A 136,980-nucleotide genomic window follows, 5' to 3' on the forward strand; every position below is an offset into this window, starting at 1 on the left:
CTCACGATCCGATAACTAATGCCGCGTCGGTGTTAAGTTCAGTGTTTTTATATCTCAATATAAAGAAGTTACTTTTTTAATCTTAATTTTAGTTATTATCAATTTGTCCTTTGACCCTCTTATAACAAAAACCATTAGGCTTATTCCTATAAAACCATTGGGCTTATTCTTATAAAACCATTAGGAATATAAATATAAACCATTTTTTATTCACCACCTCCCTAAGTTACTATTTTTAGACCATAATGGTTTTGATTTATACCTGTTTAGATGGCAGCGTGTTACCATTTTTTAAGCTACATCGTGTTAAATTTCATGGAGCAATATTGGTTTAATGCAATCAGTTTTAGAGGTTTTAAATTAGGCCTCGTAATGGTTTTAACAAAAACCTTATAGCAAGTATTTGGAGTGTTTGAAGTTATACAAAAGGGCTCTTAAACACACATTAATGGTTTACATTTATACCAAATATTCACCAAAAAATTCTACCCATATTAAAAATGGCTTTTAATTAAACCATTTATTTTTTAGTGGTTTGAAAAGAAGACTTTCAGGGTTTTCATTTGGGGAGAAAAATTTGATTACATTAATGGTTTAAATTTGTTCCATTATTTTTTTCAGTGTAAATGGGATATCAATATGACTTATTGGCGGGAGATTTTTCCCCGCCTAAATCCGCCGACCTTACCTGTCAGAATACGTCATATAAACCATTAAGAAAAATCCATCCTAGAGCTAAAATCTCTCAATTTATTGAGAGTAATATGGGGTTTATCAATTCTGAAGCGATGAAAAATATTTATAGGACGTCTTTAGGGAAAGAAGGTTAATAAAATAAATTTATTTCAGTTATAACGATTTATATTGAAAGAAAATAATTTTGGGAAAAGGGATCATGAATTAAACTGGAATTTTCCTCCTTTTGATCAAATTTTAAAGCTTTTAAGGTTATATTATACGTTGAGCTTCGATCGATCGAGAAATTCTAGAAAAGAAATGGGAAACTGATACACTTTGAAAATTTGAAATAGAAAGACCCTTTTTAGGTTATTAAACTCTCTTTCGTAATAAACTAAGCTTCAAAGAAGTGGGCTTGTAGTTTTCACTAAAATTCCCCCCCTTTCTTAACTTAAACTTCAGTGCAGTGTTGTCAGGCACTCTCTGAGCCAAGTTGGTCTAGTACTAAGTGAAACTGAACTGGTGGCCTTTCTCTCTGCAATATATCCTGACACAACTCATTGCAACTCGTCATTGAGCTTGCACTTCCTTTACACTTCTTTAAATGCATCGTACCATTAAATTTGGAATGAATATCAAAATGAATGTTTTTCAAGTTCTACTAGCTGTTACACGTTTTGAAAACTTTGTGTACTCCTACGTAATTAACTCTAATCGGTAACAGTAGAAGCCAACTGTCCATCTCCTCGCACGATAAAGGGAAACTAGCTCTCATACACATTCTGTCCATCAAAATTAGGCCTTGGGATCCACACACACACACACACACACATACCCACACTAAGAAACCATAATCACAATAGGTATTTTTGTGTCTTACAAAACCACAGGTACTTAAAAAGAAGAACTTTATTATAGGTACGTCAAAGAGACTCCAAAAATTTCAGTCATTAAAATTTTCAATTAAAAGCTGAGAGATTAAATATAATTGAAGGAAATTAAAGCATTGAATAACCCCGGAAACCATATTTTAATTAAACTAACTCCATTAGCAGAATAATTAGTTTAACCAATTTCAAGTTAAAAATTTTCACATGAAAGTAGAGAAATTAAATTTCATTGCAGACAATTAAAGAACTATATAGAACCCGGAACTATATTATTATCTAACTCCATTAGCAGAATAATTAGTTTAGCTTTAACCAATTTGAAGTTAAAAATTTTATATGAAAGTTGAGAAATTAAATTTTATGGCAGACAATTAAAGAATTGGATAGAACCCGGAACTATATTATTATCTAACTAACTCCATTACTAGAATAATTATCTTAACTTTAACTAATTTTCTGTAAATCCGACTGAACGCTAGGGGCTTTAAAAGGAAAGTAATTTCAGACTTTTCATTGTTTAACTTTTCAATTTAAAACTTTCCTAATGTTGGTTTAGTTATATCACTTGAAAAATTTATTAAACGATTTGGGTATAATTCGTTAAACAATTAGAAATTAGAAAACTCCAATTTACTTATACTGCATGCCAAAAAGCTTAAAAATTTCTTCTAATTGACTCGTTATATTTATTAACACGCCAGTTTAAAAAAGCAGAGAGTGGTTAATAAAAAACCTAGCAATGGTTCTGGTGACGCGCATTACCGAAACGCTGGTGGATAGAATAAGTCTAGATGCCATAACCCTACTGAAAGGCAAGCGCAAGTTTAAATTACAATTCTGTTAAATATTATCTTCCACTTATTTGAGAGGTTTAAAGAATACCAGCCCTGTTACTTTAGTCTTTACCTTATCCTTCAATTTTTGGCTATTGTCACTTGTCAAATAAAGAGCGTTGAAAGCGCATTCTAGCTTAAAATCGCCATCTTCAAGTTGATTCCAAACCCGTTATAGTCTTAATAAATACGATCATTTTACAGAGTAGCAGTAGGATTCGGATATTAAACTAAAAGCTAAGCAGAACAATAAAAGGTTATTTACAAATAATTATGTCCGAGTTTAGACAGTGCGAGATATTCTTGATTAAAAGCAATCGCGATTAACTAGTGTCGTCTTAGTAACGAGCTGTTATTTTTGAACTCTTGACAGTTTCGGATAATGCGCGGTAGCATTTAAGTGGTCCCAAAATAACAATGAATAACCGAATTGAATTTGTTGGAAAGGATCGATATTTGAAATACAGGTAAAAACCGGGCACTTGTAGAATTTTAATTTTGAAAACTTAAATGTTATCGTTGATTATAAATTGTAGGTTAAACCGAGAAACCCCGCTCAACTTTACGACAGTTCTGGTGAGCCTATCAACATTGGGTCTGAGTGTCATTTTACTCGACGGCTATTAAACTTCAATGTTTTTGTTAGGAATCATGGGAGATGAAGAACCAGGTGCTACGGTACAATGTCATGGCTGATTATTTAAAACGATCGTTCAACATAAAGTAATGTTTCGATTTGACTATTCATTAAAATAATTGTCTTAACACACTTGTTATCTCTCAAAAAATGATTTGCAGCACATTTTTAGACGCTTGTAAACTTATATTAAAGGGTCCGTAAAAAAATTTCGGCGAGTTGGTGAAAATTATTTGAAATACGTCATAGTTCCGTGACCGAGGAAATGAGTGGTTCAGAGAAGCTTAGTTCAATCTAATTTTGAATACAACCATTTCAGAGAAATGGCGCTACAGTCTCCCGAAAAACGAGAACTAGGTGTCAAGACTCACTTTACGTCAATTGGTGCCTGTGACGTAGTTCAAATAATTTTTACCCACCCGCCGATGCCTTTTTTACAGTCCTTTAATGCCCAATTATAAATGATTTAACTCTGTCGATGATATTAAGGATAATTTACAAAGGACATGAAGTCAGCTTTTTAAATTTGAATGACATGTATACTGACAAACGTAAGTCCAAGAGATATCAATACAAATATAAAGATAGAAATACAAATTATTAATGACACTTTAATTATTGTTGTATTGAGAATTCTAATGGTATCATGATTCCCGTGCCACTCTCTGTTTTCGAGGGCCGACAGGAACAGTTCACTCCGTCTCCGGTGTTCGAATCAGCCAGGACAATTATCCTTTCGGGTGCCCCAAAGAGAGTCGTATGGTATGGAATGGCCAGAATACGACGAAACTGTGTAAAGTGGTTTTTCTAATGGTGGTTGTTCGGGAAGAGCGTCGTACATTTTTCTCGTGATTATGTTAACCTGGGATCCAGTGTCTACCTTGAATTTGTGGCGAGTGTTGTAAATGTATAAGTCGTCGTATAATTCATCATCGACGATGTCTGTTGCTACAATTGCATCGACACCCTCTCGGACTTGATCAAATCCGGAATTCCACCAACAATGATAAAAGAAGCCGGAACTCTGGAGTTTTTGAAATATTTGGTAAAATGACGTTTCTGTGTTAGGTTGCTTTATTCTTCAGGCGTCATTTGTGCGTATTTAAAGGCAACGCAGGACCCCTTGGTTAAGGAATGGCTAGATTCACTCGACCAAGAGTCGATTTTCTCCAACGCAGTGGAATACGCGATGATTGACGGATACTCTCCCATTCTCGCCGGAGAAAAAGCCCTTATCATATCAGACACCTACTTGACTTGGTTCCTGGGAGAATTACTTAAAACTGATTTCGAGAGCAAAGATCTCTTGGCTGACAAAAGAGGACTTTACTTTTCGCAGCACGATATTGGATTCGAGTCCTTGCACTTCTTGTTCAACACCTCTTGGATAAGAAGCCATCCCATAGTGCACGAGTCCGTCCAATTGATGTCGGTATGAATTGTATCGCATTAAATAGTTTGACAAATGTTAATTTTGCAGCATGAGGCCTTATTACGAAACACAAGCGTTGAAATATGTGGATTTCGAGATTAAAAACTTAATTGAACTGGTCACTTGGAAGAAACCGGTGAAAAGCGTTACTGATTTGGACCTCAGAAGCGTTTTCGTTCCACTCTTCTTGCTTTTCTTGTTGATATCTGGAGCAGTAGCCGCGGCCATAACCGAAATATTCTTAAACGCTGTCTGAAAATTTATTACGTAAACCAAAGGATATCGAGTTTCGAAAAATTTACTAATTTTCTTCTGCTTCAAAATCTAGGGCATCCCAAGTAAAAATATTCACTTTACGTCACTTCTTGTTACTTGATTAATTGAAAGGAAGTAATTACGCGCTTATGATATCATATGTATTAATTAAATTATATGCACAAGAGTGTCATCTTTATTATAATTCACAAATTAAAACTAGTAAAAATATCGAGATATAGTTTACGTTCCATCAAGACACTATAGTTGATAGTTCGACGTCTTAAGACAGTTTTGTAGGGAAACAAGATGGCCCGGCTAGCTAAATTTATTGTAAGGTGACCCCGGCCTATATACTTTACGGTTATTTTTTCTTTTAAATATCAAATATCATTCCAATTATGAACAAAAATAATCTAGCTTGATTTTGGGTTATAGATTATGAAACAAGTAAATAATGTCCTATGTACTGGAACAATTTTCTTGATATTTTTGTTGCAAACCTAATATTTGTGGGATAATTGATGCGTTTGGGTACTAAAATTATTCATTGATTGCACGCTTATGCAATATGCAATATGCAACAAGCGCTTAGAATTAGCCCCGAGTCATGTTCTCTTGAAACTTGAAGCAATAGAAATGAAGTAATTTGCATAAGCCCTAAAGAACAACGCTAGACGGGACACGGAAACGGATGGTGGAGATAAAGATCCTTTTTGTTTATGATGTACTAAGCGTTAATTAATCAGAGAAGCTGGAACCGAAAAAACTTACAAAAATCTCATAATATTTGTGCCAAAAAAGTTAATTTAAAAACAATTTTATATATTTTAATTTAGTATAAAACAATTTTAGAACTAAAAATGGGGTTGACGGGACGCCCAGCCTGCCAGCCAGGGTCGGACCAATACTTTTCCGAACCTCTAAAACGCGCGAAACTAAAAACTTAGTAAGGAAATAATTTATAAATAAAAATGTGGTAGAAGGTACGCCCAGCCTGCCAGGCAGGGTCGGACCAATACTTTTCCGAACCTCTAAAACTCGCGAAAGTAAAAACTTAGTGAGGAAATTTTTCTCAGATTCCGCGCCTAGAACGAAAAGTTTCACTAGTGCCATCGTCCGGAGAAAACGCGAAGCTTGATCTAGGTGAAACAAAAATGGCAGGCCTGAGACCTGTAGCATCAACGGCAGTGTATGTGACGTTTAAACTTATAATTAAGTGCCTAATGAAAATTAGTACTCGAAATTTTTTGCAATGAATGAACCACAATTTTCAGAAGAGAATATTTTCAAAAATGGTAAGTGTTGAAAACCTAATCACCCTAATATTAACCAGATTAGTTATGTAAACTCTTAAGCCTTGGTCATAACACGAGTATAAAATTGGTCATACTGTTTTGTTTTGTTTAGTACCTGTTGCTCTCTCTCTTGTGAAAATTGCTACGAGTATTACACATATTTTCCAAAAGATCCTACTGAAAAAATTCGAAAAGCTCTTCAGTCAAACTTTAAGGGAAATGAATTCACACAGTATGGAATTATAAACGAAAAAAACTCTTGTTGCTTTAAAAAAGAGTCTAATTTAAAAGTAACGAAGATTGGTTTGAAGTCAACCCTTCTTATCGATTCTTGGGGTGTTCCCCTGACGGTCTAGTCAACGATAATTTGGTCGAAATGAAGTGTCCAGTCATTGGTGAAAAAGGAAACTTAGAAACAGTCCTCAAGAAAACTCCTTACGTAATCAAGAAGGACAGAACATTTTCTTTGAAACCCAAACAAATGTATTATGGGCAAGTGCAACTTAGTTTGGCCCTTTTAGGACTTCAAAGTTGTCATTATGTAATTTATTCAAACTGGAAGATGATTGTTTTGTTATATGTGCCTAAAGACCAAAAATTTATTAACAATCAATTAACCAAGATTACAAATTACTTATTTTAATTACTACATTCCAAATTATTTGAAATGGAAAAATAATGGAGCAAATAAGGCTGAAGTGATATTTTTAAGTTCCTTAAAATGTGATAGAATCTTACAAATTTATTAAATAAAATTGTTTTACAAAATTTCACGAGTCTTGGGTGCATTATTCATTTGCATTTTTTTTCACGGGTTTTAACAAGCTTGGGAACTGCGTAAGAGTTAATTTAAAATGATTTGAGGTCTGAACTTTACTTATTCCAAACAAAGCTGATAGAGCGGTGAATGAAATGCCAAGTTTTAGTTTCATGAGTGTCAAAAATACCCTATCTCGAGACTCGTAGTTTCCCCCATTCTTGGCCCATGCTTCCTCTCTACCTTATTTGTCCATGAAAAGGGGTATGAATTTACTGTTAATATTTTTAATGATTGCATCAAATAGACCAGTACTCTTTAATCCTGTTAATGAAATTATAGAGGGGGCATTCAATATTCCATTAGAAGCATTAACATAACATGTATGATTTTCCAAGGTGTTGACCATAATGCATTTACAGGGTTGCCACGGAATATTCAAAACCAAATTCCCTGACTTTTCCAGGTTTTCCCTGACCTTTTTCTGAGATTTTCCCTGACCTTTTCGGCCGAAAGTGTAAATGTTTACAGCACGTTTTAAGTGGTGCTTATAATTAAATAAAGTCTCTACATTTAAGTTTTCCAATGTATTTTTCACACCAAAAAGATTAAGAACCATTTTCACCTAAATGATTAAGAAAAATTTTATCTAGGATATAAATAACAGTCTGAGAGATTTCTTTAGAGAGCATTAACTTTACAAAAACAATTCTAGACATTTTTTAGGATTGCTCTAGAGTTCACTCTGTGTTAAGAGAGGATGAGAAGAAACTTTCATTACTCTTTCAATAAAGACTTATCCCCAGAAATTTTACCTACTAAAATAAAATTCCCTGACTTTTCCCTGACCTTTTTTGCCCATTTTCAAATTCCCTGACCCGTTACAACTCTGATTTATCATTGGGGTTTGGAGTGGTGCATTTGTCGGTCGTAGTTTCCTCGGTAGTTTGTTGAACCGCATCAATCCCCAATCTTTCAGCTAGAATTTCTGCGTCTGCTGGTCCATTTATTTCAGCTGTTTCACTTGCATGCAAAGTTGGAGATTGTGAGAGCTGATTCCTTTTTTTTCAGTCTTTCCAATCTCCCATTAGCCTTGAACTATTGTTGTTGATCATGTTTCCTTAACGGGAGTTTTTTGGAAGGAACAGCCAAAGGTCCAAGTCTGGGAGGGTAACTTAACTTATCTACAATAATAACTCTAATTATAATTGGTTTTAAATTAATATTATACGCTTAAAACATACCTGAATGTTCATATTTCGGAATGGAGCAGACAACCATGGACTTGGTGTGTGGTTTACCCATTTTTAAAGCTATATCCCATTGTTTCGACAATTTAACGTCGCGCGGAAATTGGTGAAAGCGGACACCACTCATTATTTATACACCCATACACGCTGCAGTATTTAACCATTGTTTAATTACGTTTAAATAAACAGCAAATCTGACAAAAACTAGCCAAATTATCGTTGAGCAGATAGTTGAGTTGTTGATTTAATTTTATAATTATCTTTGAGCAATTCAATTTAATTAACTTTAATTAAACCATGAGTATGTTGATTGCGTTTGTCATTAATGGTATCGCCGGAATCAAGTTACATTTAAACACCTGATTAAACTAATCATCGATCATCCACCTTGCAATAGGCAGACAACAAACTAGACGGAGTTCGCAAACTTCGCAGTCTATTTATGACATCTCATGTTGCCCTCTATTGAATCTCTCAACAACTATCGTTAAATTTATTACTTAAATAATATAATTTTTTTTAAATATAATAATCATATTAGCTAATTATAATTATTTAACTTTAAATGAGTATGTTTCATTGATTTAAATCGCATTGCTAAAAATTATTGGCGGGCGCTAGGCAGTCATTCTCTCTACTCTCTCTCCTCTCCCACTTACAAAATCCAGCCGCACCTGGTTGCCGCGCGTCGGGAAGGGGAGGGTGGGTGGGGATCCACAAACTTCTACCTCTCTCTACTCTACAGTCTAACTTAACTCGGGTTTGTACTAAGCAAGCGTGGCTTCGTGGTAACGCGCTCGCTCGGGCGTCTTCACTGACGTCTCGTATGGATTGGGACATGGCAGGTTCGAGGCCCGGCGCCGACGGGAAAAAATAATTTCAATTGAAATTAAATACGTTACGCCACCTATGAGGTGTAACGTGAACTACGGATGAATTTCGAGTCGAAAATTCGCGGGAAATTTGAAATTTAAAAAGTTTATTTATGAAGAATCTTATTATGCGGTTACACCAAATCCAGCCAGCCGACCAGCCGTCCAGCCAACAGAGGGCGGAACAATAGTTTTCCAGCTCTAAAGAGCGGCAAAACTAAAAACGAAGTTGAAGTTGCCAATGTAACCTTGAAAATATTACAGCTCAATTAAGATGTAGTTGATAGAAATAAAATTGCATTTCAAAATCCAAAATGAAATCGTTGATTTTAGAAATTAGTTAACTATTAAAGGTACGCCGAAAAGACTCTGAAAGTTTTAGATATTAAAACATTATTCTAAAAGTTGAGAAATTAAGTTTTAATAACGGAGATAAAATGAATAATTAACTGTGGAAACGATATTTTTATTAAAATCCATTACCAGAAGATTTTATTTAACTTCAAAAATTTTGAGTTTCAGACATAATCATTTTCATACAAAAGTTGAGAGATTAAATTTAATTGAAGGCAATTACAGCTTTAAACAAAACCCGAGACCATATTATTATTTGACCAACACCATTACCAGAACAATTATCTTAACTTTTACTAATTTTTCCGAAAATCTTATTAATCGCGAGGGTCTTTAAATGGAAAGTAATTTCAGACTAACAATAATATAATTCAACCTCAAAAGAAGTAAATATTATCAGCGAAAACGGGTGATTTTCCATGTAAAACTCCTGAATGTAAAACTTTTCTAAGGTTGGTTTAATTATAACACTTAAAATAAAAATCTAACTTCCTGAGTGTAATTGGTTAAATAATAAGTAATTATAAAACTCGAATTTATTTAAATAACACTCAAAAGCTTAAAGTTTTCTTTTAATTGCCAATTATTATTATTTTAAACAACGGTTTAAAAGAGCAGAGATTGGAGTAAACGAACTCCCAGCATGGTTCTGGTGACGCGCATTACCCAAACGCTGCTTGGATAGGACGAGTCTAACTAGAAATACTGAATGCCATAACCCTAATGAAGTTTAAATTACAATTCTGTTAAATCTTATCTCCAATTGATTTGACAGATTTAAAGAATGCCAGCCCTGTTACCTTAAACTTCAATTTCTGGCTATTTTCACTTGTCAAATAAAGAGCGTCGTTGGCTCATTCTAGCTTAAAATTGCCTTCTTCAAGTTGATTCCAGGCCCCTTTACTTTAAACGAATATATCCTTTTAATAAATACTAGGATTTCACAGAGTAGCAGTAGGAATCGGATATTTAACTAATCGCTAAGCAGAACGGTGAAAGGTTATTTACTAATAATTATGTCTGAGTTTAGACAGTGCGAGATATTCTTGTTTAAAATAAACCACGATTAACTAGCGTCTTCTTAGTTACGAGCCATTATTTGGACCTCTTGACAGTTTCGGATTGTGCGTGGTAGCATTTATGTGGACCCCAAAATGACAATGAATTCCCAATTTGAGTTGGTTGGAAAGGATCGATATTTTAAATACAGGTAAAAATCGGACTTTTGGAAGAATTTGAATTTTTAAATCTTATTCGTTATCGTCAATTACAAAATCAGTTAATTATTGTGGGTTTGCCCAAGAAATTCTGTTAAACTTCACGACAACTGAGGTGACTTTGAACGGGTGTTCCTGACTCTGAGTGTTATTATTCTGAATGTCAATTAAAACTTCAATATTTATTGTAAGGAATCGTGGGTGACGTAGAACCAAGTGTTGAGATACAATGTCATGGGGGATTATTTAAAACGATCCTTATGCCACCTTAAATTAATCAAAAATGTCTTGGTTAGAATCAAGACCTAAAAAGTATCGATAAGACTGAGGTTATCACTTGACTGAAGGATCAGATATTAATTTTTGTTTTTAATTGAAACTTAAATTTATGCTTAAGAAAAAACAACGTTCCATTACCGTTTTCCGTTGAAATAACTTATTTTACTGGTAATAAATTTCAATAATTTACTTATCTCGGGTTTTCGGGCACAATTCCATTCCCCCAAAACATTTTATCATTACATTAATTCAACGGTATTTCGCGCAAGTGAGAAGCCGCTGCATAAGTTACAACCATGATACGATTGTAAGAAAAGCACATTTTTCTCACTGCGCGACGCTAGTGTTTTTATTTTCACCTCTCTGCCTCGCTGTTCGGGAGGAACGGTACCGTTTCTAGCCTGTAAAAATACATCATAGATGATGGCCGGCGCGAGGTAGGGAGAAGTGAACTTCGTGTAAAGTAATATATTTCTGATATAATCTAGTGTTCATAAGCTGACAAGAGATAGTCAAGATTACAACTAAAGCTTTCTTCATGGGGCCCCTATTTTTTCTTAAATCACTTTTCCCATAAGTTTCACCCGTCGGTTCGATTACATTCGAGCTTGCCTTTTTTCTCTGACATATTTTGTCAAACGAGCGAGCCAGGATTAATTAATCGCGATAAGGCTATTCTTTCTCGCTCGCCCCTATTTATAGTCGTCTAATAGAGTTTCAAATATGGAATTTACTTCATATTCAGGGATCGTTTTAAATAGTCCTTGATGCTTTCGTATCGGGTAGCTGTCCTTTTTATAAGATGCCATCCCTGGCAACAAACAATAATGAATTTGTAATTCTTAATTCCGAAACACTGATTAAGTCTCGCTACAGGAACGCGAATGAATGTTCATAAACTCACTTTTGGTACCGCGTAGTTAATTTCAGTCTCATTGGCGAACCTATAATACTTGACGCCTTTTTATTATCAAGCGTAACTAACATTTACTTTCTGAAAATGCAAATTCTATACCTATATTTAAAATATCGATTATTTCCCAGAAATTCCATTTCGTTTAGTTCCATTTTTGTGTCCACGTAATTCTAGCATCCACAACCTGCTATCTTCAAAGACTGTAAATTGTTCCCGATAGACTGATTTTCTATTCTTAATTATTAATGGAACTTAGTGAGGTTAATTTAACAGAATTTTAAGAACATTTTGTACTTGGCATTGAATAGCATTCTGGATTCTTGGTGTTTCTCGGAATTACCCCCAAGACGGACATGTGGTAATACAGTAATGCTTATTCATCCACCACGTTAACCGTGCTTTCTGTTAACTACTCTTGGCTTTCTTAAACTGTTGGAGCGATAAGCGTGAAGAGGCAGTTTAAGAAATCTTGAAGCTTGACGCAATTAAGTCTTAAACCCAGAGAAGTTGGTCTATATTACTGGTAATTAAATAAAACCAAGATTAGAAGAGTTAGTCTTGGAAAGGTTAAGCGTGAAAGAGAATACTTTATCCACTGGAATATTTACCCATTCTAAGATGGAATTCTATTAGAAGCAGGCATGCATTACGTGGCATTAAAGGACCATTTCGTTTGGTTGGTTTGTCATGAAAGTTAGTTCAACTTATAGGCCAATTATTCTAGTAATAGAGTTCGTGGCAAAATAATAGATTCGATATCACTAAACCGAAACTTTTTTTGCTTGCGTGTTTCTATGAAATAGAGTTACTTTTGCTCTTAATGAGCGTTTCGATTATACTGGCGCCAAGATTTCTAAGGGCAAATTCAAAGCAAAAACCAACAACAGCCGAAATAGAGGGCCCAGTCACTCAACTTAACTTTAAAAGCCCCGCACTTAATCTGTAATGGATTAACTGAGAATCTAAGAATGATTAGTGTCATAAGAAATCTTTCAGTCGCCCAATAGAATTATGTACATTACATGGTTAATTGTTTTATAACATTAACGAAAACAATATATGAATTAGAGCCCCAGATAAAATATCAGTTATCGGTTCAGTTTATTATACATAAAACAAAGTTAATTTATAGTATACATTTAAATATTTCTTTGTTAATTCTTTTGAAGCTCAGGCTAGGTTAAGTTCTATAACTCGGGAATATCGACAAAACATTCCCATGAATTTAAACCATGAATAGTTTTAAGGACGGTTTCAATTGTGCTTTGAATAATTATTATTGGTCAGGGCTTTATCGAATGCCTTCAAGCCGTTATTACAATTTAATCTTTGAAAATACAATAATTGTAAGTAACTTTACTCGTGCGAAAGTGTTTAATCTTAATTTATATTCTAAAGCAACTATATTAATTGATGCTTTTGTCAGAAATCAGTTATTACATATTAGATTTGAAAAGAAATATACATAGGCCTACATATATTTTATCGCTTATTTGCAAGAAATTCAATTTGGATTTTGGCAATTCTTTTCAACTTTCAAACGGAAACCACAAATGTGCTTTTTCTCTACTAGTTAAAAGTGTCACAAAAATGATGACATACTATTCTATCGCCAATTTTCTTGATGAAACCAAAAGCATACATCCATATATTTTCCAAATTTAATTAAGATTTTTTGACGTTAAAAAAATTAAATATTTGTTTAGAAAAATTTATATTTTAATTAAATCGTTAAAGACCTTGATTGTGATAATTATAAGTGATTAAGTGCTTGACAATATAATCATAATAAATTAATAGATGACGCGAAAAACTAGCTTGGAATTTTTTGATTTGGAACACCAAGGCTAGCCAATACACTGGTAGGAGCCTAGGAGGTAAAGAGTTTGGTGGCGGTTTCTCCCTAAAACGTCCCGCAGAGGGCGTAAAAGCGTAAGCACGTCAGCCATCAATTAAAAAAAACAGTACTTGAGAAACAGATCAAAGGTCAAGTTAAATCGGTTCACTAGACTCGGGGATGTAGTTGACCCTCCAAGCGAGATACCTGTTTGTTATCGGACATGCTTTCATTAAATGAAAATATATTTTTAATTTGAAATTGAGAAATAGAGTGTGTCATAGAAGTTACATTTTCTACTCAAAATTGGTTTCTCATAGAACGGCTGTACTTCGGTTCTGCCTCTCTGGATGTTTTGTAATCCGGCCAGTCATCTTAGAAAATGGCGGCTGGGAAAGTAGGACCTTTTTTACGGATAATTGTATCACCAGTTGACAATTTGAGCCGCTGTTCTTAATTTTGGTTTGAATTTAATCTCAGAAATATTTTCGCTACAAAATGTTACCAGAATAATAAATAACTTTGTTGAAATATCGACCAAACGTAATGGTACGTAACGCGACCCTGCAAATCAGAATTCAGTCTTAGAAATATTAAGTATTGCCGTACAAAACCTTTTCTCTTCCAAACTAAATATTTTCATGTTCAACTATATTCTAGTCTAGACTTGATTTTTAATCAAAAATATTGTTTATATAAATTAATTATTCAGCAGTTTCATTTCAGTTACCCTGGCAACAGAAACATTAGCGAGAGTGTTTTGTTTACAAAAATCTCTGTTAAGATTATATTTTATATTCATTAGGGAAACTCTGTTCGGTACGAGACATTACATATCATACACGCCAAAACGGTATTCAAAGGAGAGTAGGAAATTGTCTTGAAATGATATAAAAATATTATGGCTTGAAAATTTTTAATTTTGGGAGATTTGTTGTATCGTATGTTGTCGCCTTTCGGTTTTAACACGCTACGGTTTATGTGAAGCCCAAAATGGTGCTGAACGAATTGGAAATTCTTGGAAATAATCGATATTTCAAATTCAGGTAAAGAATTTGCATTTTCAAATTATAAATGCTATTATTCTCGATTTTCAAGAATGCCTCGTTTATTATAGGTTCGCCAATGAGAATGAAATTAACTACGCAGTAATTCAAGTGAGTTTATAATCATTCATTCTTATTGTTGATCCATTTTCTATATGACGATTGTATTTCCATTTATTGTCAGGTATGGAATACAATCAAAAGCAAAAGACCCTGGTTCAAAATAATGGCGGATTATTTAAAACGATCCCTGAACATGAAGTAAATTTCATATTTGAAACTCTATTAGGCGACTATTAATTGGGGCCAGCGAGAAAGAATTGCCTTATCGCGATAACAGAATCTTGCTCTCTCGCTCTTTTGACAAAATTGGTCTGCGAAATGTGGAAAACTCAAAATGTAATCGAATAGACGGGTGAAACCGTTGGAAAAAGTGATTACAGACAAAAATATACGAAAAATACTTGAATTGTAATCTTAATTATCTCTCAGAAACGAATATCATTCAGTTTATAAAAACTTATGAGATTATATTAAGGTCATATTTTAATTCATTTTGTCGCTTTGTTTACAGAGTCAAGTGGTCTCCTGTTCCAGTTTTACACATAAATTCATTATACATCGACTCTACGAATGAATTCTTCACTGTAATTGATTAAAACGCTTTAGTTAATTACGTAACTAAGAAGTATAAATACTTAATCCTTACGATGGTTTTAGGACAATCATATCTTCACGGTGGACTCGCCACGCTCACTTCTCGATGGCCGACTGGAATATTTCACTCCGTCTTCTCCCTATGGAGAAACCAAGACGATAATCCTTTCAGCACCCCCGAAGAGAGTCACGTCCACTTCCTTGTCCTTCTTGAACATGGACACTCCAGTAAATTTCTGTCAATAAATATTCCATTCACCACACAATTGATTAATTTCCATTCTCGGTTCAATTAGGTGCTGATTTTAATTGTGTTCACTTTGATGGTCTGTCACTTTTGCTCATCGTTCACTCCATCGTAACCAACAAATACAAAACGGTGCCCGTTAAGAAACTTGTCAAGAAAATGGCCCGAGAAACTCTGGAAAATGTCTGGGAGAACGCGTCGCTCTTCTGCCTCGAACGTAAGCGATTAAGCGCACCCCAAACAGCTGATAACAATTCACCCTTTGGCGAACCAGTTTTCTATGAGGAACTCAATTACCAAAGATTATGTCCCCATAACGAAAGATGGCTGGCGCTTTAATCACACATGGTAAAACGAAATGGATGATCTTGTTCTCTACAGCGATTCCCTCCATTTTGCCCCACATTACTTGTCGTCTGCTCGCTGCGTCGTGGCTGATCGGTGTGACTTTCATTCTGTTTTTCCTGGGTTGTTATTTGCGGACGGAGTTCACGACGGAAAGCTACAATCGCATCGACACTCTCTCGGACTTGATCAAATCGCGAATTCCACCATTAATGTTCCCGGAAACATACGAACAGCTCCAAATTTCGGTGAATATCCATCTGTATGTTAAGTTTACAAATTCTTCTGACATCATTGTCGCGTATCCACAGGCAACCAAGGACCCTGTTGTTAAGGAATGGCTAAGCGCATTCGATAAGATGAAACTATTTGAAGAACTTTCAGTTACTTTGGATAAAGATTTCGAACCCGTTAATTCCGGGAAAAATCTATGATATTAACGGTCGAAATGCTGCTTTCCATGGTACCATTTTTAAGGATGAGCACGCCAGACCTAGGCGATTTCGAAAAGGACATCAAAGATTTCGTAGAGGTCATCAAGAGCAAAGGAGGACTTTACTATTCGCAAGAAGACGTCGCGTTCGACTACGTACACACCATGTTCAACACCTCTTGGGTGAGAAGAAGTCCCCAACTGCACGAGTCCGTCCAACTGAGGTCAGTAACGAATTTTATGATAAAATGATGAAGGAGTTTTTGACGAATGTTCTATTGCAGCATGGCACCCTTATTCGAAACGAAAGTTTTCAAATATCTGGACTTTGAGCTCGACTACAGAATTGAACAGCTCAAGTGGGAGAAACCGTTGAAAAGCGTGACTGATTTGGACCTGAGTAGCGTCTGCGTTCCTTTCTACTTTCTTCTCATGTTTTTGTCGGGAACAGTAGCCGTCGCCATAAGCGAAATAATCTTCTACTAATTAACTCGAAAGATGAAAATTAAATTCCTTTCCTCACGAAATGAAAAGGAATTTTTCAAAGATAAACAAGTTTTCCATTTCCTTTTTATTGTAGCAAAGAAAAGAAATAACTTTGGATCTTCTTGTAAATGGAATAATAACGCACTTAATCCCACTTATGACACGAATGTGATTAAAAATTTGCACATAAAAGTGTACTTACTAAATATTAATTTAATGTGGTAAGCATATCGAGTTATAGTTTTTAATTCATCAACGAACTTGTTAATAGAATAGTTTGCCGTCTTTATATATCAGTTCCGACTTGATTGTATTAAACAGGAAAACAGGATTGCAATTATCAGTTTATAAAATTGATGTTTTCAAGTCGTATCATAACTTTAACTTTAATATCAGAGAACAAATTACGAATGGTATATTTACACCTTCCTTACCCTTAGTCTAAAACATATTACACCATTAGTTCATAAGATATGTTCCTTCCATAAGTTTGTCACTGGTAACTTAGAAACTGGAGCTTGTCATGTAGTGAGTGAGGTAGGTCATAGATTCTTGTAAAGCGACGCCTGGTGAGGCGCTGTCAAAGGCTTAGGACGGCAGACTAAATATGACCAGAAGGAAGTCCTGCAAAATTAACCACCGAGTGTACTTAGGACTCGCTTCCTTCGTTCTCGAACTAGTTACCTCGTGCTGTAAGTCTCTCAGCAGCATTACGAAGTATAAGTAGTGTCAGACATATGCATGGAACATATCTTATAAACTTATGATTACACTTATATCAAACATGAATGTATATATGTAGAATTGCGGGCGGGGGAGGTGGTAACGGTAATTGTCGCGTCGCAGCATGGGCGCAGCAGCCAGCAGTGTGGCTAGAAAGGTTTTTGGAGATTTCATAGAAGGCGCTTCTAGAGTGATAGGATGAATCCAATTCCCGCCGTTTTTCTTCACAACCCTTTTGGTCCCACAATCTGTCGTTGTCAATTACTTCGATTGGGGGAATGGGGGTCAAGTGCGCGCCACTAACCCTTCTATGCCAGCATGGCTCACTCGAGATAACAAAACCCTCTCAGAGAATCGTATATATCAGGAATGAATACAGATACTAGGAATCATCGTGCACGTGAAAACCATTTTCACTCAACGTATCTAGGAGAATTTTGTTTTGAAGAGCTAGATAGACTAATCATTATGTATGAAGAATTTTACGTCGCGAATAATCGTTTATCTCGCTGAGCTTTGAACCTCGTTGCTACCAACCAATGAAACAACAGTTTGAAAGACCCCATCAGAATTACTAAGGGCCACTCCCACAAACCCGCTTGAAAATTAATTAACATTGGATATAAGGGTGGCACTGTGCTTCCTAGTAGCTGTATGCATTCCAGAGTATATGAAGAGTCTTGTTGGTCTCCTAGACGCTGCCGAGTGAGTCGCTTCCCCTTAATAAGGGAATTTTGGAAACTCTTTCTTTTCTATATCCGCCATGCACAGGATATTCCCTTTTTCCTCTCTCTCTTACTCTCTCTGTATTTTTACCTCTCCGAGTGACGTATGTCACGGAGAGGTATTACACCGGCCGTGTCTGTCTGTCAGACCCCACGTGACCGCGTTCGCAGTTTGCGTATCGGAGCAAACGTGTTCAAAATTTCCGGACTGCATTGACAGTTCACGGAAATTTGGGTTTGTCTCCTCTGGCTATTCTACTTGAGTTCCAACACCACCAGCTTTGGTTTTCGTCCACTCGACATGGACACTAGTTTGTACTTGCTAGCTTCCAAGCACAACCATCTTCTGTACTTCGTCAATTTCACCTTGACACCAGCTTCAATGCACCACCATCTTCTGTTCTTCGTCAATTCCACATTGACACCAGCTTCTATGCACCACCATCTTCTGTTCTTCGTCAATTCCACCAGGGAGCACATTATCCAAAGGAGAGTCAGAGATGGAAGAGGGAAGGTACTTTATAACGGCCGGGCACCCTGGCTCTTACGCGCATCTACCTCGGCGCACAGCCGAGGAGTAAGACGTCACGTGATCCTTTGAGAGGGAAATTCAAAAAGGCTAAACCCGAAAATACGGTTAGAGAGAGGCTAACATTACACACTAGAGATCAGCATTCAGCGTGGTTACTGTAGCTTTGTCTACGGTTAATTTACAATTTTTAATAATTTGTAAGCCTAATAATGGTTTCCTATAAGAAATGTTGTTACAAAAACTGTTACAATAATACGAAAAACTGTAGCCCCGATATTATATTAATTTCATTCCGGCATTCCCCAAACATAAAACCATATTTGGCCTATGTAAAAGATGGATTATTTCGTACGGTAGAACTGATTTAACCACGGAAAAGATAAAAAGAACACATGTGCGCCCCTTGAACAACAGAGCCGTGTCCCAAACTCCCAATGCCTCGAATTATTGCGACAGCCACGGTAATAACTTTATTATAACCATATTTATTATTTTTCTTTGAATATTGAGAGGTTAAAAAATAAAACACTGGAAAGGGTCAGTAGATTAAAAACAAGAAACAAATTTGATAAGTACCGTTGCCGAAGCACTGTAGGCACGCACGCGGCACGCACGATTCGCGAAGCGGCTCGAGTATCGGAGTATCGGAGTATCGCCGAGACATCGACACCGTAAAACTCAAGCCTCGGCCGTAATAATATAAACAAACTTCTCTGACTTTTTTCTCTCTCGGTTGCGCCGATTGCGCATGTGCGCCACGCTCCTAGAGAGCCACTGGCACTGGTAACGTTTTTGAAAGGGGGGCTGACGGAGAATTCGGTCTCTCCGACTCTCCTCTATTTTCGTGCTCACTGATTCCACATTGACACCAGCTTCTATGCACCACCATCTTCAGGTCTTTGCCCATTCCACATGGACGCCAGTCAGTCCATTCTGGCTGCTTTTCCTTCGTCATCGTTTGGTTTCAAGATATACGCGGCGATCGGCTAGGGTTACGAGAAACGTCTAGCCTCCCAATGGCAGGGCTTCCACCATCGGTTCACGCGAATGCGTTTTTATCCATTATTGGTTTCAAGATATACGCGGCGATCGGCTAGGGTTACGAGAAACGTCCAGCCTCCCAATGGCAGGGCTTCCACGCGCGAATGCGTTTTTATCTATTATTATAATGGAAACGAATCGTATATATACCCCAAAATTTGAAGAAAGCGGGCAAGAGGGTTACCCTTCACTTTAAACGTCAATATTAGCAAAGTTTCGAAAGATAATAGGAACAACTTTATTTTAAACGATTTAACTATTTTTAAAGTTATTTACTGGCGATTAAAATAACTAAAAATAATTATATTTATTTAAATATTAAAGATAAACCCAAGTACCGAAGTCGTTCAATCATTGCCTCCTATATCTATCAAGGCCCGTGCATTGCGTTATATTTCCTACATTGCCTCTTTTATCTATTTATGCCCGTGCATTGCGTTATATTTCCTACATTGCCTCCTGTATCTATCAAGGCCCAGGCATTGTGATATATTTCCTTCATTGCCTCCTATATCCAACAAGGCCCGTGCGTTGTGATATATTTCCTTCATTGCCTCCAATATCCAACAAGGCCCGTGCGTTGTGATATATTTCCTTCATTGCCTCCTATATCTATCGAGGCCTGTGCATTACGATATATTTTTGAGAACAACAACCAAAATGGGAAGCTCCTCTCAGAACCATAATAATTTGTTTTCTCTGTTATATGAAATGAAAATATGGATAATATTTTCGGCAATTCGATTTGAATGGCTCTTTCTGATGTATCATTCTCTCAGCACTGTTCATAATGGACAGGAACGTAGAGATTCGAGACACTAGGAATTACGATAGTGTTTCAAATCCTCTGTATTGAGGGCTTAAAGGCTTGGAGTGAGTCGAAAGATAAATACACATCCTATCTTTTAGTTGTACCATGCGTACCACAATGTTGCCAGGCGTTTATTGAAGGATGCTTGGGTACTAGTACAGACTGTTACGTCTACCAAGTTTCCTAGCATCCAACAATAAATGGGATTCATAAAAGCCAGTGTTACGCGCATGTCATGGGTCAAGTCGTTAAATATATCGACGCAGTTAAATAGCTGATGGCATTATTTTATCCACTTTCTCATTGCGTTTCGAGAGGAAGTTCAACTTTGGCACGGACGACAGATGGCGCTCTTAACCTTCTACCACCAAAAATCGCTGTTGTCTGCTCGTTTTCCCCTTCCGCGTTTTTTCGTTATAAACTTATGATTTAACGAACTGTTAAGATAAAATTTCATATTTCCTAAGACAGGTAAGCTTCTGCTCCATTCATCTCACTCCCAGTTAGATTTAACCTTGTTAAAACATAATCAGATGAATTTGAGTTACAATGTCGTAAAATCCTGTGCATACAGTTACCTAGGAGTGATAGAGACATTTTTAACGATGCCTAGAGATGATTAACTTAAGCGAAATTGTTTTACGTTTGAATAAAAATACCGCTTCCAGTAGTGGGTTTATAGTACTCCTTGTTTGTGTAAGATTTGTGTAGCTGTAGAGCGTAATCATGGTAAACGTTTAAAAATATATATTTTCAATAAAAACACCGCTTCCACTAGTGGATTTATACTCCTTGTTTGTGTAAGGTTAGTGTAGGTGTAGAGAGTAATCATTATAAACGCTTAAAAATATATTTTCAAAAATGAAGAATATAGAACATTTATTTTGTATCAAAAAATATTTTGGTGCTTAGACTGCTTTAGAAAAATCCAAACGGCTAGGTATTGGTAAAAAAGACATGTGTAAGCTATTTGTAGATGAGATAATGTTTTACATGTTTTAAATGAGGCTAAAACTTCCACTATTGTGTCTAAAAAGTTGTTGGCAATGTATATTTTTTAAATATGACGGAATTCCTGTTGATATGATAGCGCCCTATTTGCGAAAAAAAACTTTTTTTAAACAGTTGAATCACTCTTTGATAGAATTTCAAGAGAAGAAGTTAAGCGTTAAATTTGCTCGATTAATTTTGTTCGGAAAATAATATATTTAAGCGCTACGTATTACTGAAGGAGATTGATTTTGCCAATCTTTGTGAGTATTTAACTGTTTAATAATTATTTTGGTTAAGTGGGAGCCTAGCTTATGTGTGATTGTGTTGTGGCTTCCATGTTTTGGGGACATTTGCTTTTTGTGTGGCGAGGTATGATTCAGCTTTGATATGGACAAATGTTACAAATCATACTGGTAGACTGAGAATACGGTTGAGGTGTAGCGAGAGAGTAGAGTTTCCACAGCAATTGAGAGATATTGAAAAGGCTTGAACAATTGACTATTTTAAAATTGAATTCCTGCACTTGCAAAGAATTAAAAAAAACGATAGATGCATATATTTAGGTTGTTTAAGGGGTAGTGATAGTCATCTCCACTCGGAGAGGTAATATTTTGGCTTTCCCAACTTGTTAGTTTTGCCGCACAATTGATTAATTTCCATTCTCGGTTCAATTAGGTGCTGATTTTAATTGTGTTCACTTTGGTGCTTCTGTCACTTTTGCTCATCGTTCACTCCATCGTAACCAACAAATACAAAACGGTGCCCGTTAAGAAACTTGTCAAGAAAATGGCCCGAGAAACTCTGGAAAATGTCTGGGAGAACGCGTCGCTCTTCTGCCTCGAACGTAAGCGATTAAGCGCACCCCAAACAGCTGATAACAATTCACCCTTTAGCGAACCAGTTTTCTATGAAGAACTCAATTACCAAAGATTATGTCCCAATAACGAAAGATGGCTGGCGCTTTAATCACACATGGTAAAACGAAATGGATGATTTTGTTCTCAACAGCGATTCCCTCCATTTTGCCCCACATTACTTGTCGTCTGCTCGCTGCGTCGTGGCTGATCGGTGTGACTTTCATTCTGTTTTTCCTGGGTTGTTATTTGCGGACGGAGTTCACGACGGAAAGCTACAATCGCATCGACACTCTCTCGGACTTGATCAAGTCGCGAATTCCACCATTAATGTTCCCGGAAACATACGAACAGCTCCAAATTTCGGTGAATATCCATCTGTATGTTAAGTTTACAAATTCTTCTGACATCATTGTCGCGTAACCACAGGCAACCCAGGGCCCTGTTGTTAAGGAATGGCTAAGCGGATTCGATATAATGAAAATAATGGAAGAACTTTCAGTTACTTTGGATAAGATTTCGAAGCCGTTAATTCCGGGAAAAAATCTATGATATTAACGGTCGAAATGCTGCTTTCCATGATACCATATATAAGGATGAGCACGCCAGGCCTAGACGATTTCGAAAAGGACATCAAAAATTTCGTAGAGGTCATCAAGAGCAAAGGTGGATTTTACTTTTCGGAAGAAGACGTCGCGTTCGACTACGTACACACCATATTCAACACCTCTTGGGTGAAAAGCATTCCCCAACTGCACGAGTCCGTCCAACTGAGGTTGGTAACAATCGTATGGTAAAATTATGAAGGGGATTTGACTAATGTTCTATCGCAGCATGGCGCCCATTTTCGAAACGAAAGTTTTCAAATATCTGGACTTTGAGCTCGATTACAGAATTGAACAGCTCAAATGGTAGAAACCGTTGAAAAGAGTGACTTATTTGGACCTGAGTAGCGTCGGCGTTCCTTTCTACATTCTTCTCATGTTGTTGTCGGGAACAGTAGCCGTCGTCACAACAGAAATTATCATCTATTAAATAACACGAACTCGTAAAATTAAATACGTCACCGCACAAAATCTAAATTTCTCACTAATGCACAAACTTTGAATTTTTTTCGAAATGTAAAGTTCACGAACGAAATCACTGCGTGTTGGAATCTACTCTTGAACTTATTGGGGGTAATTATCCACTTACTCTCGTGCGAATTAAAAAAAAATTAAACTTGTCAAAAACGGTTTTAGTTTCATCAAACAACTTGCCGATAGAATAGCTTTTCGCAATCTTAATGACAGTCTTAACTAAAGTCGAAAAAATAGAGATGTTGGCGTATTTTCCAATTAAAACTTGAAAATATACCGAAAATTAAATTAGATTTCTTGTAAATTGACGATAAAATGTTATTTTTAAAATATAAAATTGTATTTTCTCCGAAAGTTGAAAGGTTTAATTGTAATTACGGCTTGAAAGCATTCAATAAAACCTGACTTATAATATGTCGCCTTAATTCTAGGAGAGCGGTAGCTCTCTTAGATAAGACTTCATACTGCTCTTAATGTATAAGGAGGGTTTTTTGTTTGGATGCAGTTTTTTTGTATTGTATTAATTGTTTCGAATAAATTCCACAGAACTATAATTCGGGCCCTTAATGTGTGGTTAAAATTTCAAAAAGATCAACCCATTAGTTTATTGTATAAAAAATAAAGTTGCTAAGGGTGGTTTTCATTTCCATAAAATTAATCGGCCCTTTTGGTGAAAAAGTTAAATTTTCCCATAGAAATAACATGGAGTTTTTCTCAAATTTAACCATTTTGTCGCCACCATTTTGAAATGAAATATTCGTTTGTTACGTTTGGGGACGGTTTATATCAAAATATAAACCTTTTTATAGGACCATTTTTAAGGTTTTTGATAAAAATTAAGTTTAAGTGCTAAATTTCATGTTTTTTTAATCATGCTTTGACTTACGTTGTGCAGACTATTTGGAAACTTTGTATAGAGGGAGAAACTAAATCTTTTGGGCAATGACTGCCGCTTTTTGTCACCTTAAAGATTATTTTTGAACTTTGAGAACGTTGATGAGCTTTAAAAGATCTGATTTTAATATTTTTTGTAAGTAATACTTTATTTTTACCTCTCCGAGTGACGATGACGTCACGGAGAGGTATTACACTGGACGTGTGAGTGTGTCTGTCACACCCAACGTGACCGCGTTCGCAGTTTGCGTATCAGAGCAAACGTGTTCCCAATTTCCGGACTGCATTGACAGTTCACGGAAATTTGGAAAATTGTGTTTGTCTCCGCTGGCTATTCTATTTGAGTTCCCACACCACCAGTTTTGGTTTTCGTCCACTCCACATGGACACTAGTCTGTACTTGCTGGCTTCCAAGCACCACCATCGTCTGTTCTTCGTCTTTCGTCTATACCACATAGACACCAATCTGCAACATTGGCTTCTAACACCACCATCTATTGGTCTTTCGTCTATAAGACATAGACACCAATCTGCAACACTGGCTTCAAACACCACCATCTACTGGTCTTTCGTCTATACCACATGGACACCAATCTGTAACATTGGTTTCTACTCCATCATCGTCGTTAGGCTTAAGATGTACGCGGCGAGCGGCTAGGGTTACGAGAAACGTCTAGCCTCCCAATGGCAGGGCTTCCACCAAAGGTTCACGCAATTGCGTATTTTCTTATCCCTTAGTGTGAATCAATAGCATTATATACCCTAAATTTACAAAAGTTCTGATATAGGTGTTCCCTAGAAGCATAACGTTAAAGATAGCTATGTTTAAAGTTATTTTAGGAATTAAGTTTCATAAACCGACTTAACTATAATTAACTTAAAATACTGACGATTAAAATAATTAATATCAGTTATGATTACTTAATTATTTTAGATAAACTTCTTTCTATGTAATGACACAAGTGAGAGTTTATATAGAACGAGTAATGAATATTGCATCTGAATCGAAACACCATAAGCGTATCAAAATTAATATAAAGCGAGTAATGACGATGATTCGAAATGTTTTATGAATCAATCATTAAAATTTGGATGAAATATATTATTAAAAAAACCTTTGGTATATTATTGCGTGTTGTGAGAACTGTTTTAAAAGTTTCTGTTGATTTAATTTGGTATGACTTCGATTTACTGTTTTACGAGGAACACATTGTAAAGCAAACGAAAATCACGAAACATGTAAATGGACACCCAAAAAAAGATGGACTGTGTATTTATTTCACTATTTGGCTAACTTTCCAGTATTAAAACGTATTGCACTTCAAATTAACACTGCATTACTTTTAAATATTACTGGAAATCTAGCGGTATGTCGCATGTATTTATTATATAGAAAAGTTTTGACACGAACAGTTTTGAAAAGAATGGAAAATTTCATGATAAAATCTTTGGGGCAAATGTAATTTTGGTGAAAAAAATAAAATAAGTATTTGTTTCAAATAATTGATGTTTTATAATCATTTCTTAAATATCTTTCACTTCGGTCATTCCGCTGTGTTCTCTTATTTTTTACTTTTTCTAGTCTTTGTGCTTTCAGATATTTTTTTAAAAAAATTAGGATTAATAGAAAGAAAAGTTTTAAAGTTTATATCACCCGAACCAATGATATTAAAATTACAAGTTGAGAAAACCAAAATATTACCTCTCCGTGTCGAGATGACTATCACTACCCCCTTAAACAACCTAAATATGCATCTATCGCTTTTTATTGCTTTGCAACCGCAGGAAGTTTATTTTAAGATAGTAAACTGTTCAAACGTTTTCAATAACTAACTTGCTCTCGCTATACTCCAACAATTTTCTTGGTTTGCCAGTATGATTGTCCATATCGAAGCCAAAGATATAGTAAAACTATAAAGGGTCTAGATTCACAACTAACAAAATTTACGTGACAAGCTCTATTTCGAGCACTAAAATATCGCTTACCTAATTTGGTAAATACTCGTCGATTCATCTGTTATTATAAAATATTTTATTTTAATACTTTTAATAGATAAACAAAACATTAAATTAACAAATTTTTCATTCCATTTAGGACAAAACAAGGAGTATAAACCCATTAGAAGAAGCAGTATTTTTTTCCGAAACAATCTCGCTTATGTTTATCCTCTCTAGACTTCGCTAAAAACGTATTACTCCTACGTAAAATATTAATACACAGGCAAGGATTCATACCATTAGAAAAGAAGCGCAATATTATCCATATTTTCATTTCATATACAGAGAAAAGAAATTATTATGCTTGTGAGAGGAGCTTCCCATTTTTGTTGTTGTTTTGAAACATATATCGCAATGCACGGCCCTTGATAGATATAGGAGGCAATGAATGAAATATATCACAATGCACGGGCCTTGATAGATATAGGAGGCAATGAATGAAATATATCACAATGCACGGGCCTTGGTAGATATAGGAGGCAATGATAATCTCTCTCTTTGCACGAGAGGTTTATCTTTAATATTTAAATAAATATAATTATTTTTAATTATTTTAATCTTCAATAACTAACATTAATAATAGTTAAATCGATTAAAATAAAGTTATACCTATTATCATCTCAAACTTTGCTAATATTGACGTTTAAAGTGAAGGGTACCCCTCTTGCCCGCTTTCTTCAAATTTTGGGGTATATATACGATTCGTTTCCATTATAACAGTAAGGAAAAAGCGCAATTGAGAAAACCTTTGGTGGCGATCCCACCTAAAGGAGGCTAGACGTTTCTCGTAACCCTAGCTGATCGCCGCGTATATCCTAAAACCAAACGATGATTATGGAATAAAAGCCAATGATACAGATTGGTGCCTATGTGGAATAGACGGAAGACCAGTGGATGGTGGTGTTAGAAGCCAGTGTAAGTGCAGACAGGTGTCAATGTGGGATTGACAAAGAACAGAAGATGGTGGTGTTGGAAGCCAGAAAATTACCAGACTGGTGTTCATGTGGGATGGACGAAGACCAAACATAGTGGTGTGAGAACTCAAGAATGAGAACTTAAGAATAGAGTACCCAACGGAGAGAAATACAATTTTCCAAATTTCTGTGAACTGTCAATGCGGTCCGGAAATAGGGAACACGTTTGCTCCGATACGCAAACTGCGAACGCGGTCACGTGGGTGTAACAACAGACAGACAGACAGACACAGACACATAGACTTCTACTTTACTCTTTCCGTATTAATTCTGAGTTGAGAAACAGGATTATCTCGAATACTAAAACAAGGAAGGATTATAAAATATGAAACATGGAGTGGAAGCTGTATCCTTATTACTCATTTTTTTATTAACTAACGTTATCATTACTTGTCCGATATTAGCTTTGCAAAAGAGTTTCCGTGGTTTGTAATACAATGGAGTAACGTCTTTTTTACTCGCTCAATATTGAATATGAAATGTGTATAGTGTTTCGACTTCATACGCAATCTTCATTACTCGTCCTAATGACTAGAAATGTTTGATTGATAGAGGTTTTTCTTAAACAATTTCTTAAATTTATTTGATATTAATTATTATCTTCGTCAGATATTTGCTTTAGTTATACTTACATCGTTTTAAGAAACTTTATTCGTAATATCGTTTGAACTTAAACTATTATTCTGGTTTCCCCGCTAGCGTACTGCCTTTGCCAAAGTCTCCCAGTAAATATTAAGAAAGTGCGCAATTTCGAAAACCTTTGGTGGTGATCCCACCTTAGGGAGGCTAGAAGTTCCTCGTAACCCTAGCTGATCACCGCGTAAATCTTAACCATAACAGCGATAATAGAGTAGAAGCCAGTGTTGCAGATTGGTGTCTATGTGGTATAGATGAAAAACCAGTTGATTGTGATGTTAGAAGCCAATTTTGCAGATTGGTGTCTATGTGGTATAGACGGAAGACTAGCGCATGGTAGTGTTAGAGGCCATCAAGTAGAGACAGTTTTCCGAATTTCTGTGAACTGCGAACGCAGTCCGGAAACTAAAAATACGTTTGCTCCGATTTCCCAACTGCGAACGCGGTGACAGACACTTACACCCACACACCCCCCCACACACACCCAGACTCGTCAAGATTATAACCTCTCCGTGACATACGTAACTCGGAGAATTTTCCTCTTCGCGGAAAATTTTCCGCTAATGGGAAAAATATAAAACTAGCAATTATGTGAGCTTTGAGTCAATTTATCTAACTTTTAAAGATTTAAAACATTCTCCAGTTATTTTTCCATCTTTAGTAGATTTATTTAAGTACCACCAAATATTAGTGGTTGATTTTCCCATAATTTGTGACTTTAAACAGGGTTAACAAACTTAATAACATTAACAACCTTACACCTCGTTCCCTTGCAATGACGCAGACGATGACGATCACTATCCTTTATGCCTGATAATTTTAGTTTCACTTGGGTCTCTTAACGGTTAGGTCTCGACTCTCTAACGCCTTATACCGTCATAAGAGCAAACAGTAACCCTATGCATGCAAGCGATAGCAAATGAGTGAGCATTTCCTATAGAGAATAGGGGTCACTAGACTCTGTTCCCTTGGACAATTTTTTACCCCTCCGAATTTACCTAAAACCAAATAATGAATGTTTTGAAAAGAAAGGCAATTGAAAAATTTTAAAGTTTTAACTTTTTAATTGAAAAACCTGTAGCGGAAAAATACGGAAAATCTTCCGGAAAAATATAGCTCGGTCATTTTCCGACTTACAACCCTAGTTTTTGCTATAGAGTGTTAAAGGCAAGCATGAATACCGATTGGTAATATGGATTAAAAAATAAAAGTAAATCTTGTATACTCTTCAACCTCAATATTCTTGTTTTATTTTAAAACTTAAAAAAACTGGGGAAAAGAGGTTTTTCCCAAGACGGTTTTAACCATGGTTAAAATAGGACCTGGGAAAACCCTGCCTGTTCGACAAGTTCAAGTTATTGGGCAAAGCTAGGAATTCATTTACAAGTAGATAAGAGATATCACAAAAACTAAACAAAACAATTCCGAAACGCAATGACAGTCAGCCATGGTTCCATCAGAATTTATCATGGAATTGACTGTAAAGTGTCTTGCAACAGGAAGTCATAAATGCTTTGTTTGTGGATCAAACTCACGTTTTAGAGAGAAAGGCTCTATGGTTGAAAACATCATGTCTAAAAGGAAGATAAAAATTTGTGGCAATCATTTGGTCAACGAAGAAGTTACCGATGAAGCCCTCGGTTACATCTTTACATTTAATACTTGATTACAAGCCTTGAAACTTTTGTTGATCGCAAATTCCTTAAAATACAAACCTATTGAAAGGTGCTAAACCATTCTATTTTAATGAACTCTAGAACTGTTACTTTTCACTTAAAAACCTGGGATTAGGGATATCTCAAAGCTTGTAAAAAATAAAAATAACAATACATTCTGAACCTTAATCCTGTCTCTCCTGCCCTAAATCATTTAAATAGAGAAGGCAGAAAGGATAAAGGCGTGATTAGTTGTGAATTTTTTTAAGCTTTCATGCCTCTGATAAAGCTTTAGAATTTTAATGTCTGGATGTGTTTTTTTACATGGCTCAAAAACATAAAATAAAATAATTCCATAAAGCTTCCTTAAAGGAGCACACTTTATAGGTTTCGATACTTTCACCATAAACATTAGACTAATCGAACTTGTGAATCAGATTTAGAAAATTTGTAAAAGAAATGAAATCATTACACTCGGCGTGGTGATGCGATTCATTGAATAATATACGTGCAAGTTCTGCTGATTATCACATCCTGCGTCTCCAACCTCGTCTCACCTCTCGAACTCCGGAAATTCTCTTTGTACCACAACAATTCAATAACAAGACTCTACTCACACTATACTAAAGAAATCAATCCAGTTTCTTGACACAAACCTCCACGCCAGTAAAGTTTGCACTAGTTGCTCTCAGACTATACGTAAAAATCAAAAAGCCCTCATTTTTGATATCTGTAACTAACGATTCCTCCCAGTCAAAATTCCCTCTGGAGAGTAACACACAAGTGCATTCAAACATTTCGAGTTCAAGAGAAATTAAAAGCACTCGTGGCCAAACTCTAGACACTTATAGTGTTGATTACCGATGGCACGTAATTAATCTAGATTACCGATGGCAGGTAATTAAGCTAGATTACCGATGGCAGGTAATTAATCTAGATTACCGATGACAGGTAATTAATCTGGATTACCGATGGCAGGTAATTAATCTAGATTACCGATGGCAGGTAATTAATCTTGATTACCGATGGCAGGTAATTAATCTAGATTACCGATGGCAGGTAATTAAGCTAGATTACCGATGGCAGGTAATTAATCTAGATTTCAGATGGCAGGTAATTAATCTAGATTTCAGATGGCAGGTAATTAATCTAGATTACCGATGGCAGGTAATTAAGCTAGATTACCGATGGCAGGTAATTAAGCTAGATTACCGATGGCAGGTAATTAAGCTAGATTTTCGATGGAAGGTAATTAAGCTAGATTACCGATGACAGGTAATTAATCTGGATTACCGATGGCAGGTAATTAATCTAGATTACCGATGGCAGGTAATTAATCCAGATTACCGATGGCAGGTAATTAATCCAGATTACCGATGGCAGGTAATTAAGCTAGATTACCGATGGCAGGTAATTAATCTAGATTTCAGATGGCAGGTAATTAATCTAGATTACCGATGGCAGGTAATTAAGCTAGATTACCGATGGCAGGTAATTAAGCTAGATTTTCGATGGAAGGTAATTAAGCTAGATTTCCGATGGCAGGTAAATAAGCAAGATTACCGATGGCAGGTAATAGAGCTAGATTACCGATGGCAGGTAATTAAGCTAGATTACAAATGCCAGGTAATTAATCTAGATTACCGATAGCAGGTAATTGTGCTAGACTACAAATGGCAGGTAATAAATCTAGATTACCGATGACAAGTAATTAAGCTAGATTACCGATGGCAAGTAATTAAGCTAGATTACAAATGGCAGGTTTTTAAGCTATATTACCGATGGCAGGTAATTAAGCTAGATTTTCGATGGCAGGTAATTAAGCTAGATTACCGATGGCAGGTAAATAAGCAAGATTACCGATGGCAGGTAATCAAGCTAGATTACCGATGGCAGGTAATTAAGCTAGATTACCGATGACAGGTAATTAAACTAGATTACCGATGACAGGTAATCAAGCTAGATTACCGATGGCAGGTAATTAAGCTAGATTACCGATGACAGATAATTAAACTAGATTACCGATGACAGGTAATTAAGCTAGATTACCGATGGCAGGTGATTAAGCTAGATTACCGATGGCAGGTAATTAAGCTAGATTTTAGTAGTAGGGACTATACAGATACGCATGGATCCAAGATGGCCGCCACCCCAAGATGGCCGCCACTACCCAACTCCAACCAAACTGCCAATCCTAGATTGTGTTATTTTATGGAGAAATCTCACCTGATATTCCCTACCTTCCACCGTGCTAGGGGTATTCCTGCCTTCCACCATGCTATGCCCCAAACAAGTCTAAACCAACCCAGACTTGTGTTATTTTGCCAGATCCCTGTTTGAATTTCCCGCCATAAGCCCATGTCTGAGAAACAAAGACAAATATACAAATAAAGATTTTTTAATAACAAATACCAAATAATATATACAATAAAATAGAGAATAACAAGAATATAAATAGAAACAAAGATATTGCCATTGTTTGTCATTAAGAAGGTCAATACTTCTTTTCTTTGAGTTGTGGCTTGTTCCCACATAAAAAAACCGTGTTACATACTGAATTCTAAATTAAAAAACCAAAAATATTTACCGCCACTTTTACCGCTAATGAAAACCACTCTTTAAATCGTAATTTTGAAGGTAATTGTTCTTATCTCTAGTGTAAAAAGCATCTTGTTCAAAGTGACATTTTGATTTTCAAAACTTGATATTTTAGTCGAAATCTTAACTGAAAGCCGCTCTTTAAATCCACGTTGATCGAGCGAACAGCTGTTAAGTTTGAGAAGGACATCGAAGTCAAGGCCTCACTGAAGAGAACGTGCTCCAACTGGTGCAGGGTACGCAGAACCTTATGCGGTAGCAGGGCTTGTTGGGTTGTATGGGCCATGTCCCATAAAATTCTTCGTTGACCCTTTATCTCCCGAAGGAAGTTGCATTCGAGCCACTGTGGGGCCTGGTCTTCTCGTCCTGGCCTGGTTGTTGGCGCCGGAACTTCTCCCCTCATTGCAGTGTCATTTGCGATGGCGCCGGAACTTCTCCCCTCATTGCAGTGTCATTTGCGATGGCGCCGGAACTTCTCCCCTCATTGCAGTGTCATTTGCGTGCACACAACTGACTACTGCAATGAAGGTCGATTCATGAACCTCCTGAAGACAAGGGAACCATGATCAATGTTTAGTGGTGGGCCGCAAAAATGCGACTTCACACAAATTTCCGCAACTTTTTGCGCAGCCAAATGTAGCCAGTAAAGATTACAAAACAAGTTGCGGAAATCGAGGCACATGAATCGAATTTGGTCTCTTCCCAGGCTATTCCTGAGCCAAGACGGATGGAAAAATCGAATTTGGTCTCTTCTCACACAGCAAAAGCTGTGTGAGTCCACGATCGGCGGGTAAAGTCATCTTAGTAGAGATGGTACTGAACACGGTTAAACAGGAGAGCGTAGCCAGGTAACTGGTAACTCTCTCTTTAAAACACGACTCTTATATACTAGAATATCACGTAGATGTTTCAAGGATGACGACTTAAAACTTTCCTTGTTTTGAGGAAAATATTTTATTGGAAGCGGGTCGGGTTTAATTAACTATGCACGTAAATGTTTCAAGGATGACGACTTAAAACTTTCCTTGTTTTGAGGAAAATATTTTATTGGAAGCGGGTCGGGTTTAATTAACTATTCACGTAGATGTTTCAAGGATAGCGACTTTAAAGGCTTAACAATTTTGTTGTTTTGATGAAAATAAACTGAGTGTTTTTCAAGATCGTCCATGGCTCAATGGGTAAAGGCAGGGTTTACTATGGTGATACCTAAAAGGTGACAGGTTCAAATCCTGGCCAAGCCACCGAGCCATGGACGATCTTTTTATGTATAAAATAAGGTTAGTTTAAGAAGTTGGGGTTAGTTGATAAACAGGCGTTAGTCATGAATGACGACTTTTTTTAACTTTAGCGTCTAATACGTGTCTAGATATATACCCAAACAATACCCAATCAAGTTTTAAAAATTATTTGCATCAACCTTTGAACTTGACTAGTGATTATGAAGTTGGGTTGGCAGAAATCATATTTCCAAATCATTGGGTGAATATAAGCGAAGAGTTTAACAAGTTTGAAATTCAGGCCGTAAGTGACCCAAACCGTGACAACTATGCAGCTGTTAGAGAGCCTGTTGAATATCAAAAAATAGAGATACCTGTCAATCGTTATACCAAGACCAAAGAGTACGAACTACCCCAAAATTTTGTCGAGCTGTTAAATGATGATGTAAACAGTCATCCGTATTTAAAAGGCAAATTATCTTTTAAATTAGTGAATAAATATAAAGACGGGGCCCTAGGAAAACAGTTAGATACAAACTATCCCGTTTACCTGCAAGTTTTAGGAGAGGAAAACATACGGTTCAAAATACCAGCTGATTCCCCCTTGGCCACGCTATTTCAATTTAAGGAGAATAATTACGAAGATGTTCCCTATATATCCAAATATCCTGTATCAAAGCATGCTAAAAATATAAGTTTAAATTACACTAACAATTACGTGGAAATCGAAATTGATAATGTTGGAGATAGTTTTAAAAAAAATTTGATTACAAGTACATTCCTAAGGCAGGTATTAAACGTAAAACAAGCCACGAGGTTCCGCCAAAAAGAAAAAAACCTCAACCAGAATATAAACCTCTACCGCCATCTATACCTATTTTACCGCGAACTACGCCTTTTCTTCCGATACCTATTGCTACGACTGAACCCGTAGTATTTGTTCAACCACAGCCATCCAAAATAACCCCTCCCCCACCACCACCACCCAAAATAACTATTCCAAAACAAACCTCTCCAAAGCCTTATTATCCAACATATTCAGGGCCTGACCCATCTAAAACGTTACCTCCAGCTTCAGGTAAACCGTTACCTCCAAATTCGATTAAACCGATACCTCCAAGTTCAAATAAACCAATACCTCCAAGTACGGATAAACTAATACCTCCAAGCTCGACTAATTCAACCCCTACCACAACGGCTAAGCCAACATCTACCACAACAACTAGCCTAACATCTACCGCAACAACTAGCCCAACATCTACTACTACTACTACAACAACAACAACTAGGCCAACCCCGTCTACTTCAGATCCTTCAAAGATTTTGACTACAGAGCCACCAAAGGTTGAACAACCAAAGCTAAAGCCGGAGACAACAAAGTCCGAAGTACCAAAAGTTGAACAACCAAAGCCAAAGCCGGAGTCAGATCCCCTGAAACTTCCAGATGACCCGAAAACTCCAACACCAGACCCATTAAAGCCTGACTTACCGAAACTCGATCTATCAAAACCCGCTATTTCTGAACCACTGACGCCGACCCCCTCGCCAACAGAGGTTGAGGAAATATATATATTTCCAGACCCCTCAAAACCTGACTTACCGAACCCCGACTTACCGAACCCCGACCTATCGAAACCCGACCTATCCAAGCCTGATCTCTCAAAATCTCCAGACTCTACAACATCCTCTACTTTTGAGCTACCCGTATTACCGACCCCCTCCCCACCACCGGTTGATGAAAAACCCTTGTTTCCGCAGCCGGTTGATCCGCCAAAGAAAAAACCCGAGCCAATTATCTCTGAAAAGCCTAAGCAAATTAACCCCGAAGATTATGATAACTATAAGATATTGTTCTTACCGCAAACTTTTAGAGCCAGTAAAACGCCAGAGAAAAACGCCGAAGGGCTTTATAGAGCCGTAACGCGTACTTTAGAAAAATTAGTATTTAAAAAAATTGAAGTAACATATCACACTATAGATAATCGGGGTGATGCTATCATGTATAATTTGAAAACACCGGAATGGGTGGAAATTAAATTTTCTCCCCAACTAGCTAAATTGCTCGATCTTGACCCCAATAAATACTACACAGGACGCAATCAATCTGGTCCTTTGAGGATGACGGTACAAGAATATACCATAAACGAAAACAATGCATATCTAGAATATCGAGTTAATAGAACCATAAAGCGCTATACCCCTTGGGAAGAACCGTGGCTTTATTTCTTTTTTAAAATGTCAGGCGAGTTTAGATCGACAGATGATTATAAGATTTATGAAGATATTGCCGAAAACCTCCAAATAACTGCGCGCAATTTTGACCCTCTAAGATTGCAACAGGCCGAATTTAGCGTTATTAAACAAGGAGCGGAGCATTATTTTAGAGTCCATTGTCCGGCAAAAATTGAAATGCTCTTCCCAAAAGAATTGCGTGATATATTAAATTTAGAAGCTGAATACGTTGGTGGGACGTTTCTATCCACTAAACCTTTGGAGCGTAATTTTACGCATTTCAAAACAACTAATGACACATTTGTCAATTATCGCGTTCATGACTCGCTAATGTATCTATTTACTAAGACTAATTTTACAAAAATTAAAATACCCGCGGGCGAATATACCTGCGATTTGACGGCGACCGGGGCCGTAATTCCCTTCTCTTTACATTTAAAAATTATAAATCAGTTATTGGGTGTTCAAAAATATATGCCTCGCCAGTATTTTAAAATGTACATTCTCAAAACGGAAACGGAAAATAGATACTATGTTCGTCTCGAAATAGAGCCAGGTGTTCGCGTATCGGTAGCTGGTCCAATGGCCAAGTTATTTAACATTCCCGAAGAGGGAGAATTTTTTAAACACAGTCACTCGGGAGTAGCTTTGGTAAATCCCCGATTAAGATCAATGACATTGACAGCTAATAATAATTTTTGGACTAGCGAATACGATGTGGATAGATTTCCAGAAGATCCCGACTATGCTGACCAACCGTATGTACCCGGGTCTCAAGGCAAACGAGTTGACAATTACGCGTGCGAGATTCCTTCCGGGGTATACTATCATATTAGCGATGTTTTAAGTGCTATGAGCGAAGCCATGTCGCCGACGCATAGAAAAAGTCTAAAATTTACGCAGAATGTAGACGGAACCGTGACGGTTTCAAAATTAAACGATACGGTCTCAATTTTGTTTCCCAAAACAACACCCGGACGAGGATTGGGACGATTGCTGGGTTTTAGTAGTAATCAGTTGGATCGGTATATCAATAACGAGACTTCGGATTACCCCGCGGATATCATGAGAGGCGTCGATGCCATGTTTGTTTATACCAATATTATCCGTCAACAAGTAGTGGGTGGTGGTCAAGCCCCTCTGCTACGTTTCATAAAAATGCCGGCTTTTTCGCTGCTAGACGAGGAGAACCAGGAAATATTTAATAATATCGACTTTTATCCAATTTCAACTAGCGATATACAAGAAATTGAAATTGAATTGAAATCCGATTACGGGGAAAATATCCCGTTTAATTTGGGCAAAGTATATATTAAACTGTTTTTTAGGCGTCGACGTCAATAGAACTTGAGCGATGGTACCCAATAGATATACTCTGTATTTCCAAAGAGGATCCTCCCTTCCGGCTTTACACGCAAACGTTTTCCAATCGGGGGGTCGTTTTAGTGTTGGCGGTATTTTCAATTCTTTATTGCGCAAAATTACACCCTTTATTAGGCGTCCGAAGCTGTTGGGTTAACGAGTAGAGTAATTAGCGATGCCCAAAACCCCGGAATATCACCTCGAGAATCGATTAAACGAAATGTCAAACAATCTATAAATTCCCTACTACATAAAGGCGTGGACCGGTTCGTCAACACTCAAAGCGGGACGGGCCGAAAACGAAAGAGGACTGCTAGAACAAGCCGGAGCAAACGTGTTTAGCGACGCACTAAACGCGATTTTCTAGACTAAACATGTCGACCTACGAAAGTGTTCTTTCCGACTTTGAAGTATTTGAATAGCCAGTGGTGAATAATAATATTGTTGGGACTAAAACGACTGCTCATTATCCAATTGCTCCCCTAACTAATGCAAAATATATAGAATTTATCATTCCTCCCTCTAACAATTATCATGATTTGACTAAAACTCTTTTGAGATTAAAATTTCGCGTTTTCCAGATGCGGAAAAGAAAGTCTCGGTAACAAATTTAATAATTGCCTCGCTATTTTGTCAAGTAGAATTATTTCTTAATGGCGTCGCTGTCCAGCAACCTAATAATATGTACCCATATATGGCCTATTTTAAAATACTTTTAAATTATGGACAAACGGCGGCCAATTCCTGGTTAACTTCTATGTTATATTATTTGGATACCATTATCGATCCGGCGACGGCTTTAGCGGACGCCAGTATCAACAAGGAAGATAATGGTATTGGTCGTCGCGCTAAACGCGTGGCACAATCAAAGACGTGCGATGTAATTGGCGAATTATTTTTGGATATGTTCAAAACGCCCAAATTCTTACTAGATAATATCGAGGTGCGAATTAGACTTCATCGAAGCTCCACGGATTTTGCTATTATTCACAATGAAACGGGCAAAAAGTATAAGATTGATTTAACGGAATGCACCTTGTTTACGCGCGAAATTGAGGTTAATCCAGAGCTGCAGCTAGCTCACGCTCAGATGTTAAATTCGGGAATAAACGCTCGTTACGAAGTAAACTCTATTGTTATGAAAAATTTCTTAATAACCACCGGAACGCAAGATTTTATTAGGGACAGCTTGTTTACGGGGCAATTACCCTCGCGAACTGTCGTGGCTTTCGTTACTAATAAAAAATTTGTAGGGGAAGCAACTTCTAACCTCCTGGATCTCCAACACTTCAAACTCGATTTCATGCAATTCTCTTTAAATTCACAAAATTCTCCCGATATCCCCTTTACGCCTAATTTTGCCGACGATCAATACGTTAGATGTCACAATTCTTTATTCGAGGGGCTCGACATATTAGGTCTTGACCGAGGAAATATTATTTCTTACGATTTATATAAAAAAGGCTTTTTTGTCGTTGTTTTTGATTTGAGAAGAGAACATCTCGCTTCGTTAGGCCTAAATTCCATGCCCCAGACTGGTAACTTGCGCTTATCGTTAAGATTTAGCTCGCCGCTAACCGAAAACGTCACGTGCATTGTCATGGCCGAATTTCCAAACAACCAATTAATAATATCTAAAAACAGAGAAATTATTTATAATCACCCCAACGTATAAAAGACTAAAACTTTATAAATACAATATCAGTCGCGAGCCAATATGCACCAAGTACACACCGTCACACCAAAGCTCGACATTTGCGTCATTGAATCGATTGAACCTAAAATTTTAATTCAAAGATCGGATACGCGTACAAAAACTATATTAAAACCTAACGCCTGGTACGCTTTGTTTCGGTTTCAAAATGAACTTACGTCCTTTTTTGACGGAAAAATACCTCGCTATCATATTTGGTTGCCCGTCAAAGAGCGCATCAAGCTGGAATGCTTCGTCAACTCGAAAGATGAACGTCTAATCGATCTTCGATACTATGAACGAGGCAGCGGCAGTCGTTATTTCCTCAACTTTAGCACCAGCGAAGGATTTAGCCTGAACAAAACAGGATGGCAGACATTGATCGATTTAAAGCCGTTGATTGACGAGGCTCTCAAGGCTAAAGGGATAGCTGTCTGTCGCATGCGCGAATTAATTTTAAACGAGCTCACTACCACTTTGTTTGACGTCACTTCCACTTGCGCCAACGTCGAGTGTCGAAAACAAATATGCCACTCTCAAAGCTGCTCGGAATTTGACACAAATTTCAGCGATCGAGTCGAGCGTAATTTGCACGAAGCGTTGCCTCAACTGGATCGTGAGAAAATTTTGCATCAATTTGAGACCGACCATGGATGGATCGAGGATCAAGAAGATATTTACGCTTATTTTGTCAACAGTTTTGCCGATTTAAAAAATGCCTTGATTTATGGCTATTAAGATAAATGTACTGATATAGCGTATTTGTTTAACTGATATTGTTTTTATAAAATACCTTTGCGTGTATTAAATAAAGTTGTTTATTGGGAAACCATTTAGTCGTTATTTATACTTGTTAAGACATGGACGCTAAAATTAGAAAAATTTATTACGACGTGGCTAATCCGGCCGCCTATGGGTCGCTAGCGAGATTACAAAAGGCCTTACCGGACGTGCCAAAAGCCAAATTAGTCGCCTTTCTCGAGAAACAACCCGCCTACACGAAACACCGATTTCGACGTTTCCGATTCAAAACCAACCAGGTGTACGCCTCGACTATCGATGACGTTTTTCAAGCTGATTTGTTGGATCTAACAAAATTAAAACGTTTTAATAAAAATGTTCGCTATGTTTTGTGCGTCATTGACGTTTTAAGCCGCTACGGATGGACAGTACCTCTTAGAAACAAAACATCTGGCGAGGTTATCGAAGCTTTTAAAAAAATATTTCGAGAGAGAATCCCTTTAAAAATATACACCGACTACGGGGGTGAATTTAGTTCGCGCAACTTTGCTTCCTTCTTGAAACGAAACAATGTGCAAATACATTTTGCCCGGAGTCAGCATAAGGCCAGTCTAGCGGAACGCTTTATTAGAACAATTAAGGAACAAATTGCCCGGGTTATTACGGCCACGGGGAATAAAAATTACGTTAAATATTTACCTTTAATTACTCAAGCCTATAATGAACGGGTTCATTCAACTACTGGAATTGCACCGGCTCATGTTAATATAGATAACGAATCAATCATTTGGAATAAACTGTACGGGAAATCAAACGGAAGTAATCGATACGCACCGAGGCTTAAAGTTGGCGACTACGTGCGTCTCTCTATAGCTAGTAGAGTATTTAGAAAAACCAGCTCGGGAGGCACGTTTACTGACGAAATATTTCGCGTTGTTGACGTCATACCCAGGTCACCACCCGTCTATCGCGTAGCGGATTTAAAGGGGGAGCAAATTTTGGGTGTTTTCTACGGCGCTGAACTACAAAAAGTCTCGTTACCCGAGACGGGTCTTGTCAAGAATAAATTATGAACACTTCGCAAATAAACGCTCTCTTAACTTGCGACAAAAGAACGCGACACTACTATTTAGGTTGCTTCCCAGTAAACAGACTCCCAGCACGTCCAAAAAGGCCCAAATTTTGCTTTATATTCAATAATGAAGCAGCTGGAGAGGCTGGAGAACATTGGATAGCGTGCTTTTCTAACAATGACACGGTAGAAATGTTTTGCACTTACGGAAAGTCGCCGCGATACTATAAAGTTAATTTAAAACGATACGGAAAACGAGTTGTTTACAATAAACAACAAATTCAACATCCATTTTTTCAACTGTGCGGTTTGCATTGTAGTCTGTACCTAGCACTCCGCTGTCAGGGCGTGGCTAGAAAGACGATATTAGACGCCATCTATGACCAGAATCTTAAACTTAACGACTATGTCGCCTTATTATATTTATCTTTACATTTAAAAAAACATGTACACAGATATTGTTCGCAATAAAACAATTTTTTATTTGTCTTAATATTACATTTTATTAATCAATATCACGCCATTTATGGTGTCGAGGTCTTCGTTCGTTAGATGGAACTACTGGACCGAGATTTTGAAGTTCGTCTTTCTTTTTCCGAGGTTTTTTCTTTTTTTTTCTTGTTCTTCTGTTTAGCGGAGGCCGTCTCGAACAGGTTTTCCAAGTCCGTTAAATTGTCCCCGTTTTCCTCCGCTAAATTCTCTTGTTCATCGACAATTTCTTCTTGAAAATTGTCGGGATTTGCATAACCGACAGCCCCTTCTTCTAGCTCTCTTTTTGGCGTAAAAAATGTGTTTTGCAAACGATTTGCCAGAACTTCGGCTTGCCGTTTCACCCTATCTCCAACATAGGTCGGCCCATATTGCTGGTAAAAATCTTCTTGTGTTGGTGTCCCAACAGCCGTTTCGCTTTTAAAAACCTTTTGCCGAGGCTCGGTTCGTTTAGGCGTAGTAAAAGAACTGGCCGACGTGCTTGTTGTCGGTGATGACGGGGCATAAGTCGGCCATGACAATTGTTTTTTTCGCGGCGGCATTTTAGGGGTGACCAGTAATGGCGGCGTTTGGACATTTGGCATTGCCTGTGTTACGACCTCAAATTTAGGTAAAGGAATTTGTTTCTCGATACTTAAATATTTCTTAAAAGCGTCTAAATATTTATATAATTTATCGTAGGCATTCAATGGCGATTTTAAAATATCATCAATCTCTCGGTCCAAAGCCGAGTGTTCTTGGGCAGCTGTTGAAGTTACTGTGCTAGCCGGCACAAGCACCATTTGTTTCATAGTTTAGCAGCTATGGCTTGGACAATTGAAGGCAAAATTGCTGCAAGCAACGTCGTAAGAAAACCACCTGATTGCTGCAACAACAGCTTTTTTTTGCTTTTCTGCGACAAGGTACTTGATCCGAGTTGTCTAATAATTTTCTTGTACTTTGCTAGCTTTTTCTTGCGGTCTTTACTCAAATAAATACCCCCGCCCTTTAAATTCTTACAAATTGTCTGAATGCTCTTTAATTGAGGCGCGCTACTATTGTTTAAGAGGGTTCGCCGTTGTTTACAGCTAGTTTGACGCAAACTCTGTAAATAAGGGACAAATTTGGCAAACTTGGCTGAGGGACGCGCTACGACGAGTCGGGAGCGTTTTGCTGATCGACGTTTAATGCGTGGGGCCATTATTCAAATGACAATTAAATTTAATCGACATAGACATACATAGGTGATTCGTGAGGTAGAACTCGCGACCTTAATCGTAAATTTTCCGGAGTTTCTTGTTTTAAATCAATTAACAAATAGCTATAGGGTTCTTTAGTGGCTAGTCTGTACGCGTCCGTAATACGCTTCGGGTTATCTGGACTTATTTGTTGGGCTAGATACCTAATAGAGGCGACATCTCGAGGATTTTTCATTATTATAAAATAGGAAGAGTTTTGAGAAATTATCCGCGATTGGCTACCCTTGGGAAACAGTTGTTGAGTAATAATAATGACTGTATACCCTAAATGATGCGACGTCACGCACACTAAATCGGCAATATGAGTTTGCTTAAATAATTGACTAGCTAAATCGTCTAGTATCAAGTAAGAATCGCGATGAGTTTCCCAAAAATCCGGATCGGCCGTTGGCAAGCCTTGAATAAATTGAATTCCCGGAATCAATTGTTTCAATTTTTCGTAGTTGGGCTGCCAGGCGGCGTAGCAATAAATAACCTTTTTATGCGGTGGGTCAAACATAAGCTGATGATTTTGCAATAAGTTACTTAAAAGAAAACTCTTCCCCGCTTGCGTTGGCCCCACGATTAGAAACTGGGCGGGTGTTTGGAACTTTAAAGAATGCGAGACTGACTCGGCTGGATTCATCTTGATTAATAAACATTTTTATTTTAATTAACAGTTTATATATATATATATATATAATATATATATAATCAAAAATACAATTAACCCAAAACCCAAAGACCCTTAATAAACACAAATTAGAAAATATTTAAACAATATAAACGAAACCCTTTTACCCAAAAAAAAAATTCCCCTATGAAGTAATTGTTTTTTTAAAAAGTTTCTCTTCTAATTCCAGACAACGCTGGCGGAAGCGTTGGGCGTTGAGGAGGTTAAAGTTGACGCGCGACTCGGAGGGTGGTAGGATGTAAACACGCACTACAGTAGCGAACACGACGGATGGATGCGCACGCGCACTTTTTCGGTTCCCGACCGCTCTTCGTTGGTGGTTGGGCATGTCTGAACCAGATAGTCGCAAACATCCGTGCCATCGTTGGTCGGGAAGTCGGGAAACCCTTGCCGCAGTGGTTTGTTGTTGCACGGCTTTTTGGAAACCATCGCGCACGATGGACTGTGCTTGCGATGTTCCCTCGATGGACTGTCCGTGCAACGCCACTGGTACAGGGCAATGCCGCAAAAGGCGCAGCGCGTCGTCTGTGTTTCTACATCTGCAAGATAGAAACCGTCTTTGGCCAGGGCTTCGATAGGAACGCAAGATTCCCACAAGCCCTCGAAAGTATGTCTTCGCCTAGCCTCGTAATTCATGCGCGAGAGATGTTGAAGCGGATGCTGACTCTTTGAAACCGTAGGGTCGACTGGTTGTCAAATCGGCGTTCAACAATCTCTTATTCGAGGTTTGGCGAAATCTTTTGGTGATTTTAACGGCCTCTAGCTGCAGCTTGTATTTATCCCGTTTAAAATTAAAAGGGACATTGACTGTAACTTCCTTTTCCGGATTCATCGCTACACTTTCAAAGGTTTCAAAGTCAAGTTTTTCCAGATTTTCTCGATTTAACGTCAACCCTTTAATTTTCTTGACTTCTTTTCCTTTGCTAGTGCGAAACGAGTAACTTTTGGCACCGGTACTACAAAAGGAAGTTATATAATCACCGCCGAGTTCGTCCGCCCAGCAACCAATATGATTGCCAGTTGGAATGTCAAACTCTCCCGGTAGATGGCGGTAGATTATGGAGTCGGTGTCACAATACAAAGCTGCGCGGTCCAATTGAAGCAGCATCTTGTTCAATTCGAGTCGCCCGTAGCAAGAAACGAAGCTCCCCACGATGGCAGACCCCAGTTTGTAGTCTAGAATGTAATCGCTTTTGGCTTTGTACGATAAGAGGGCGATCGACTCCGTAACTGGCCGTAAGTCGACTAATTCCAGAGTGTAATCGCTCGCGTATCGTATCAATTCGTAATAATTGTTGATAAAGATGCTGCGAATCTTTCCCGTATTTAGCGCCATGCGACCCCAAAGAGAATTTAAATTAATTTTTGCGATATTACGCAGGGAAGGATTTGATTGAATATCCGCCACCGTCAGCGAGAGCTTTTCATTCTTGTTTATATCAGCGATATACGCCTCTTTTTGCAGAGGCGTTTGCGCGTGAGCGGGAAATCCGGAATTCTTCACTTTCAAGGCGATAAAATCAGTCATGTACTGGGCGAAGAAGTATTCCGTTTTTGGATAATGGTAAACCTCGAATATATCGAGGAGTTTATAACCATGCTCCATAGCGGCATAGACTTCGACCGTTGGCCAGACTGATTCGAAAGCCCGTTCATTGACAGTGTGATCGCAGATTTCCGCTCGCAATTCTAGACACGTGCGACAGAGGGCGTAGGCTAATTTACCACCGCTGCGAAAGGGAATTAAGGGGATATGGAGATCTTGAGGGGCCAGCAGACGACAACTCATAACGCCAAAATACCACCCTGGCGATTTGTCAAAATCTCTGTTATAGATTATGGGGTGGCCGCTAGGGTACGGACAATCGCGACAAACTTTCGGATACAAAGAAATAATATCCTTGTAGAAAATTTTCTCCTCACCTTGCACGTGGCAGTTAAGAACAAAATTTTCCGTTCGTCCCCCATAGAGAGCGCTACGGGCTGATATTTGAGGTCGAAAAGTTAAACTTTTGCAGAAAGCCTTTGCTTCGGCGTTTTCTTTTAAAAGCTTAGCAAATTGACACTCAAAGATGGAAGTGTATTCATACCCGACCATCTTCTCTTTAATGAACAGCTCTCTATCTAGAGTCCGCTCGTACAGAAATCTGTTGCTGGCTTTAAGTTGGGTAATGTAGGCATTAAGTTTTTGGCATGGACAACCGTGAAAGTAACAACCGTGGAAATCGTAGATTTTGGGCGGAGTTTCACTATAGCCGTCGACTAAATAGCGACCCACCCGATATTCACCGCCATAGCTTAAAGCCGTTCGCAATTTTATATTTTCCGTTTTCTCCACCCAAGCGAGATATTTTAAGCTAATCTGACTGTGATTAAATTTTGCGTTATAGCCGTTAGAAGGAACAATAGCCATGCTGTAAGGTTTATAGTAATTGTTAAGATAAATAGTGGTTAAAGCACCCGCCAAAGTAATATTTTTTAAGCAAAAAGGGTCTAATTTTGTTAGATCTACGTAAATTTTTCTAAAAGCTTCGACGCCTTGTCTTAGGACTTTGAAGTCTTGAATGCAATATTTAATAAGCTCCTCTTTGATGTTGTAAATAGATCCTTCCATTGACGCGTACCAAGTTTGAAAATCCCGATAATCATTGGCTTTCATTTGAGCCACGTTAAAGTACGAAGCTTCAGGGATGACGCCAATGTAATTAAGATTTTCTTCGGTATGAAAACATATGACACCGAAAACATATATAGGGTTTTGTATCCTCGGGGCATTTATGCTCTTTTAACAAATTATATTTGTAAAAAGATTTCAGGCATAAATCGCAAGAGATACAACCCCCCATCATGCCGTGCCAAGTTTTCGCGGGGTGGATATGGTCGCCAATTTTTAAGAGATAGATAAATTTAGGAGCTTGGGGTCCTTTGAAAAATATGGTAAAATTATTCGCAGCATCAACTATCACGATCCGATAATGAGGAGCTAAATAATTTTGAAATTTTTGAATATCCTCTAGAGTAACGAAACCTTCGGGGACGCCGGCTTTTCGGTGCAAGATTTTCGCAATATTACCTTGAAGGGCACTATTGCGTTTCAGTTTTTTAAAATTGTTCTGGTTAAAGGGAGGGCCTTGCTTATTTTGTTGATAAAAATTGCGATCGGCCAACTCTTTACCCAGAACTAAACTCCGAGCAAAACAGAGGTTATCATTGTTCTCCATAAAAATAAATTGGTTATTTTGTTTAACGAAATAATCCAAATTAACCAAAGTTCTATTTTTAATGGATTTGTACAATGTCCCTATATTTGCATCGAGGTTTAAAAAAATAATGTCAAACTGAAAATCTTCACCATTAAAGACAAAGTCCCGACTAGATTGCGTTACTCTATAGATGGTGCGCATAATTCGCTTACTGGTGAATTTGTCAATTTTTATAAATTTAATATTAACGGGGGTCGTCAATCCGGGGGAACTTAAAACAAATCGAACCCGATTATACCCGGGATTCTCGGTTACTAATTTACGTATAACTTCGTCGAGAATTTTTCGAAAAATTCGAAAAAAATCTCTCGTTGGGATGTCATCCAATTTTTTAAAAGCTATACGCAAATCGATTTGTTTACAGTGCCATTTGCGACTCGTTTTGTCAATCTGCCGCTCAATTGTGTAGTACCGGTTTACCTGCGCGTGTTCCTCCCTCTCACTACCCTCCGAGTCGCTGCCGCTGCTGCTGCTCGAACTCATTTTTTGAATTTCTATCAGAAATAAAACAATTAGAAAAAACTTGGTTTGCAGATTTATTGTTAAATAGATACGTACTTTACTGGGGGGCTGCTGTTTAGCTTCCTCGTCCTGTTTGACGGCCTCCACCAGCTTGTGGAAGGCGTTAATCAATTTAACGCCTTCACTATTGTTTTTTTCTCTCACTAGATTATTTAGTCACTAGATTATTTCTGCAAAAAGTTTGGTCCCTCCGGGATTTGAAACCGGGACCACTCGCACCCTAAGCGAGTATCATACCCCTAGACCAACGGACCATATATGTAACTGAAACATTGTCAACTCATAGTCCAAACCTGTAATCAGTTGATTAGGGGTATGATACGCGCTTTGGGTGCGAGTGGTTCCGGGTTCAAATCCCGGACGGACCCAACTTTTCGATGAAGTAATGTAGTGACTATTATAATGCAACTGATTACAGGGTTGGACTATAAGTTGACCATGGTTCAGTTACATACATAGTCCGTTGGTCTAGGGGTATGATACTCGCTTAGGGTTCGAGTGGTCCCGGTTTCAAGTCCCGGAGGGACCAAACTTTTTGCAGAAATAATCTAGTGACTATTTAAATGCAACTGATTACAGGGTTGGACTATGAGTTGAACATGTTTCAGTTACATACATGGTCCGTTGGTCTAGGGGTATGATACTCGCTTAGAGCGAGTGGTCCCGGGTTCAAATCCCGGACGGACCCAACTTTTTGCAGAAATAATCTAGTGACGATTTAAATGCAACTGATTAAAGGGTAAAACTATGAGTTGAACATGTTTCGGTTACATACATGGTCCGTTGGTCAAGGGGTATGATACGCGCTTTGGGTGCGAGTGGTTCCGGGTTCAAATCCCGGACGGACCCAACTTTTCGATGAAGTAATGTAGTGACTGTTATAATGCAACTGATTACAGGGTTGGACTATAAGTTGACCATGGTTCAGTTACATACATGGTCCGTTGGTCTAGGGGTATGATACTCGCTTTCGGTGCGAGTTGTCACGGTTTCAAATCCCGGACGGACCCAATTTTCGATGAAGTAATGTAGTGACTATTTTAATGCGACTGTAAACAGGGTTGGACTATGAGTTGACCATGTTTCAGTTATATACATGGTCCGTTGGAGTAGGGGTATGATACTCGCTTTGGGTGCGAGTGGTCCCGGGTTCAAATCACGGACGGACCCTACTTTTCGATGAAGTAATGTAGTGACTATTATAATGCAACTGATTACAGGGTTGAACTATGAATTGACCATGTTTCGGTTACATACATGGTCCTTTGGTCTAGGGGTATGATACTCGCTTAGAGCGAGTAGGCCCGGGTTCAAATCCCGGGCGGACCCACCTTTTTGTAGAAATAATCTAGTGACTATTTAAATGCAACTGATTACAGGGTTAGACTATAAGTTGACCATGTTTCGGTTACATACATGGTCCGTTGGTCTAGGGGTATGATACTCGCTTTGGGTGCGAGTGGTTCCGGGTTCAAATCCCGGACGGACCTAACTTTTCGATGAAGTAATGTAGTGACTATTATAATGCAACTGATTACAGGGTTGGACTATAAGTTGACCATGTTTCAGTTACATACATGGTCCGTTGGTCTAGGGGTATGATACTCGCTTAGGGTTCGAGTGGTCCCGGTTTCAAGTCCCGGAGGGACCAAACATTTTGCAGAAATAATCTAGTGACTATTTAAATGCAACTGATTACAGGGTTGGACTATGAGTTGAACATGTTTCAGTTACATACATGGTCCGTTGGTCTAGGGGTATGATACTCGCTTAGAGCGAGTGGTCCCGGGTTCAAATCCCGGACGGACCCAACTTTTGCAGAAATAATCTAGTGACTATTTAAATGCAACTGATTACAGGGTTGGACTATGAATTGACCATGTTTAGGTTACATACATGGTCCGTTGGTCTAGGGGTATGATACTCGCTTTGGGTGCGAGTGGTCCCGGGTTCAAATCCCGGACGGACCCAACTTTGTCAGAAATAATCTAGTGACTATTTAAATGCAACTGATTACAGGGTTGGACTATGAGTTGACCATTTTTCAGTTACATACATGGTCCGTTGGTCTAGGGGTATGATACTCGCTTTGGGTGCGAGTGGTCCCGGTTTCAAATCCCGGACGGACTCAACTTATTGTAGAAATAATCTAGTGACTATTTAAATGCAACTGATTACAGGGTTGGACTATAAGTTGACCATGTTTCGGTTACATACATGGTCCGTTGGTCTAGGGGTATGATACTCGCTTTGGGTGCGAGTGGTCCCGGGTTCAAATCCCGGACGGACCCAACTTTTGCAGAAATAATCTATTGACTATTTAAATGCAACTGATTACAGGGTTGGACTATAAGTTGACCATGTTTCAGTTACATACATGGTCCGTTGGTCTAGGGGAATGATACTCGTTTAGGGTTCGAGTGGTCCCGGTTTCAAGTCCCGGAGGGACCAAACTTTTTGCAGAAATAATCTAGTGACTATTTAAATGCAACTGATTACAGGGTTGGACTATGAGTTGAACATGTTTCAGTTACATACATGGTCCGTTGGTCTAGGGGTATGATACTCGTTTAGAGCGAGTGGTCCCGGGTTCAAATCCCGGACGGACCCAACTTTTGCAGAAATAATCTAGTGACTATTTAAATGCAACTGATTACAAGGTTGGACTATGAGTTGAACATGTTTCGGTTACATACATGGTCCGTTGGTCAATGGGTATAATACTCGCTTTGGGTGCGAGTGGTTCCGGGTTCAAATCCCGGACGGACCCAACTTTTCGATGAAGTAATGTAGTGACTATTATAATGCAACTGATTACAGGGTTGGACTATGAATTGACCATGTTTAGGTTACATACATGGTCCGTTGGTCTAGGGGTATGATACTCGCTTTGGGTGCGAGTGGTCCCGGGTTCAAATCCCGGACGGACCCAACTTTGTCAGAAATAATCTAGTGACTATTTAAATGCAACTGATTACAGGGTTGGACTATAAGTTGACCATGTTTCGGTTACATACATGGTCCGTTGGTCTAGGGGTATGATACTCGCTTTGGGTGCGAGTGGTCTCGGGTTCAAATCCCGGACGGACCCAACTTTTGCAGAAATAATCTATTGACTATTTAAATGCAACTGATTGCAAGGTTGGACTATGAGTTGAACATGTTTCGGTTACATACATGGTCCGTTGGGCAATGGGTATGATACTCGCTTTTTGTGCGAGTGGTCCCGGGTTCAAATCCCGGACGGACCCAACTTTGTCAGAAATAATCTAGTGACTATTTAAATGCAACTGATTAGAGGGTTGGACTATGAGTTGACCATGTTTCAGTTACATACATGGTCCGTTGGTCTAGGGGTATGATACTCGCTTTGGGTGCGAGTGGTCCCAGTTTCAAATCCCGGACGGACTCAACTTATTGTAGAAATAATCTAGTGACTATTTAAATGCAACTGATTACAGGGTTGGACTATAAGTTGACCATGTTTCGGTTACATACATGGTCCGTTGGTCAATGGGTATAATACTCGCTTTGGGTGCGAGTGGTTCCGGGTTCAAATCCCGGACGGACCCAACTTTTCGATGAAGTAATGTAGTGACTATTATAATGCAACTGATTACAGGGTTGGACTATGAATTGACCATGTTTAGGTTACATACATGGTCCGTTGGTCTAGGGATATGATACTCGCTTTGGGTGCGAGTGGTCTCGGGTTCAAATCCCGGACGGACCCAACTTTTGCAGAAATAATCTATTGACTATTTAAATGCAACTGATTGCAAGGTTGGACTATGAGTTGAACATGTTTCGGTTACATACATGGTCCGTTGGGCAATGGGTATGATACTCGATTTGGGTGCGAGTGGTCCCGGGTTCAAATCCCGGACGGACCCAACTTTGTCAGAAATAATCTAGTGACTATTTAAATGCAACTGATTACAGGGTTGGACTATGAGTTGACCATGTTTCAGTTACATACATGGTCCGTTGGTCTAGGGGTATGATACTCGCTTTGGGTGCGAGTGGTCCCAGTTTCAAATCCCGGACGGACTCAACTTATTGTAGAAATAATCTAGTGACTATTTAAATGCAACTGATTACAGGGTTGGACTATAAGTTGACCATGTTTCGGTTACATACATGGTCCGTTGGTCTAGGGGTATGATACTCGCTTTGGGTGCGAGTGGTCCCGGGTTCAAATCCCGGACGGACCCAACTTTTGCAGAAATAATCTATTGACTATTTAAATGCAACTGATTGCAAGGTTGGACTATGAGTTGAACATGTTTCGGTTACATACATGGTCCGTTGGTCAATGGGTATGATACTCGCTTTGGGTGCGAGTGGTCCCGGGTTCAAATCCCGGACGGACCCAACTTTGTCAGAAATAATCTAGTGACTATTTAAATGCAACTGATTACAGGGTTGGACTATGAGTTGACCATGTTTCAGTTACATACATGGTCCGTTGGTCTAGGGGTATGATACTCGCTTTGGGTGCGAGTGGTCCCAGTTTCAAATCCCGGACGGACTCAACTTATTGTAGAAATAATCTAGTGACTATTTAAATGCAACTGATTACAGGGTTGGACTATAAGTTGACCATGTTTCGGTTACATACATGGTCCGTTGGTCTAGGGGTATGATACTCGCTTTGGGTGCGAGTGGTCCCGGGTTCAAATCCCGGACGGACCCAACTTTTGCAGAAATAATCTATTGACTATTTAAATGCAACTGATTACAGGGTTGGACTATAAGTTGACCATGTTTCAGTTACATACATGGTCCGTTGGTCTAGGGGAATGATACTCGTTTAGGGTTCGAGTGGTCCCGGTTTCAAGTCCCGGAGGGACCAAACTTTTTGCAGAAATAATCTAGTGACTATTTCAATGCAACTGATTACAGGGTTGGACTATGAGTTGAACATGTTTCAGTTACATACATGGTCCGTTGGTCTAGGGGTATGATACTCGTTTAGAGCGAGTGGTCCCGGGTTCAAATCCCGGACGGACCCAACTTTTGCAGAAATAATCTAGTGACTATTTAAATGCAACTGATTACAAGGTTGGACTATGAGTTGAACATGTTTCGGTTACATACATGGTCCGTTGGTCTAGGGGTATGATACTCGCTTTGGGTGCGAGTGGTCTCGGGTTCAAATCCCGGACGGACCCAACTTTTGCAGAAATAATCTATTGACTATTTAAATGCAACTGATTGCAAGGTTGGACTATGAGTTGAACATGTTTCGGTTACATACATGGTCCGTTGGGCAATGGGTATGATACTCGCTTTGGGTGCGAGTGGTCCCGGGTTCAAATCCCGGACGGACCCAACTTTGTCAGAAATAATCTAGTGACTATTTAAATGCAACTGATTACAGGGTTGGACTATGAGTTGACCATGTTTCAGTTACATACATGGTCCGTTGGTCTAGGGGTATGATACTCGCTTTGGGTGCGAGTGGTCCCAGTTTCAAATCCCGGACGGGCTCAACTTATTGTAGAAATAATCTAGTGACTATTTAAATGCAACTGATTACAGGGTTGGACTATAAGTTGACCATGTTTCGGTTACATACATGGTCCGTTGGTCAATGGGTATAATACTCGCTTTGGGTGCGAGTGGTTCCGGGTTCAAATCCCGGACGGACCCAACTTTTCGATGAAGTAATGTAGTGACTATTATAATGCAACTGATTACAGGGTTGGACTATGAATTGACCATGTTTAGGTTACATACATGGTCCGTTGGTCTAGGGGTATGATACTCGCTTTGGGTGCGAGTGGTCTCGGGTTCAAATCCCGGACGGACCCAACTTTTGCAGAAATAATCTATTGACTATTTAAATGCAACTGATTGCAAGGTTGGACTATGAGTTGAACATGTTTCGGTTACATACATGGTCCTTTGGGCAATGGGTATGATACTCGCTTTGGGTGCGAGTGGTCCCGGGTTGAAATCCCGGACGGACCCAACTTTGTCAGAAATAATCTAGTGACTATTTAAATGCAACTGATTACAGGGTTGGACTATGAGTTGACCATGTTTCAGTTACATACATGGTCCGTTGGTCTAGGGGTATGATACTCGCTTTGGGTGCGAGTGGTCCCAGTTTCAAATCCCGGACGGACTAAACTTATTGTAGAAATAATCTAGTGACTATTTAAATGCAACTGATTACAAGGTTGGACTATGAGTTGAACATGTTTCGGTTACATACATGGTCCGTTGGTCAATGGGTATGATACTCGCTTTGGGTGCGAGTGGTTCCGGGTTCAAATCCCGGACGGACCCAACTTTTCGATGAAGTAATGTAGTGACTATTATAATGCAACTGATTACAGGGTTGGACTATGAATTGACCATGTTTAGGTTACATACATGGTCCGTTGGTCTAGGGGTATGATACTCGCTTTGGGTGCGAGTGGTCCCGGGTTCAAATCCCGGACGGACCCAACTTTGTCAGAAATAATCTAGTGACTATTTAAATGCAACTGATTACAGGGTTGGACTATGAGTTGACCATTTTTCAGTTACATACATGGTCCGTTGGTCTAGGGGTATGATACTCGCTTTGGGTGCGAGTGGTCCCGGTTTCAAATCCCGGACGGACTCAACTTATTGTAGAAATAATCTAGTGACTATTTAAATGCAACTGATTACAGGGTTGGACTATAAGTTGACCATGTTTCGGTTACATACATGGTCCGTTGGTCTAGGGGTATGATACTCGCTTTGGGTGCGAGTGGTCCCGGGTTCAAATCCCGGACGGACCCAACTTTTGCAGAAATAATCTATTGACTATTTAAATGCAACTGATTGCAAGGTTGGACTATGAGTTGAACATGTTTCGGTTACATACATGGTCCGTTGGTCAATGGGTATGATACTCGCTTTGGGTTCGAGTGGTCCCGGGTTCAAATCCCGGACGGACCCAACTTTGTCAGAAATAATCTAGTGACTATTTAAATGCAACTGATTACAGGGTTGGACTATGAGTTGACCATGTTTCAGTTACATACATGGTCCGTTGGTCTAGGGGTATGATACTCGCTTTGGGTGCGAGTGGTCCCAGTTTCAAATCCCGGACGGACTCAACTTATTGTAGAAATAATCTAGTGACTATTTAAATGCAACTGATTACAGGGTTGGACTATAAGTTGACCATGTTTCGGTTACATACATGGTCCGTTGGTCTAGGGGTATGATACTCGCTTTGGGTGCGAGTGGTCCCGGGTTCAAATCCCGGACGGACCCAACTTTTGCAGAAATAATCTATTGACTATTTAAATGCAACTGATTACAGGGTTGGACTATAAGTTGACCATGTTTCAGTTACATACATGGTCCGTTGGTCTAGGGGAATGATACTCGTTTAGGGTTCGAGTGGTCCCGGTTTCAAGTCCCGGAGGGACCAAACGTTTTGCAGAAATAATCTAGTGACTATTTAAATGCAACTGATTACAGGGTTGGACTATGAGTTGAACATGTTTCAGTTACATACATGGTCCGTTGGTCTAGGGGTATGATACTCGTTTAGAGCGAGTGGTCCCGGGTTCAAATCCCGGACGGACCCAACTTTTGCAGAAATAATCTAGTGACTATTTAAATGCAACTGATTACAAGGTTGGACTATGAGTTGAACATGTTTCGGTTACATACATGGTCCGTTGGTCAATGGGTATAATACTCGCTTTGGGTGCGAGTGGTTCCGGGTTCAAATCCCGGACGGACCCAACTTTTCGATGAAGTAATGTAGTGACTATTATAATGCAACTGATTACAGGGTTGGACTATGAATTGACCATGTTTAGGTTACATACATGGTCCGTTGGTCTAGGGGTTTGATACTCGCTTTGGGAGCGAGTGGTCCCGGGTTCAAATCCCGGACGGACCCAACTTTGTCAGAAATAATCTAGTGACTATTTAAATGCAACTGATTACAGGGTTGGACTATAAGTTGACCATGTTTCGGTTACATACATGGTCCGTTGGTCTAGGGGTATGATACTCGCTTTGGGTGCGAGTGGTCTCGGGTTCAAATCCCGGACGGACCCAACTTTTGCAGAAATAATCTATTGACTATTTAAATGCAACTGATTGCAAGGTTGGACTATGAGTTGAACATGTTTCGGTTACATACATGGTCCGTTGGGCAATGGGTATGATACTCGCTTTGGGTGCGAGTGGTCCCGGGTTCAAATCCCGGACGGACCCAACTTTGTCAGAAATAATCTAGTGACTATTTAAATGCAACTGATTACAGGGTTGGACTATGAGTTGACCATGTTTCAGTTATATACATGGTCCGTTGGTCTAGGGGTATGATACTCGCTTTGGGTGCGAGTGGTCCCAGTTTCAAATCCCGGACGGACTCAACTTATTGTAGAAATAATCTAGTGACTATTTAAATGCAACTGATTACAGGGTTGGACTATAAGTTGACCATGTTTCGGTTACATACATGGGCCGTTGGTCAATGGGTATAATACTCGCTTTGGGTGCGAGTGGTTCCGGGTTCAAATCCCGGACGGACCCAACTTTTCGATGAAGTAATGTAGTGACTATTATAATGCAACTGATTACAGGGTTGGACTATGAGTTGACCATGTTTCAGTTACATACATGGTCCGTTGGTCTAGGGGTATGATACTCGCTTTGGGTGCGAGTGGTCCCGGGTTCAAATCCCGGACGGACCCAACTTTGTCAGAAATAATCTAGTGACTATTTAAATGCAACTGATTACAGGGTTGGACTATAAGTTGACCATGTTTCGGTTACATACATGGTCCGTTGGTCTAGGGGTATGATACTCGCTTTGGGTGCGAGTGGTCCCGGGTTCAAATCCCGGACGGACCCAACTTTTGCAGAAATAATCTATTGACTATTTAAATGCAACTGATTGCAAGGTTGGACTATGAGTTGAACATGTTTCGGTTACATACATGGTCCGTTGGGCAATGGGTATGATACTCGCTTTGGGTGCGAGTGGTCCCGGGTTCAAATCCCGGACGGACCCAACTTTGTCAGAAATAATCTAGTGACTATTTAAATGCAACTGATTACAGGGTTGGACTATGAGTTGACCATGTTTCAGTTACATACATGGTCCGTTGGTCTAGGGGTATGATACTCGCTTAGAGCGAGTGGTCCCGGGTTCAAATCCCGGACGGACCCAACTTTTGCAGAAATAATCTAGTGACTATTTATATGCAACTGATTACAAGGTTGGACTATGAGTTGAACATGTTTCGGTTACATACATGGTCCGTTGGTCAATGGGTATGATACTCGCTTTGGGTGCGAGTGGTTCCGGGTTCAAATCCCGGACGGACCCAACTTTTCGATGAAGTAATGTAGTGACTATTATAATGCAACTGATTACAGGGTTGGACTATAAGTTGACCATGTTTCAGTTACATACATGGTCCGTTGGTCTAGGGGTATGATACTCGCTTAGGTTTCGAGTGGTCCCGGTTTCAAGTCCCGGAGGGACCAAACTTTTTGCAGAAATAATCTAGTGACTATTTAAATGCAACTGATTACAGGGTTGGACTATGAGTTGAACATGTTTCAGTTTCATACATGGTCCGTTGGTCTAGGGGTATGATACTCGCTTAGAGCGAGTTGTACCCGGGTTCAAATCCCGGACGGACCCAACTTTTTGCAGAAATAATCTAGTGACGATTTAAATGCAACTGATTAAAGGGTTAAACTATGAGTTGAACATGTTTCGGTTACATACATGGTCCGTTGGTCAAGGGGTATGATACGCGCTTTGGGTGCGAGTGGTTCCGGGTTCAAATCCCGGACGGACCCAACTTTTCGATAAAGTAATGTAGTGACTATTATAATGCAACTGATTACAGGGTTGGACTATAAGTTGACCATGGTTCAGTTACATACATGGTCCGTATGATACTCGCTTTCGGAGCGAGTTGTCACGGTTTCAAATCCCGGACGGACCCAATTTTCGATGAAGTAATGTAGTGACTATTTTAATGCGACTGTAAACAGGGTTGGACTATGAGTTGACCATGTTTCAGTTATATACATGGTCCGTTGGAGTAGGGGTATGATACTCGCTTTGGGTGCGAGTGGTCCCGGGTTCAAATCACGGACGGACCCTACTTTTCGATGAAGTAATGTAGTGACTATTATAATGCAACTGATTACAGGGTTGGACTATGAATTGACCATGTTTAGGTTACATACATGGTCCGTTGGTCTAGGGGTATGATACTCGCTTTGGGTGCGAGTGGTCCCGGGTTCAAATCCCGGACGGACCCAACTTTTGCAGAAATAATCTATTGACTATTTAAATGCAACTGATTGCAAGGTTGGACTATGAGTTGAACATGTTTCGGTTACATACATGGTCCGTTGGTCAATGGGTATGATACTCGCTTTGGGTGCGAGTGGTCCCGGGTTCAAATCCCGGACGGACCCAACTTTGTCAGAAATAATCTAGTGGCTATTTAAATGCAACTGATTACAGGGTTGGACTATGAGTTGACCATGTTTCAGTTACATACATGGTCCGTTGGTCTAGGGGTATGATACTCGCTTTGGGTGCGAGTGGTCCCAGTTTCAAATCCCGGACGGACTCATCTTATTGTAGAAATAATCTAGTGACTATTTAAATGCAACTGATTACAGGGTTGGACTATAAGTTGACCATGTTTCGGTTACGTACATGGTCCGTTGGTCTAGGGGTATGATACTCGCTTTGGGTGCGAGTGGTCTCGGGTTCAAATCCCGGACGGACCCAACTTTTGCAGAAATAATCTATTGACTATTTAAATGCAACTGATTACAGGGTTGGACTATGAGTTGACCATGTTTCAGTTACATACATGGTCCGTTGGTCTAGGGGTATGATACTCGCTTAGAGCGAGTGGTCCCGGGTTCAAATCCCGGACGGACCCAACTTTTTGCAGAAATAATCTAGTGACGATTTAAATGGAACTGATTAAAGGGTTAAACTATGAGTTGAACATGTTTCGGTTACATACATGGTCCGTTGGTCAATGGGTATGATACTCGCTTTGGGTGCGAGTGGTTCCGGGTTCAAATCCCGGACGGACCCAACTTTTCGATGAAGTAATGTAGTGACTATTATAACGCAACTGATTACAGGGTTGGACTATAAGTTGACCATGTTTCAGTTACATACATGGTCCGTTGGTCTAGGGGTATGATACTCGATTAGGGTTCGAGTGGTCCCGGTTTCAAGTCCCGGAGGGACCAAACTTTTTGCAGAAATAATCTAGTGACTATTTAAATGCAACTGATTACAGGCTTGGACTATGAGTTGAACATGTTTCAGTTACATACATGGTCCGTTGGTCTAGGGGTATGATACTCGCTTAGAGCGAGTTGTACCCGGGTTCAAATCCCGGACGGACCCAACTTTTTGCAGAAATAATCTAGTGACGATTTAAATGCAACTGATTAAAGGGTTAAACTATGAGTTGAACATGTTTCGGTTACATACATGGTCCGTTGGTCAAGGGGTATGATACTCGCTTTGGGTGCGAGTGGTCCCGGGTTCAAATCCCGGACGGACCCAACTTTGTCAGAAATAATCTAGTGGCTATTTAAATGCAACTGATTACAGGGTTGGACTATGAGTTGACCATGTTTCAGTTACATACATGGTCCGTTGGTCTAGGGGTATGATACTCGCTTTGGGTGCGAGTGGTCCCAGTTTCAAATCCCGGACGGACTCATCTTATTGTAGAAATAATCTAGTGACTATTTAAATGCAACTGATTACAGGGTTGGACTATAAGTTGACCATGTTTCGGTTACGTACATGGTCCGTTGGTCTAGGGGTATGATACTCGCTTTGGGTGCGAGTGGTCTCGGGTTCAAATCCCGGACGGACCCAACTTTTGCAGAAATAATCTATTGACTATTTAAATGCAACTGATTACAGGGTTGGACTATGAGTTGACCATGTTTCAGTTATATACATCGTCCGTTGGAGTAGGGGTATGATACTCGCTTTGGGTGCGAGTGGTCCCGGGTTCAAATCACGGACGGACCCTACTTTTCGATGAAGTAATGTAGTGACTATTATAATGCAACTGATTACAGGGTTGGACTATGAATTGACCATGTTTAGGTTACATACATGGTCCGTTTGTCTAGGGGTATGATACTCGCTTTGGGTGCGAGTGGTCCCGGGTTCAAATCCCGGACGGACCCAACTTTGTCAGAAATAATCTAGTGACTATTTAAATGCAACTGATTACAGGGTTGGACTATGAGTTGACCATGTTTCAGTTACATACATGGTCCGTTGGTCTAGGGGTATGATAGTCGCTTTGGGTGCGAGTGGTTCCGGGTTCAAATCCCGGACGGACCCAACTTTTCGATGAAGTAATGTAGTGACTATTATAATGCAACTGATTACAGGGTTGGACTATAAGTTGACCATGTTTCAGTTACATACATGGTCCGTTGGTCTAGGGGTATGATACTCGCTTAGGGTTCGAGTGGTCCCGGTTTCAAGTCCCGGAGGGATCAAACTTTTTGCAGAAATAATCTAGTGACTATTTAAATGCAACTGATTACAGGGTTGGACTATGAGTTGAACATGTTTCAGTTACATACATGGTCCGTTGGTCAATGGGTATGATACTCGCTTTGGGTGCGAGCGGTTCCGGGTTCAAATCCCGGACGGACCCAACTTTTCGATGAAGTAATGTAGTGACTATTATAATGCAACTGATTACAGGGTTGGACTATAAGTTGACCATGTTTCAGTTACATACATGGTCCGTTGGTCTAGGGGTATGATACTCGTTTAGGGTTCGAGTGGTCCCGGTTTCAAGTCCCGGAGGGATCAAACTTTTTGCAGAAATAATCTAGTGACTATTTAAATGCAACTGATTACAGGCTTGGACTATGAGTTGAACATGTTTCAGTTACATACATGGTCCGTTGGTCTAGGGGTATGATACTCGCTTAGAGCGAGTGGTCCCGGGTTCAAATCCCGGACGGACCCAACTTTTGCAGAAATAATCTAGTGACTATTTAAATGCAACTGATTACAAGGTTGGACTATGAGTTGAACATGTTTCGGTTACATACATGGTCCGTTGGTCAATGGGTATGATACTCGCTTTGGGTGCGAGTGGTTCCGGGTTCAAATCCCGGACGGACCCAACTTTTCGATGAAGTAATGTAGTGACTATTATAATGCAACTGATTACAGGGTTGGACTATAAGTTGACCATGTTTCAGTTACATACATGGTCCGTTGGTCTAGGGGTATGATACTCGTTTAGGGTTCGAGTGGTCCCGGTTTCAAGTCCCGGAGGGACCAAACTTTTTGCAGAAATAATCTAGTGACTATTTAAATGCAACTGATTACAGGCTTGGACTATGAGTTGAACATGTTTCAGTTACATACATGGTCCGTTGGTCTAGGGGTATGATACTCGCTTAGAGCGAGTGGTCCCGGGTTCAAATCCCGGACGGACCCAACTTTTGCAGAAATAATCTAGTGACTATTTATATGCAACTGATTACAAGGTTGGACTATGAGTTGAACATGTTTCGGTTACATACATGGTCCGTTGGTCAATGGGTATGATACTCGCTTTGGGTGCGAGTGGTTCCGGGTTCAAATCCCGGACGGACCCAACTTTTCGATGAAGTAATATAGTGACTATTATAATGCAACTGATTACAGGGTTGGACTATAAGTTGACCATGTTTCAGTTACATACATGGTACGTTGGTCTAGGGGTATGATACTCGCTTAGGGTTCGAGTGGTCCCGGTTTCAAGTCCCGGAGGGACCAAACTTTTTGCAGAAATAATCTAGTGACTATTTAAATGCAACTGATTACAGGGTTGGACTATGAGTTGAACATGTTTCAGTTACATACATGGTCCGTTGGTCTAGGGGTATGATACTCGCTTAGAGCGAGTTGTACCCGGGTTCAAATCCCGGACGGACCCAACTTTTTGCAGAAATAATCTAGTGACGATTTAAATGCAACTGATTAAAGGGTTAAACTATGAGTTGAACATGTTTCGGTTACATACATGGTCCGTTGGTCAAGGGGTATGATACGCGCTTTGGGTGCGAGTGGTTCCGGGTTCAAATCCCGGACGGACCCAACTTTTCGATAAAGTAATGTAGTGACTATTATAATGCAACTGATTACAGGGTTGGACTATAAGTTGACCATGGTTCAGTTACATACATGGTCCGTATGATACTCGCTTTCGGAGCGAGTTTTCACGGTTTCAAATCCCGGACGGACCCAATTTTCGATGAAGTAATGTAGTGACTATTTTAATGCGACTGTAAACAGGGTTGGACTATGAGTTGACCATGTTTCAGTTATATACATGGTCCGTTGGAGTAGGGGTATGATACTCGCTTTGGGTGCGAGTGGTCCCGGGTTCAAATCACGGACGGACCCTACTTTTCGATGAAGTAATGTAGTGACTATTATAATGCAACTGATTACAGGGTTGGACTATGAATTGACCATGTTTAAGTTACATACATGGTCCGTTGGTCTAGGGGTATGATACTCGCTTTGGGTGCGAGTGGTCCCGGGTTCAAATCCCGGACGGACCCAACTTTGTCAGAAATAATCTAGTGACTATTTAAATGCAACTGATTACAGGGTTGGACTATGAGTTGACCATGTTTCAGTTACATACATGGTCCGTTGGTCTAGGGGTATGATACTCGCTTTGGGTGCGGGTGGTTCCGGGTTCAAATCCCGGACGGACCCAACTTTTCGATGAAGTAATGTAGTGACTATTATAATGCAACTGATTACAGGGTTGGACTATAAGTTGACCATGTTTCAGTTACATACATGGTCCGTTGGTCTAGGGGTATGATACTCGCTTAGGGTTCGAGTGGTCCCGGTTTCAAGTCCCGGAGGGATCAAACTTTTTGCAGAAATAATCTAGTGACTATTTAAATGCAACTGATTACAGGGTTGGACTATGAGTTGAACATGTTTCAGTTACATACATGGTCCGTTGGTCTAGGGGTATGATACTCGCTTAGAGCGAGTGGTCCCGGGTTCAAATCCCGGACGGACCCAACTTTTGCAGAAATAATCTAGTGACTATTTATATGCAACTGATTACAAGGTTGGACTATGAGTTGAACATGTTTCGGTTACATACATGGTCCGTTGGTCAATGGGTATGATACTCGCTTTGGGTGCGAGTGGTTCCGGGTTCAAATCCCGGAGGGACCAAACTTTTTGCAGAAATAATCTAGTGACTATTTAAATGCAACTGATTACAGGGTTGGACTATGAGTTGAACATGTTTCAGTTACATACATGGTCCGTTGGTCTAGGGGTATGATACTCGCTTAGAGCGAGTGGTCCCGGGTTCAAATCCCGGACGGACCCAACTTTTGCAGAAATAATCTAGTGACTATTTATATGCAACTGATTACAAGGTTGGACTATGAGTTGAACATGTTTCGGTTACATACATGGTCCGTTGGTCTAGGGGTATGATACTCGCTTAGGGTTCGAGTGGTCCCGGTTTCAAGTCCCGGAGGGACCAAACTTTTTGCAGAAATAATCTAGTGACTATTTAAATGCAACTGATTACAGGGTTGGACTATGAGTTGAACATGTTTCAGTTACATACATGGTCCGTTGGTCTAGGGGTATGATACTCGCTTAGAGCGAGTGGTCCCGGGTTCAAATCCCGGACGGACCCAACTTTTTGCAGAAATAATCTAGTGACGATTTAAATGCAATTGATTAAAGGGTTAAACTATGAGTTGAACATGTTTCGGTTACATACATGGTCCGTTGGTCAATGGGTATGATACTCGCTTTGGGTGCGAGTGGTTCCGGGTTCAAATCCCGGACGGACCCAAATTTTCGATGAAGTAATGTAGTGACTATTATAATGCAACTGATTACAGGGTTGGACTATAAGTTGACCATGTTTCAGTTACATACATGGTCCGTTGGTCTAGGGGTATGATACTCGTTTAGGGTTCGAGTGGTCCCGGTTTCAAGTCCCGGAGGGACCAAACTTTTTGCAGAAATAATCTAGTGACTATTTAAATGCAACTGATTACAGGCTTGGACTATGAGTTGAACATGTTTCAGTTACATACATGGTCCGTTGGTCTAGGGGTATGATACTCGCTTAGAGCGAGTGGTCCCGGGTTCAAATCCCGGACGGACCCAACTTTTGCAGAAATAATCTAGTGACTATTTATATGCAACTGATTACAAGGTTGGACTATGAGTTGAACATGTTTCGGTTACATACATGGTCCGTTGGTCAATGGGTATGATACTCGCTTTGGGTGCGAGTGGTTCCGGGTTCAAATCCCGGACGGACCCAACTTTTCGATGAAGTAATGTAGTGACTATTATAATGCAACTGATTACAGGGTTGGACTATAAGTTGACCATGTTTCAGTTACATACATGGTACGTTGGTCTAGGGGTATGATACTCGCTTAGGGTTCGAGTGGTCCCGGCTTCAAGTCCCGGAGGGACCAAACTTTTTGCAGAAATAATCTAGTGACTATTTAAATGCAACTGATTACAGGGTTGGACTATGAGTTGAACATGTTTCAGTTACATACATGGTCCGTTGGTCTAGGGGTATGATACTCGCTTAGAGCGAGTTGTACCCGGGTTCAAATCCCGGACGGACCCAACTTTTTGCTGAAATAATCTAGTGACGATTTAAATGCAACTGATTAAAGGGTTAAACTATGAGTTGAACATGTTTCGGTTACATACATGGTCCGTTGGTCAAGGGGTATGATACGCGCTTTGGGTGCGAGTGGTTCCGGGTTCAAATCCCGGACGGACCCAACTTTTCGATAAAGTAATGTAGTGACTATTATAATGCAACTGATTACAGGGTTGGACTATAAGTTGACCATGGTTCAGTTACATACATGGTCCGTATGATACTCGCTTTCGGAGCGAGTTTTCACGGTTTCAAATCCCGGACGGACCCAATTTTCGATGAAGTAATGTAGTGACTATTTTAATGCGACTGTAAACAGGGTTGGACTATGAGTTGACCATGTTTCAGTTATATACATGGTCCGTTGGTCTAGGGGTATGATACTCGCTTTGGGTGCGAGTGGTTCCGGGTTCAAATCCCGGACGGACCCAACTTTTCGATGAAGTAATGTAGTGACTATTATAATGCAACTGATTACAGGGTTGGACTATAAGTTGACCATGTTTCAGTTACATACATGGTCCGTTGGTCTAGGGGTATGATACTCGCTTAGGGTTCGAGTGGTCCCGGTTTCAAGTCCCGGAGGGATCAAACTTTTTGCAGAAATAATCTAGTGACTATTTAAATGCAACTGATTACAGGGTTGGACTATGAGTTGAACATGTTTCAGTTACATATATGGTCCGTTGGTCTAGGGGTATGATACTCGCTTAGAGCGAGTGGTCCCGGGTTCAAATCCCGGACGGACCCAACTTTTGCAGAAATAATCTAGTGACTATTTATATGCAACTGATTACAAGGTTGGACTATGAGTTGAACATGTTTCGGTTACATACATGGTTCGTTGGTCAATGGGTATGATACTCGCTTTGGGTGCGAGTGGTTCCGGGTTCAAATCCCGGACGGACCCAACTTTGTCAGAAATAATCTAGTGACTATTTAAATGCAACTGATTACAGGGTTGGACTATGAGTTGACCATGTTTCAGTTACATACATGGTCCGTTGGTCTAGGGGTATGATACTCGCTTTGGGTGCGAGTGGTTCCGGGTTCAAATCCCGGACGGACCCAACTTTTCGATGAAGTAATGTAGTGACTATTATAATGCAACTGATTACAGGGTTGGACTATAAGTTGACCATGTTTCAGTTACATACATGGTCCGTTGGTCTAGGGGTATGATACTCGCTTAGGGTTCGAGTGGTCCCGGTTTCAAGTCCCGGAGGGATCAAACTTTTTGCAGAAATAATCTAGTGACTATTTAAATGCAACTGATTACAGGGTTGGACTATGAGTTGAACATGTTTCAGTTACATATATGGTCCGTTGGTCTAGGGGTATGATACTCGCTTAGAGCGAGTGGTCCCGGGTTCAAATCCCGGACGGACCCAACTTTTGCAGAAATAATCTAGTGACTATTTATATGCAACTGATTACAAGGTTGGACTATGAGTTGAACATGTTTCGGTTACATACATGGTTCGTTGGTCAATGGGTATGATACTCGCTTTGGGTGCGAGTGGTTCCGGGTTCAAATCCCGGACGGACCCAACTTTTCGATGAAGTAATGTAGTGACTATTATAATGCAACTGATTACAGGGTTGGACTATAAGTTGACCATGTTTCAGTTACATACATGGTCCGTTGGTCTAGGGGTATGATACTCGCTTAGGGTTCGAGTGGTCCCGGTTTCAAGTCCCGGAGGGACCAAACTTTTTGCAGAAATAATCTAGTGACTATTTAAATGCAACTGATTACAGGGTTGGACTATGAGTTGAACATGTTTCAGTTACATACATGGTCCGTTGGTCTAGGGGTATGATACTCGCTTAGAGCGAGTGGTCCCGGGTTCAAATCCCGGACGGACCCAACTTTTTGCAGAAATAATCTAGTGACGATTTAAATGCAACTGATTAAAGGGTTAAACTATGAGTTGAACATGTTTCGGTTACATACATGGTCCGTTGGTCAAGGGGTATGATACGCGCTTTGGGTGCGAGTGGTTCCGGGTTCAAATCCCGGACGGACCCAACTTTTCGATAAAGTAATGTAGTGACTATTATAATGCAACTGATTACAGGGTTGGACTATAAGTTGACCATGGTTCAGTTACATACATGGTCCGTATGATACTCGCTTTCGGAGCGAGTTTTCACGGTTTCAAATCCCGGACGGACCCAATTTTCGATGAAGTAATGTAGTGACTATTTTAATGCGACTGTAAACAGGGTTGGACTATGAGTTGACCATGTTTCAGTTATATACATGGTCCGTTGGAGTAGGGGTATGATACTCGCTTTGGGTGCGAGTGGTCCCGGGTTCAAATCACGGACGGACCCTACTTTTCGATGAAGTAATGTAGTGACTATTATAATGCAACTGATTACAGGGTTGGACTATGAATTGACCATGTTTAGGTTACATACATGGTCCGTTGGTCTAGGGGTATGATACTCGCTTTGGGTGCGAGTGGTCCCAGGTTCAAATCCCGGACGGACCCAACTTTGTCAGAAATAATCTAGTGACTATTTAAATGCAACTGATTACAGGGTTGGACTATGAGTTGACCATGTTTCAGTTACATACATGGTCCGTTGGTCTAGGGGTATGATACTCGCTTTGGGTGCGAGTGGTTCCGGGTTCAAATCCCGGACGGACCCAACTTTTCGATGAAGTAATGTAGTGACTATTATAATGCAACTGATTACAGGGTTGGACTATAAGTTGACCATGTTTCAGTTACATACATGGTCCGTTGGTCTAGGGGTATGATACTCGCTTAGGGTTCGAGTGGTCCCGGTTTCAAGTCCCGGAGGGACCAAACTTTTTGCAAAAATAATCTAGTGACTATTTAAATGCAACTGATTACAGGGTTGGACTATGAGTTGAACATGTTTCAGTTACATACATGGTCCGTTGGTCTAGGGGTATGATACTCGCTTAGAGCGAGTGGTCCCGGGTTCAAATCCAGGACGGACCCAACTTTTGCAGAAATAATCTAGTGACTATTTAAATGCAACTGATTACAAGGTTGGACTATGAGTTGAACATGTTTCGGTTACATACATGGTCCGTTGGTCAATGGGTATGATACTCGCTTTGGGTGCGAGTGGTTACGGGTTCAAATCCCGGACGGACCCAACTTTGTCAGAAATAATCTAGTGACTATTTAAATGCAACTGATTACAGGGTTGGACTATGAGTTGACCATGTTTCAGTTACATACATGGTCCGTTGGTCTAGGGGTATGATACTCGCTTTGGGTGCGAGTGGTTCCGGGTTCAAATCCCGGACGGACCCAACTTTTCGATGAAGTAATGTAGTGACTATTATAATGCAACTGATTACAGGGTTGGACTATAAGTTGACCATGTTTCAGTTACATACATGGTCCGTTGGTCTAGGGGTATGATACTCGCTTAGGGTTCGAGTGGTCCCGGTTTCAAGTCCCGGAGGGATCAAACTTTTTGCAGAAATAATCTAGTGACTATTTAAATGCAACTGATTACAGGGTTGGACTATGAGTTGAACATGTTTCAGTTACATATATGGTCCGTTGGTCTAGGGGTATGATACTCGCTTAGAGCGAGTGGTCCCGGGTTCAAATCCCGGACGGACCCAACTTTTGCAGAAATAATCTAGTGACTATTTATATGCAACTGATTACAAGGTTGGACTATGAGTTGAACATGTTTCGGTTACATACATGGTTCGTTGGTCAATGGGTATGATACTCGCTTTGGGTGCGAGTGGTTCCGGGTTCAAATCCCGGACGGACCCAACTTTTCGATGAAGTAATGTAGTGACTATTATAATGCAACTGATTACAGGGTTGGACTATAAGTTGACCATGTTTCAGTTACATACATGGTCCGTTGGTCTAGGGGTATGATACTCGCTTAGGGTTCGAGTGGTCCCGGTTTCAAGTCCCGGAGGGACCAAACTTTTTGCAAAAATAATCTAGTGACTATTTAAATGCAACTGATTACAGGGTTGGACTATGAGTTGAACATGTTTCAGTTACATACATGGTCCGTTGGTCTAGGGGTATGATACTCGCTTAGAGCGAGTGGTCCCGGGTTCAAATCCAGGACGGACCCAACTTTTGCAGAAATAATCTAGTGACTATTTAAATGCAACTGATTACAAGGTTGGACTATGAGTTGAACATGTTTCGGTTACATACATGGTCCGTTGGTCAATGGGTATGATACTCGCTTTGGGTGCGAGTGGTTACGGGTTCAAATCCCGGACGGACCCAACTTTTCGATGAAGTAATGTAGTGACTATTATAATGCAACTGATACAGGGTTGGACTATAAGTTGACCATGTTTCTGTTACATACATGGTCCGTTGGTCTAGGGGTATGATACTCGCTTAGGGTTCGAGTGGTCCCGGTTTCAAGTCCCGGAGGGACCAAACTTTTTGCAGAAATAATCTAGTGACTATTTAAATGCAACTGATTACAGGGTTGGACTATGAGTTGAACATGTTTCAGTTACATACATGGTCCGTTGGTCTAGGGGTATGATACTCGCTTAGAGCGAGTGGTCCCGGGTTCAAATCCCGGACGGACCCAACTTTTTGCAGAAATAATCTAGTGACGATTTAAATGCAACTGATTAAAGGGTTAAACTATGAGTTGAACATGTTTCGGTTACATACATGGTCCGTTGGTCAATGGGTATGATACTCGCTTTGGGTGCGAGTGGTTCCGGGTTCAAATCCCGGACGGACCCAACTTTTCGATGAAGTAATGTAGTGACTATTATAATGCAACTGATTACAGGGTTGGACTATAAGTTGACCATGTTTCAGTTACATACATGGTCCGGTTGGTCTAGGGGTATGATACTCGTTTAGGGTTCGAGTGGTCCCGGTTTCAAGTCCCGGAGGGACCAAACTTTTTGCAGAAATAATCTAGTGACTATTTAAATGCAACTGATTACAGGCTTGGACTATGAGTTGAACATGTTTCAGTTACATACATGGTCCGTTGGTCTAGGGGTATGACACTCGCTTAGAGCGAGTGGTCCCGGGTTCAAATCCCGGACGGACCCAACTTTTGCAGAAATAATCTAGTGACTATTTATATGCAACTGATTACAAGGTTGGACTATGAGTTGAACATGTTTCCGTTACATACATGGTCCGTTGGTCAATGGGTATGATACTCGCTTTGGGTGCGAGTGGTTCCGGGTTCAAATCCCGGACGGACCCAACTTTTCGATGAAGTAATGTAGTGACTATTAAAATGCAACTGATTAAAGGGTTGGACTATAAGTTGACCATGTTTCAGTTACATACATGGTCCGTTGGTCTAGGGGTATGATACTCGCTTAGGGTTCGAGTGGTCCCGGTTTCAAGTCCCGGAGGGACCAAACTTTTTGCAGAAATAATCTAGTGACTATTTAAATGCAACTGATTACAGGGTTGGACTATGAGTTGAACATGTTTCAGTTACATACATGGTCCGTTGGTCTAGGGGTATGATACTCGCTTAGAGCGAGTGGTCCCGGTTTCAAATCCCGGACGGACCCAACTTTTGCAGAAATAATCTAGTGACTATTTAAATGCAACTGATTACAAGGTTGGACTATGAGTTGAACAGGTTTCGGTTACATACATGGTCCGTTGGTCAATGGGTATGATACTCGCTTTGGGTGCGAGTGGTTCCGGGTTCAAATCCCGAACGGACCCAACTTTTCGATGAAGTAATGTAGTGACTATTATAATGCAACTGATTTCAGGGTTGGACTATAAGTTGACCATGTTTAAGTTACATACATGGTCCGTTGGTCTAGGGGTATGATACTCGCTTAGGGTTCGAGTGGTCCCGGTTTCAAGTCCCGGAGGGACCAAACTTTTTGCAGAAATAATCTAGTGACTATTTAAATGCAACTGATTACAGGGTTGGACTATGAGTTGAACATGTTTCAGTTACATACATGGTCCGTTGGTCTAGGGGTATGATACTCGCTTAGAGCGAGTGGTCCCGGGTTCAAATCCCGGATGGACCCAACTTTTTGCAGAAATAATCTAGTGACGATTTAAATGCAACTGATTAAAGGGTTAAACTATGAGTTGAACATGTTTCGGTTACATACATGGTCCGTTGGTCAAGGGGTATGATACGCGCTTTGGGTGCGAGTGGTTCCGGGTTCAAATCCCGGACGGACCCAACTTTTCGATAAAGTAATGTAGTGACTATTATAATGCAACTGATTACAGGGTTGGACTATAAGTTGACCATGGTTCAGTTACATACATGGTCCGTATGATACTCGCTTTCGGAGCGAGTTGTCACGGTTTCAAATCCCGGACGGACCCAATTTTCGATGAAGTAATGTAGTGACTATTTTAATGCGACTGTAAACAGGGTTGGACTATGAGTTGACCATGTTTCAGATATATACATGGTCCGTTGGAGTAGAAGCATGATACTCGCTTTGGGTGCGAGTGGTCCCGGGTTCAAATCACGGACGGACCCTACTTTTCGATGAAGTAATGTAGTGACTATTATAATGCAACTGATTACAGGGTTGGACTATAAATTGACCACGTTTAGGTTACATACATGGTCCGTTGGTCTAGGGGTATGATACTCGATTTGGGTGCGAGTGGGCCCGGGTTCAAATCCCGGACGGACCCAACTTTGTCAGAAATAATCTAGTGACTATTTAAATGCAACTGATTTCAGGGTTGGACTATGAGTTGACCGTGTTTCAGTTACATACATGGTCCGTTGGTCTAGGGGTATGATACTCGCTTTGGGTGCGAGTGGTCCCGGTTTCAAATCCCGGACGGACTCAACTTTTTGTAGAAATAATCTAGTGACTATTTAAATGCAACTGATTATAGGGTTGGACTATAAGTTGACCATGTTTCGGTTACATACATGGTCCGTTGGTCTAGGGGTATGATACTCGCTTTGGGTGCGAGTGGTTCCCGGACGGACCCAACTTTTCGATGAAGTAATGTAGTGACTATTATAATGCAACTGATTAAAGGGTTGGACTATAAGTTGACCATGTTTCAGTTACATACATGGTCCGTTGGTCTAGGGGTATGATACTCGTTTAGGGTTCGAGTGGTCCCGGTTTCAAGTCCCGGAGGGACCAAACTTTTTGCAGAAATAATCTAGTGACTATTTAAATGCAACTGATTACAGGCTTGGACTATGAGTTGAACATGTTTCAGTTACATACATGGTCCGTTGGTCTAGGGGTATGATACTCGCTTAGAGCGAGTGGTCCCGGGTTCAAATCCCGGACGGACCCAACTTTTGCAGAAATATTCTAGTGACTATTTATATGCAACTGATTACAAGGTTGGACTATGAGTTGAACATGTTTCCGTTACATACATGGTCCGTTGGTCAATGGGTATGATACTCGCTTTGGGTGCGAGTGGTTCCGGGTTCAAATCCCGGACGGACCCAACTTTTCGATGAAGTAATGTAGTGACTATTATAATGCAACTGATTACAGGGTTGGACTATAAGTTGAACATGTTTCGGTTACATACATGGTCCGTTGGTCTAGGGGTATGATACTCGCTTTGGGTGCGAGTGGTACCGGGTTCAAATCCCGGACGGACCCAACTTTTGCAGAAATAATCTATTGACTATTTAAATGCAACTGATTGCAAGGTTGGACTATGAGTTGAACATGTTTCGGTTACATACATGGTCCGTTGGTCAATGGGTATGATACTCGCTTTGGGTGCGAGTGGTTCCGGGTTCAAATCCCGGACGGACCCAACTTTTCGATGAAGTAATGTAGTGACTATTATAATGCAACTGATTACAGGGTTGGACTATAAGTTGACCATGTTTCAGTTACATACATGGTCCGTTGGTCTAGGGGTATGATACTCGCTTAGGGTTCGAGTGGTCCCGGTTTCAAGTCCCTGAGAGACCAAACTTTTTGCAGAAATAATCTAGTGACTATTTAAATGCAACTGATTACAGGGTTGGACTATGAGTTGAACTTGTTTCAGTTACATACATGGTCCGTTGGTCTAGGGGTATGATACTCGCTTAGAGCGAGTGGTCCCGGGTTCAAATCCCGGACGGACCCAACTTTTGCAGAAATAATCTAGTGACTATTTAAATGCAACTGATTACTAGGTTGGACTATGAGTTGAACATGTTTCGGTTACATACATGGTCCGTTGGTCAATGGGTATGATACTCGCTTTGGGTGCGAGTGGTTCCGGGTTCAAATCCCGGACGGACCCAACTTTTCGATGAAGTAATGTAGTGACTATTATAATGCAACTGATTACAGGGTTGGACTATGAATTGACCATGTTTAGATTACATACATGGTCCGTTGGTCTAGGGGTATGATACTCGATTTGGGTGCGAGTGGGCCCGGGTTCAAATCCCGGACGGACCCAACTTTGTCAGAAATAATCTAGTGACTACTTAAATGCAACTGATTTCAGGGTTGGACTATGAGTTGACCGTGTTTCAGTTACATACATGGTCCGTTGGTCTAGGGGTATGATACTCGCTTTGGGTGCGAGTGGTCCCGGTTTCAAATCCCGGACGGACTCAACTTTTTGTAGAAATAATCTAGTGACTATTTAAATGCAACTGATTATAGGGTTGGACTATAAGTTGACCATGTGTCGGTTACATACATGGTCCGTTGGTCTAGGGGTATGATACTCGCTTTGGGTGCGAGTGGTCCCGGGTTCAAATCCCGGACGGACCCAACTTTTCGATGAAGTAATGTAGTGACTATTATAATGCAACTGATTACAGGGTTGGACTATGAATTGACCATGTTTAGGTTACATACATGGTCCGTTGGTCTAGGGGTATGATACTCGCTTTGGGTGCGAGTGGTCCCGGGTTCAAATCCTGGACGGACCCAACTTTGTCAGAAATAATCTAGTGACTATTTAAATGCAACTGATTACAGGGTTGGACTATGAGTTGACCATGTTTCAGTTACATACATGGTCCGTTGGTCTAGGGGTATGATACTCGCTTTGGGTGCGAGTGGTCCCGGTATCAAATCCCGGACGGACTCAACTTTTTGTAGAAAGAATCTAGTGACTATTTAAATGCAACTGATTACAGGGTTGGACTATAAGTTGACCATGTTTCGGTTACATACGTGGTCCGTTGGTCTAGGGGTATGATACTCGCTTTGGGTGCGAGTGGTCCCGGGTTCAAATCCCGGACGGACCCAACTTTTGCAGAAATAATCTAGTGAATATTTAAATGCAACTGATTACAAGGTTGGACTATGAGTTGAACATGTTTCGGTTACACACATGGTCCGTTGGTCAATGGGTATGATACTCGCTTTGGGTGCGAGTGGTTCCGGGTTCAAACCCCGGACGGACCCAACTTTTCGATGAAGTAATGTAGTGACTATTATAATGCAACTGATTACAGGGTTGGACTATAAGTTGACCATGTTTCAGTTACATACATGGTCCGTTGGTCTAGGGGTATGATACTCGCTTAGGGTTCGAGTGGTCCCGGTTTCAAGTCCCGGAGGGACCAAACTTTTTGCAGAAATAATCTAGTGACTATTTAAATGCAACTGATTACAGGCTTGGACTATGAGTTGAACATGTTTCAGTTACATACATGGTCCGTTGGTCTAGGGGTATGATACTCGCTTAGAGCGAGTGGTTCCGGGTTCAAATCCCGGACGGACCCAACTTTTGCAGAAATAATCTAGTGACTATTTATATGCAACTGATTACAAGGTTGGAATATGAGTTGAACATGTTTCGGTTACACACATGGTCCGTTGGTCAATGGGTATGATACTCGCTTTGGGTGCGAGTGGTTCCGGGTTCAAATCTCGGACGGACCCAACTTTTCGATGAAGTAATGTAGTGACTATTATAATGCAACTGATTACAGGGTTGGACTATAAGTTGACCATGTTTCAGTTACATACATGGTCCGTTGGTCTAGGGGTATGATACTCGCTTAGGGTTCGAGTGGTCCCGGTTTCAAGTCCCGGAGGGACCAAACTTTTTGCAGAAATAATCTAGTGACTATTTAAATGCAACTGATTACAGGGTTGGACTATGAGTTGAACATGTTTTAGTTACATACATGGTCCGTTGGTCTAGGGGTATGATACTCGCTTAGAGCGAGTGGTCCCGAGTTCAAATCCCGGACGGACCCAACTTTTTGCAGAAATAATCTAGTGACGATTTAAATGCAACTGATTAAAGGGTTAAACTATGAGTTGAACATGTTTCGGTTACATACATGGTCCGTTGGTCAAGGGGTATGATACGCGCTTTGGTTGCGAGTGGTTCCGGGTTCAAATCCCGGACGGACCCAACTTTTCGATAAAGTAATGTAGTGACTATTATAATGCAACTGATTACAGGGTTGGACTATAAGTTGACCATGGTTCAGTTACATACATGGTCCGTATGATACTCGCTTTCGGAGCGAGTTGTCACGGTTTCAAATCCCGGACGGACCCAATTTTCGATGAAGTAATGTAGTTACTATTTTAATGCGACTGTAAACAGGGTTGGACTATGAGTTGACCATGTTTCAGTTATATACATGGTCCGTTGGAGTAGGGGTATGATACTCGCTTTGGGAGCGAGTGGTCCCGGGTTCAAATCACGGACGGACCCTACTTTACGATGAAGTAATGTAGTGACTATTATAATGCAACTGATTACAGGGTTGGACTATGAATTGACCATGTTTAGATTACATACATGGTCCGTTGGTCTAGGGGTATGATACTCGATTTGGGTGCGAGTGGGCCCGGGTTCAAATCCCGGACGCACCCAACTTTGTCAGAAATAATCTAGTGACTATTTAAATGCAACTGATTTCAGGGTTGGACTATGAGTTGACCGTGTTTCAGTTACATACATGGTCCGTTGGTCTAGGGGTATGATACTCGCTTTGGGTGCGAGTGGTCCCGGTTTCAAATCCCGGACGGACTCAACTTTTTGTAGAAATAATCTAGTGACTATTTAAATGCAACTGATTATAGGGTTGGACTATAAGTTGACCATGTTTCGGTTACATACATGGTCCGTTGGTCTAGGGGTATGATACTCGCTTTGGGTGCGAGTGGTCCCGGGTTCAAATCCCGGACGGACCCAACTTTTGCAGAAATAATCTAATGACTATTTAAATGCAACTGATTACAAGGTTGGACTATGAGTTGAACATGTTTCGGTTACATCCATGGTCCGTTGGTCTAGGGGTATGATACTCGCTTTGGGTGCGAGTGGTCCCGGTTTCAAATCCCGGACGGACCCAACTTTTCGATGAAGCAATGTAGTGACTATTTTAATGCAACTGTAAACAGGGTTGGACTATGAGTTGTCCATGCTTCAGTTATATACATGGTCCGTTGGTCTAGGGGTATGATACTCGCTTAGGGTTCGAGTGGTCCCGGTTTCAAGTCCCGGAGGGACCAAACTTTTTGCAGAAATAATCTAGTGACTATTTAAATGCAACTGATTACAGGGTTGGACTATGAGTTGAACATGTTTTAGTAACATACATGGTCCGTTGGTCTAGGGGTATGATACTCGCTTTGGGTGCAAGTTGTCCCGGGTTCAAATCCCGGACGGACCCAACTTTTCGATGAAGTAATGTAGTGACTATTATAATGCAACTGATTAAAGGGTTAAACTATGAGTTGAACATGTTTCGGTTACATACATGGTCCGTTGGTCAAGGGGTATGATACGCGCTTTGGGTGCGAGTGGTTCCGGGTTCAAATCCCGGACGGACCTAACTTTTCGATAAAGTAATGTAGTGACTATTATAATGCAACTGATTACAGGGTTGGACTATAAGTTGACCATGGTTCAGTTACATACATGGTCCGTATGATACTCGCTTTCGGAGCGAGTTGTCACGGTTTCAAATCCCGGACGGACCCAATTTTCGATGAAGTAATGTAGTGACTATTTTAATGCGACTGTAAACAGGGTTGGACTATGAGTTGACCATGTTTCAGTTATATACATGGTCCGTTGGAGTAGGGGTATGATACTCGCTTTGGGAGCGAGTGGTCCCGGGTTCAAATCACGGACGGAACCTACTTTTCGATGAAGTAATGTAGTGACTATTATAAAGCAACTGATTACAGGGTTGGACTATGAATTGACCATGTTTAGGTTACATACATGGTCCGTTGGTCTAGGGGTATGATACTCGCTTTGGGTGCGAGTGGTCCCGGGTTCAAATCCCGGACGGACCCAACTTTGTCAGAAATAATCTAGTGACTATTTAAATGCAACTGATTACAGGGTTGGACTATGAGTTGACCATGTTTCAGTTACATACACGGTACGTTGGTCTAGGGGTATGATACTCGCTTTGGGTGCGAGTGGTCCCGGTTTCAAATCCCGGACGGACTCAACTTTTTGTAGAAATAATCTAGTGACTATTTAAATGCAACTGATTACAGGGTTGGACTATAAGTTGACCATGTTTCGGTTACATACATGGTCCGTTGGTCTAGGGGTATGATACTCGCTTTGGGTGCGAGTGGTCCCGGGTTCAAATCCCGGACGGACCCAACTTTTGCAGAAATAATCTATTGACTATTTAAATGCAACTGATTGCAAGGTTGGACTATGAGTTGAACATGTTTCGGTTACATACATGGTCCGTTGGTCAATGGGTATGATACTCGCTTTGGGTGCGAGTGGTTCCGGGTTCAAATCCCGGACGGACCCAACTTTTCGATGAAGTAATGTAGTGACTATTATAATGCAACTGATTACAGGGTTGGACTATAAGTTGACCATGTTTCAGTTACATACATGGTCTGTTGGTCTAGGGGTATGATACTCGCTTAGGGTTCGAGTGGTCCCGGTTTCAAGTCCCTGAGAGACCAAACTTTTTGCAGAAATAATCTAGTGACTATTTAAATGCAACTGATTACAGGGTTGGACTATGAGTTGAACTTGTTTCAGTTACATACATGGTCCGTTGGTCTAGGGGTATGATACTCGCTTAGAGCGAGTGGTCCCGGGTTCAAATCCCGGACGGACCCAACTTTTGCAGAAATAATCTAGTGACTATTTAAATGCAATTGATTACTAGGTTGGACTATGAGTTGAACATGTTTCGGTTACATACATGGTCCGTTGGTCAATGGGTATGATACTCGCTTTGGGTGCGAGTGGTTCCGGGTTCAAATCCCGGACGGACCCAACTTTTCGATGAAGTAATGTAGTGACTATTATAATGCAACTGATTACAGGGTTGGACTATGAATTGACCATGTTTAGATTACATACATGGTCCGTTGGTCTAGGGGTATGATACTCGATTTGGGTGCGAGTGGGCCCGGGTTCAAATCCCGGACGGACCCAACTTTGTCAGAAATAATCTAGTGACTATTTAAATGCAACTGATTTCAGGGTTGGACTATGAGTTGACCGTGTTTCAGTTACATACATGGTCCGTTGGTCTAGGGGTATGATACTCGCTTTGGGTGCGAGTGGTCCCGGTTTCAAATCCCGGACGGACTCAACTTTTTGTAGAAATAATCTAGTGACTATTTAAATGCAACTGATTATAGGGTTGGACTATAAGTTGACCATGTTTCAGTTACATACATGGTCCGTTGGTCTAGGGGTATGATACTCGCTTTGGGTGCGAGTGGTCTTGGTTTCAAATCCCGGACGGACCCAACTTTTCGATGAAGCAATGTAGTGACTATTTTAATGCAACTGTAAACAGGGTTGGACTATGAGTTGTCCATGCTTCAGTTATATACATGGTCCGTTGGTCTAGGGGTATGATACTCGCTTTGGGTGCGAGTGGTCCCGGGTTTATATCCCGGACGGACCCAACTTTTCGATGAGGTAATGTAGTGACTATTATAATGCAACTGATTACAGGGTTGGACTATGAGTTGACCAAATTTCGGTTACATTCATGGTCCGTTGGTCTAGGGGTATGATACTCGCTTTGGGTGCAAGTGGTCCCGGGTTCAAATCCCGGACGGACCCAACTTTTCGATGAAGTAATGTAGTGACTATTATAATGCAACTGATTACAGGGTTGGACTATGAATTGACCATGTTTAGGTTACATACATGGTCCGTTGGTCTAGGGGTATGATACTCGCTTTGGGTGCGAGTGGTCCCGGGTTAAAATCCTGGACGGACCCAACTTTGTCAGAAATAATCTAGTGACTATTTAAATGCAACTGATTACAGGGTTGGACTATGAGTTGACCATGTTTCAGTTACATACATGGTCCGTTGGTCTAGGGGTATGATACTCGCTTAGGGTGCGAGTGGTCCCGGTATCAAATCCCGGACGGACTCAACTTTTTGTAGAAAGAATCTAGTGACTATTTAAATGCAACTGATTACAGGGTTGGACTATAAGTTGACCATGTTTCGGTTACACACATGGTCCGTTGGTCAATGGGTATGATACTCGCTTTGGCTGCGAGTGGTTCCGGGTTCAAACCCCGGACGGACCCAACTTTTCGATGAAGTAATGTAGTGACTATTATAATGCAACTGATTACAGGGTTGGACTATGAGTTGACCATGTTTCAGTTACATACATGGTCCGTTGGTCTAGGGGTATGATACTCGCTTTGGGTGCGAGTGGTCCCGGTTTCAAATCCCGGACGGACTCAACTTTTTGTAGAAATAATCTAGTGACTATTTAAATGCAACTGATTACAGGGTTGGACTATAAGTTGACCATGTTTCGGTTACATACATGGTCCGTTGGTCTAGGGGTATGATACTCGCTTTGGGTGCGAGTGGTCCCGGGTTCAAATCCCGGACGGACCCAACTTTTGCAGAAATAATCTATTGACTATTTAAATGCAACTGATTGCAAGGTTGGACTATGAGTTGAACATGTTTCGGTTACATACATGGTCCGTTGGTCAATGGGTATGATACTCGCTTTGGGTGCGAGTGGTTCCGGGTTCAAATCCCGGACGGACCCAACTTTTCGATGAAGTAATGTAGTGACTATTATAATGCAACTGATTACAGGGTTGGACTATAAGTTGACCATGTTTCAGTTACATACATGGTCCGTTGGTCTAGGGGTATGATACTCGCTTAGGGTTCGAGTGGTCCCGGTTTCAAGTCCCTGAGAGACCAAACTTTTTGCAGAAATAATCTAGTGACTATTTAAATGCAACTGATTACAGGGTTGGACTATGAGTTGAACTTGTTTCAGTTACATACATGGTCCGTTGTTCTAGGGGTATGATAGTCGCTTAGAGCGAGTGGTCCCGGGTTCAAATCCCGGACGGACCCAGCTTTTGCAGAAATAATCTAGTGACTATTTAAATGCAACTGATTACAAGGTTGGACTATGAGTTGAACATGTTTCGGTTACATACATGGTCCGTTGGTCAATGGGTATGATACTCGCTTTGGGTGCGAGTGGTTCCGGGTTCAAATCCCGGACGGACCCAACTTTTCGATGAAGTAATGTAGTGACTATTATAATGCAACTGATTACAGGGTTGGACTATAAGTTGACCATGTTTCAGTTACATACATGGTCCGTTGGTCTAGGGGTATGATACTCGCTTAGGGTTCGAGTGGTCCCGGTTTCAAGTCCCGGAGGGACCAAACTTTTTGCAGAAATAATCTAGTGACTATTTAAATGCAACTGATTACAGGGTTGGACTATGAGTTGAACATGTTTCAGTTACATACATGGTCCGTTGGTCTAGGGGTATGATACTCGCTTAGAGCGAGTGGTCCCGGTTTCAAATCCCGGACGGACTCAATTTTTTGTAGAAATAATCTAGTGACGATTTAAATGCAACTGATTGCAAGGTTGGACTATGAGTTGAACACGTTTCGGTTACATACATGGTCCGTTGGTCAATGGGTATGATACTCGCTTTGGGTGCGAGTGGTTCCGGGTTCAAATCCCGGACGGACCTAACTTTTCGATGAAGTAATGTAGTGACTATTATAATGCAACTGATTACAGGGTTGGACTATAAGTTGACCATGTTTCAGTTACATACATGGTCCGTTGGTCTAGGGGTATGATACTCGCTTAGGGTTCGAGTGGTCCCGGTTTCAAGTCCCGGAGGGACCAAACTTTTTGCAGAAATAATCTAGTGACTATTTAAATGCAACTGATTACAGGGTTGGACTATGAGTTGAACATGTTTCAGTTACATACATGGTCCGTTGGTCTAGGGGTATGATACTCGCTTAGAGCGAGTGGTCCCGGTTTCAAATCCCGGACGGACTCAATTTTTTGTAGAAATAATCTAGTGACGATTTAAATGCAACTGATTGCAAGGTTGGACTATGAGTTGAACACGTTTCGGTTACATACATGGTCCGTTGGTCAATGGGTATGATACTCGCTTTGGGTGCGAGTGGTTCCGGGTTCAAATCCCGGACGGACCCAACTTTTCGATGAAGTAATGTAGTGACTATTATAATGCAACTGATTACAGGGTTGGACTATAAGTTGACCATGTTTCAGTTACATACATGGTCCGTTGGTCTAGGGGTATGATACTCGCTTAGGGTTCGAGTGGTCCCGGTTTCAAGTCCCGGACGGACTCATTTTTTTGTAGAAATAATCTAGTGACTATTTAAATGCAACTGATTACAGGGTTGGACTATGAGTTGAACATGTTTCAGTTACATACATGGTCCGTTGGTCTAGGGGTATGATACTCGCTTAGAGCGAGTGGTCCCGGTTTCAAATCCCGGACGGACTCAACTTTTTGTAGAAATAATCTAGTGACGATTTAAATGCAACTGATTGCAAGGTTGGACTATGAGTTGAACATGTTTCGGTTACATACATGGTCCGTTGGTCAATGGGTATGATACTCGCCTTGGGTGCGAGTGATCCCGGTTTCAAATCCTGGACGGACTCAACTTTTTGTAGAAATATTCTAGTGACTATTTAAATGCAACTGATTACAGGGTTGGACTATAAGTTTACCATGTTTCGGTTACATACATGGTCCGTTGGTCTAGGGGTGTGATACTCGCGTTGGGTGCGAGTGGTCCCGGGTTCAAATCCCGGACGGACCCAACTTTTGCAGAAATAATCTAATGACTATTTAAATGCAACTGATTACAAGGTTGGACTATGAGTTGAACATGTTTCGGTTACATCCTTGGTCCGTTGGTCTAGGGGTATGATACTCGCTTTGGGTGCGAGTGGTCCCGGTTTCAAATCCCGGACGGACCCAACTTTTCGATGAAGTAATGTAGTGACTATTTTAATGCAACTGTAAACAGGGTTGGACTATGAGTTGACCATGCTTCAGTTATATACATGGTCCGTTGGTCTAGGGGTATGATACTCGCTTTGGGTGCGAGTGGTCCCGGGTTTATATCCCGGACGGACCCAACTTTTCGATGAGGTAATGTAGTGACTATTATAATGCAACTGATTACAGGGTTGGACTATGAGTTGACCAAGTTTCGGTTACATACATGGTCCGTTGGTCTAGGGGTATGATACTCGCTTTGGGTGCAAGTGGTCCCGGGTTCAAATCCCGGACGGACCCAACTTTTCGATAAAGTAATGTAGTGACTATTATAATGCAACTGATTACAGGGTTGGACTATGAATTGACCATGTTTAGGTTACATACATGGTCCGTTGGTCTAGGGGTATGATACTCGCTTTGGGTGCGAGTGGTCCCGGGTGCAAATCCCGGACGGACCCAACTTTGTCAGAAATAATCTAGTGACTATTTAAATGCAACTGATTACAGGGTTGGACTATGAGTTGACCATGTTTCAGTTACATACATGGTCCGTTGGTCTAGGGGTATGATACTCGCTTTGGGTGCGAGTGGTCCCGGTTTCAAATCCCCGACGGACTCAACTTTTTGTAGAAATAATCTAGTGACTATTTAAATGCAACAGATTACAGGGTTGGACTATAAGTTGACCATGTTTCGGTTACATACATGGTCCGTTGGTCTAGGGGTATGATACTCGCTTTGGGTGCGAGTGGTCCCGGGTTCAAATCCCGGACGGACCCAACTTTTGCAGAAATAATCTAGTGACTATTTAAATGCAACTGATTACAAGGTTGGACTATGAGTTGAACATGTTTCAGTTACATACATGGTCCGTTGGTCTAGGGGTATGATACTCGCTTAGAGCGAGTGGTCCCGGTTTCAAATCCCGGACGGACTCAATTTTTTGTAGAAATAATCTAGTGACGATTTAAATGCAACTGATTGCAAGGTTGGACTATGAGTTGAACACGTTTCGGTTACATACATGGTCCGTTGGTCAATGGGTATGATACTCGCTTTGGGTGCGAGTGGTTCCGGGTTCAAATCCCGGACGGACCCAACTTTTCGATGAAGTAATGTAGTGACTATTATAATGCAACTGATTACAGGGTTGGACTATAAGTTGACCATGTTTCAGTTACATACATGGTCCGTTGGTCTAGGGGTATGATACTCGCTTAGGGTTCGAGTGGTCCCGGTTTCAAGTCCCGGACGGACTCAACTTTTTGTAGAAATAATCTAGTGACTATTTAAATGCAACTGATTACAGGGTTGGACTATGAGTTGAACATGTTTCAGTTACATACATGGTCCGTTGGTCTAGGGGTATGATACTCGCTTAGAGCGAGTGGTCCCGGTTTCAAATCCCGGACGGACTCAACTTTTTGTAGAAATAATCTAGTGACGATTTAAATGCAACTGATTGCAAGGTTGGACTATGAGTTGAACATGTTTCGGTTACATACATGGTCCGTTGGTCAATGGGTATGATACTCGCCTTGGGTGCGAGTGATCCCGGTTTCAAATCCTGGACGGACTCAACTTTTTGTAGAAATATTCTAGTGACTATTTAAATGCAACTGATTACAGGGTTGGACTATAAGTTTACCATGTTTCGGTTACATACATGGTCCGTTGGTCTAGGGGTGTGATACTCGCTTTGGGTGCGAGTGGTCCCGGGTTCAAATCCCGGACGGACCCAACTTTTGCAGAAATAATCTAATGACTATTTAAATGCAACTGATTACAAGGTTGGACTATGAGTTGAACATGTTTCGGTTACATCCTTGGTCCGTTGGTCTAGGGGTATGATACTCGCTTTGGGTGCGAGTGGTCCCGGTTTCAAATCCCGGACGGACCCAACTTTTCGATGAAGTAATGTAGTGACTATTTTAATGCAACTGTAAACAGGGTTGGACTATGAGTTGACCATGCTTCAGTTATATACATGGTCCGTTGGTCTAGGGGTATGATACTCGCTTTGGGTGCGAGTGGTCCCGGGTTTATATCCCGGACGGACCCAACTTTTCGATGAGGTAATGTAGTGACTATTATAATGCAACTGATTACAGGGTTGGACTATGAGTTGACCAAGTTTTGGTTACATACATGGTCCGTTGGTCTAGGGGTATGATACTCGCTTTGGGTGCAAGTGGTCCCGGGTTCAAACTCCGGACGGACCCAACTTTTCGATAAAGTAATGTAGTGACTATTATAATGCAACTGATTACAGGGTTGGACTATGAATTGACCATGTTTAGGTTACATACATGGTCCGTTGGTCTAGGGGTATGATACTCGCTTTGGGTGCGAGTGGTCCCGGGTGCAAATCCCGGACGGACCCAACTTTGTCAGATATAATCTAGTGACTATTTAAATGCAACTGATTACAGGGTTGGACTATGAGTTGACCATGTTTCAGTTACATACATGGTCCGTTGGTCTAGGGGTATGATACTCGCTTTGGGTGCGAGTGGTCCCGGTTTCAAATCCCCGACGGACTCAACTTTTTGTAGAAATAATCTAGTGACTATTTAAATGCAACAGATTACAGGGTTGGACTATAAGTTGACCATGTTTCGGTTACATACATGGTCCGTTGGTCTAGGGGTATGATACTCGCTTTGGGTGCGAGTGGTCCCGGGTTCAAATCCCGGACGGACCCAACTTTTGCAGAAATAATCTAGTGACTATTTAAATGCAACTGATTTCAGGGTTAGACTATGAGTTGACCATGTTTCAGTTACATACATGGTCCGTTGGTCTAGGGGTATGATACTCGCTTTGGGTGCGAGTGGTCCCGGTTTCAAATCCCGGACGGACTCAACTTTTTGTAGAAATAATCTAGTGACTATTTAAATGCAACTGATTACAGGGTTGGACTATAAGTTGACCATGTTTCGGTTACATACATGGTCCGTTGGTCTAGGGGTATGATACTCGCTTTGGGTGCGAGTGGTCCCGGGTTCAAATCCCGGACGGACCCAACTTTTCGATGAAGTAATGTAGTGACTATTTTAATGCAACTGTAAGCAGGGTTGGACTATGAGTTGACCATGTTTCGGTTATATACATGGTCCGTTGGTCAATGGGTATGATACTCGCTTTGGGTGCGAGTGGTTCCGGGTTCAAATCCCGGACGGACCCAACTTTTCGATGAAGTAATGTAGTGACTATTATAATGCAACTGATTACAGGGTTGGACTATAAGTTGACCATGTTTCAGTTACATACTTGGTCCGTTGGTCTAGGGGTATGATACTCGCTTAGGGTTCGAGTGGTCCCGGTTTCAAGTCCCGGAGGGACCAAACTTTTTGCAGAAATAATCTAGTGACTATTTAAATGCAACTGATTACAGGGTTGGACTATGAGTTGAACATGTTTCAGTTACATACATGGTCCGTTCGTCTAGGGGTATGATACTCGCTTAGAGCGAGTGGTCCCGGGTTCAAATCCCGGACGGACCCAACTTTTTGCAGAAATAATCTAGTGACGATTTAAATGCAACTGATTAAAGGGTTAAACTATGAATTGAACATGTTTCGGTTACATACATGGTCCGTTGGTCAAGGGGTATGATACGCGCTTTGGGTGCGAGTTGTCACGGTTTCAAATCCCGGACGGACCCAATTTTCGATGAAGTAATGTAGTGACTATTTTAATGCGACTGTAAACAGTTTGGACTATGAGTTGACCATGTTTCAGTTATATACATGGTCCGTTGGAGTAGGGGTATGATACTCGCTTTGGGTGCGAGTGGTCCCGGGTTCAAATCACGGACGGACCCTACTTTTCGATGAAGTAATGTAGTGACTATTATAATGCAACTGATTACAGGGTTGGACTATGAATTGACCATGTTTAGATTACATACATGGTCCGTTGGTCAATGGGTATGATACTCGCTTTGGGTGCGAGTGGTCCCGGGTTCAAATCACGGACGGACCCTACTTTTCGATGAAGTAATGTAGTGACTATTATAATGCAACTGATTACAGGGTTGGACTATGAATTGACCATGTTTAGATTACATGCATGGTCCGTTGGTCTAGGGGTATGATACTCGATTTGGGTGCGAGTGGGCCCGGGTTCAAATCCCGGACGGACCCAACTTTGTCAGAAATAATCTAGTGTCTATTTAAATGCAACTGATTACAGGGTTGGACTATAAGTTGACCATGTTTCGGTTACATACATGGTCCGTTGGTCTAGGGGTATGATACTCGCTTTGGGTGCGAGTGGTTCCGGGTTCAAATCCCGGACGGACCCAACTTTTCGATGAAGTAATGTAGTGACTATTATAATGCAACTGATTACAGGGTTGGACTATGAGTTGACCATGTTTCGGTTATATACATGGTCCGTTGGTCAATGGGTATGATACTCGCTTTGGGTGCGAGTGGTTCCGGGTTCAAATCCCGGACGGACCCAACTTTTCGATGAAGTAATGTAGTGACTATTATAATGCAACTGATTACAGGGTTGGACTATAAGTTGACCATGTTTCAGTTACATACTTGGTCCGTTGGTCTAGGGGTATGATACTCGCTTAGGGTTCGAGTGGTCCCGGTTTCAAGTCCCGGAGGGACCAAACTTTTTGCAGAAATAATCTAGTGACTATTTAAATGCAACTGATTACAGGGTTGGACTATGAGTTGAACATGTTTCAGTTACATACATGGTCCGTTCGTCTAGGGGTATGATACTCGCTTAGAGCGAGTGGTCCCGGGTTCAAATCCCGGACGGACCCAACTTTTTGCAGAAATAATCTAGTGACGATTTAAATGCAACTGATTAAAGGGTTAAACTATGAATTGAACATGTTTCGGTTACATACATGGTCCGTTGGTCAAGGGGTATGATACGCGCTTTGGGTGCGAGTTGTCACGGTTTCAAATCCCGGACGGACCCAATTTTCGATGAAGTAATGTAGTGACTATTTTAATGCGACTGTAAACAGTTTGGACTATGAGTTGACCATGTTTCAGTTATATACATGGTCCGTTGGAGTAGGGGTATGATACTCGCTTTGGGTGCGAGTGGTCCCGGGTTCAAATCACGGACGGACCCTACTTTTCGATGAAGTAATGTAGTGACTATTATAATGCAACTGATTACAGGGTTGGACTATGAATTGACCATGTTTAGATTACATACATGGTCCGTTGGTCAATGGGTATGATACTCGCTTTGGGTGCGAGTGGTCCCGGGTTCAAATCACGGACGGACCCTACTTTTCGATGAAGTAATGTAGTGACTATTATAATGCAACTGATTACAGGGTTGGACTATGAATTGACCATGTTTAGATTACATGCATGGTCCGTTGGTCTAGGGGTATGATACTCGATTTGGGTGCGAGTGGGCCCGGGTTCAAATCCCGGACGGACCCAACTTTGTCAGAAATAATCTAGTGTCTATTTAAATGCAACTGATTACAGGGTTGGACTATAAGTTGACCATGTTTCGGTTACATACATGGTCCGTTGGTCTAGGGGTATGATACTCGCTTTGGGTGCGAGTGGTTCCGGGTTCAAATCCCGGACGGACCCAACTTTTCGATGAAGTAATGTAGTGACTATTATAATGCAACTGATTACAGGGTTGGACTATGAGTTGAACATGTTTCGGTTACATACATGGTCCGTTGGTCAATGGGTATGATACTCGCTTTGGGTGCGAGTGGTTCCGGGTTCAAATCCCGGACGGACCCAACTTTTCGATGAAGTAATGTAGTGACTATTATAATGCAACTGATTACAGGGTTGGACTATGAGTTGACCATGTTTCAGTTACATACATGGTCCGTTGGTCTAGGGGTATGATACTCGCTTTGGGTGCGAGTGGTCCCGGTTTCAAATCCCGGACGGACTCAACTTTTTGTAGAAATAATCTAGTGACTATTTAAATGCAACTGATTACAGGGTTGGACTATAAGTTGACCATGTTTCGGTTACACACATGGTCCGTTGGTCTAGGGGTATGATACTCGCTTTGGGTGCGAGTGGTCCCGGGTTCAAATCCCGGACGGACAAAACTTTTGCAGAAATAATCTAATCACTATTTAAATGCAACTGATTACAAGGTTGGACTATGAGTTGAACATGTTTCGGTTACATACATGGTCCGTTGGTCAATGGGTATGATACTCGCTTTGGGTGCGAGTGGTTCCGGGTTCAAATCCCGGACGGACCCAACTTTTCGATGAAGTAATGTAGTGACTATTATAATGCAACTGATTACAGGGTTGGACTATAAGTTGACCATGTTTCAGTTACATACATGGTCCGTTGGTCTAGGGGTATGATACTCGCTTAGGGTTCGAGTGGTCCCGGTTTCAAATCCCGGACGGACTCAACTTTTTGTAGAAATAATCTTGTGACTATTTAAATGCAACTGATTACAAGGTTGGACTATGAGTTGAACATGTTTCGGTCACATACATGGTCCGTTGGTCAATGGGTATGATACTCGCTTTGGGTGCGAGTGGTTCCGGGTTCAAATCCCGGACGGACCCAACTTTTCGATGAAGTAATGTAGTGACTATTATAATGCAACTGATTACAGGGTTGGACTATGAGTTGACCATGTTTCAGTTACATACATGGTCCGTTGGTCTAGGGGTATGATACTCGCTTTGGGTGCGAGTGGTCCCGGTTTCAAATCCCGGACGGACTCAACTTTTTGTAGAAATAATCTAGTGACTATTTAAATGCAACTGATTACAGGGTTGGACTATAAGTTGACCATGTTTCGGTTACACACATGGTCCGTTGGTCTAGGGGTATGATACTCGCTTTGGGTGCGAGTGGTCCCGGGTTCAAATCCCGGACGGACAAAACTTTTGCAGAAATAATCTAATCACTATTTAAATGCAACTGATTACAAGGTTGGACTATGAGTTGAACATGTTTCGGTTACATACATGGTCCGTTGGTCAATGGGTATGATACTCGCTTTGGGTGCGAGTGGTTCCGGGTTCAAATCCCGGACGGACCCAACTTTTCGATGAAGTAATGTAGTGACTATTATAATGCAACTGATTACAGGGTTGGACTATAAGTTGACCATGTTTCAGTTACATACATGGTCCGTTGGTCTAGGGGTATGATACTCGCTTAGGGTTCGAGTGGTCCCGGTTTCAAATCCCGGACGGACTCAACTTTTTGTAGAAATGATCTAGTGACTATTTAAATGCAACTGATTACAAGGTTGGACTATGAGTTGAACATGTTTCGGTCACATACATGGTCCGTTGGTCAATGGGTATGATACTCGCTTTGGGTGCGAGTGGTTCCGGGTTCAAATCCCGGACGGACCCAACTTTTCGATGAAGTAATGTAGTGACTATTATAATGCAACTGATTACAGGGTTGGACTATGAGTTGACCATGTTTCAGTTACATACATGGTCCGTTGGTCTAGGGGTATGATACTCGCTTTGGGTGCGAGTGGTCCCGGTTTCAAATCCCGGACGGACTCAACTTTTTGTAGAAATAATTTAGTGACTATTTAAATGCAACTGATTACAGGGTTGGACTATAAGTTGACCATGTTTCGGTTACACACATGGTCCGTTGGTCTAGGGGTATGATACTCGCTTTGGGTGCGAGTGGTCCCGGGTTCAAATCCCCGACGGACCCAACTTTTGCAGAAATAATCTAATCACTATTTAAATGCAACTGATTACAAGGTTGGACTATGAGTTGAACATGTTTCGGTTACATACATGGTCCGTTGGTCAATGGGTATGATACTCGCTTTGGGTGCGAGTGGTTCCGGGTTCAAATCCCGGACGGACCCAACTTTTCGATGAAGTAATGTAGTGACTATTATAATGCAACTGATTACAGGGTTGGACTATAAGTTGACCATGTTTCAGTTACATACATGGTCCGTTGGTCTAGGGGTATGATACTCGCTTAGGGTTCGAGTGGTCCCGGTTTCAAATCCCGGACGGACTCAACTTTTTGTAGAAATAATCTAGTGACTATTTAAATGCAACTGATTACAAGGTTGGACTATGAGTTGAACATGTTTCGGTCACATACATGGTCCGTTGGTCAATGGGTATGATACTCGCTTTGGGTGCGAGTGGTTCCGGGTTCAAATCCCGGACGGACCCAACTTTTCGATGAAGTAATGTAGTGACTATTATAATGCAACTGATTACAGGGTTGGACTATGAGTTGACCATGTTTCAGTTACATAAATGGTCCGTTGGTCTAGGGGTATGATACTCGCTTTGGGTGCGAGTGGTCCCGGTTTCAAATCCCGGACGGACTCAACTTTTTGTAGAAATAATCTAGTGACTATTTAAATGCAACTGATTACAGGGTTGGACTATAAGTTGACCATGTTTCGGTTACATACATGGTCCGTTGGTCTAGGGGTATGATACTCGCTTTGGGTGCGAGTGGTCCCGGGTTCAAATACAGGACGGACCCAACTTTTCGATGAAGTAATGTAGTGACTATTTTAATGCAACTGTAAACAGGGTTGGACTATGAGTTGACCATGCTTCAGTTATATACATGGTCCGTTGGTCTAGGGGTATGATACTCGCTTTGGGTGCGAGTGGTCCCGGGTTCAAATCCCGGACGGACCCAACTTTGTCAGAAATAATCTAGTGACTATTTAAATGCAACTGATTACAGGGTTGGACTATGAGTTGACCAAATTTCGGTTACATTCATGGTCCGTTGGTCTAGGGGTATGATACTCGCTTTGGGTGCAAGTGGTCCCGGGTTCAAATCCCGGACGGACCCAACTTTTCGATGAAGTAATGTAGTGACTTTTATAATGCAACTGATTACAGGGTTGGACTATGAATTGACCATGTTTAGGTTACATACATGGTCCGTTGGTCTAGGGGTATGATACTCGCTTTGGGTGCGAGTGGTCCCGGGTTCAAATCCCGGACGGACCCAACTTTGTCAGAAATAATCTAGTGACTATTTAAATGCAACTGATTACAAGGTTGGACTATGAGTTGAACATGTTTCGGTCACATACATGGTCCGTTGGTCAATGGGTATGATACTCGCTTTGGGTGCGAGTGGTTCCGGGTTCAAATCCCGGACGGACCCAACTTTTCGATGAAGTAATGTAGTGACTATTATAATGCAACTGATTACAGGGTTGGACTATGAGTTGACCATGTTTCAGTTACATACATGGTCCGTTGGTCTAGGGGTATGATACTCGCTTTGGGTGCGAGTGGTCCCGGTTTCAAATCCCGGACGGACTCAACTTTTTGTAGAAATAATCTAGTGACTATTTAAATGCAACTGATTACAGGGTTGGACTATAAGTTGACCATGTTTCGGTTACATACATGGTCCGTTGGTCTAGGGGTATGATACTCGCTTTGGGTGCGAGTGGTCCCGGGTTCAAATCCCGGACGGACCCAACTTTTCGATGAAGTAATGTAGTGACTATTTTAATGCAACTGTAAACAGGGTTGGACTATGAGTTGACCATGCTTCAGTTATATACATGGTCCGTTGGTCTAGGGGTATGATACTCGCTTTGGGTGCGAGTGGTCCCGGGTTCAAATCCCGGACGGACCCAACTTTGTCAGAAATAATCTAGTGACTATTTAAATGCAACTGATTACAGGGTTGGACTATGAGTTGACCAAATTTCGGTTACATTCATGGTCCGTTGGTCTAGGGGTATGATACTCGCTTTGGGTGCAAGTGGTCCCGGGTTCAAATCCCGGACGGACCCAACTTTTCGATGAAGTAATGTAGTGACTTTTATAATGCAACTGATTACAGGGTTGGACTATGAATTGACCATGTTTAGGTTACATACATGGTCCGTTGGTCTAGGGGTATGATACTCGCTTTGGGTGCGAGTGGTCCCGGGTTCAAATCCCGGACGGACCCAACTTTGTCAGAAATAATCTAGTGACTATTTAAATGCAACTGATTACAGTGTTGGACTATAAGTTGACCATGTTTCGGTTACACACATGGTCCGTTGGTCAATGGGTATGATACTCGCTTTGGGTGCGAGTGGTCCCGGGTTCAAATCCCCGACGGACCCAACTTTTGCAGAAATAATCTAATCACTATTTAAATGCAACTGATTACAAGGTTGGACTATGAGTTGAACATGTTTCGGTTACATACATGGTCCGTTGGTCAATGGGTATGATACTCGCTTTGGGTGCGAGTGGTTCCGGGTTCAAATCCCGGACGGACCCAACTTTTCGATGAAGTAATGTAGTGACTATTATAATGCAACTGATTACAGGGTTGGACTATAAGTTGACCATGTTTCAGTTACATACATGGTCCGTTGGTCTAGGGGTATGATACTCGCTTAGGGTTCGAGTGGTCCCGGTTTCAAATCCCGGACGGACTCAACTTTTTGTAGAAATAATCTAGTGACTATTTAAATGCAACTGATTACAAGGTTGGACTATGAGTTGAACATGTTTCGGTCACATACATGGTCCGTTGGTCAATGGGTATGATACTCGCTTTGGGTGCGAGTGGTTCCGGGTTCAAATCCCGGACGGACCCAACTTTTCGATGAAGTAATGTAGTGACTATTATAATGCAACTGATTACAGGGTTGGACTATGAGTTGACCATGTTTCAGTTACATACATGGTCCGTTGGTCTAGGGGTATGATACTCGCTTTGGGTGCGAGTGGTCCCGGTTTCAAATCCCGGACGGACTCAACTTTTTGTAGAAATAATCTAGTGACTATTTAAATGCAACTGATTACAGGGTTGGACTATAAGTTGACCATGTTTCGGTTACATACATGGTCCGTTGGTCTAGGGGTATGATACTCGCTTTGGGTGCGAGTGGTCCCGGGTTCAAATCCCGGACGGACCCAACTTTTCGATGAAGTAATGTAGTGACTATTTTAATGCAACTGTAAACAGGGTTGGACTATGAGTTGACCATGCTTCAGTTATATGCATGGTCCGTTGGTCTAGGGGTATGATACTCGCTTTGGGTGCGAGTGGTCCCGGGTTCAAATCCCGGACGGACCCAACTTTGTCAGAAATAATCTAGTGACTATTTAAATGCAACTGATTACAGGGTTGGACTATGAGTTGACCAAATTTCGGTTACATTCATGGTCCGTTGGTCTAGGGGTATGATACTCGCTTTGGGTGCAAGTGGTCCCGGGTTCAAATCCCGGACGGACCCAACTTTTCGATGAAGTAATGTAGTGACTTTTATAATGCAACTGATTACAGGGTTGGACTATGAATTGACCATGTTTAGGTTACATACATGGTCCGTTGGTCTAGGGGTATGATACTCGCTTTGGGTGCGAGTGGTCCCGGGTTCAAATCCCGGACGGACCCAACTTTGTCAGAAATAATCTAGTGACTATTTAAATGCAACTGATTACAAGGTTGGACTATGAGTTGAACATGTTTCGGTCACATACATGGTCCGTTGGTCAATGGGTATGATACTCGCTTTGGGTGCGAGTGGTTCCGGGTTCAAATCCCGGACGGACCCAACTTTTCGATGAAGTAATGTAGTGACTATTATAATGCAACTGATTACAGGGTTGGACTATGAGTTGACCATGTTTCAGTTACATACATGGTCCGTTGGTCTAGGGGTATGATACTCGCTTTGGGTGCGAGTGGTCCCGGTTTCAAATCCCGGACGGACTCAACTTTTTGTAGAAATAATCTAGTGACTATTTAAATGCAACTGATTACAGGGTTGGACTATAAGTTGACCATGTTTCGGTCACATACATGGTCCGTTGGTCAATGGGTATGATACTCGCTTTGGGTGCGAGTGGTTCCGGGTTCAAATCCCGGACGGACCCAACTTTTCGATGAAGTAATGTAGTGACTATTATAATGCAACTGATTACAGGGTTGGACTATGAGTTGACCATGTTTCAGTTACATACATGGTCCGTTGGTCTAGGGGTATGATACTCGCTTTGGGTGCGAGTGGTCCCGGTTTCAAATCCCGGACGGACTCAACTTTTTGTAGAAATAATCTAGTGACTATTTAAATGCAACTGATTACAGGGTTGGACTATAAGTTGACCATGTTTCGGTTACATACATGGTCCGTTGGTCTAGGGGTATGATACTCGCTTTGGGTGCGAGTGGTCCCGGGTTCAAATCCCGGACGGACCCAACTTTTCGATGAAGTAATGTAGTGACTATTTTAATGCAACTGTAAACAGGGTTGGACTATGAGTTGACCATGCTTCAGTTATATACATGGTCCGTTGGTCTAGGGGTATGATACTCGCTTTGGGTGCGAGTGGTCCCGGGTTCAAATCCCGGACGGACCCAACTTTGTCAGAAATAATCTAGTGACTATTTAAATGCAACTGATTACAGGGTTGGACTATGAGTTGACCAAATTTCGGTTACATTCATGGTCCGTTGGTCTAGGGGTATGATACTCGCTTTGGGTGCAAGTGGTCCCGGGTTCAAATCCCGGACGGACCCAACTTTTCGATGAAGTAATGTAGTGACTTTTATAATGCAACTGATTACAGGGTTGGACTATGAATTGACCATGTTTAGGTTACATACATGGTCCGTTGGTCTAGGGGTATGATACTCGCTTTGGGTGCGAGTGGTCCCGGGTTCAAATCCCGGACGGACCCAACTTTGTCAGAAATAATCTAGTGACTATTTAAATGCAACTGATTACAGGGTTGGACTATGAGTTGACCATGTTTCAGTTACATACATGGTCCGTTGGTCCAGGGGTATGATACTCGCTTTGGGTGCGAGTGGTCCCGGTTTCAAATCCCGGACGGACTCCACTTTTTGTAGAAATAATCTAGTGACTATTTAAATGCAACTGATTACAGGGTTGGACTATAAGTTGACCATGTTTCGGTTACATACATGGTCCGTTGGTCTAGGGGTATGATACTCGCTTTGGGTGCGAGTGGTCCCGGGTTCAAGTCCCGGAGGGACCAAACTTTTTGCAGAAATAATCTAGTGACGATTTAAATGCAACTGATTAAAGGGTTAAACTATGAGTTGAACATGTTTCGGTTACATACATGGTCCGTTGGTCAAGGGGTATGATACGCGCTTTGGGTGCGAGTTGTCACGGTTTCAAATCCCGTACGGACCCAATTTTCGATGAAGTAATGTAGTGACTATTTTAATGCGACTGTAAACAGGGTTGGACTATGAGTTGACCATGTTTCAGTTATATACATGGTCCGTTGGAGTAGGGGTATGATACTAGCTTTGGGTGCGAGTGGTCCCGGGTTCAAATCACGGACGGACCCTACTTTTCGATGAAGTAATGTAGTGACTATTATAATGCAACTGATTACAGGGTTGGACTATAAGTTGACCATGTTTCTGTTACATACATGGTCCGTTGGTCTAGGGGTATGATACTCGCTTTGGGTGCGAGTGGTCCCGGGTTCAACTCCCGGACGGACCCAACTTTTGCAGAAATAATCTAATGACTATTTAAATGCAACTGATTACAAGGTTGGACTATGAGTTGAACATGTTTCGGTTACATCCATGGTCCGTTGGTCTAGGGGTATGATACTCGCTTTGGGTGCGAGTGGTCCCGGTTTCAAATCCCGGACGGACCCAACTTTTCGATGAAGTAATGTAGTGACTATTTTAATGCAACTGTAAACAGGGTTGGACTATGAGTTGACCAAGTTTCGGTTACATACATGGTCCGTTGGTCTAGGGGTATGATACTCGCTTTGGGTGCAAGTGGTCCCGGGTTCAAATCCCGGACGGACCCAACTTTTCGATGAAGTAATGTAGTGACTATTATAATGCAACTGATTACAGGGTTGGACTATGAATTGACCATGTTTAGGTTACATACATGGTCCGTTGGTCTAGGGGTATGATACTCGCTTTGGGTGCGAGTGGTCCCGGGTTCAAATCCCGGACGGACCCAACTTTGTCAGAAATAATCTAGTGACTATTTAAATGCAACTGATTACAAGGTTGGACTATGAGTTGACCATGTTTCAGTTACACACATGGTCCGTTGGTCTAGGGGTATGATACTCGCTTTGGGTCGAGTGGTCCCGGTTTCAAATCCCGGACGGACTCAACTTTTTGTAGAAATAATCTAGTGACTATTTAAATGCAACTGATTACAGGGTTGGACAATAAGTTGACCATGTTTCGGTTACATACATGGTCCGTTGGTCTAGGGGCATGATACTCGCTTTGGGTGCGAGTGGTCCCGGTTTCAAATCCCGGACGGACCCAACTTTTCGATGAAGTAATGTAGTGACTATTTCAATGCAACTGTAAACAGGGTTGGACTATGAGTTGACCATGCTTCAGTGAAATACATGGTCCGTTGGTCTAGGGGTATGATACTCGCTTTGGGTGCGAGTGGTCCCGGGTTTATATCCCGGACGGACCCAACTTTTCGATGTTAAGACGCGAAGTTAAACAGCGTCGAGCGCGGTCAGTACTTGGGAGGGGAGACAACCCCCGGGTTCAAACCCCGGTCTATGGCAGAATCCCCTTTGTATGTGTGATGGGGTGAGTCGCTTGTGGCGCCATCTACCGTCGGCAAGGTAAACTAAATTATTACTAACCCCATCCATGTTAAGACGCGAAGTTAAACAGCGTCGAGCGCGGTCAGTACTTGGGAGGGGAGACAACCCCCGGGTTCAAACCCCGGTCTATGGCAGAATCCCCTTTGTATGTGTGATGGGGTGAGTCGCTTGTGGCGCCATCTACCGTCGGCAAGGTAAACTAAAATATTACTAACCCCATCCATGTTAAGACGCGAAGTTAAACAGCGTCGAGCGCGGTCAGTACTTGGGAGGGGAGACAACCCCCGGGTTCAAACCCCGGTCTGTGGCAGAATCCCCTTTGTATGTGTGATGGGGTGAGTCGCTTGTGGCGCCATCTACCGTCGGCAAGGTAAACTAAAATATTACTAACCCCATCCATGTTAAGACGCGAAGTTAAACAGCGTCGAGCGCGGTCAGTACTTGGGAGGGGAGACAACCCCCGGGTTCAAACCCCGGTCTATGGCAGAATCCCCTTTGTATGTATGATGGGGTGAGTCGCTTGTGGCATCATCTACCGTCGGCGATGTAAACTAAAATATTACTAACCCCATCCATGTTAAGACGCGAAGTTAAACAGCGTCGAGCGCGGTCAGTACTTGGGAGGGGAGACAACCCCCGGGTTCAAACCCCGGTCTATGGCAGAATCCCCTTTGTATGTGTGATGGGGTGAGTCGCTTGTGGTGCCATCTACCGTCGGCGATGTAAACTAAAATATTACTAACCCCATCCATGTTAAGACGCGAAGTTAAACAGCGTCGAGCGCGGTCAGTACTTGGGAGGGGAGACAACCCCCGGGTTCAAACCCCGGTCTATGGCAGAATCCCCTTTGTATGTGTGATGGGGTGAGTCGCTTGTGGTGCCATCTACCGTCGGCGATGTAAACTAAAATATTACTAACCCCATCCATGTTAAGACGCGAAGTTAAACAGCGTCGAGCGCGGTCAGTAATTGGGAGGGGAGACAACCCCCGGGTTCAAACCCCGGTCTATGGCAGAATCCCCTTTGTATGTGTGATGGGGTGAGTCGCTTGTGGCGCCATCTACCGTCGGCAAGGTAAACTAAAATATTACTAACCCCATCCATGTTAAAACGCGAAGTTAAACAGCGTCGAGCGCGGTCAGTACTTGGGAGGGGAGACAACCCCCGGGTTCAAACCCCGGTCTATGGCAGAATCCCCTTTGTATGTGTGATGGGGTGAGTCGCTTGTGGTGCCATCTACCGTCGGCGATGTAAACTAAAATATTACTAACCCCATCCATGTTAAGACGCGAAGTTAAACAGCGTCGAGCGCGGTCAGTAATTGGGAGGGGAGACAACCCCCGGGTTCAAACCCCGGTCTTAAGCAGAATCCCCTTTGTATGTGTGATGGGGTGAGTCGCTTGTGGCGCCATCTACCGTCGGCAAGGTAAACTAAAATATTACTAACCCCATCCATGTTAAGACGCGAAGTTAAACAGCGTCGAGCGCGGTCAGTACTTGGGAGGGGAGACAACCCCCGGGATCAAACCCCGGTCTATAGCAGAATCCCCTTTGTATGTGTGATGGGGTGAGTCGCTTGTGGCGCCATCTACCGTCGGCGATGTAAACTAAAATATTACTAACCCCATCCATGTTAAGACGCGAAGTTAAACAGCGTCGAGCGCGGTCAGTACTTGGGAGGGGAGACAACCCCCGGGTTCAAACCCCGGTCTATGGCAGAATCCCCTTTGTATGTGTGATGGGGTGAGTCGCTTGTGGCGCCATCTACCGTCGGCGATGTAAACTAAAATATTACTAACCCCATCCATGTTAAGACGCGAAGTTAAACAGCGTCGAGCGCGGTCAGTACTTGGGAGGGGAGACAACCCCCGGGTTCAAACCCCGGTCTATGGCAGAATACCCTTTGTATGTGTGATGGGGTGAGTCGCTTGTGGCGCCATCTACCGTCGGCAAGGTAAACTAAAATATTACTAACCCCATCCATGTTAAGACGCGAAGTTAAACAGCGTCGAGCGCGGTCAGTACTTGGGAGGGGAGACAACCCCCGGGTTCAAACCCCGGTCTATGGCAGAATCCCCTTTGTATGTGTGATGGGGTGAGTCGCTTGTGGCGCCATCTACCGTCGGCAAGGTAAACTAAAATATTACTAACCCCATCCATGTTAAGACGCGAAGTTAAACAGCGTCGAGCGCGGTCAGTACTTGGGAGGGGAGACAACCCCCGGGTTCAAACCCCGGTCTATAGCAGAATCCCCTTTGTATGTGTGATGGGGTGAGTCGCTTGTGGTGCCATCTACCGTCGGCGATGTAAACTAAAATATTACTAACCCCATCCATGTTAAGACGCGAAGTTAAACAGCGTCGAGCGCGGTCAGTAATTGGGAGGGGAGACAGCCCCCGGGTTCAAACCCCGGTCTATGGCAGAATCCCCTTTGTATGTGTGATGGGGTGAGTCGCTTGTGGCGCCATCTACCGTCGGCAAGGTAAACTAAAATATTACTAACCCCATCCATGTTAAGACGCGAAGTTAAACAGCGTCGAGCGCGGTCAGTACTTGGGAGGGGAGACAACCCCCGGGATCAAACCCCGGTCTATAGCAGAATCCCCTTTGTATGTGTGATGGGGTGAGTCGCTTGTGGCGCCATCTACCGTCGGCGATGTAAACTAAAATATTACTAACCCCATCCATGTTAAGACGCGAAGTTAAACAGCGTCGAGCGCGGTCAGTACTTGGGAGGGGAGACAACCCCCGGGTTCAAACCCCGGTCTATGGCAGAATCCCCTTTGTATGTGTGATGGGGTGAGTCGCTTGTGGCGCCATCTACCGTCGGCGATGTAAACTAAAATATTACTAACCCCATCCATGTTAAGACGCGAAGTTAAACAGCGTCGAGCGCGGTCAGTACTTGGGAGGGGAGACAACCCCCGGGTTCAAACACCGGTCTATGGCAGAATCCCCTTTGTATGTGTGATGGGGTGAGTCGCTTGTGGCGCCATCTACCGTCGGCGATGTAAACTAAAATATTACTAACCCCATCCATGTTAAGACGCGAAGTTAAACAGCGTCGAGCGCGGTCAGTACTTGGGAGGGGAGACAACCCCCGGGTTCAAACCCCGGTCTATGGCAGAATACCCTTTGTATGTGTGATGGGGTGAGTCGCTTGTGGCGCCATCTACCGTCGGCAAGGTAAACTAAAATATTACTAACCCCATCCATGTTAAGACGCGAAGTTAAACAGCGTCGAGCGCGGTCAGTACTTGGGAGGGGAGACAACCCCCGGGTTCAAACCCCGGTCTATGGCAGAATCCCCTTTGTATGTGTGATGGGGTGAGTCGCTTGTGGCGCCATCTTCCGTCGGCAAGGTGAACTAAAATATTACTAACCCCATCCATGTTAAGACGCGAAGTTAAACAGCGTCGAGCGCGGTCAGTACTTGGGAGGGGAGACAACCCCCGGGTTCAAACCCCGGTCTATGGCAGAATCCCCTTTGTATGTGTGATGGGTGAGTCGCTTGTGGCGCCATCTACCGTCGGCAAGGTAAACTAAAATATTACTAACCCCATCCATGTTAAGACGCGAAGTTAAACAGCGTCGAGCGCGGTCAGTACTTGGGAGGGGAGACAACCCCCGGGTTCAAACCCCGGTCTATGGCAGAATCCCCTTTGTATGTGTGATGGGGTGAGTCGCTTGTGGTGCCATCTACCGTCGGCGATGTAAACTAAAATATTACTAACCCCATCCATGTTAAGACGCGAACTTAAACAGCGTCGAGCGCGGTCAGTAATTGGGAGGGGAGACAACCCCCGGGTTCAAACCCCGGTCTATGGCAGAATCCCCTTTGTATGTGTGATAGGGTGAGTCGCTTGTGGCGCCATCTACCGTCGGCAAGGTAAACTAAAATATTACTAACCCCATCCATGTTAAGACGCGAAGTTAAACAGCGTCGAGCGCGGTCAGTACTTGGGAGGGGAGACAACCCCCGGGATCAAACCCCGGTCTATAGCAGAATCCCCTTTGTATGTGTGATGGGGTGAGTCGCTTGTGGCGCCATCTACCGTCGGCGATGTAAACTAAAATATTACTAACCCCATCCATGTTAAGACGCGAAGTTAAACAGCGTCGAGCGCGGTCAGTACTTGGGAGGGGAGACAACCCCCGGGTTCAAACCCCGGTCTATGGCAGAATCCCCTTTGTATGTGTGATGGGGTGAGTCGCTTGTGGCGCCATCTACCGTCGGCGATGTAAACTAAAATATTACTAACCCCATCCATGTTAAGACGCGAAGTTAAACAGCGTCGAGCGCGGTCAGTACTTGGGAGGGGAGACAACCCCCGGGTTCAAACCCCGGTCTATGGCAGAATCCCCTTTGTATGTGTGATGGGGTGAGTCGCTTGTGGCGCCATCTACCGTCGGCAAGGTGAACTAAAATATTACTAACCCCATCCATGTTAAGACGCGAAGTTAAACAGCGTCGAGCGCGGTCAGTACTTGGGAGGGGAGACAACCCCCGGGTTCAAACCCCGGTCTATGGCAGAATCCCCTTTGTATGTGTGATGGGTGAGTCGCTTGTGGCGCCATCTACCGTCGGCAAGGTAAACTAAAATATTACTAACCCCATCCATGTTAAGACGCGAAGTTAAACAGCGTCGAGCGCGGTCAGTACTTGGGAGGGGAGACAACCCCCGGGTTCAAACCCCGGTCTATGGCAGAATCCCCTTTGTATGTGTGATGGGGTGAGTCGCTTGTGGTGCCATCTACCGTCGGCGATGTAAACTAAAATATTACTAACCCCATCCATGTTAAGACGCGAACTTAAACAGCGTCGAGCGCGGTCAGTAATTGGGAGGGGAGACAACCCCCGGGTTCAAACCCCGGTCTATGGCAGAATCCCCTTTGTATGTGTGATAGGGTGAGTCGCTTGTGGCGCCATCTACCGTCGGCAAGGTAAACTAAAATATTACTAACCCCATCCATGTTAAGACGCGAAGTTAAACAGCGTCGAGCGCGGTCAGTACTTGGGAGGGGAGACAACCCCCGGGATCAAACCCCGGTCTATAGCAGAATCCCCTTTGTATGTGTGATGGGGTGAGTCGCTTGTGGCGCCATCTACCGTCGGCGATGTAAACTAAAATATTACTAACCCCATCCATGTTAAGACGCGAAGTTAAACAGCGTCGAGCGCGGTCAGTACTTGGGAGGGGAGACAACCCCCGGGTTCAAACCCCGGTCTATGGCAGAATCCCCTTTGTATGTGTGATGGGGTGAGTCGCTTGTGGCGCCATCTACCGTCGGCGATGTAAACTAAAATATTACTAACCCCATCCATGTTAAGACGCGAAGTTAAACAGCGTCGAGCGCGGTCAGTACTTGGGAGGGGAGACAACCCCCGGGTTCAAACCCCGGTCTATGGCAGAATCCCCTTTGTATGTGTGATGGGGTGAGTCGCTTGTGGCGCCATCTACCGTCGGCGATGTAAACTAAAATATTACTAACCCCATCCATGTTAAGACGCGAAGTTAAACAGCGTCGAGCGCGGTCAGTACTTGGGAGGGGAGACAACCCCCGGGTTCAAACCCCGGTCTATGGCAGAATCCCCTTTGTATGTGTGATGGGGTGAGTCGCTTGTGGCGCCATCTACCGTCGGCGATGTAAACTAAAATATTACTAACCCCATCCATGTTAAGACGCGAAGTTAAACAGCGTCGAGCGCGGTCAGTACTTGGGAGGGGAGACAACCCCCGGGTTCAAACCCCGGTCTATGGCAGAATCGCCTTTGTATGTGTGATGGGGTGAGTCGCTTGTGGCGCCATCTACCGTCGGCAAGGTGAACTAAAATATTACTAACCCCATCCATGTTAAGACGCGAAGTTAAACAGCGTCGAGCGCGGTCAGTACTTGGGAGGGGAGACAACCCCCGGGTTCAAACCCCGGTCTATGGCAGAATCCCCTTTGTATGTGTGATGGGTGAGTCGCTTGTGGCGCCATCTACCGTCGGCAAGGTAAACTAAAATATTACTAACCCCATCCATGTTAAGACGCGAAGTTAAACAGCGTCGAGCGCGGTCAGTACTTGGGAGGGGAGACAACCCCCGGGTTCAAACCCCGGTCTATGGCAGAATCCCCTTTGTATGTGTGATGGGGTGAGTCGCTTGTGGTGCCATCTACCGTCGGCGATGTAAACTAAAATATTACTAACCCCATCCATGTTAAGACGCGAACTTAAACAGCGTCGAGCGCGGTCAGTAATTGGGAGGGGAGACAACCCCCGGGTTCAAACCCCGGTCTATGGCAGAATCCCCTTTGTATGTGTGATAGGGTGAGTCGCTTGTGGCGCCATCTACCGTCGGCAAGGTAAACTAAAATATTACTAACCCCATCCATGTTAAGACGCGAAGTTAAACAGCGTCGAGCGCGGTCAGTACTTGGGAGGGGAGACAACCCCCGGGATCAAACCCCGGTCTATAGCAGAATCCCCTTTGTATGTGTGATGGGGTGAGTCGCTTGTGGCGCCATCTACCGTCGGCGATGTAAACTAAAATATTACTAACCCCATCCATGTTAAGACGCGAAGTTAAACAGCGTCGAGCGCGGTCAGTACTTGGGAGGGGAGACAACCCCCGGGTTCAAACCCCGGTCTATGGCAGAATCCCCTTTGTATGTGTGATGGGGTGAGTCGCTTGTGGCGCCATCTACCGTCGGCGATGTAAACTAAAATATTACTAACCCCATCCATGTTAAGACGCGAAGTTAAACAGCGTCGAGCGCGGTCAGTACTTGGGAGGGGAGACAACCCCCGGGTTCCAACCCCGGTCTATGGCAGAATCCCCTTTGTATGTGTGATGGGGTGAGTCGCTTGTGGCGCCATCTACCGTCGGCGATGTAAACTAAAATATTACTAACCCCATCCATGTTAAGACGCGAAGTTAAACAGCGTCGAGCGCGGTCAGTACTTGGGAGGGGAGACAACCCCCGGGTTCAAACCCCGGTCTATGGCAGAATCCCCTTTGTATGTGTGATGGGGTGAGTCGCTTGTGGCGCCATCTACCGTCGGCGATGTAAACTAAAATATTACTAACCCCATCCATGTTAAGACGCGAAGTTAAACAGCGTCGAGCGCGGTCAGTACTTGGGAGGGGAGACAACCCCCGGGTTCAAACCCCGGTCTATGGCAGAATCCCCTTTGTATGTGTGATGGGGTGAGTCGCTTGTGGCGCCATCTACCGTCGGCAAGGTAAACTAAAATATTACTAACCCCATCCATGTTAAGACGCGAAGTTAAACAGCGTCAAGCGCGGTCAGTACTTGGGAGGGGAGACAACCCCCGGGTTCAAACCCCGGTCTATGGCAGAATCCCCTTTGTATGTGTGATGGGTGAGTCGCTTGTGGCGCCATCTACCGTCGGCAAGGTAAACTAAAATATTACTAACCCCATCCATGTTAAGACGCGAAGTTAAACAGCGTCGAGCGCGGTCAGTACTTGGGAGGGGAGACAACCCCCGGGTTCAAACCCCGGTCTATGGCAGAATCCCCTTTGTATGTATGATGGGGTGAGTCGCTTGTGGCATCATCTACCGTCGGCGATGTAAACTAAAATATTACTAACCCCATCCATGTTAAGACGCGAAGTTAAACAGCGTCGAGCGCGGTCAGTACTTGGGAGGGGAGACAACCCCCGGGTTCAAACCCCGGTCTATGGCAGAATCCCCTTTGTATGTGTGATGGGGTGAGTCGCTTGTGGTGCCATCTACCGTCGGCGATGTAAACTAAAATATTACTAACCCCATCCATGTTAAGACGCGAAGTTAAACAGCGTCGAGCGCGGTCAGTACTTGGGAGGGGAGACAACCCCCGGGTTCAAACCCCGGTCTATGGCAGAATCCCCTTTGTATGTGTGATGGGGTGAGTCGCTTGTGGCGCCATCTACCGTCGGCAAGGTAAACTAAAATATTACTAACCCCATCCATGTTAAGACGCGAAGTTAAACAGCGTCGAGCGCGGTCAGTACTTGGGAGGGGAGACAACCCCCGGGTTCAAACCCCGGTCTATGGCAGAATCCCCTTTGTATGTGTGATGGGGTGAGTCGCTTGTGGTGCCATCTACCGTCGGCGATGTAAACTAAAATATTACTAACCCCATCCATGTTAAGACGCGAAGTTAAACAGCGTCGAGCGCGGTCAGTAATTGGGAGGGGAGACAACCCCCGGGTTCAAACCCCGGTCTATGGCAGAATCCCCTTTGTATGTGTGATGGGGTGAGTCGCTTGTGGCGCCATCTACCGTCGGCAAGGTAAACTAAAATATTACTAACCCCATCCATGTTAAAACGCGAAGTTAAACAGCGTCGAGCGCGGTCAGTACTTGGGAGGGGAGACAACCCCCGGGTTCAAACCCCGGTCTATGGCAGAATCCCCTTTGTATGTGTGATGGGGTGAGTCGCTTGTGGTGCCATCTACCGTCGGCGATGTAAACTAAAATATTACTAACCCCATCCATGTTAAGACGCGAAGTTAAACAGCGTCGAGCGCGGTCAGTAATTGGGAGGGGAGACAACCCCCGGGTTCAAGACCGGTCTATGGCAGAATCCCCTTTGTATGTGTGATGGGGTGAGTCGCTTGTGGCGCCATCTACCGTCGGCAAGGTAAACTAAAATATTACTAACCCCATCCATGTTAAGACGCGAAGTTAAACAGCGTCGAGCGCGGTCAGTACTTGGGAGGGGAGACAACCCCCGGGATCAAACCCCGGTCTATAGCAGAATCCCCTTTGTATGTGTGATGGGGTGAGTCGCTTGTGGCGCCATCTACCGTCGGCGATGTAAACTAAAATATTACTAACCCCATCCATGTTAAGACGCGAAGTTAAACAGCGTCGAGCGCGGTCAGTACTTGGGAGGGGAGACAACCCCCGGGTTCAAACCCCGGTCTATGGCAGAATCCCCTTTGTATGTGTGATGGGGTGAGTCGCTTGTGGCGCCATCTACCGTCGGCGATGTAAACTAAAATATTACTAACCCCATCCATGTTAAGACGCGAAGTTAAACAGCGTCGAGCGCGGTCAGTACTTGGGAGGGGAGACAACCCCCGGGTTCAAACCCCGGTCTATGGCAGAATCCCCTTTGTATGTGTGATGGGGTGAGTCGCTTGTGGCGCCATCTACCGTCGGCGATGTAAACTAAAATATTACTAACCCCATCCATGTTAAGACGCGAAGTTAAACAGCGTCGAGCGCGGTCAGTACTTGGGAGGGGAGACAACCCCCGGGTTCAAACCCCGGTCTATGGCAGAATACCCTTTGTATGTGTGATGGGGTGAGTCGCTTGTGGCGCCATCTACCGTCGGCAAGGTAAACTAAAATATTACTAACCCCATCCATGTTAAGACGCGAAGTTAAACAGCGTCGAGCGCGGTCAGTACTTGGGAGGGGAGACAACCCCCGGGTTCAAACCCCGGTCTATGGCAGAATCCCCTTTGTATGTGTGATGGGGTGAGTCGCTTGTGGCGCCATCTACCGTCGGCAAGGTAAACTAAAATATTACTAACCCCATCCATGTTAAGACGCGAAGTTAAACAGCGTCGAGCGCGGTCAGTACTTGGGAGGGGAGACAACCCCCGGGTTCAAACCCCGGTCTATGGCAGAATCCCCTTTGTATGTGTGATGGGGTGAGTCGCTTGTGGTGCCATCTACCGTCAGCGATGTAAACTAAAATATTACTAACCCCATCCATGTTAAGACGCGAAGTTAAACAGCGTCGAGCGCGGTCAGTAATTGGGAGGGGAGACAACCCCCGGGTTCAAACCCCGGTCTATGGCAGAATCCCCTTTGTATGTGTGATGGGGTGAGTCGCTTGTGGCGCCATCTACCGTCGGCAAGGTAAACTAAAATATTACTAACCCCATCCATGTTAAGACGCGAAGTAAAACAGCGTCGAGCGCGGTCAGTACTTGGGAGGGGAGACAACCACCGGGATCAAACCCCGGTCTATAGCAGAATCCCCTTTGTATGTGTGATGGGGTGAGTCGCTTGTGGCGCCATCTACCGTCGGCGATGTAAACTAAAATATTACTAACCCCATCCATGTTAAGACGCGAAGTTAAACAGCGTCGAGCGCGGTCAGTACTTGGGAGGGGAGACAACCCCCGGGTTCAAACCCCGGTCTATGGCAGAATCCCCTTTGTATGTGTGATGGGGTGAGTCGCTTGTGGCGCCATCTACCGTCGGCAAGGTAAACTAAAATATTACTAACCCCATCCATGTTAAGACGCGAAGTTAAACAGCGTCGAGCGCGGTCAGTACTTGGGAGGGGAGACAACCACCGGGATCAAACCCCAGTCTATAGCAGAATCCCCTTTGTATGTGTGATGGGGTGAGTCGCTTGTGGCGCCATCTACCGTCGGCGATGTAAACTAAAATATTACTAACCCCATCCATGTTAAGACGCGAAGTTAAACAGCGTCGAGCGCGGTCAGTACTTGGGAGGGGAGACAACCCCCGGGTTCAAACCCCGGTCTATGGCAGAATCCCCTTTGTATGTGTGATGGGGTGAGTCGCTTGTGGCGCCATCTACCGTCGGCGATGTAAACTAAAATATTACTAACCCCATCCATGTTAAGACGCGAAGTTAAACAGCGTCGAGCGCGGTCAGTACTTGGGAGGGGAGACAACCCCCGGGTTCAAACCCCGGTCTATGGCAGAATACCCTTTGTATGTGTGATGGGGTGAGTCGCTTGTGGCGCCATCTACCGTCGGCAAGGTAAACTAAAATATTACTAACCCCATCCATGTTAAGACGCGAAGTTAAACAGCGTCGAGCGCGGTCAGTACTTGGGAGGGGAGACAACCCCCGGGTTCAAACCCCGGTCTATGGCAGAATCCCCTTTGTATGTGTGATGGGGTGAGTCGCTTGTGGCGCCATCTACCGTCGGCAAGGTAAACTAAAATATTACTAACCCCATCCATGTTAAGACGCGAAGTTAAACAGCGTCGAGCGCGGTCAGTACTTGGGAGGGGAGACAACCCCCGGGTTCAAACCCCGGTCTATAGCAGAATCCCCTTTGTATGTGTGATGGGGTGAGTCGCTTGTGGTGCCATCTACCGTCGGCGATGTAAACTAAAATATTACTAACCCCATCCATGTTAAGACGCGAAGTTAAACAGCGTCGAGCGCGGTCAGTAATTGGGAGGGGAGACAACCCCCGGGTTCAAACCCCGGTCTATGGCAGAATCCCCTTTGTATGTGTGATGGGGTGAGTCGCTTGTGGCGCCATCTACCGTCGGCAAGGTAAACTAAAATATTACTAACCCCATCCATGTTAAGACGCGAAGTTAAACAGCGTCGAGCGCGGTCAGTACTTGGGAGGGGAGACAACCCCCGGGATCAAACCCCGGTCTATAGCAGAATCCCCTTTGTATGTGTGATGGGGTGAGTCGCTTGTGGCGCCATCTACCGTCGGCGATGTAAACTAAAATATTACTAACCCCATCCATGTTAAGACGCGAAGTTAAACAGCGTCGAGCGCGGTCAGTACTTGGGAGGGGAGACAACCCCCGGGTTCAAACCCCGGTCTATGGCAGAATCCCCTTTGTATGTGTGATGGGGTGAGTCGCTTGTGGCGCCATCTACCGTCGGCGATGTAAACTAAAATATTACTAACCCCATCCATGTTAAGACGCGAAGTTAAACAGCGTCGAGCGCGGTCAGTACTTGGGAGGGGAGACAACCCCCGGGTTCAAACACCGGTCTATGGCAGAATCCCCTTTGTATGTGTGATGGGGTGAGTCGCTTGTGGCGCCATCTACCGTCGGCGATGTAAACTAAAATATTACTAACCCCATCCATGTTAAGACGCGAAGTTAAACAGCGTCGAGCGCGGTCAGTACTTGGGAGGGGAGACAACCCCCGGGTTCAAACCCCGGTCTATGGCAGAATACCCTTTGTATGTGTGATGGGGTGAGTCGCTTGTGGCGCCATCTACCGTCGGCAAGGTAAACTAAAATATTACTAACCCCATCCATGTTAAGACGCGAAGTTAAACAGCGTCGAGCGCGGTCAGTACTTGGGAGGGGAGACAACCCCCGGGTTCAAACCCCGGTCTATGGCAGAATCCCCTTTGTATGTGTGATGGGGTGAGTCGCTTGTGGCGCCATCTACCGTCGGCAAGGTGAACTAAAATATTACTAACCCCATCCATGTTAAGACGCGAAGTTAAACAGCGTCGAGCGCGGTCAGTACTTGGGAGGGGAGACAACCCCCGGGTTCAAACCCCGGTCTATGGCAGAATCCCCTTTGTATGTGTGATGGGTGAGTCGCTTGTGGCGCCATCTACCGTCGGCAAGGTAAACTAAAATATTACTAACCCCATCCATGTTAAGACGCGAAGTTAAACAGCGTCGAGCGCGGTCAGTACTTGGGAGGGGAGACAACCCCCGGGTTCAAACCCCGGTCTATGGCAGAATCCCCTTTGTATGTGTGATGGGGTGAGTCGCTTGTGGCGCCATCTACCGTCGGCGATGTAAACTAAAATATTACTAACCCCATCCATGTTAAGACGCGAAGTTAAACAGCGTCGAGCGCGGTCAGTACTTGGGAGGGGAGACAACCCCCGGGTTCAAACCCCGGTCTATGGCAGAATCCCCTTTGTATGTGTGATGGGGTGAGTCGCTTGTGGCGCCATCTACCGTCGGCGATGTAAACTAAAATATTACTAACCCCATCCATGTTAAGACGCGAAGTTAAACAGCGTCGAGCGCGGTCAGTACTTGGGAGGGGAGACAGCCCCCGGGTTCAAACCCCGGTCTATGGCAGAATACCCTTTGTATGTGTGATGTGGTGAGTCGCTTGTGGCGCCATCTACCGTCGGCAAGGTAAACTAAAATATTACTAACCCCATCCATGTTAAGACGCGAAGTTAAACAGCGTCGAGCGCGGTCAGTACTTGGGAGGGGAGACAACCCCCGGGTTCAAACCCCGGTCTATAGCAGAATCCCCTTTGTATGTGTGATGGGGTGAGTCGCTTGTGGTGCCATCTACCGTCGGCGATGTAAACTAAAATATTACTAACCCCATCCATGTTAAGACGCGAAGTTAAACAGCGTCGAGCGCGGTCAGTAATTGGGAAGGGAGACAACCCCCGGGTTCAAACCCCGGTCTATGGCAGAATCCCCTTTGTATGTGTGATGGGGTGAGTCGCTTGTGGCGCCATCTACCGTCGGCAAGGTAAACTAAAATATTACTAACCCCATCCATGTTAAGACGCGAAGTTAAACAGCGTCGAGCGCGGTCAGTACTTGGGAGGGGAGACAACCCCCGGGATCAAACCCCGGTCTATAGCAGAATCCCCTTTGTATGTGTGATGGGGTGAGTCGCTTGTGGCGCCATCTACCGTCGGCGATGTAAACTAAAATATTACTAACCCCATCCATGTTAAGACGCGAAGTTAAACAGCGTCGAGCGCGGTCAGTACTTGGGAGGGGAGACAACCCCCGGGTTCAAACCCCGGTCTATGGCAGAATCCCCTTTGTATGTGTGATGGGGTGAGTCGCTTGTGGCGCCATCTACCGTCGGCGATGTAAACTAAAATATTACTAACCCCATCCATGTTAAGACGCGAAGTTAAACAGCGTCGAGCGCGGTCAGTACTTGGGAGGGGAGACAACCCCCGGGTTCAAACACCGGTCTATGGCAGAATCCCCTTTGTATGTGTGATGGGGTGAGTCGCTTGTGGCGCCATCTACCGTCGGCGATGTAAACTAAAATATTACTAACCCCATCCATGTTAAGACGCGAAGTTAAACAGCGTCGAGCGCGGTCAGTACTTGGGAGGGGAGACAACCCCCGGGTTCAAACCCCGGTCTATGGCAGAATACCCTTTGTATGTGTGATGAGGTGAGTCGCTTGTGGCGCCATCTACCGTCGGCAAGGTAAACTAAAATATTACTAACCCCATCCATGTTAAGACGCGAAGTTAAACAGCGTCGAGCGCGGTCAGTACTTGGGAGGGGAGACAACCCCCGGGTTCAAACCCCGGTCTATGGCAGAATCCCCTTTGTATGTGTGATGGGGTGAGTCGCTTGTGGCGCCATCTACCGTCGGCAAGGTGAACTAAAATATTACTAACCCCATCCATGTTAAGACGCGAAGTTAAACAGCGTCGAGCGCGGTCAGTACTTGGGAGGGGAGACAACCCCCGGGTTCAAACCCCGGTCTATGGCAGAATCCCCTTTGTATGTGTGATGGGTGAGTCGCTTGTGGCGCCATCTACCGTCGGCAAGGTAAACTAAAATATTACTAACCCCATCCATGTTAAGACGCGAAGTTAAACAGCGTCGAGCGCGGTCAGTACTTGGGAGGGGAGACAACCCCCGGGTTCAAACCCCGGTCTATGGCAGAATCCCCTTTGTATGTGTGATGGGGTGAGTCGCTTGTGGCGCCATCTACCGTCGGCGATGTAAACTAAAATATTACTAACCCCATCCATGTTAAGACGCGAAGTTAAACAGCGTCGAGCGCGGTCAGTACTTGGGAGGGGAGACAACCCCCGGGTTCAAACCCCGGTCTATGGCAGAATCCCCTTTGTATGTGTGATGGGGTGAGTCGCTTGTGGCGCCATCTACCGTCGGCGATGTAAACTAAAATATTACTAACCCCATCCATGTTAAGACGCGAAGTTAAACAGCGTCGAGCGCGGTCAGTACTTGGGAGGGGAGACAACCCCCGGGTTCAAACCCCGGTCTATGGCAGAATACCCTTTGTATGTGTGATGGGGTGAGTCGCTTGTGGCGCCATCTACCGTCGGCAAGGTAAACTAAAATATTACTAACCCCATCCATGTTAAGACGCGAAGTTAAACAGCGTCGAGCGCGGTCAGTAATTGGGAGAGGAGACAACCCCCGGGTTCAAACCCCGGTCTATGGCAGAATCCCCTTTGTATGTGTGATGGGGTGAGTCGCTTGTGGCGCCATCTACCGTCGGCAAGGTAAACTAAAATATTACTAACCCCATCCATGTTAAGACGCGAAGTTAAACAGCGTCGAGCGCGGTCAGTACTTGGGAGGGGAGACAACCCCCGGGATCAAACCCCGGTCTATAGCAGAATCCCCTTTGTATGTGTGATGGGGTGAGTCGCTTGTGGCGCCATCTACCGTCGGCGATGTAAACTAAAATATTACTAACCCCATCCATGTTAAGACGCGAAGTTAAACAGCGTCGAGCGCGGTCAGTACTTGGGAGGGGAGACAACCCCCGGGTTCAAACCCCGGTCTATGGCAGAATCCCCTTTGTATGTGTGATGGGGTGAGTCGCTTGTGGCGCCATCTACCGTCGGCGATGTAAACTAAAATATTACTAACCCCATCCATGTTAAGACGCGAAGTTAAACAGCGTCGAGCGCGGTCAGTACTTGGGAGGGGAGACAACCCCCGGGTTCAAACCCCGGTCTATGGCAGAATACCCTTTGTATGTGTGATGGGGTGAGTCGCTTGTGGCGCCATCTACCGTCGGCAAGGTAAACTAAAATATTACTAACCCCATCCATGTTAAGACGCGAAGTTAAACAGCGTCGAGCGCGGTCAGTACTTGGGAGGGGAGACAACCCCCGGGTTCAAACCCCGGTCTATGGCAGAATCCCCTTTGTATGTGTGATGGGGTGAGTCGCTTGTGGCGCCATCTACCGTCGGCAAGGTAAACTAAAATATTACTAACCCCATCCATGTTAAGACGCGAAGTTAAACAGCGTCGAGCGCGGTCAGTACTTGGGAGGGGAGACAACCCCCGGGTTCAAACCCCGGTCTATGGCAGAATCCCCTTTGTATGTGTGATGGGGTGAGTCGCTTGTGGTGCCATCTACCGTCGGCGATGTAAACTAAAATATTACTAACCCCATCCATGTTAAGACGCGAAGTTAAACAGCGTCGAGCGCGGTCAGTAATTGGGAGGGGAGACAACCCCCGGGTTCAAACCCCGGTCTATGGCAGAATCCCCTTTGTATGTGTGATGGGGTGAGTCGCTTGTGGCGCCATCTACCGTCGGCAAGGTAAACTAAAATATTACTAACCCCATCCATGTTAAGACGCGAAGTTAAACAGCGTCGAGCGCGGTCAGTACTTGGGAGGGGAGACAACCCCCGGGATCAAACCCCGGTCTATAGCAGAATCCCCTTTGTATGTGTGATGGGGTGAGTCGCTTGTGGCGCCATCTACCGTCGGCGATGTAAACTAAAATATTACTAACCCCATCCATGTTAAGACGCGAAGTTAAACAGCGTCGAGCGCGGTCAGTACTTGGGAGGGGAGACAACCCCCGGGTTCAAACCCCGGTCTATGGCAGAATCCCCTTTGTATGTGTGATGGGGTGAGTCGCTTGTGGCGCCATCTACCGTCGGCGATGTAAACTAAAATATTACTAACCCCATCCATGTTAAGACGCGAAGTTAAACAGCGTCGAGCGCGGTCAGTACTTGGGAGGGGAGACAACCCCCGGGTTCAAACCCCGGTCTATGGCAGAATACCCTTTGTATGTGTGATGGGGTGAGTCGCTTGTGGCGCCATCTACCGTCGGCAAGGTAAACTAAAATATTACTAACCCCATCCATGTTAAGACGCGAAGTTAAACAGCGTCGAGCGCGGTCAGTACTTGGGAGGGGAGACAACCCCCGGGTTCAAACCCCGGTCTATGGCAGAATCCCCTTTGTATGTGTGATGGGGTGAGTCGCTTGTGGCGCCATCTACAGTCGGCAAGGTAAACTAAAATATTACTAACCCCATCCATGTTAAGACGCGAAGTTAAACAGCGTCGAGCGCGGTCAGTACTTGGGAGGGGAGACAACCCCCGGGTTCAAACCCCGGTCTATAGCAGAATCCCCTTTGTATGTGTGATGGGGTGAGTCGCTTGTGGTGCCATCTACCGTCGGCGATGTAAACTAAAATATTACTAACCCCATCCATGTTAAGACGCGAAGTTAAACAGCGTCGAGCGCGGTCAGTAATTGGGAGGGGAGACAACCCCCGGGTTCAAACCCCGGTCTATGGCAGAATCCCCTTTGTATGTGTGATGGGGTGAGTCGCTTGTGGCGCCATCTACCGTCGGCAAGGTAAACTAAAATATTACTAACCCCATCCATGTTAAGACGCGAAGTTAAACAGCGTCGAGCGCGGTCAGTACTTGGGAGGGGAGACAACCCCCGGGATCAAACCCCGGTCTATAGCAGAATCCCCTTTGTATGTGTGATGGGGTGAGTCGCTTGTGGCGCCATCTACCGTCGGCGATGTAAACTAAAATATTACTAACCCCATCCATGTTAAGACGCGAAGTTAAACAGCGTCGAGCGCGGTCAGTACTTGGGAGGGGAGACAACCCCCGGGTTCAAACCCCGGTCTATGGCAGAATCCCCTTTGTATGTGTGATGGGGTGAGTCGCTTGTGGCGCCATCTACCGTCGGCGATGTAAACTAAAATATTACTAACCCCATCCATGTTAAGACGCGAAGTTAAACAGCGTCGAGCGCGGTCAGTACTTGGGAGGGGAGACAACCCCCGGGTTCAAACACCGGTCTATGGCAGAATCCCCTTTGTATGTGTGATGGGGTGAGTCGCTTGTGGCGCCATCTACCGTCGGCGATGTAAACTAAAATATTACTAACCCCATCCATGTTAAGACGCGAAGTTAAACAGCGTCGAGCGCGGTCAGTACTTGGGAGGGGAGACAACCCCCGGGTTCAAACCCCGGTCTATGGCAGAATACCCTTTGTATGTGTGATGCGGTGAGTCGCTTGTGGCGCCATCTACCGTCGGCAAGGTAAACTAAAATATTACTAACCCCATCCATGTTAAGACGCGAAGTTAAACAGCGTCGAGCGCGGTCAGTACTTGGGAGGGGAGACAACCCCCGGGTTCAAACCCCGGTCTATGGCAGAATCCCCTTTGTATGTGTGATGGGGTGAGTCGCTTGTGGCGCCATCTACCGTCGGCAAGGTGAACTAAAATATTACTAACCCCATCCATGTTAAGACGCGAAGTTAAACAGCGTCGAGCGCGGTCAGTACTTGGGAGGGGAGACAACCCCCGGGTTCAAACCCCGGTCTATGGCAGAATCCCCTTTGTATGTGTGATGGGTGAGTCGCTTGTGGCGCCATCTACCGTCGGCAAGGTAAACTAAAATATTACTAACCCCATCCATGTTAAGACGCGAAGTTAAACAGCGTCGAGCGCGGTCAGTACTTGGGAGGGGAGACAACCCCCGGGTTCAAACCCCGGTCTATGGCAGAATCCCCTTTGTATGTGTGATGGGGTGAGTCGCTTGTGGTGCCATCTACCGTCGGCGATGTAAACTAAAATATTACTAACCCCATCCATGTTAAGACGCGAACTTAAACAGCGTCGAGCGCGGTCAGTAATTGGGAGGGGAGACAACCCCCGGGTTCAAACCCCGGTCTATGGCAGAATCCCCTTTGTATGTGTGATAGGGTGAGTCGCTTGTGGCGCCATCTACCGTCGGCAAGGTAAACTAAAATATTACTAACCCCATCCATGTTAAGACGCGAAGTTAAACAGCGTCGAGCGCGGTCAGTACTTGGGAGGGGAGACAACCCCCGGGATCAAACCCCGGTCTATAGCAGAATCCCCTTTGTATGTGTGATGGGGTGAGTCGCTTGTGGCGCCATCTACCGTCGGCGATGTAAACTAAAATATTACTAACCCCATCCATGTTAAGACGCGAAGTTAAACAGCGTCGAGCGCGGTCAGTACTTGGGAGGGGAGACAACCCCCGGGTTCAAACCCCGGTCTATGGCAGAATCCCCTTTGTATGTGTGATGGGGTGAGTCGCTTGTGGCGCCATCTACCGTCGGCGATGTAAACTAAAATATTACTAACCCCATCCATGTTAAGACGCGAAGTTAAACAGCGTCGAGCGCGGTCAGTACTTGGGAGGGGAGACAACCCCCGGGTTCAAACCCCGGTCTATGGCAGAATCGCCTTTGTATGTGTGATGGGGTGAGTCGCTTGTGGCGCCATCTACCGTCGGCAAGGTGAACTAAAATATTACTAACCCCATCCATGTTAAGACGCGAAGTTAAACAGCGTCGAGCGCGGTCAGTACTTGGGAGGGGAGACAACCCCCGGGTTCAAACCCCGGTCTATGGCAGAATCCCCTTTGTATGTGTGATGGGTGAGTCGCTTGTGGCGCCATCTACCGTCGGCAAGGTAAACTAAAATATTACTAACCCCATCCATGTTAAGACGCGAAGTTAAACAGCGTCGAGCGCGGTCAGTACTTGGGAGGGGAGACAACCCCCGGGTTCAAACCCCGGTCTATGGCAGAATCCCCTTTGTATGTGTGATGGGGTGAGTCGCTTGTGGTGCCATCTACCGTCGGCGATGTAAACTAAAATATTACTAACCCCATCCATGTTAAGACGCGAACTTAAACAGCGTCGAGCGCGGTCAGTAATTGGGAGGGGAGACAACCCCCGGGTTCAAACCCCGGTCTATGGCAGAATCCCCTTTGTATGTGTGATAGGGTGAGTCGCTTGTGGCGCCATCTACCGTCGGCAAGGTAAACTAAAATATTACTAACCCCATCCATGTTAAGACGCGAAGTTAAACAGCGTCGAGCGCGGTCAGTACTTGGGAGGGGAGACAACCCCCGGGATCAAACCCCGGTCTATAGCAGAATCCCCTTTGTATGTGTGATGGGGTGAGTCGCTTGTGGCGCCATCTACCGTCGGCGATGTAAACTAAAATATTACTAACCCCATCCATGTTAAGACGCGAAGTTAAACAGCGTCGAGCGCGGTCAGTACTTGGGAGGGGAGACAACCCCCGGGTTCAAACCCCGGTCTATGGCAGAATCCCCTTTGTATGTGTGATGGGGTGAGTCGCTTGTGGCGCCATCTACCGTCGGCGATGTAAACTAAAATATTACTAACCCCATCCATGTTAAGACGCGAAGTTAAACAGCGTCGAGCGCGGTCAGTACTTGGGAGGGGAGACAACCCCCGGGTTCAAACCCCGGTCTATGGCAGAATCCCCTTTGTATGTGTGATGGGTGAGTCGCTTGTGGCGCCATCTACCGTCGGCAAGGTAAACTAAAATATTACTAACCCCATCCATGTTAAGACGCGAAGTTAAACAGCGTCGAGCGCGGTCAGTACTTGGGAGGGGAGACAACCCCCGGGTTCAAACCCCGGTCTATGGCAGAATCCCCTTTGTATGTGTGATGGGGTGAGTCGCTTGTGGTGCCATCTACCGTCGGCGATGTAAACTAAAATATTACTAACCCCATCCATGTTAAGACGCGAACTTAAACAGCGTCGAGCGCGGTCAGTAATTGGGAGGGGAGACAACCCCCGGGTTCAAACCCCGGTCTATGGCAGAATCCCCTTTGTATGTGTGATAGGGTGAGTCGCTTGTGGCGCCATCTACCGTCGGCAAGGTAAACTAAAATATTACTAACCCCATCCATGTTAAGACGCGAAGTTAAACAGCGTCGAGCGCGGTCAGTACTTGGGAGGGGAGACAACCCCCGGGATCAAACCCCGGTCTATAGCAGAATCCCCTTTGTATGTGTGATGGGGTGAGTCGCTTGTGGCGCCATCTACCGTCGGCGATGTAAACTAAAATATTACTAACCCCATCCATGTTAAGACGCGAAGTTAAACAGCGTCGAGCGCGGTCAGTACTTGGGAGGGGAGACAACCCCCGGGTTCAAACCCCGGTCTATGGCAGAATCCCCTTTGTATGTGTGATGGGGTGAGTCGCTTGTGGCGCCATCTACCGTCGGCGATGTAAACTAAAATATTACTAACCCCATCCATGTTAAGACGCGAAGTTAAACAGCGTCGAGCGCGGTCAGTACTTGGGAGGGGAGACAACCCCCGGGTTCAAACCCCGGTCTATGGCAGAATCCCCTTTGTATGTGTGATGGGGTGAGTCGCATGTGGCGCCATCTACCGTCGGCGATGTAAACTAAAATATTACTAACCCCATCCATGTTAAGACGCGAAGTTAAACAGCGTCGAGCGCGGTCAGTACTTGGGAGGGGAGACAACCCCCGGGTTCAAACCCCGGTCTATGGCAGAATCCCCTTTGTATGTGTGATGGGGTGAGTCGCTTGTGGCGCCATCTACCGTCGGCGATGTAAACTAAAATATTACTAACCCCATCCATGTTAAGACGCGAAGTTAAACAGCGTCGAGCGCGGTCAGTACTTGGGAGGGGAGACAACCCCCGGGTTCAAACCCCGGTCTATGGCAGAATCCCCTTTGTATGTGTGATGGGGTGAGTCGCTTGTGGCGCCATCTACCGTCGGCAAGGTAAACTAAAATATTACTAACCCCATCCATGTTAAGACGCGAAGTTAAACAGCGTCAAGCGCGGTCAGTACTTGGGAGGGGAGACAACCCCCGGGTTCAAACCCCGGTCTATGGCAGAATCCCCTTTGTATGTGTGATGGGTGAGTCGCTTGTGGCGCCATCTACCGTCGGCAAGGTAAACTAAAATATTACTAACCCCATCCATGTTAAGACGCGAAGTTAAACAGCGTCGAGCGCGGTCAGTACTTGGGAGGGGAGACAACCCCCGGGTTCAAACCCCGGTCTATGGCAGAATCCCCTTTGTATGTATGATGGGGTGAGTCGCTTGTGGCGCCATCTACCGTCGGCGATGTAAACTAAAATATTACTAACCCCATCCATGTTAAGACGCGAAGTTAAACAGCGTCGAGCGCGGTCAGTAATTGGGAGGGGAGACAACCCCCGGGTTCAAACCCCGGTCTATGGCAGAATCCCCTTTGTATGTGTGATAGGGTGAGTCGCTTGTGGCGCCATCTACCGTCGGCAAGGTAAACTAAAATATTACTAACCCCATCCATGTTAAGACGCGAAGTTAAACAGCGTCGAGCGCGGTCAGTACTTGGGAGGGGAGACAACCCCCGGGATCAAACCCCGGTCTATAGCAGAATCCCCTTTGTATGTGTGATGGGGTGAGTCGCTTGTGGCGCCATCTACCGTCGGCAAGGTAAACTAAAATATTACTAACCCCATCCATGTTAAGACGCGAAGTTAAACAGCGTCGAGCGCGGTCAGTACTTGGGAGGGGAGACAACCCCCGGGTTCAAACCCCGGTCTATGGCAGAATCCCCTTTGTATGTGTGATGGGGTGAGTCGCTTGTGGTGCCATCTACCGTCGGCGATGTAAACTAAAATATTACTAACCCCATCCATGTTAAGACGCGAACTTAAACAGCGTCGAGCGCGGTCAGTAATTGGGAGGGGAGACAACCCCCGGGTTCAAACCCCGGTCTATGGCAGAATCCCCTTTGTATGTGTGATAGGGTGAGTCGCTTGTGGCGCCATCTACCGTCGGCAAGGTAAACTAAAATATTACTAACCCCATCCATGTTAAGACGCGAAGTTAAACAGCGTCGAGCGCGGTCAGTACTTGGGAGGGGAGACAACCCCCGGGATCAAACCCCGGTCTATAGCAGAGTCCCCTTTGTATGTGTGATGGGGTGAGTCGCTTGTGGCGCCATCTACCGTCGGCGATGTAAACTAAAATATTACTAACCCCATCCATGTTAAGACGCGAAGTTAAACAGCGTCGAGCGCGGTCAGTACTTGGGAGGGGAGACAACCCCCGGGTTCAAACCCCGGTCTATGGCAGAATCCCCTTTGTATGTGTGATGGGGTGAGTCGCTTGTGGCGCCATCTACCGTCGGCGATGTAAACTAAAATATTACTAACCCCATCCATGTTAAGACGCGAAGTTAAACAGCGTCGAGCGCGGTCAGTACTTGGGAGGGGAGACAACCCCCGGGTTCAAACCCCGGTCTATGGCAGAATCCCCTTTGTATGTGTGATGGGGTGAGTCGCATGTGGCGCCATCTACCGTCGGCGATGTAAACTAAAATATTACTAACCCCATCCATGTTAAGACGCGAAGTTAAACAGCGTCGAGCGCGGTCAGTACTTGGGAGGGGAGACAACCCCCGGGTTCAAACCCCGGTCTATGGCAGAATCCCCTTTGTATGTGTGATGGGGTGAGTCGCTTGTGGCGCCATCTACCGTCGGCGATGTAAACTAAAATATTACTAACCCCATCCATGTTAAGACGCGAAGTTAAACAGCGTCGAGCGCGGTCAGTACTTGGGAGGGGAGACAACCCCCGGGTTCAAACCCCGGTCTATGGCAGAATCCCCTTTGTATGTGTGATGGGGTGAGTCGCTTGTGGCGCCATCTACCGTCGGCAAGGTAAACTAAAATATTACTAACCCCATCCATGTTAAGACGCGAAGTTAAACAGCGTCAAGCGCGGTCAGTACTTGGGAGGGGAGACAACCCCCGGGTTCAAACCCCGGTCTATGGCAGAATCCCCTTTGTATGTGTGATGGGTGAGTCGCTTGTGGCGCCATCTACCGTCGGCAAGGTAAACTAAAATATTACTAACCCCATCCATGTTAAGACGCGAAGTTAAACAGCGTCGAGCGCGGTCAGTACTTGGGAGGGGAGACAACCCCCGGGTTCAAACCCCGGTCTATGGCAGAATCCCCTTTGTATGTATGATGGGGTGAGTCGCTTGTGGCGCCATCTACCGTCGGCGATGTAAACTAAAATATTACTAACCCCATCCATGTTAAGACGCGAAGTTAAACAGCGTCGAGCGCGGTCAGTAATTGGGAGGGGAGACAACCCCCGGGTTCAAACCCCGGTCTATGGCAGAATCCCCTTTGTATGTGTGATGGGGTGAGTCGCTTGTGGCGCCATCTACCGTCGGCAAGGTAAACTAAAATATTACTAACCCCATCCATGTTAAGACGCGAAGTTAAACAGCGTCGAGCGCGGTCAGTACTTGGGAGGGGAGACAACCCCCGGGTTCAAACCCCGGTCTATGGCAGAATCCCCTTTGTATGTGTGATGGGTGAGTCGCTTGTGGCGCCATCTACCGTCGGCAAGGTAAACTAAAATATTACTAACCCCATCCATGTTAAGACGCGAAGTTAAACAGCGTCGAGCGCGGTCAGTACTTGGGAGGGGAGACAACCCCCGGGTTCAAACCCCGGTCTATGGCAGAATCCCCTTTGTATGTATGATGGGGTGAGTCGCTTGTGGCGCCATCTACCGTCGGCGATGTAAACTAAAATATTACTAACCCCATCCATGTTAAGACGCGAAGTTAAACAGCGTCGAGCGCGGTCAGTAATTGGGAGGGGAGACAACCCCCGGGTTCAAACCCCGGTCTATGGCAGAATCCCCTTTGTATGTGTGATGGGGTGAGTCGCTTGTGGCGCCATCTACCGTCGGCAAGGTAAACTAAAATATTACTAACCCCATCCATGTTAAGACGCGAAGTTAAACAGCGTCGAGCGCGGTCAGTACTTGGGAGGGGAGACAACCCCCGGGTTCAAACCCCGGTCTATGGCAGAATCCCCTTTGTATGTGTGATGGGTGAGTCGCTTGTGGCGCCATCTACCGTCGGCAAGGTAAACTAAAATATTACTAACCCCATCCATGTTAAGACGCGAAGTTAAACAGCGTCGAGCGCGGTCAGTACTTGGGAGGGGAGACAACCCCCGGGTTCAAACCCCGGTCTATGGCAGAATCCCCTTTGTATGTGTGATGGGGTGAGTCGCTTGTGGTGCCATCTACCGTCGGCGATGTAAACTAAAATATTACTAACCCCATCCATGTTAAGACGCGAACTTAAACAGCGTCGAGCGCGGTCAGTAATTGGGAGGGGAGACAACCCCCGGGTTCAAACCCCGGTCTATGGCAGAATCCCCTTTGTATGTGTGATAGGGTGAGTCGCTTGTGGCGCCATCTACCGTCGGCAAGGTAAACTAAAATATTACTAACCCCATCCATGTTAAGACGCGAAGTTAAACAGCGTCGAGCGCGGTCAGTACTTGGGAGGGGAGACAACCCCCGGGATCAAACCCCGGTCTATAGCAGAATCCCCTTTGTATGTGTGATGGGGTGAGTCGCTTGTGGCGCCATCTACCGTCGGCGATGTAAACTAAAATATTACTAACCCCATCCATGTTAAGACGCGAAGTTAAACAGCGTCGAGCGCGGTCAGTACTTGGGAGGGGAGACAACCCCCGGGTTCAAACCCCGGTCTATGGCAGAATCCCCTTTGTATGTGTGATGGGGTGAGTCGCTTGTGGCGCCATCTACCGTCGGCGATGTAAACTAAAATATTACTAACCCCATCCATGTTAAGACGCGAAGTTAAACAGCGTCGAGCGCGGTCAGTACTTGGGAGGGGAGACAACCCCCGGGTTCAAACCCCGGTCTATGGCAGAATCCCCTTTGTATGTGTGATGGGGTGAGTCGCATGTGGCGCCATCTACCGTCGGCGATGTAAACTAAAATATTACTAACCCCATCCATGTTAAGACGCGAAGTTAAACAGCGTCGAGCGCGGTCAGTACTTGGGAGGGGAGACAACCCCCGGGTTCAAACCCCGGTCTATGGCAGAATCCCCTTTGTATGTGTGATGGGGTGAGTCGCTTGTGGCGCCATCTACCGTCGGCGATGTAAACTAAAATATTACTAACCCCATCCATGTTAAGACGCGAAGTTAAACAGCGTCGAGCGCGGTCAGTACTTGGGAGGGGAGACAACCCCCGGGTTCAAACCCCGGTCTATGGCAGAATCCCCTTTGTATGTGTGATGGGGTGAGTCGCTTGTGGCGCCATCTACCGTCGGCAAGGTAAACTAAAATATTACTAACCCCATCCATGTTAAGACGCGAAGTTAAACAGCGTCAAGCGCGGTCAGTACTTGGGAGGGGAGACAACCCCCGGGTTCAAACCCCGGTCTATGGCAGAATCCCCTTTGTATGTGTGATGGGTGAGTCGCTTGTGGCGCCATCTACCGTCGGCAAGGTAAACTAAAATATTACTAACCCCATCCATGTTAAGACGCGAAGTTAAACAGCGTCGAGCGCGGTCAGTACTTGGGAGGGGAGACAACCCCCGGGTTCAAACCCCGGTCTATGGCAGAATCCCCTTTGTATGTATGATGGGGTGAGTCGCTTGTGGCGCCATCTACCGTCGGCGATGTAAACTAAAATATTACTAACCCCATCCATGTTAAGACGCGAAGTTAAACAGCGTCGAGCGCGGTCAGTAATTGGGAGGGGAGACAACCCCCGGGTTCAAACCCCGGTCTATGGCAGAATCCCCTTTGTATGTGTGATGGGGTGAGTCGCTTGTGGCGCCATCTACCGTCGGCAAGGTAAACTAAAATATTACTAACCCCATCCATGTTAAGACGCGAAGTTAAACAGCGTCGAGCGCGGTCAGTACTTGGGAGGGGAGACAACCCCCGGGATCAAACCCCGGTCTATAGCAGAATCCCCTTTGTATGTGTGATGGGGTGAGTCGCTTGTGGTGCCATCTACCGTCGGCGATGTAAACTAAAATATTACTAACCCCATCCATGTTAAGACGCGAAGTTAAACAGCGTCGAGCGCGGTCAGTACTTGGGAGGGGAGACAACCCCCGGGTTCAAACCCCGGTCTATGGCAGAATCCCCTTTGTATGTGTGATGGGGTGAGTCGCTTGTGGCGCCATCTACCGTCGGCGATGTAAACTAAAATATTACTAACCCCATCCATGTTAAGACGCGAAGTTAAACAGCGTCGAGCGCGGTCAGTACTTGGGAGGGGAGACAACCCCCGGGTTCAAACCCCGGTCTATGGCAGAATTCCCTTTGTATGTGTGATGGGGTGAGTCGCTTGTGGCGCCATCTACCGTCGGCAAGGTAAACTAAAATATTACTAACCCCATCCATGTTAAGACGCGAAGTTAAACAGCGTCAAGCGCGGTCAGTACTTGGGAGGGGAGACAACCCCCGGGTTCAAACCCCGGTCTATGGCAGAATCCCCTTTGTATGTGTGATGGGTGAGTCGCTTGTGGCGCCATCTACCGTCGGCAAGGTAAACTAAAATATTACTAACCCCATCCATGTTAAGACGCGAAGTTAAACAGCGTCGAGCGCGGTCAGTACTTGGGAGGGGAGACAACCCCCGGGTTCAAACCCCGGTCTATGGCAGAATCCCCTTTGTATGTGTGATGGGGTGAGTCGCTTGTGGCGCCATCTACCGTCGGCGATGTAAACTAAAATATTACTAACCCCATCCATGTTAAGACGCGAAGTTAAACAGCGTCGAGCGCGGTCAGTACTTGGGAGGGGAGACAACCCCCGGGTTCAAACCCCGGTCTATGGCAGAATTCCCTTTGTATGTGTGATGGGGTGAGTCGCTTGTGGCGCCATCTACCGTCGGCAAGGTAAACTAAAATATTACTAACCCCATCCATGTTAAGACGCGAAGTTAAACAGCGTCAAGCGCGGTCAGTACTTGGGAGGGGAGACAACCCCCGGGTTCAAACCCCGGTCTATGGCAGAATCCCCTTTGTATGTGTGATGGGTGAGTCGCTTGTGGCGCCATCTACCGTCGGCAAGGTAAACTAAAATATTACTAACCCCATCCATGTTAAGACGCGAAGTTAAACAGCGTCGAGCGCGGTCAGTACTTGGGAGGGGAGACAACCCCCGGGTTCAAACCCCGGTCTATGGCAGAATCCCCTTTGTATGTGTGATGGGGTGAGTCGCTTGTGGTGCCATCTACCGTCGGCGATGTAAACTAAAATATTACTAACCCCATCCATGTTAAGACGCGAAGTTAAACAGCGTCGAGCGCGGTCAGTAATTGGGAGGGGAGACAACCCCCGGGTTCAAACCCCGGTCTATGGCAGAATCCCCTTTGTATGTGTGATGGGGTGAGTCGCTTGTGGCGCCATCTACCGTCGGCAAGGTAAACTAAAATATTACTAACCCCATCCATGTTAAGACGCGAAGTTAAACAGCTTCGAGCGCGGTCAGTACTTGGGAGGGGAGACAACCCCCGGGTTCAAACCCCGGTCTATGGCAGAATCCCCTTTGTATGTGTGATGGGGTGAGTCGCTTGTGGCGCCATCTACCGTCGGCGATGTAAACTAAAATATTACTAACCCCATCCATGTTAAGACGCGAAGTTAAACAGCGTCGAGCGCGGTCAGTACTTGGGAGGGGAGACAACCCCCGGGTTCAAACCCCGGTCTATGGCAGAATCCCCTTTGTATGTGTGATGGGGTGAGTCGCTTGTGGCGCCATCTACCGTCGGCGATGTAAACTAAAATATTACTAACCCCATCCATGTTAAGACGCGAAGTTAAACAGCGTCGAGCGCGGTCAGTAATTGGGAGGGGAGACAACCCCCGGGTTCAAACCCCGGTCTATGGCAGAATCCCCTTTGTATGTGTGATGGGGTGAGTCGCTTGTGGCGCCATCTACCGTCGGCAAGGTAAACTAAAATATTACTAACCCCATCCATGTTAAGACGCGAAGTTAAACAGCGTCGAGCGCGGTCAGTACTTGGGAGGGGAGACAACCCCCGGGTTCAAACCCCGGTCTATGGCAGAATCCCCTTTGTATGTGTGATGGGGTGAGTCGCTTGTGGCGCCATCTACCGTCGGCGATGTAAACTAAAATATTACTAACCCCATCCATGTTAAGACGCGAAGTTAAACAGCGTCGAGCGCGGTCAGTAATTGGGAGGGGAGACAACCCCCGGGTTCAAACCCCGGTCTATGGCAGAATCCCCTTTGTATGTGTGATGGGGTGAGTCGCTTGTGGCGCCATCTACCGTCGGCAAGGTAAACTAAAATATTACTAACCCCATCCATGTTAAGACGCGAAGTTAAACAGCGTCGAGCGCGGTCAGTACTTGGGAGGGGAGACAACCCCCGGGTTCAAACCCCGGTCTATGGCAGAATCCCCTTTGTATGTGTGATGGGGTGAGTCGCTTGTGGCGCCATCTACCGTCGGCGATGTAAACTAAAATATTACTAACCCCATCCATGTTAAGACGCGAAGTTAAACAGCGTCGAGCGCGGTCAGTACTTGGGAGGGGAGACAACCCCCGGGTTCAAACCCCGGTCTATGGCAGAATCCCCTTTGTATGTGTGATGGGGTGAGTCGCTTGTGGCGCCATCTACCGTCGGCAAGGTAAACTAAAATATTACTAACCCCATCCATGTTAAGACGCGAAGTTAAACAGCGTCGAGCGCGGTCAGTACTTGGGAGGGGAGACAACCCCCGGGTTCAAACCCCGGTCTATGGCAGAATCGCTTTGTATGTGTGATGGGGTGAGTCGCTTGTGGCGCCATCTACCGTCGGCGATGTAAACTAAAATATTACTAACCCCATCCATGTTAAGATGCGAAGTTAAACAGCGTCGAGCGCGGTCAGTACTTGGGAGGGGAGACAACCCCCGGGTTCAAACCCCGGTCTATGGCAGAATCCCCTTTGTATGTGTGATGGGGTGAGTCGCTTGTGGCGCCATCTACCGTCGGCGATGTAAACTAAAATATTACTAACCCCATCCATGTTAAGACGCGAAGTTAAACAGCGTCGAGCGCGGTCAGTACTTGGGAGTGGAGACAACCCCCGGGTTCAAACCCCGGTCTATGGCATAATCCCCTTTGTATGTGTGATGGGGTGAGTCGCTTGTGGCGCCATCTACCGTCGGCAAGGTAAACTAAAATATTACTAACCCCATCCATGTTAAGACGCGAAGTTAAACAGCGTCGAGCGCGGTCAGTACTTGGGAGGGGAGACAACCCCCGGGTTCAAACCCCGGTCTATGGCAGAATCCCCTTTGTATGTGTGATGGGGTGAGTCGCTTGTGGCGCCATCTACCGTCGGCGATGTAAACTAAAATATTACTAACCCCATCCATGTTAAGACGCGAAGTTAAACAGCGTCGAGCGCGGTCAGTACTTGGGAGGGGAGACAACCCCCTGGTTCAAACCCCGGTCTATGGCAGAATCCCCTTTGTATGTGTGATGGGGTGAGTCGCTTGTGGCGCCATCTACCGTCGGCGATGTAAACTAAAATATTACTAACCCCATCCATGTTAAGACGCGAAGTTTAACAGCGTCGAGCGCGGTCAGTACTTGGGAGGGGAGACAACCCCCGGGTTCAAACCCCGGTCTATGGCAGAATCCCCTTTGTATGTGTGATGGGGTGAGTCGCTTGTGGCGCCATCTACCGTCGGCAAGGTAAACTAAAATATTACTAACCCCATCCATGTTAAGACGCGAAGTTAAACAGCGTCGAGCGCGGTCAGTACTTGGGAGGGGAGACAACCCCCGGGTTCAAACCCCGGTCTATGGCAGAATCGCTTTGTATGTGTGATGGGGTGAGTCGCTTGTGGCGCCATCTACCGTCGGCGATGTAAACTAAAATATTACTAACCCCATCCATGTTAAGATGCGAAGTTAAACAGCGTCGAGCGCGGTCAGTACTTGGGAGGGGAGACAACCCCCGGGTTCAAACCCCGGTCTATGGCAGAATCCCCTTTGTATGTGTGATGGGGTGAGTCGCTTGTGGCGCCATCTACCGTCGGCGATGTAAACTAAAATATTACTAACCCCATCCATGTTAAGACGCGAAGTTAAACAGCGTCGAGCGCGGTCAGTACTTGGGAGTGGAGACAACCCCCGGGTTCAAACCCCGGTCTATGGCATAATCCCCTTTGTATGTGTGATGGGGTGAGTCGCTTGTGGCGCCATCTACCGTCGGCAAGGTAAACTAAAATATTACTAACCCCATCCATGTTAAGACGCGAAGTTAAACAGCGTCGAGCGCGGTCAGTACTTGGGAGGGGAGACAACCCCCGGGTTCAAACCCCGGTCTATGGCAGAATCCCCTTTGTATGTGTGATGGGGTGAGTCGCTTGTGGCGCCATCTACCGTCGGCGATGTAAACTAAAATATTACTAACCCCATCCATGTTAAGACGCGAAGTTAAACAGCGTCGAGCGCGGTCAGTACTTGGGAGGGGAGACAACCCCCTGGTTCAAACCCCGGTCTATGGCAGAATCCCCTTTGTATGTGTGATGGGGTGAGTCGCTTGTGGCGCCATCTACCGTCGGCGATGTAAACTAAAATATTACTAACCCCATCCATGTTAAGACGCGAAGTTTAACAGCGTCGAGCGCGGTCAGTACTTGGGAGGGGAGACAACCCCCGGGTTCAAACCCCGGTCTATGGCAGAATCCCCTTTGTATGTGTGATGGGGTGAGTCGCTTGTGGCGCCATCTACCGTCGGCAAGGTAAACTAAAATATTACTAACCCCATCCATGTTAAGACGCGAAGTTAAACAGCGTCGAGCGCGGTCAGTACTTGGGAGGGGAGACAACCCCCGGGTTCAAACCCCGGTCTATGGCAGAATCCCCTTTGTATGTGTGATGGGGTGAGTCGCTTGTGGTGCCATCTACCGTCGGCGATGTAAACTAAAATATTACTAACCCCATCCATGTTAAGACGCGAAGTTAAACAGCGTCGAGCGCGGTCAGTAATTGGGAGGGGAGACAACCCCCGGGTTCAAACCCCGGTCTATGGCAGAATCCCCTTTGTATGTGTGATGGGGTGAGTCGCTTGTGGCGCCATCTACCGTCGGCAAGGTAAACTAAAATATTACTAACCCCATCCATGTTAAGACGCGAAGTTAAACAGCGTCGAGCGCGGTCAGTACTTGGGAGGGGAGACAACCCCCGGGATCAAACCCCGGTCTATGGCAGAATCCCCTTTGTATGTGTGATGGGGTGAGTCGCTTGTGGTGCCATCTACCGTCGGCGATGTAAACTAAAATATTACTAACCCCATCCATGTTAAGACGCGAAGTTAAACAGCGTCGAGCGCGGTCAGTACTTGGGAGGGGAGACAACCCCCGGGTTCAAACCCCGGTCTATGGCAGAATCCCCTTTGTATGTGTGATGGGGTGAGTCGCTTGTGGCGCCATCTACCGTCGGCGATGTAAACTAAAATATTACTAACCCCATCCATGTTAAGACGCGAAGTTAAACAGCGTCGAGCGCGGTCAGTACTTGGGAGGGGAGACAACCCCCGGGTTCAAACCCCGGTCTATGGCAGAATCCCCTTTGTATGTGTGATGGGGTGAGTCGCTTGTGGCGCCATCTACCGTCGGCGATGTAAACTAAAATATTACTAACCCCATCCATGTTAAGACGCGAAGTTAAACAGCGTCGAGCGCGGTCAGTAATTGGGAGGGGAGACAACCCCCGGGTTCAAACCCCGGTCTATGGCAGAATCCCCTTTGTATGTGTGATGGGGTGAGTCGCTTGTGGCGCCATCTACCGTCGGCAAGGTAAACTAAAATATTACTAACCCCATCCATGTTAAGACGCGAAGTTAAACAGCGTCGAGCGCGGTCAGTACTTGGGAGGGGAGACAACCCCCGGGTTCAAACCCCGGTCTATGGCAGAATCCCCTTTGTATGTGTGATGGGGTGAGTCGCTTGTGGCGCCATCTACCGTCGGCGATGTAAACTAAAATATTACTAACCCCATCCATGTTAAGACGCGAAGTTAAACAGCGTCGAGCGCGGTCAGTACTTGGGAGGGGAGACAACCCCCGGGTTCAAACCCCGGTCTATGGCAGAATCCCCTTTGTATGTGTGATGGGGTGAGTCGCTTGTGGCGCCATCTACCGTCGGCAAGGTAAACTAAAATATTACTAACCCCATCCATGTTAAGACGCGAAGTTAAACAGCGTCGAGCGCGGTCAGTACTTGGGAGGGGAGACAACCCCCGGGTTCAAACCCCGGTCTATGGCAGAATCGCCTTTGTATGTGTGATGGGGTGAGTCGCTTGTGGCGCCATCTACCGTCGGCGATGTAAACTAAAATATTACTAACCCCATCCATGTTAAGATGCGAAGTTAAACAGCGTCGAGCGCGGTCAGTACTTGGGAGGGGAGACAACCCCCGGGTTCAAACCCCGGTCTATGGCAGAATCCCCTTTGTATGTGTGATGGGGTGAGTCGCTTGTGGCGCCATCTACCGTCGGCGATGTAAACTAAAATATTACTAACCCCATCCATGTTAAGACGCGAAGTTAAACAGCGTCGAGCGCGGTCAGTACTTGGGAGGGGAGACAACCCCCGGGTTCAAACCCCGGTCTATGGCATAATCCCCTTTGTATGTGTGATGGGGTGAGTCGCTTGTGGCGCCATCTACCGTCGGCAAGGTAAACTAAAATATTACTAACCCCATCCATGTTAAGACGCGAAGTTAAACAGCGTCGAGCGCGGTCAGTACTTGGGAGGGGAGACAACCCCCGGGTTCAAACCCCGGTCTATGGCAGAATCCCCTTTGTATGTGTGATGGGGTGAGTCGCTTGTGGCGCCATCTACCGTCGGCAAGGTAAACTAAAATATTACTAACCCCATCCATGTTAAGACGCGAAGTTAAACAGCGTCGAGCGCGGTCAGTACTTGGGAGGGGAGACAACCCCCTGGTTCAAACCCCGGTCTATGGCAGAATCCCCTTTGTATGTGTGATGGGGTGAGTCGCTTGTGGCGCCATCTACCGTCGGCGATGTAAACTAAAATATTACTAACCCCATCCATGTTAAGACGCGAAGTTTAACAGCGTCGAGCGCGGTCAGTACTTGGGAGGGGAGACAACCCCCGGGTTCAAACCCCGGTCTATGGCAGAATCCCCTTTGTATGTGTGATGGGGTGAGTCGCTTGTGGCGCCATCTACCGTCGGCAAGGTAAACTAAAATATTACTAACCCCATCCATGTTAAGACGCGAAGTTAAACAGCGTCGAGCGCGGTCAGAGTAGTGAACCACCTAAAATATGGAGAGTTAATTAGGTCATTTAATTGGGTCGCCAGCCTTCTAGCGCGCTAGACTCGCGCGTGTATACTCGCGTGAGTTTAGAATGGGGGAACACCGGTTTTTTATCCGGGGGGGTTTCTCTGAGTTCGTTTATTGGTCGAGAGTGGGGGTCGCCAATTGATTAGGTCTTTGTTAATTGGTTAAGGGCGGGAACTTCTTTAGTCGTGACGTAATCGTCAGATAGAGTTTGTCTGATAAGACATTACTCTCTTTATCTCGGTTATTCGCCTTGAAGAGAGCAGTGACTTCTAATGGAGAATAAGGAGCATCGAAAATATTCCCCGGAATGTCCGCTTGTTAAAGGGTTTTCAACATGTAACATACCTATAAATTGTTCTAACGACGAGTCTGGGAGAGATGTGTCAGTAACGGAGAAATACGTTTCAAGTGCAAACAAATCCAAGACTAAAGAATATTGTAATAATAGATGTTGTATATTGCGGGTTATACAGGTTGGAATCAAATATTCTTTTATAGCTGGAACATATATTATTCTACTTCCTATAACTGTACCTGTAGGAATTATTTTGGGAATGTTGACGATGAACCCAGTAGTTGCGCTTTTTGGTCTCTATCCTTTGATTTTACCATATTCACTATTTCCTGACATATATATAAACAAACGAATATGTCAATGGTGTAAAAAACCAATCAAATTTTGAAATAAAATGTTAAAAACAATGTACTGATTACATCATGGTTAAATTCTACGATAATGAATCCAAAAATTTGGAAATAATTTTAAAAAGTTCCCCTCTATATGCTTAAACGGTTTTTGGACGTGTCTGTACTTGTCTTTAGTCGTGACGTAATCGCCAGACTTAAATAAGAGTTTGTTTGATAAGAGAGCGATCTCTCTTTATCTCGGTTATTCGACGAACGCCTTGAAGAGAGCAGTGACTTCCGAGGGAGATCTTACAAAATGCGTTATATAGTGACGTATCAACGATTCAAAGGGCGCGAGGATTTCCAATATATGGTCGCGTATCTTTTAGATCAATGCGCTATGTATACAATATGTTTCGAACACCGAGTATCTGAAAATGGGAAAATCGCTCGTGTTACGAAGAAATGCCCGATGTTTAAAGATAGAGAGCCTCAAGAAAAAGATATCGAGTACCAGAATCAGACGGAAATTTTGAAACGATTCATATTACCTAGGAGTACCATTATTTTGGAGGAATTAGATGACGGACTGTTATTTACCCGATTGGGTCACGGTATAAATCAACCAAGAGCCAAAGCCCCGGAAACGGATTCACCGGCGCCATTGTGTTTAGAAGAAAAAGCTGAATTTTACGGAAATGACTTTATAAAATACATACAGGAACAAATGAGTAAATTCGGTACTCCCGATAGTTTTTATCATGAACATTTACCCGTTTTATTTCCAAGTATATGTTAATGTAATCTTCTCTAAAACGTAGGAAGCGATTAAGGTTGCTCTCGGTGTAGTGGTTAGCGCGTTTGTTCGCCAATCAATAGATCGCGAGATCGAACCCCGCTCTAACCATCACATCGAGTTCAACCTTTTATTTCTAAATAAAATTGGATAACGTGTAAATCCTCATTCATTTTTAAATAAAATATCAATTATGTCGGTCAATTCTTTTTTCGTTACTCTGTTAAGTGATAAAACTGATGAATATCCCGATAATTCACAATCGTCTTTCACGGTCAAATTAGGTAAACCAATTATTCTTTCAAACGAATGGGAAATTGGTTTATCGGAAATATTAACACCGAAAATTTCAACCGTAATAGACAATACCTGTAACTCTTTCGAAATACAGGTACCTGAACGATATTTAACGAATGATGGCTGGGACATTAGAAGAGTGGAGTTAATACCGCAAAAGTACGAAGGTTCGAAAGATAAAAATGGAAACGCCGTATTTTTTTCAATGCAGAATAAACTGGTGCGTGACTTAACCGTTCAGCTTGAAAAACAGAATTTTCCCGTGAAAATACAGGTTATAGATATGTCAGTCCCGACTGGGCCTCCTATCAAGAGAGTTAAATTATCAGTCGATGCCGGTCACCAGGCCAGGCTAGCTCCTGGCCCTCTGGCTCAGGTTTTAGGATTCGAAACGGACGAGTACATTACTGGGGAATACATTTGTCCCATTCCATTGTCTCAACAAGCTAGAAATATTACGATAAACTACACCAATAATTATATCGAGATAAAATTGAAAAAAACTTTAAAACTTCAAAATCGTATGGTAACGGTAAAGATTCCTGAGGGACCCTATAGTGTCGACGCCCTATTGGAAGCTATGAATAGAGCGATACCCGAAGCTCATCAATCTCGGTTTAATTTCTCATTAAACGATAACGGTACCGTTCGAATAACGACTGATAAGGAGTGCACCGTGCTTTTTAGAGGCGTTCGTAACAAATTAGGTTCTATGTTAGGATTCGGTGACCAAACTAATCGTCTATTAGGGTCTGCAAACGCTAACTTCAAACCGGATTTAGTCAGTCAATATTTATACGTTTACACTGATCTGATATACCCCCAGTTTATAGGCTCTGGTTTCAAACCTCTTCTACGCGTCATTCCCACTAAAAACGATACGTCGGAGAAAATTATCACATACGATACTATAGACTATTATCCTATAAGATCCAACGAAATAGAAACTATCAAAATTGATATTAGAGACGAGGCCGACGCTCCTATATCCTTTATATCGGATCGCATCATTATCAAAATTCACTTTAGACGACATGTCTCGACCTAATAGGTACGTGTCCTACTATCAGGAACAGTTCCTCGGATCTCCACCAGGTGTATTAGTGCAAAAGGGATCTGGGTTGGGCGGAATTTTTAGAGCTTTGATGAGAATGTTAACTCCTCTAGCGAAACCGATAGCTAAGAGCGTGGGTAAAGAAGCTTTAGGACTCGGTGGTAGGTTTATTCAAGATTTAAGCGCTGGAGAAGAACCCAAGAGAGCGTTCAAAAGGAATCTAAAAATAGCCGGCTCAAATTTAATTCATAAAGCGGGTGATAGTCTGGCTAATTCTCAGTACGGGTCTGGTATTCGACGGAAACGTCAGAAGATACGCAAGAAGAAAAGTAGATCAAAGGCCGATTTTTTATCATAAAACAAGATGGCCCAATTCGAAGGCATGATGGGGGAATTAGACCTATTCGCGACACCCCCTTTGAACGCTAATATTATAACTAGTAGCGACGAAAGTTATCAACCTTTAAGTTCCGTAACGGATAGTGGACCTTTGGAATTTTTTGTCCCTGGCACGAGCGAACATTATGTCGACCTTTCTAAAACTAGGTTAAGGCTGAAGGTCAGGGTGCTTCATTTGGACGGCACCGAAGTACCAGCCGCTGAAACCAAAGTAGCTCCGGTTAATCTTTTACACGCCGCCCTCTTTTCCCAAATAGACGTCTTTTTAGGAAACACGAGCGTTCAGTCCCCTAACCAAGGAGCCCCTTATATCGCTTATCTCGAGAATTTATTAAATTACGGTATAGATGCTAAAGAAAGCCAACTAAATCTAGGGTTGTATTATAAGGATAATCCGATCGATCCCGATACCGCCTGGGTGGCAGCCAATAAAAATCTTACTACCAATGGGATATTAAGAAGAGCCGAGAGAGCCAAGGTATCGAGTACGATAGATTTATACGCCCCGTTACACGTTGATATTTGTCGCTTAAATCGTTTCCTATTGAATAATGTAGACGTTAGATTTAGGCTTATTCGATCTAAACCAGAGTTTTGCGTAATATCGAAAGAAGCCGCTGATAAGAAATATAAAGTGGTTATCGATAATGCCTCATTGTACGTTAAAAGACTAAAAATAAATCCCGAAATAATGTTAGCCCACGCTACGGTATTAGAGCAAACCAGCGCCATCTATCCTTTGAATCAAACAGTCGTGAAAACCTTTTCAATTCCAGCTGGAATGAACGACGTTAATCGAGAAAACGTCTTCTTAGGTAAAATACCTCAAAGAGTAATCATAGGTCTAGTTCGAACCTCGGCCTTTAATGGTAATCATTCTTTAAACCCCTTTAATTTTGAAACCTTTGATCTTAATTACCTATCCGTCAACGTCGGTACCGATACCTATCCTTCGGAAGCCTTTACGCCTGATTACGAAAACAATCTATACACTCGAGAGTACATGTCGTTATTCACCTCTCTAAACACATACAGAAAAAACAAGGGAAATTTTATCACGTACGAAGAGTACAAAAAAGGTTACGCTTTGTATTGCCTAGATTTAAGCCCGGATGAAAATGCGGGGGCTAGTCATCTTTCTTTGCCCCGACAAGGAAATCTACGTATCAATATGAAATTTAAAAACAATTTACCACACAATGTCACGTGCATAATTTATTCCGAATTTGAAAATTCTATCATGATAACTAGGGATCGCTCGGTGTTATTTAATCCCGAGTAAAAAGGCTCTATATAACCTCTGATTTAAGAAGCATTCTCTCATAACCGGTTAGAGATGAATCAAGTACACTACCTATCGGAGAAGCAAAACATTTACGTTGGAAGCGGAATTCTTCCCGTCTTCAATGTCAAACGACTCGATACTAAAACCGAAGCGTCTTTCGACAGTTGTATTTGGAATAGTATATGGACTTTCGAAGCGGATATTGACGCTTTCTTTAACGGAATAACGGGACGATTTCTGACTTGGTTAGTTGACGGTACTCAGAGAGTTAAGCTAGAATGCTTCGTATGTCAGAGAGGAAAAATAGTTGATATTCGTCAATATATTAGAGGATCGAATAATAGATATAATATTCTATTCTCAACATCGAAAGGATTTTCATTAAATAAAGACAGTTGGTTAAGGTTAAAGAACTTGAAAAATGTTATTGGTAGCGAATTAAAGCGAAAAGAAGAGGCCAGAGAAATAATGAAGAAAATTATCTTGGACAGTTTGACCAATATTTTATTTAATTTCACTGATTCGTGCGAAAATATCAGCTGTCACAACGAAATCGCCCACGATATCACTTGTTTACCCACGGATACTAATTGGAGCGAGAGAGTGGAGAAAAACCTAATTAGAGCTATTCCGTTGCTTAACTACGAAAGAATTCTAGAATCCTTTGTCGAGGAATACGGAGATTACGAAGACGACGTCTCAATTTTATTTAACGATATTCTCGGAAACTTTGTCGGTCTAAAAACTGAACTAATGTACGGTTAAAATATATGTCACTCTTATCTCGCGTGTATTGGGTCATGGATTACTCTAAGGCGTCTGAAAATATTCCGAGAGGATTTGAAATCGTTGGAATGCGTTACCTCGGAGAAGAGCAAAATGAATTTAATATCGAAATTACTCGATAAACGGTGCCAAGGGACCAGGAGATATTCGCCAGAGAACAACCACTACCGAAGCTAATGTCCTAAATGATCCAGTGTTTAATGACGTATCTATTTAAAATATATTCTTGGAAATTTTGTCGGTCTAAAAACAATGTATTGTTAATTTTTAAGTAACCGAATAAAATATAAATTACTCTTATTGTTGCGTTTCCTATACCTACGTTATATATCAATTTTTTTTTCCTTATTTAGAAAATATTCCAGAAAATTGTATCTCTCCCTCTTATATAATACCCTACAACTACGTTATATTATCAGATATCATTTTCGATCTTGTTTAGAAAAAATGTCTCTCTCAAACGCGTACTACGACCCCGAAAATCCCTCCTCTTTTTCCGGATTGGATAAATTAACGAAAGGAGTTCCTCAGTCTTCGAGGAAAGAAGTTGAGAGTTTTCTATTAAAACAACCCACTTATACTATTCATCGTTATCGTCGATTAAAGTTTCCTCGCAATAAAATTACAGTGACATCTATGGATGAGACTCATCAGGCTGATTTAATAGTTTTAGATAAACTTTCCAGATACAACAAGGGTATGAAATATTTGTTAAGTAATATAGATGTTTTGAGTAAATACGCCTACGTTATACCTATTAAAAACAAGACTTCCGCGGAAGTTATAAGAGCTTTTAAAATAATACATAAAGATGTTGTACCCACGAATATAAATACGGACGCTGGCTCTGAATTTTTAGCTAAACCAGTTCAGCAATATTTTAAAGAGAAAGGTATTCACCACTACGTAGCTTACGGGAATAAAAAAATTGCGATCTGCGAGAGATTTAACAGAACGGTTCAAGAGAAAATACACAAATTCATAACTAGCGCTGATACTCGTAGCTATCTGAGTGCGTTACCAAAAATAGTTAAGGCTTACAATCACTCGATACACCGCTCAACTGGTATCGCGCCAGTCAATGTTAATCTACAAAATGAGCATAAGGTGTGGTACCGTCTTTTCGGTACCATTAAACCTGGGACAAAACCAAAGCTAAAAGAAGGTGATTTAGTAAGGTTGAGTAAATTTGAAAAAACCTTTTCAAAGGGATATAAAGGCTACTTTACAAAAGAGATCTTTATTATTGATAAGGTTTTATACCGTAATCCTCCAGTATACGTCGTTAAAGACAAAAATAACGAGATAATTAAAGGAACGTTTTACGAATACGAACTATCTAAAGTGATATGAATACGTTACAAATAAATCAAATATTATCATGCGACCAGAGGACAAAACCCTACTACCTAGGTACTTTTCCTAGAGACATGCTTCCCAGGAAACCTAGAAAGAAGAAATTTTGTTTTGTTCTGAACACGGAGAGAGCCGAGGATCCTGGACTTCATTGGGTAGCCATTTACGTTGAAAACAATGAAGGTAATTTTTTCTGCAGCTACGGGCAGAGCCCGGATACGTATAAAATTAACCTGGCCAAATACGCGTCCAGATGGATCTATAACGATAAATTAATTCAAGATATGTTCTCCCTTTGTTGCGGACCTCATTGTATATTCTTCCTTATTCAAAGATGTCTAGGAAATTCGTTTCATAGAGTTCTGAAAATGTATGAAAATAAAACGGAAATTAACGACGCCTTATCTTTATGGAATATCTGCCTTCACTTGTTAAGACATAGATATGAAAAATGTAACCAATAAAATATTAAAGTTGTAATGTTTAATAATCAGATACACTTGTATTGAATGCGAGAATAAAAATATTTATTATTCGATTATAATTTTTATATAAATTGTAATTATCATGCTTTTATATATAATCAGATACAAGCTTTTTTATATACTCAAATACATGCTTTTATATAATCAGATACGTGTTTTTCAATATAATGAGTTAGATGCTTTTAATGTAATAATCATTATTAAGGTTATTTTTTTGCCTTTCTATAAGTTACCCATTCGATCTTAGATTCGGGCTTTTGAAGTTCTTTCAAACTAGCTTCGCGATCTTTTTTTATTTTGGCTTGTGTAGGGTACGGTTTTGATTTCGTAGATGTAATTTTCGCGAGTCTTTTTTTCGGCGAAGTCTCATCGTTAGGGTTAAGTTTCCGGAACTTTGAACCAGAAGCGCCCTTCGTTGATAAGGCCTGTTGAGACGTCACGGGCTGATTCGGTACCATGGGTGTTAAAACTGGCATACTCGGCGTTTGAGACGTCCCGGACTGTTTCGGTACCACGGGTCCCATGGGTGTTAAAATTGGCATACTGGTCGTTCGAGAGAGAGACGCTGGCGTAGTAAACGATATCGCCGGTGTTTGACCCATTGCTGTACTACTCATTATAGGCTGTGGGGTAGTCAGACTCGAGGAGATATTAAAAGGGATACTTTGGGGAGGGGTAGCGACATTAGTAGGGACAATTTGGGAGGGGGTAGAGATATTAATAGGTATATTCTGGATAGGGGTAGGCCACGATGGAGGAATCCAAGACGAGGATGAAGGACTTAGAGGCTGTATTTTACTCGACACTCCGGGTGCTGGAAAAGACGAACTCGTTGTAGGTGGCAAGATAGTAACGCTTGGTGGCTCCGCTAAACTCTTTAAAGATAAATATTTTTGAAGAGTTAAAAGG

At 43.5% G+C, this 136,980-nt stretch overlaps 1 protein-coding gene, 1 long non-coding RNA gene and 86 other non-coding genes across 89 annotated transcripts in view; 85 read left to right on the plus strand and 3 right to left on the minus strand.

Annotated features, from left to right (window-relative positions):
- Positions 1-7,675: 7,675 nt before the first annotated feature.
- Positions 7,676-8,695, minus strand: LOC149649549 (uncharacterized). The gene is made up of 2 exons (XR_016371679.1): positions 8,025-8,695; positions 7,676-7,964 (listed from the first exon to the last, which is right to left on the minus strand). It is a non-coding gene; the product is annotated as an uncharacterized LOC149649549 (long non-coding RNA).
- A 38,221-nt stretch (positions 8,696-46,916) lies between these two features.
- TRNAP-AGG (transfer RNA proline (anticodon AGG)) lies at positions 46,917-46,988 on the minus strand. Its single transcript has one exon. It is a non-coding gene; the product is annotated as a tRNA-Pro (tRNA).
- Positions 46,989-47,352: 364 nt separating this feature from the next.
- On the plus strand, positions 47,353-47,422 carry TRNAL-UAG (transfer RNA leucine (anticodon UAG)). The gene has a single exon. It is a non-coding gene; the product is annotated as a tRNA-Leu (tRNA).
- A 730-nt stretch (positions 47,423-48,152) lies between these two features.
- TRNAP-UGG (transfer RNA proline (anticodon UGG)) lies at positions 48,153-48,224 on the plus strand. The gene has a single exon. It is a non-coding gene; the product is annotated as a tRNA-Pro (tRNA).
- A 250-nt stretch (positions 48,225-48,474) lies between these two features.
- On the plus strand, positions 48,475-48,544 carry TRNAL-UAG (transfer RNA leucine (anticodon UAG)). Its single transcript has one exon. It is a non-coding gene; the product is annotated as a tRNA-Leu (tRNA).
- Positions 48,545-48,632: 88 nt separating this feature from the next.
- TRNAP-UGG (transfer RNA proline (anticodon UGG)) lies at positions 48,633-48,704 on the plus strand. Its single transcript has one exon. It is a non-coding gene; the product is annotated as a tRNA-Pro (tRNA).
- A 249-nt stretch (positions 48,705-48,953) lies between these two features.
- On the plus strand, positions 48,954-49,025 carry TRNAP-UGG (transfer RNA proline (anticodon UGG)). Its single transcript has one exon. It is a non-coding gene; the product is annotated as a tRNA-Pro (tRNA).
- Positions 49,026-49,593: 568 nt separating this feature from the next.
- Positions 49,594-49,665, plus strand: TRNAP-UGG (transfer RNA proline (anticodon UGG)). Its single transcript has one exon. It is a non-coding gene; the product is annotated as a tRNA-Pro (tRNA).
- An 88-nt stretch (positions 49,666-49,753) lies between these two features.
- Positions 49,754-49,825, plus strand: TRNAP-UGG (transfer RNA proline (anticodon UGG)). The gene has a single exon. It is a non-coding gene; the product is annotated as a tRNA-Pro (tRNA).
- A 1,051-nt stretch (positions 49,826-50,876) lies between these two features.
- On the plus strand, positions 50,877-50,948 carry TRNAP-UGG (transfer RNA proline (anticodon UGG)). The gene has a single exon. It is a non-coding gene; the product is annotated as a tRNA-Pro (tRNA).
- A 409-nt stretch (positions 50,949-51,357) lies between these two features.
- On the plus strand, positions 51,358-51,429 carry TRNAP-UGG (transfer RNA proline (anticodon UGG)). The gene has a single exon. It is a non-coding gene; the product is annotated as a tRNA-Pro (tRNA).
- A 407-nt stretch (positions 51,430-51,836) lies between these two features.
- TRNAP-UGG (transfer RNA proline (anticodon UGG)) lies at positions 51,837-51,908 on the plus strand. Its single transcript has one exon. It is a non-coding gene; the product is annotated as a tRNA-Pro (tRNA).
- A 570-nt stretch (positions 51,909-52,478) lies between these two features.
- TRNAP-UGG (transfer RNA proline (anticodon UGG)) lies at positions 52,479-52,550 on the plus strand. Its single transcript has one exon. It is a non-coding gene; the product is annotated as a tRNA-Pro (tRNA).
- Positions 52,551-53,120: 570 nt separating this feature from the next.
- TRNAP-UGG (transfer RNA proline (anticodon UGG)) lies at positions 53,121-53,192 on the plus strand. Its single transcript has one exon. It is a non-coding gene; the product is annotated as a tRNA-Pro (tRNA).
- Positions 53,193-53,441: 249 nt separating this feature from the next.
- On the plus strand, positions 53,442-53,513 carry TRNAP-UGG (transfer RNA proline (anticodon UGG)). The gene has a single exon. It is a non-coding gene; the product is annotated as a tRNA-Pro (tRNA).
- Positions 53,514-53,922: 409 nt separating this feature from the next.
- TRNAP-UGG (transfer RNA proline (anticodon UGG)) lies at positions 53,923-53,994 on the plus strand. Its single transcript has one exon. It is a non-coding gene; the product is annotated as a tRNA-Pro (tRNA).
- Positions 53,995-54,562: 568 nt separating this feature from the next.
- Positions 54,563-54,634, plus strand: TRNAP-UGG (transfer RNA proline (anticodon UGG)). The gene has a single exon. It is a non-coding gene; the product is annotated as a tRNA-Pro (tRNA).
- An 88-nt stretch (positions 54,635-54,722) lies between these two features.
- Positions 54,723-54,794, plus strand: TRNAP-UGG (transfer RNA proline (anticodon UGG)). Its single transcript has one exon. It is a non-coding gene; the product is annotated as a tRNA-Pro (tRNA).
- A 570-nt stretch (positions 54,795-55,364) lies between these two features.
- TRNAP-UGG (transfer RNA proline (anticodon UGG)) lies at positions 55,365-55,436 on the plus strand. The gene has a single exon. It is a non-coding gene; the product is annotated as a tRNA-Pro (tRNA).
- Positions 55,437-55,524: 88 nt separating this feature from the next.
- TRNAP-UGG (transfer RNA proline (anticodon UGG)) lies at positions 55,525-55,596 on the plus strand. The gene has a single exon. It is a non-coding gene; the product is annotated as a tRNA-Pro (tRNA).
- Positions 55,597-55,844: 248 nt separating this feature from the next.
- TRNAL-UAG (transfer RNA leucine (anticodon UAG)) lies at positions 55,845-55,914 on the plus strand. The gene has a single exon. It is a non-coding gene; the product is annotated as a tRNA-Leu (tRNA).
- A 1,040-nt stretch (positions 55,915-56,954) lies between these two features.
- Positions 56,955-57,026, plus strand: TRNAP-UGG (transfer RNA proline (anticodon UGG)). The gene has a single exon. It is a non-coding gene; the product is annotated as a tRNA-Pro (tRNA).
- Positions 57,027-57,435: 409 nt separating this feature from the next.
- Positions 57,436-57,507, plus strand: TRNAP-UGG (transfer RNA proline (anticodon UGG)). The gene has a single exon. It is a non-coding gene; the product is annotated as a tRNA-Pro (tRNA).
- An 88-nt stretch (positions 57,508-57,595) lies between these two features.
- Positions 57,596-57,665, plus strand: TRNAL-UAG (transfer RNA leucine (anticodon UAG)). The gene has a single exon. It is a non-coding gene; the product is annotated as a tRNA-Leu (tRNA).
- A 250-nt stretch (positions 57,666-57,915) lies between these two features.
- TRNAP-AGG (transfer RNA proline (anticodon AGG)) lies at positions 57,916-57,987 on the plus strand. Its single transcript has one exon. It is a non-coding gene; the product is annotated as a tRNA-Pro (tRNA).
- A 249-nt stretch (positions 57,988-58,236) lies between these two features.
- Positions 58,237-58,308, plus strand: TRNAP-UGG (transfer RNA proline (anticodon UGG)). The gene has a single exon. It is a non-coding gene; the product is annotated as a tRNA-Pro (tRNA).
- A 249-nt stretch (positions 58,309-58,557) lies between these two features.
- TRNAP-UGG (transfer RNA proline (anticodon UGG)) lies at positions 58,558-58,629 on the plus strand. Its single transcript has one exon. It is a non-coding gene; the product is annotated as a tRNA-Pro (tRNA).
- Positions 58,630-58,878: 249 nt separating this feature from the next.
- On the plus strand, positions 58,879-58,950 carry TRNAP-UGG (transfer RNA proline (anticodon UGG)). The gene has a single exon. It is a non-coding gene; the product is annotated as a tRNA-Pro (tRNA).
- A 732-nt stretch (positions 58,951-59,682) lies between these two features.
- TRNAL-UAG (transfer RNA leucine (anticodon UAG)) lies at positions 59,683-59,752 on the plus strand. The gene has a single exon. It is a non-coding gene; the product is annotated as a tRNA-Leu (tRNA).
- A 410-nt stretch (positions 59,753-60,162) lies between these two features.
- Positions 60,163-60,232, plus strand: TRNAL-UAG (transfer RNA leucine (anticodon UAG)). The gene has a single exon. It is a non-coding gene; the product is annotated as a tRNA-Leu (tRNA).
- Positions 60,233-61,272: 1,040 nt separating this feature from the next.
- Positions 61,273-61,344, plus strand: TRNAP-UGG (transfer RNA proline (anticodon UGG)). The gene has a single exon. It is a non-coding gene; the product is annotated as a tRNA-Pro (tRNA).
- Positions 61,345-61,432: 88 nt separating this feature from the next.
- On the plus strand, positions 61,433-61,504 carry TRNAP-UGG (transfer RNA proline (anticodon UGG)). The gene has a single exon. It is a non-coding gene; the product is annotated as a tRNA-Pro (tRNA).
- Positions 61,505-61,754: 250 nt separating this feature from the next.
- On the plus strand, positions 61,755-61,824 carry TRNAL-UAG (transfer RNA leucine (anticodon UAG)). The gene has a single exon. It is a non-coding gene; the product is annotated as a tRNA-Leu (tRNA).
- A 249-nt stretch (positions 61,825-62,073) lies between these two features.
- TRNAL-UAG (transfer RNA leucine (anticodon UAG)) lies at positions 62,074-62,143 on the plus strand. The gene has a single exon. It is a non-coding gene; the product is annotated as a tRNA-Leu (tRNA).
- Positions 62,144-62,392: 249 nt separating this feature from the next.
- TRNAL-UAG (transfer RNA leucine (anticodon UAG)) lies at positions 62,393-62,462 on the plus strand. Its single transcript has one exon. It is a non-coding gene; the product is annotated as a tRNA-Leu (tRNA).
- Positions 62,463-62,873: 411 nt separating this feature from the next.
- Positions 62,874-62,943, plus strand: TRNAL-UAG (transfer RNA leucine (anticodon UAG)). The gene has a single exon. It is a non-coding gene; the product is annotated as a tRNA-Leu (tRNA).
- An 879-nt stretch (positions 62,944-63,822) lies between these two features.
- TRNAP-UGG (transfer RNA proline (anticodon UGG)) lies at positions 63,823-63,894 on the plus strand. Its single transcript has one exon. It is a non-coding gene; the product is annotated as a tRNA-Pro (tRNA).
- A 250-nt stretch (positions 63,895-64,144) lies between these two features.
- On the plus strand, positions 64,145-64,214 carry TRNAL-UAG (transfer RNA leucine (anticodon UAG)). The gene has a single exon. It is a non-coding gene; the product is annotated as a tRNA-Leu (tRNA).
- A 248-nt stretch (positions 64,215-64,462) lies between these two features.
- On the plus strand, positions 64,463-64,534 carry TRNAP-UGG (transfer RNA proline (anticodon UGG)). The gene has a single exon. It is a non-coding gene; the product is annotated as a tRNA-Pro (tRNA).
- A 250-nt stretch (positions 64,535-64,784) lies between these two features.
- Positions 64,785-64,854, plus strand: TRNAL-UAG (transfer RNA leucine (anticodon UAG)). Its single transcript has one exon. It is a non-coding gene; the product is annotated as a tRNA-Leu (tRNA).
- Positions 64,855-65,264: 410 nt separating this feature from the next.
- On the plus strand, positions 65,265-65,334 carry TRNAL-UAG (transfer RNA leucine (anticodon UAG)). The gene has a single exon. It is a non-coding gene; the product is annotated as a tRNA-Leu (tRNA).
- Positions 65,335-66,053: 719 nt separating this feature from the next.
- On the plus strand, positions 66,054-66,125 carry TRNAP-UGG (transfer RNA proline (anticodon UGG)). Its single transcript has one exon. It is a non-coding gene; the product is annotated as a tRNA-Pro (tRNA).
- A 568-nt stretch (positions 66,126-66,693) lies between these two features.
- TRNAP-UGG (transfer RNA proline (anticodon UGG)) lies at positions 66,694-66,765 on the plus strand. Its single transcript has one exon. It is a non-coding gene; the product is annotated as a tRNA-Pro (tRNA).
- Positions 66,766-67,015: 250 nt separating this feature from the next.
- TRNAL-UAG (transfer RNA leucine (anticodon UAG)) lies at positions 67,016-67,085 on the plus strand. The gene has a single exon. It is a non-coding gene; the product is annotated as a tRNA-Leu (tRNA).
- Positions 67,086-67,974: 889 nt separating this feature from the next.
- TRNAL-UAG (transfer RNA leucine (anticodon UAG)) lies at positions 67,975-68,044 on the plus strand. The gene has a single exon. It is a non-coding gene; the product is annotated as a tRNA-Leu (tRNA).
- A 412-nt stretch (positions 68,045-68,456) lies between these two features.
- On the plus strand, positions 68,457-68,526 carry TRNAL-UAG (transfer RNA leucine (anticodon UAG)). The gene has a single exon. It is a non-coding gene; the product is annotated as a tRNA-Leu (tRNA).
- An 890-nt stretch (positions 68,527-69,416) lies between these two features.
- TRNAL-UAG (transfer RNA leucine (anticodon UAG)) lies at positions 69,417-69,486 on the plus strand. The gene has a single exon. It is a non-coding gene; the product is annotated as a tRNA-Leu (tRNA).
- Positions 69,487-70,676: 1,190 nt separating this feature from the next.
- On the plus strand, positions 70,677-70,746 carry TRNAL-UAG (transfer RNA leucine (anticodon UAG)). The gene has a single exon. It is a non-coding gene; the product is annotated as a tRNA-Leu (tRNA).
- A 249-nt stretch (positions 70,747-70,995) lies between these two features.
- TRNAP-UGG (transfer RNA proline (anticodon UGG)) lies at positions 70,996-71,067 on the plus strand. The gene has a single exon. It is a non-coding gene; the product is annotated as a tRNA-Pro (tRNA).
- Positions 71,068-71,477: 410 nt separating this feature from the next.
- On the plus strand, positions 71,478-71,547 carry TRNAL-UAG (transfer RNA leucine (anticodon UAG)). Its single transcript has one exon. It is a non-coding gene; the product is annotated as a tRNA-Leu (tRNA).
- Positions 71,548-72,117: 570 nt separating this feature from the next.
- TRNAP-UGG (transfer RNA proline (anticodon UGG)) lies at positions 72,118-72,189 on the plus strand. Its single transcript has one exon. It is a non-coding gene; the product is annotated as a tRNA-Pro (tRNA).
- Positions 72,190-72,278: 89 nt separating this feature from the next.
- Positions 72,279-72,350, plus strand: TRNAP-UGG (transfer RNA proline (anticodon UGG)). Its single transcript has one exon. It is a non-coding gene; the product is annotated as a tRNA-Pro (tRNA).
- Positions 72,351-72,599: 249 nt separating this feature from the next.
- Positions 72,600-72,671, plus strand: TRNAP-UGG (transfer RNA proline (anticodon UGG)). The gene has a single exon. It is a non-coding gene; the product is annotated as a tRNA-Pro (tRNA).
- Positions 72,672-73,081: 410 nt separating this feature from the next.
- Positions 73,082-73,151, plus strand: TRNAL-UAG (transfer RNA leucine (anticodon UAG)). The gene has a single exon. It is a non-coding gene; the product is annotated as a tRNA-Leu (tRNA).
- Positions 73,152-74,511: 1,360 nt separating this feature from the next.
- Positions 74,512-74,583, plus strand: TRNAP-UGG (transfer RNA proline (anticodon UGG)). Its single transcript has one exon. It is a non-coding gene; the product is annotated as a tRNA-Pro (tRNA).
- Positions 74,584-75,624: 1,041 nt separating this feature from the next.
- TRNAP-UGG (transfer RNA proline (anticodon UGG)) lies at positions 75,625-75,696 on the plus strand. Its single transcript has one exon. It is a non-coding gene; the product is annotated as a tRNA-Pro (tRNA).
- Positions 75,697-75,945: 249 nt separating this feature from the next.
- Positions 75,946-76,017, plus strand: TRNAP-UGG (transfer RNA proline (anticodon UGG)). Its single transcript has one exon. It is a non-coding gene; the product is annotated as a tRNA-Pro (tRNA).
- Positions 76,018-76,427: 410 nt separating this feature from the next.
- Positions 76,428-76,497, plus strand: TRNAL-UAG (transfer RNA leucine (anticodon UAG)). The gene has a single exon. It is a non-coding gene; the product is annotated as a tRNA-Leu (tRNA).
- An 892-nt stretch (positions 76,498-77,389) lies between these two features.
- On the plus strand, positions 77,390-77,461 carry TRNAP-UGG (transfer RNA proline (anticodon UGG)). Its single transcript has one exon. It is a non-coding gene; the product is annotated as a tRNA-Pro (tRNA).
- Positions 77,462-78,193: 732 nt separating this feature from the next.
- On the plus strand, positions 78,194-78,265 carry TRNAP-UGG (transfer RNA proline (anticodon UGG)). The gene has a single exon. It is a non-coding gene; the product is annotated as a tRNA-Pro (tRNA).
- A 2,654-nt stretch (positions 78,266-80,919) lies between these two features.
- Positions 80,920-80,991, plus strand: TRNAP-UGG (transfer RNA proline (anticodon UGG)). Its single transcript has one exon. It is a non-coding gene; the product is annotated as a tRNA-Pro (tRNA).
- Positions 80,992-81,401: 410 nt separating this feature from the next.
- On the plus strand, positions 81,402-81,473 carry TRNAP-UGG (transfer RNA proline (anticodon UGG)). Its single transcript has one exon. It is a non-coding gene; the product is annotated as a tRNA-Pro (tRNA).
- Positions 81,474-83,326: 1,853 nt separating this feature from the next.
- On the plus strand, positions 83,327-83,398 carry TRNAP-UGG (transfer RNA proline (anticodon UGG)). Its single transcript has one exon. It is a non-coding gene; the product is annotated as a tRNA-Pro (tRNA).
- A 249-nt stretch (positions 83,399-83,647) lies between these two features.
- Positions 83,648-83,719, plus strand: TRNAP-UGG (transfer RNA proline (anticodon UGG)). Its single transcript has one exon. It is a non-coding gene; the product is annotated as a tRNA-Pro (tRNA).
- A 1,211-nt stretch (positions 83,720-84,930) lies between these two features.
- TRNAP-UGG (transfer RNA proline (anticodon UGG)) lies at positions 84,931-85,002 on the plus strand. Its single transcript has one exon. It is a non-coding gene; the product is annotated as a tRNA-Pro (tRNA).
- A 1,211-nt stretch (positions 85,003-86,213) lies between these two features.
- On the plus strand, positions 86,214-86,285 carry TRNAP-UGG (transfer RNA proline (anticodon UGG)). Its single transcript has one exon. It is a non-coding gene; the product is annotated as a tRNA-Pro (tRNA).
- A 411-nt stretch (positions 86,286-86,696) lies between these two features.
- On the plus strand, positions 86,697-86,768 carry TRNAP-UGG (transfer RNA proline (anticodon UGG)). The gene has a single exon. It is a non-coding gene; the product is annotated as a tRNA-Pro (tRNA).
- A 732-nt stretch (positions 86,769-87,500) lies between these two features.
- On the plus strand, positions 87,501-87,572 carry TRNAP-UGG (transfer RNA proline (anticodon UGG)). The gene has a single exon. It is a non-coding gene; the product is annotated as a tRNA-Pro (tRNA).
- A 1,697-nt stretch (positions 87,573-89,269) lies between these two features.
- TRNAP-UGG (transfer RNA proline (anticodon UGG)) lies at positions 89,270-89,341 on the plus strand. Its single transcript has one exon. It is a non-coding gene; the product is annotated as a tRNA-Pro (tRNA).
- An 88-nt stretch (positions 89,342-89,429) lies between these two features.
- TRNAP-UGG (transfer RNA proline (anticodon UGG)) lies at positions 89,430-89,501 on the plus strand. Its single transcript has one exon. It is a non-coding gene; the product is annotated as a tRNA-Pro (tRNA).
- Positions 89,502-89,590: 89 nt separating this feature from the next.
- Positions 89,591-89,662, plus strand: TRNAP-UGG (transfer RNA proline (anticodon UGG)). The gene has a single exon. It is a non-coding gene; the product is annotated as a tRNA-Pro (tRNA).
- Positions 89,663-90,072: 410 nt separating this feature from the next.
- TRNAP-UGG (transfer RNA proline (anticodon UGG)) lies at positions 90,073-90,144 on the plus strand. Its single transcript has one exon. It is a non-coding gene; the product is annotated as a tRNA-Pro (tRNA).
- An 89-nt stretch (positions 90,145-90,233) lies between these two features.
- On the plus strand, positions 90,234-90,305 carry TRNAP-UGG (transfer RNA proline (anticodon UGG)). Its single transcript has one exon. It is a non-coding gene; the product is annotated as a tRNA-Pro (tRNA).
- Positions 90,306-90,393: 88 nt separating this feature from the next.
- On the plus strand, positions 90,394-90,465 carry TRNAP-UGG (transfer RNA proline (anticodon UGG)). The gene has a single exon. It is a non-coding gene; the product is annotated as a tRNA-Pro (tRNA).
- An 89-nt stretch (positions 90,466-90,554) lies between these two features.
- TRNAP-UGG (transfer RNA proline (anticodon UGG)) lies at positions 90,555-90,626 on the plus strand. The gene has a single exon. It is a non-coding gene; the product is annotated as a tRNA-Pro (tRNA).
- Positions 90,627-91,518: 892 nt separating this feature from the next.
- TRNAP-UGG (transfer RNA proline (anticodon UGG)) lies at positions 91,519-91,590 on the plus strand. Its single transcript has one exon. It is a non-coding gene; the product is annotated as a tRNA-Pro (tRNA).
- Positions 91,591-91,679: 89 nt separating this feature from the next.
- TRNAP-UGG (transfer RNA proline (anticodon UGG)) lies at positions 91,680-91,751 on the plus strand. The gene has a single exon. It is a non-coding gene; the product is annotated as a tRNA-Pro (tRNA).
- Positions 91,752-91,839: 88 nt separating this feature from the next.
- Positions 91,840-91,911, plus strand: TRNAP-UGG (transfer RNA proline (anticodon UGG)). The gene has a single exon. It is a non-coding gene; the product is annotated as a tRNA-Pro (tRNA).
- Positions 91,912-92,000: 89 nt separating this feature from the next.
- Positions 92,001-92,072, plus strand: TRNAP-UGG (transfer RNA proline (anticodon UGG)). Its single transcript has one exon. It is a non-coding gene; the product is annotated as a tRNA-Pro (tRNA).
- A 732-nt stretch (positions 92,073-92,804) lies between these two features.
- Positions 92,805-92,876, plus strand: TRNAP-UGG (transfer RNA proline (anticodon UGG)). Its single transcript has one exon. It is a non-coding gene; the product is annotated as a tRNA-Pro (tRNA).
- Positions 92,877-92,965: 89 nt separating this feature from the next.
- Positions 92,966-93,037, plus strand: TRNAP-UGG (transfer RNA proline (anticodon UGG)). Its single transcript has one exon. It is a non-coding gene; the product is annotated as a tRNA-Pro (tRNA).
- An 88-nt stretch (positions 93,038-93,125) lies between these two features.
- TRNAP-UGG (transfer RNA proline (anticodon UGG)) lies at positions 93,126-93,197 on the plus strand. The gene has a single exon. It is a non-coding gene; the product is annotated as a tRNA-Pro (tRNA).
- Positions 93,198-93,286: 89 nt separating this feature from the next.
- TRNAP-UGG (transfer RNA proline (anticodon UGG)) lies at positions 93,287-93,358 on the plus strand. The gene has a single exon. It is a non-coding gene; the product is annotated as a tRNA-Pro (tRNA).
- Positions 93,359-93,607: 249 nt separating this feature from the next.
- TRNAP-UGG (transfer RNA proline (anticodon UGG)) lies at positions 93,608-93,679 on the plus strand. The gene has a single exon. It is a non-coding gene; the product is annotated as a tRNA-Pro (tRNA).
- A 410-nt stretch (positions 93,680-94,089) lies between these two features.
- Positions 94,090-94,161, plus strand: TRNAP-UGG (transfer RNA proline (anticodon UGG)). Its single transcript has one exon. It is a non-coding gene; the product is annotated as a tRNA-Pro (tRNA).
- Positions 94,162-94,410: 249 nt separating this feature from the next.
- TRNAP-UGG (transfer RNA proline (anticodon UGG)) lies at positions 94,411-94,482 on the plus strand. Its single transcript has one exon. It is a non-coding gene; the product is annotated as a tRNA-Pro (tRNA).
- Positions 94,483-94,571: 89 nt separating this feature from the next.
- On the plus strand, positions 94,572-94,643 carry TRNAP-UGG (transfer RNA proline (anticodon UGG)). The gene has a single exon. It is a non-coding gene; the product is annotated as a tRNA-Pro (tRNA).
- A 41,632-nt stretch (positions 94,644-136,275) lies between these two features.
- Positions 136,276-136,980, minus strand: part of LOC149649636 (uncharacterized) — a 1,901-nt gene continuing 1,196 nt past the window's right edge. Inside the window, exon 3 of one of the 2 annotated variants that reach the window (XM_089849407.1) lies at positions 136,276-136,946. In XM_089849407.1, the coding sequence (XP_089705533.1) occupies positions 136,278-136,946 (669 nt within the window). In that variant the 3' untranslated portion in view covers positions 136,276-136,277. The other variant, XM_089849406.1, reaches the window with a different exon arrangement.

This window comes from Phalangium opilio, unplaced genomic scaffold, assembly GCF_054372755.1.
Source record: "Phalangium opilio isolate 3A_F unplaced genomic scaffold, DU_Popi_V2 ptg000088l_1, whole genome shotgun sequence".
NCBI classification, from domain to species: Eukaryota; Metazoa; Arthropoda; class Arachnida; order Opiliones; family Phalangiidae; genus Phalangium; species Phalangium opilio.